Source organism: Suncus etruscus, chromosome 1 (genome assembly GCF_024139225.1).
Source record: "Suncus etruscus isolate mSunEtr1 chromosome 1, mSunEtr1.pri.cur, whole genome shotgun sequence".
In the NCBI taxonomy this organism is placed as follows: Eukaryota; Metazoa; Chordata; class Mammalia; order Eulipotyphla; family Soricidae; genus Suncus; species Suncus etruscus.
This window is the reverse complement of record NC_064848.1, coordinates 129,361,045-129,505,223: the sequence shown is the minus strand read 5'-3', so window position 1 is coordinate 129,505,223 and position 144,179 is coordinate 129,361,045. Positions and strand designations below refer to the sequence as shown.

At 35.5% G+C, this 144,179-nt stretch overlaps 1 protein-coding gene and 2 non-coding genes across 3 annotated transcripts; 2 read left to right on the top strand and 1 right to left on the bottom strand.

Annotated features, from left to right (window-relative positions):
• Nucleotides 1-26,980: 26,980 nt before the first annotated feature.
• LOC125996423 (U6 spliceosomal RNA) lies at nucleotides 26,981-27,087 on the top strand. The gene has a single exon (XR_007491266.1). It is a non-coding gene; the product is annotated as a U6 spliceosomal RNA (small nuclear RNA).
• Nucleotides 27,088-46,361: 19,274 nt separating this feature from the next.
• TSPAN12 (tetraspanin 12) lies at nucleotides 46,362-130,058 on the top strand. Its single transcript, XM_049771116.1, has 8 exons — nucleotides 46,362-46,407; nucleotides 46,851-46,992; nucleotides 65,515-65,597; nucleotides 70,652-70,787; nucleotides 101,048-101,122; nucleotides 105,504-105,611; nucleotides 110,095-110,238; nucleotides 129,719-130,058. The coding sequence occupies exons 2-8, from the start codon at nucleotides 46,927-46,929 to the stop codon at nucleotides 130,022-130,024; spliced, it is 918 nt and encodes a 305-aa protein (XP_049627073.1). The 5' UTR covers nucleotides 46,362-46,407; nucleotides 46,851-46,926; the 3' UTR covers nucleotides 130,025-130,058.
• LOC126033006 (small nucleolar RNA SNORA12) lies at nucleotides 104,799-104,938 on the bottom strand. Its single transcript, XR_007504169.1, has one exon. It is a non-coding gene; the product is annotated as a small nucleolar RNA SNORA12 (small nucleolar RNA).
• Nucleotides 130,059-144,179: the final 14,121 nt, after the last annotated feature.

Sequence of the window (144,179 nt, the reverse complement as noted above, 5' to 3'; positions counted from 1 at the left end):
ATATTTTTACAATCAGGGTATTTTATTAGAGTGTTGAAATTTTATAATGTTCTTTGGTAGTATTCTGTATTAGAAGTTTGTTTGAAATTAACATAAACATCCTAGCTTTTTTTTTATTATTAATTCAGTCTTTGCATGATGTATTTTCCCATTCTCTCATGTTAATCTTGTAGGGAAAGTAATTTTAATTTGATTTTTTTCAGTACTTGTATTAAACTTCTAAAATAAAAAGCATATTGTATAATTTGAAACTTGCTGGCATATATACCTCATATCCAAATAGGAAATACACAATAATGGATGAATAACAAAGTGAGGCATAGAAAACAAACCTTTACCAACTTTGAGAACAAACATCTCTGAAGAAAGTGAGTCAGTTTAAGGCTTCCAAGGGCACCAACATGTGCCAAGATAAATATTTGGAATAAAACTGATGGGAGATAAAAGCCAATCAGTCAAGTATGTTATCTAGAATCCTTTTGGGCTATCTATATGCTAATAGGTCCTAAAATTGCAGTCTGATTAGCTTTGTCTTTCTTGGTGGTGAGAAAGGAAAGAAAACCTTTGAGAATATCTCCTGTTTTCAGAGGAAGATGGGGAGGGCTGAGATATTTTTTAATCTGCTTTCTGTCAATTATGCTAGAGTGGTATATTTTGGATTAGCATATTTGACTACCCTTCAATTATATGTATATGTGTATATACATCATATGTATAGATCACATATATCACATGTATAAAATTGAGAGTATATTATATATATATATATTTGGTTTGGGGTCAGAGCTAGTGGCACTCAGGGACAGTCCTGGGTTTACACTGGGAAATTACTCCTGGTAGTGTTCAGTGGGCCATATGGAGTGCTAGAATTGAACTTGGGCTAGACATGTGCAAACAAGTGTCCTACAATATCTGTGACTCCCAATTGATATTAACTGTAATTTTATATATAATATTTGAATGGATCATATTTTTCTTTTATTTAAGGTCAAATTTTGTTTTGATTAATGTTTGTGAACCATTTAATGTAATAAATGATAAATGCGATATCAATCATCTTTGGTGTCTTCTTCCTATTTAAATTTCTCTTTTTACCTTTTATTACCTCTATAAAATTATTTTAATATTTCTTGAAATTTTATTTTAATGAAACCATTGGATTTAGGGTTATTAGATTTCTAAATTGATCTAGAGTTTTTTGTAAATAACCCCCTCTATTTTTCTAGTATAACTAGTCAATATTTTATTACCTCAAATAAAATAGAAACTCTTTTCAGTGTCATAGGTCTCAGCTTCACTTAAAGATCTTTTGTTATAGTGATTATATGAATATAATTATATCAGTTGCAAATTCTCTTTCAAACTGTATACTCATTGTAAAATATAAATTTATAGTGTTTTTAATAAATTTATAATTTAAATAAAAATAAATAGATGTTTTTAATTTACTCATCTATTTTACATTTTTGTCACTATTCATTCCTGACCATGTGAGTTCTACCATTTACCTTTAGTTTAAAAAGTTTCATTTAGCTTTCTGTAAGAAAAGTTCTGCTAAAAATATTCTGCTTCATTTCATAACATTTTTTATAGTTTTTTTCTGTTTCCTAAAGAATATTTCCCCTGGATGTAGAGTTGCAAGAAATACCAAAGGGACATATCTAAAAAGAAAAAAAAAACAGTTGTATGTAGCAAAAATGAGACTAAAAACGACTCATGTAAGAGAGGAAAGTAATAATAAAAACTCTTAGAACAAACTCAAGATCTACTTACTTTCAATGTAAAGTTTATGCTATACATTTAGAACCTTATATGCACTTAATAGTAATCTTAAAAATATTTATAAGATAAAAATAGAAAGAGAGGTGAAACTTACGTATTATATAAGAAGTAAACATTAAGGTGTAAAAGTAGACAATGAGAGAAGTATAAGGCCAATAAAGCAAATAAAACTATACATTATTTACATAATAATTCCAAGAATGTATGTCGATAATGATAATGCATTCATTGCTTTCTTTTTTTTTTTTTTTTTTTTTTTTTGGTTTTTGGGCCACACCCATTTGAGGCTCAGGCGTTACTCCTGGCTATGCGCTCAGAAGTCGCTCCTGGCTTGGGGGACCATATGGGACGCCGGGGGATCGAACCGCGGTCCATCCTAGGCTAGCGCAGGCAAGGCAGGCACCTTACCTCCAGCGCCACCGCCCGGCCCCGCATTCATTGCTTTCTATAAAAAAAATTCTAACAGGTGCTGGAATGATAAATGATATTAAGAACATGCCTTATATGTAGAAGACTCTGGTTTAATCAATAGCAACAATTTATCTCTGAAGCATCAGCAGTTGCAGCCCTGAAGGCCTCCATATCACTGATGGTTATGACTCTGCAGGGTATACATAGCATCACATCTAGAGTAGCCCAGATAATTTCATGGCACCCAGGATCTGAACAGCACTGTTACTTGGACATTTGCATGGAAAGTGGCCTGGCTGCTGAGAGATTTTTTTTTTTTTTTCAAAAAGACCATATGAATGAATGAACCATTCAATGAACCCAAGACAAAAGGAAATAGTTCCAAGGGATGAAAATGATGCCCTGTATATTCAATGTCTGGTCAGAGTGCTGAACTATCAAGCCCACACTGTTAGGGTGAGCTTAACCTGGATAGATTCTAGAGCTCCCAGCATCCCTGTGGATGCCTCGATTTTTAAAAAGTCTAACAAGAAGCTGTTGTGCATTGTAGTACATTGAGTAGGGCATTTGCCTTGCATGAGATTAGCATGGGTTGGGTACCCAGCACCCTTTATGGTCTCATGAGCCATGAGTAATTCCTGAGTCAGAGCCAAGAGAAATATCTGAGCTGGTGTGCCACCAAAACAGAAACAAAAACAGAGAGATGTCCAATGAAAGAAAGATCTTCCTTTTTTCAAAAGGAAAATAAGGGACAAACTCTAAATTAAACTCAATAAAAAAAAGAGAAAAACCACAAATAGTTAGATTCAGAAGTTACAACAGATATGCAATTGGGAATCATAGTATATTATAAAATCATAGACTATTATGACCTATTTTTGAATTAAATTGGATGATCTTTCTTTTGGTTCTGCAACAAACAAAATTTTAGTACCGATAATGTCATAGGACTGAATCATGAGGAAATATAAAATCTGAATAAACCAATTGCAAGAAGGAAATTGAAGCAGCAATCAAGAGTCCCCCCCTCAAAAGCCAGGACCAGATGGTTCCACTAGTGAATTCTACTAAAGCTTCCAAAATGATCTATTACCTAGCCTTTTTGAGCTCTTACAAAAATTAAAGTGGGAACTTTTCCCAACATGTATTTTGAGGCCAACATTATCATGATACCAAAAGTAGGCAGTTACATCACAGAAAAAGAACACTATAGACCAAATTACCTGAGAAACATAGATACAAAATGTTAAACCAAACCATAGAAAATGGAATTCAACAATAAATGATCATTTACCATGACCAAGAAGGATTTATTTCAGAGATACAAGATATTCAACATACAGAAATCAATTAATGCAATAAACCCTATCAACAAAAGAAAAATAACATATTTATATCAATGAACAGATATAAAACATTTAGAGCATTATATATAGTGTTTTTAAAAACTTTAAATTGAAAAAGAAATAACATATCAACATTGTCCATTTATGACAAACCCATACTACTAATATCAAACTCAATGATGAAAACCGGGGAACTTTATCTCAAATTCAAACAAAGAACAAAGTTGTTCATTTTCACCACAATTATATAATGTCATGTTGGAAGTATTTAGCCAGAACAATTAAGAATAAAATTAAATAAAAACAAATTGGAAAAGACATAAAACTATCATATTGTATATGCATTATAATATACATATAAAACCCTAAAAGGCAGTTGTAAACAATAAAGCAATTTGTGTAGAAATACTTCCTAGATTTCAGGAAGATCACTGCCAACAGTAAACTAATGTGTTTGAATCAAATCAATAAGGTTACTTACCTTAACTTTTCCAAAGGATTTATATCCAGCAGGTACAAGGAAGGCATGTTTTTTTCCATTAAAAATATCTATATCTCATAAAAGGCTTCAGAGAAGAATCTTAAATCTATAAGGACTTCTATCTTTAAAGAAAAAGGAGGAAATAAAAATTTTAAATAATTTTACTTACATAATAACATTTTAATGAAAAGTTTAAAAAAATAATAGAGTAGGTTACAAATAAGCATACTAAAATTGGTTGCATTTCCATATGCAAGCAATGAACTAGTTAGTAAAAAAAAAAAACTTGGCCAAAGCAATAGCAAAGTGGTAGGGCATTTGCCTTGCATGCAGCTAACCAAGGACAGACCTGTGTTCAATCCCTGGCATTCCATATGGTTCCCCAAGCCAGGAGTGATTTCTGAGCACTTACCCAGGAGAAAACCCTGAGCATCACCAGTTTTGGCTCAAAATCCAAAGGGGGGGAAAAACAAAAAAGGAAACGTGTCCAGTAAGTGATCTTATTTAAAATCTTATAAAACTGAATTATTTTCTAGGAGTAATTTAACACAGAAGATATTAAACTTATTCATTAAAAACTATAGGTCACTATTAAAAGCAATGGAAGACACACAGCAGCCATCATATCCATAACATGATACAAAATAAAAGAAAATAATTGTCCTTTCAAAATCCAAATGATATGTTCTACCTCTCAAGGAGATTGAACAAATAATACTACAATTTTGTATGAATTAATAAAACATGTCAAGTAAATAATTCAATCCTATTAAAAAAAGAAAAATAATGGAAGCATCGTGTTCACCAATAAACTATACCTACAAGCCATAGTAATGAAAATATGGTATTAAAATAAAAATGGATACACAAATGAAAGATACAGATTGAGAGCCCAAAATGAAATGTTCACATGTATTTATGATAGTAGAACCAAGAACACAAGGTGGAAAAGTTTTTTTAATAAATAGTTTTAGAAAACTGAATATGGTATCTAGTATGACTGAGCACTGAGGTGTAAAATTAGGGAGTCCACTCTTTGTATCCATGAATACCTATGGACAAAGGAGATGAAAGGATATTTTATACTTAGAAAGATTAAGGCATTAAAATATATTGTTAGGAATAACTGGAGCTGGAGTCTCTGGCTTCCAATCATATTCTTCACCTGTATCTCTGTATAAGTTCTCTAGGACATTATTATAGTCCTTTGTAGTTAAAGGCTAATTACATACCTGTTCTCTCTAAAGCGTTATTTCCACTGTTGCTGGTTTCTTTATGGTATGATGGATAGACGAGGTTATGTGTTCTTCCTCTTCCACTTGATTTGAACACTTCTCCCTGCTAAATGCTGGCAATTAAGGTGCTTGGAGTTTCTACCCTATTAGATCGTTGTATTTATTCTTGGAGTATTATATATACATACATACATACAAATATACATACATATATAGTGTATATTCTAGATACCTCAGAGAAGTGCTATCATTCTGTATCTATCTATTTTCTTCTGGCTTACTTCAATTAACATAATATTTTGTAGACCTATCCATGTTGCTGCAAAATTCATGATTGTATCATTTCTAACTGCTATGTAGTATTTCATTGTGCATAAATACCACATCTTCTTGTTCCACTCATCTGTTGTTGGGCATCGAGGTTAATTCCAAATATTGGCTATTGTACTGAGTGCTGTGATAAATAGTGACTGGACAGAACTTATCCTGGGACCAATAAGAAAGACCCTCGCCTAGTCTTTGGCTTACAATATGTACAACAACCAAGATCCCTAATTCCAGAGGTCTGAGTGAGACAACTGCAACTGAGCAGAACTTCTAGAAACATAATGAAAGACTCTATCCTAGACTTTGTCCTAGTATCGGTGCAAACACCAAGACCACCAATTACAGAAGACTGATTAAAACAACAGTGTTGGAACAGAACTTCTAGAACTTTTATCCTAGGCTCCATCCTATGACCTGTGCAAACACCAAGATCTCTAGTTACAGAGGCCTGATTTTATCATCCACGACTGAGCAGAAAGTTTCCAGACCACACAAAGACCTAGGGGAGAGTAAAAGAGCATGTACGGAGCCTGTAGTTATTCCCATGACAGTATGTTTTAAGGGCAGAGAAACCCTGTATTTCTTAGGCCAAGGGAATTTTTTTATAATCCCCCAATGTTTACTGTGCCTATGCAAAAGAGGGAGAAAAAAAGAAGCACATTTTTTTTCTTTTTCTTTTTTCCTTTTTATTTCAGGCTGTGATTATTGCTTGGTTGTTGTCTGTATTGCAGTGGTGCCTTTTGTTTTTTTTTTTTTTTGTCTTTTTGTGACTTTTTTTCTTTCTTTTCCTTCTTATCTTAAATTGATATTTATAACCCCCAAGCTGGACCCCTCCAGATTTTTGTTGTTGTTGTTGTTGTTGTTTTTGTTTGGTTTGGTTTGGTTTTCTTTTTCTTTCTTTTCAAACATGACCACATAACTTGAATCATCTTGTTGTGCCTCATAAATTAAGGGGGAAAATGAATTTTACTAAGATCAAACAGTTGTATGAACATTGAATAGAAATAAAAAAAATAAAATCAGTCTTAAACACCAAAACCAAAGCCAATGACAATAGAATCAATACCCATTCTACAACAAACTAGACACAGAAGGAACCAATTATACTAGCAGCCTGGGTGGCAAAGGAGGAGGATATGGGATGTATGCTGAGAATAGGGTTGGAGGGATGACAACACTGGTGGTGGGAATGCCCTGGGTTCTATGCCACTATGTACCTAAAATGTTACTGTGAAAGATTTGTAATCCACTTTGGTCACAATAAAAATTATTAATAAAAATAAATAAATTAATTAATAAACAATTTTAGGGAAAATGTTAGCTAGAAACTTTATATGAGACTGAATTACCATGTCATTCAAAATAATCATAATGGACTAAAGATGAATGTATTTTGTGATTTGAACCTCAAACCACAAAATATGTAAAAAAAAAAAACATAGTAAATTAACACTCTATGATATTGGGTTCCTTGATGGATTTGGTGACTCAACTCTCGCAGCAAGGTAAACAAAGGAAACAAATATGTAAGGAGTTCATTAAACAAAAAAGCTTTTATGGTGGAGATTGTTCAAGGCACTAGAGCAGATGCTTTTCTATGTGGGAATCCTGGTTATATTCCTAGTATCAGATAGTCCCACAAACTCCTAAACACTTAGCTGAGTTGTGTTCCTAAGAATCACCAAGTGGGGTCACAAAATCTCATTTCATCTCATACTAAATGGGATGAATACTTGCTCAGCATAAGCTGGCAAAAAGCCAATAATATTTAAGATATAAATAATTAACAAAACTAAAAAATAAGGAAGCAGCACAATAAAATAAATGTAGGTAACTGTTCACTTCTCAGAAAAAAAGACATAGGCATAGACAACTGGCATATGTAAAAGCTTCCTTCATCATTTATCATGCAAATATAATTCAAAACCTTGATAAAATCACCTAAACCTGATGGAATAACTTATAAAGGTCACAAAGAGGACCAAAGAAATAGAGCAAAAAGTTGTGTAGTATGCAAATAAAACTTCAGTTCAATCTCTAATAAAGCAATATATTATCTAAAATCAATGTGTAGATATGTATATCTTGCCTGATGTCTTTTAATCATTGCCACTGTGATTTAGGCCTAGAGCACAACTCTACATCCATTTGCCTATTGGTTATGGAATAAATGTGTCTACTTAGAGAGGCATAAATAGATGTACATTTAGAATGTATAAGGTATTAAAATAATTTTATTTTTGCTCATAAATAAACAAAATGATAGAAATCAGAAAATCTTTATCAGCGATAAAATTAAATGTTAATAGTATATGGACAGTGATAAGTTAAATTTTAAAAGTATTTTTTTCTAAACTAGCTGATTAAGTTTAAAATTAATTTTGAGAGAAAAAGGGTTAATGCTGAAGATGTGTATTTGCATAGTTTGTATAACGATGAGGAAATATAAGTTATCTCTGAGTAGAAGCATATTTATAATGTTTAACTTCTTTTATGTAAATATTTAGTTTTCTCTAGGTTCTTTTGTTATCATTGGCATATATATATAGTTTACAGACATTACAAATATTAAAAAGTTTAATTGCTGTCTGAGAAAACTTTGGTTTACTTATCACTTCATCTCTAGCTCTTCTTGTAGCAAAATCATGGCTAGTCAAGAAAAGCTCTTCATACTTGACTGTTTTTTATTAAAAGTGATCTGCTACATACAAGTTTTGAATACATATTCTCTAAAGTTCTTTTTGACTCTACATGCACACTTTTATTTGGGGGGAAAATTTATTTACTCATATTAATATATAAGCAGAATTGTAACCCTCCATATTTTTTTTACATAAAACACTGTATAATATTAAGTATATGTTACAAAGGAATTAAGCAAGTGCTAGACAAGAAATTTGGTCTAAAATTTTCAATGTAATATATATATATATACACACATAAATGGAGAAATATTTTTGCATTTCAATGTTTTGCATTACATTATTTTTGCTTTACACAAATTTTGCATTACATTATTTTGCATTATACTGTTTTGCATTACACACAAATAGTAAAAGCATTATCACAAGTTAAGAAACAAAAATAGGAGAAAATAATGGAGCTGCTTTTTATAATAATATTGTGAAATATAACAAGAGCATGAAGGGATGGAACGCCTGCTACAGAAGCAGGGTTCTAATTTGATCCCCCATGCACTTTGCGTGTAGTTCTAGTGAATCTCAGACATTTAGGCAATTATCACTTAATTGCCAACTTGAGAAATGATGTCTAAAAACCTTCATGTTTTTATGTCTAAATCAACTTTCACTGGAGGATCCAAAGATATAATATAGTAAGTAAGGTGCTTGCCTTGCATGTGACCAATCCTAGCACTCCATGTGGTTCCTGGGCCTCATCAGGAGTGATGCCTGATCACTAAGCAGTAAACCCTGAGCATCACGAGCTGCAACTAGAATAATCATCAAGAATTAATATTGAGTTACTAAAGTAATGAATGTCTTCTTTGTTTTAACATAATTTTTATTGTGACCAATGTGAATTACAAGTCTTTCACAGTTATATTTAACGTACATAGTGACAATGAAATAGGGCCATTCCCACCATCAATGTTGTCCTCCCTCCACCCCTGTTCCTAGCATGCATCATATGCCAGCACTTTCCCCTGGGCTGCTAGTGGAATAGGTCCCCACTGTGTATAGTTTGATGTAGGTTGGGTTATTTTGATTCTGTTGTCGTTGACTTTGGGTTTGGTGTTTAGGTACGATCTATTGGGAGGGGGGTGGACCACACCCTGTGATGCTCAGAGGTTACTTCTGGCTATGCACTCAGAAATAGCTCCTGGCTTGGGGGACCATATGGGATGCCAGGGATCAAACTGAGGTCCGTCCTTGGTCAGCCATGTGAAGGCAAATGCCCTGTTTTTGATGAATAAAGAAAAAAAATATCTGTGAGAAGCCCATCTAGAAGCTATAAGTATAGATTTAAAAGAAGGAAGAAAAAAAGAAAAAGAAAGCCTAACCAAAACAAGAAATGACAAAAAACACAACAACTAAAAAAAGAAAGAAAAAGAAAAGAAAAAAGGTGGGGGCTGTTATGGCAAGTTTTTTGTTTTTGTTTTTGTTTTTGTTTTGCATTGGCACATTAAATATTGGGAGAAATTACAGAGGGAATTCCCTTGGCTTAGGAGAGACAGGGTTTCTCCACCCTTGAAGTATACTGTCATGAGAACAACTACAGGCTCCGAACATGCTCACTGTCGAATCCCAAAGTCTTTTTTGGTGCCAGGAAACATTCTGCTCAGTGTGGCTGACAGAATAAGTCCTCTGTAATTAGAAATCTTGGCATTTGCACAGGTCATATGAAATCTAGGATAGAGTCTTTCTTTATGGAGTCTGCTCTGTCACAGTGTTGTGACACTGTGTAACGAGTGATCTTGTTTTATGAGCATATCCTAGGATGGAACTAGATAGAGTCTTTCCTTATGATTCCAGAAGTACTAGTCCATCGTGGATGTCAAAGTCAGACCTCTAGGATTAGAGAGATCTTAGTTTTTGCACAAATCCTAGGCTGAAGCCTAGGTTAGGGTCTTTCTTTTGGTCCCAGGAAAAGTTCTGCTTAGTCGCAGTTTCAAAGTCAGTCCTCTGTAGTTAGTAATTTTGGTTTTTGCACAGATCCACAGACGGAGTGTCTGTTTATTTCATCTTACCATTAGGTGATGAGGTAGGGCAATCTGCTCTTAGAGCAGGTTGTTTCTGTTTCCTTGTTGTCAGGCTGTCCTATCAACTTGGTGCAAGTTGGTGCCAGAGCAGTATTGGATATTCCTCGGAGGTTGCTTGATTCTTAGTGCTGTTGCAGGAAACGGTGTCGCTTCTATGGTTGGGATCTGGGGTTCGGGGTTGGACAGTCTCCGATCACATGAAGTCTAAGTTGAGTTCCCATAACAAATGTTGGGTGATATGCGTCCTTGTAATATAAAATTTATGGGTTCATATCCCTAGTAGATAAGAGCTTGTTTCTATACATAAGATTTCTCCTTTTTTCAGTATGTCTATGCAAAAGGAAACAGTGCCATATTATATTGCTGGTGCATTTGTGGGTAAGAATGTCAGGCTATACAATCTTTGTCTCCTGTTTTTGACCTAAGCTTTTATCCCAAACAAGACTTTTTCTTCTAGAATTTCATGCTAAGCAGAATCAAAGCAAGCAAAAAAAAAAAAGGTATAAAAAAATAAAAAAAAGATAAAAAATAATAAATATAAAAGGATGGAGGAGGCTATCTTTACCTTTGCGAAAAAAACACACTAAGAAGCATAACTATTGTGGTATTAAACATACAAAAAATATAGATATCTCCATTAAGTCTTTGAGATATTCTGGGGAGGAGGTGAAATCCAGGGCACATTTTCATCCTACACCATGGTCTTAATTAGTTTAAGAAATGTTTTGCAGCAGTAAGGGATCAAGTAGTATTCTTGGGCTGAGGATCTTTTTGAAGCTGAATCCGGTCGCATGCAATAGTCCACATTGAGGGAGGGGGTGTTCAATAAGAAGGACCTCATAGAATGAGTCATTGGGAATAGTGATTGCAGCTTTATGCTATGCCTGAGATAACTGAGAGGGTATCTTTTCAATTTGGAAGCTGGGTCATGACTTGTTGGGGCAGGAGTTTGGTCTCTACCTAATGAGTTAAGAAATGAGGGGAAAGAGGGTTAAAAGGAGGAAATAATTGATCAGGATGTGGGGGTGAGACAGATAATAATTACAAGGGGCTATATACAATATAGGCATGGATTCTTTGCAGTATAGGTTGGGCATACAAAGAGAAATCCATCTGTATAATAATTTAGGTAAGGTAGACATTTGGCATGGATTCTTTGCAGTATAGGTTGGGCATACAAAGAGAAATCCATCTGTATAATAATTTAGGTAAGGTAGACATTTTGATGATAATAATTCTTTCTACCCAGGAGCATGGGATATTCTTCCACTTCCTTAAGTCTTTTTAATTTCTTTCTGAATTGTTTTGAAATTTTCATGGTATAGGTCTTTCTCTTCTTTTGTTAGTTTGATTCCTAGGTACTTGATATTATTACATGCTATTTTAAATGGGATTGATTCCTTGATCTCTTTCTCTGCTTCATTATTTGTATAGAGGAATACTACTGTCTTTTGTGTATTGACTTTGTAGCTGGCTACTTTTCTGTATTGGTTTATTGTTTCTATGAATTTTGCTGTGGATTCTAGGGTTTTTTTGTATATCATCATATTATCTGTGGCGCGACCTGACCAGAGCAATTCTCTATCCGGTAGGTTCTGAGCCAGGTTATGGCGGCGAGATGAATGTCTTCTTTCTTACTTTCAAAGAAGAAGTAGACATAAGGCACTAAGGATAACGTTTCATAGCAGTTTTAATGAATTTAAATGTAGAATAAAATTATTATACAAAGAAAACCAGAATTGTTCAGTTGCCCTTCATACCAAATGATCATGACACCAACCCAACAAAAATCTAGTATATATATTTTAACTATTTATCAACTGAATCTTGGTAAATAGGATAAGATCACTGTGTTTGGTAAACAATATTGGCATAGTGCCAATATTAAAAACAACAATTAGCTAATATTAAAAACACATATTTTAAAACATTTTATTTAAATAATTAGAATACAATTAACAAAAATTTATGACTTGATCCTTGGATCACAATAAATTAAAAAAAGCATCTTTTGGGGCCGGGCGGTGGCGCTAAAGGTAAGGTGCCTGCCTTACCTTCGCTAGCCTAGGACGGACCGCGGTTCGATCCCCCGGCATCCCATATGGTCCCCCAAGCCAGGAGCGACTTCTGAGCGCATAGCCAGGAGTAACCCCTGAGCGTCACCGGGTGTGGCCCAAAAACCAAAAAAAAAAAGAAAAAAAAGAAAAAAAAAGCATCTTTTAGTCTTATTTCCTCTGACTAGAGAACATTTATAAGTATTAATATTTTCTGTTATAAATAAATCCATATTAGGCATGCAAGAATACATTATTTTGAAGGAATTATGATGTAATCAAGTTATTAAGAAGATGTTGGAAGAGTAGAACTTGGTGTGTTAGAAAGCAGTTTGGAATGAGTTGCTTCATATAGTTCCTCTGCAACTATATAAAATGATAACTTATAGTTGAATGATACTTTGATAGTAAAGGTACTAAGGATTAATTGGTAAAGAGAATGATATAAACTGTTGGATACCCATATCTGCTTTCCTTATCAGTAGATAATTATGTTTGTGGGATAGTTTCTCTAAACTCAGCCTCATCAATCTTGATTGAAATATCTATTTAAGAGAACCATAAAGATTACATGTGGATTGTAAGTATTTATTAAAGTGCCAGGCACATATCAGGGGTCTAAATTTGTTCACCATTAAGTATTCTCTGTATGTTTAAAGTCATTTCCTGCATTCACTTAACTTCAAAAAATATTGCATTCTATTTTCATATGCTTCCATTTTCTAGACCCTGCAATACATTAAAGAAAACCAATTTAAAAGCAAGATAAATTGAAGAGAAATATAACTAATTCTCAGTTGAATTAGACCAAAGAAGATTGTGACCGTAAAGTAATCATAATGAAAAATATTTTTTGAAAGTGCAAGGTTCGTGTAAAGTATTCAGCAGCAGCAATAGCATGAAAGGAATAAAAATCCAGAGAGAACTTTAGTTGCAGCTTTAGGGGACAAAAATAGCAATTCCAGGTTATTTTAATCAATATTTAGATTATCTTTTAAGAGATGACCATTATGTGGAGTGAGGAAACAGTTACAATGTATTATTTTCTTTCTATGATAATTGATTACTATGAGGCAGTGAAAAAGGTACAAAGGTAATACAACAGGATGAAAAGGGTGATGTAGAAACTTAATTAACTTTATATTTATTCTGTTTATATCAACAAAGTCACTTGAAAAAGACATACATGAGCAAAACAGAAGGAATGTTTTATTTGTATTATTTCACTTACTCCTTTCATTGATCTCACAAAGGTGTTTGGTGAGGATTGGGTAAATTATCTTGTGACATAGATTTTCAGTGGCTTAAAATAGTAAGATTTACAGATCCTGGTATTTCTCAAAGGCAGCTCTCTCTCCATGTGGTAACTCAGATTTGAGCTTCCTATCACATCACCGCATGCCTTCAAGATGGTCCCAAGATTGTCTTAGAAAGATTATCTTTGAAACTTCTGCAGAGTTTCAAAATGCCACAAACATTTTTCATTCATGTTTCATTGGCCAAAGCAAGTTACAGACCTTACTTAGTCTCAAAGGAGAGGAAAAAGTAATTTTCTAGAGTGCCCCAAAGCATAAGAGACAAAAACACCGGTTAAACTAATTGATGGCAATCAAAAGAAGAGACATATGATTTGAAGGTGAGGACGCTCAGAACCATAGACATAATAAATAACATTGTTACTTTATACTTTATTATTTAGATAACATTTCCCTATTCCTTTTTGGTGTAGTGGAGTGCCAGTCATAGGGATATATTCTTTCCATTGCAAAATAATGGCAGTGTTTTCCATTTAAATCAGTGCAGAAGTGAGCATTGTACATTGTTGCATCACTGCCCACTATATCAGTCATGATTATATATATACATATAATATATATATAAACCCCCAAATTTAATATCATCATCATTATGCACTTCGGAATGAGTTCCTAACCATGATTCATCAAATAGTTTAGAATGTGTCATGTTTGTTGCATTTTTAAATTTGTTTTGCTTTTTGATTTTTAAATGATTTTTGTAGTCATGTGCCCTGAAAAAACTTCCGTGGTGCACTTACAGCCTAGTAAAATCCATGGCATGTAGTTCAAAGAAAGTTTACCAATTAGGCTAAGAACATTTTCCAGGTTCAAGGAAGCCTTCTTCACATTTGCAAATGGTTGAGGGATCAGGAAAGATAGTAGTTCAAAGAGACTAGTCAGTCTAGTAAAATAAGTACCTTGGTTTCCCATTAAATTTGCCTTTGTAAATAAAGTACAATGAGTTTCCCTTTGATCTTATGAAGATAGTCCAACATGCTATACATAGCACAGAGATGAAAGTAGACGAGGTTGCTTAAAATGAAATATGCCACTGAGTGATATAAAGCTTTCAAACTCTTTTGAGCAGAAGCAGAAGTAATCTTGGCTATGCTTTGCAGTATTTTCAGGTTATTTTTGATTAGTAAGAACAAACAGCCATTCCTGTGGAGAAAAAATATACAACATTAAGTATGGCTGTGATCAATGATTTTTGAGAGGCTGCATATATCTATTTTCATTGTGTGAAAATTACATCTAGCTTTCATATTATTTTACCAAAAATCTATTGCCATTCTCTTCTCTGACCAGGACATTGCAATTTAAAAGTTTAATAAGACTGCTTCTATTGCCTTATATGTTATGTTCCTCTGATTGATTACATGGCTACTATTTTTGGTAGAGGATAGATAGTAAAGTAAAAATATAGAAAAATATATATGTTTGTGTCTTTTATTTGAATGAACAGGTACTAGCATCTGGTTTAAAAAGAATTTCTGGTGCAATTCCTTCTTGGGTATCAAGTTTTAAAAAAACTTTAGTTTTTTAGTTTTAAAAAAAATACAGGTCAAGATTTTGGCTAATTAATTGATTAACTTAATGGTAGTATTTTTAACTGATTATTTGAATACAAAGAAATTAAGTCCTAGTATATGATTTTGGGGTTTTGTGGGGGGAACACCTGGCAGTGCTCAGGGATGACTCTTGGCTCTTCACTCAGAAATTGCCCCTGGTTCGGGATACCATATGGGATGCCAGGGATAAAACCTGCATCCATCCTGGGTCAGCTGCTGCAAGGCAAATGCCTTACCACTGTGCTACCATTCCAGCCCTCTTAGTATATGAGATGTATTTGTATTATTTTACTTACTCCTTTCATTAATCTCACAAGAGTGAGAAGGAAGTACTCAGTTCCCAAGCCCCTCCCCCAGAGTAGGGAGAGGTGCGGGAGAAGACTGAGGACCCCTATAGAGCCCACCTGGCACCCACTTCTGGCCACTTAAGCTGGCACCCAGGGAAGACCTGGAGTCCAGGGGAGAAAGAGGGGGACAGCTGGGGGCCTGCCAAGCCTGGAGTATATGAGATTTCAACACAAAAATAGAATTTAATATATAAGGAGGTCTGAAGGATCTCAGACAATGGGTTCTCTTGGTATTCTTGCTATTTATTTGGAAAGCTAAACTGAGAATCACAAGTACTATTTCTCCTGTTCCTCCTATGCCCCTATGTGACAGTCTGTTGTTAAGGAAATTTTTGTTGTTGCTGTTATTGGGTTGTGCATGTCACAATGTGCGTGTGCATGTGATGTGTGTGTGTGTGTGTGTGTGTGTGTGTGTGTGCGCGCGCGCGCGCGCACCCGCGCCCGCTCAGGGACTACTCTCAGCTCTGTGCTTAGGTATCATTTCAGTACTAGGAGGACTGTGTCACATAGAAACTTAAATCTGGGCTTTCCCCCTGCAAAACACGTGCTCCAGCTCACTGAGTCCCTGCTTTTATAGTCTTTTAAAAGTAGTTATAAAAACCTTATTTTTTAAAGTTTAAATTATATGTACCATTTGTACTTTCAGTAATAAATATGACTTTTGGGGAACAATTTAACAAATACTCATTTTCTCAACATAGTCATCACAATTAATTTTTGCATATGTTTTTGTGAATAAATTAAAATTGTGTTCAAATTCAGTAATGTGTTTCTTGAAGATGAAAATTCATGTCTATATATGTTCTTATGTTAGAGGTGATTTTATATAAATAAATGCATAATTACATTACTATATCAGTAAGCCAGATAATGGTAAGCAGAACATCCAAAAATGCTGCAGTTCTAATTTCTAGAGCTTATAAATAGATACCTTATGTGAATGAAAAAACTTTGAAGTTCCGATTAATTTTCAAGATCTTGAGAGAGATTATCCTGGATTATCTAGATAAATGCAGATAAACACAAGAAAAGCAAACCTGGGTGGGGGAAGATTAGAGAGTTAGTATAAGGAGCTAAAAAACAACAAGTATGGATGCCTTGGGGAAGCTCAAAAAGGTAAAAAAAAATTATTCCCTGGATCCTCAAGAATGAAGTCTACAAACATCATCATTTCAATTTAGTGAGACTAGTGCTAGATTTCTAAGGTCCAGTATTATGCTATAAAAAATACTGTTTTATACCACTTTTTTTTTTTTTTTTCTTTTTAAGGCAGCAACAGGAAAATAAGAAAGGTTTGGGGACTAGGAGAGAAATTTGAACCATATAGTACACAAATATCAGTCATTAGTTTTACTTTAACTTGAGATAAAAACGATGTCTAAAGATACAATTTATAGTATATTGGGGAGAATAAAACAGTGTATACAAGTTAATTTAATAAGCTTTTGTGTGCAGGAATTGTCATTTAGGGCCCGGAGAGATAGCACAGTGGTGTTTGCCTTGCAAGCAGCCGATCCAGGACCTAAGGTGGTTGGTTCGAATCCCGGTGTCCCATATGGTCCCCGTGCCTGCCAGGAGCTATTTCTGAGCAGACAGCCAGGAGTAAGAAAGCCGGGTGTGACCCAAAAACCAAAAAAAAAAAAAAAAAAAAAGAAAAGAAAATAGTCATTTATTTTTCTAATTATATTGATGATATGATAACAGTATAGGAGGAAAAAACAAACACAACTCTCAAACCATTTGAAATCTCACCATATTAAGAGATCTTCCTCTAATATTTTAGTGACTCAGTCACACATTCCCATTTACTTATATCAATATGTTAAATTTCACATAATTAAGATAATTATACTTGTCAATTTATAATGGCTAAATTATTTTTATAAAATACTGAGATATATACACTAGAAAAAGTAAATACCTGTTTCCAACCAATATTTATAAAGTTTCTTTGCTTCAACCCAATTGTGTTTTAGCTCCCCTCTCCCAGAACTAATCCCTTTTTTGGTCTGGGATTCATCATCCCCAGTGAAGTTGGCATCAATGTAGTAGTGTGTGATTCAGGAACCAAACATCTATCTAAATAGACATATGGATAAAAGGACTATAAATATACATACACATATGCTATATATACATATATATTGTAAGTGATATGTATAATTTAAGCATACACATATTTAAAATATATAAATATATGTACATATCTACATGTACACAAATACATATATTTTATGTATGTCAGATCTTTTAAGGAGGATTATTATATTAAGTAAAATAAGTCATTCTTAGGTTATCCATCCCAGGGATACAGGACAAGTAGATAACACACTAATATGTAGTTAGGAAAGGATGAATATTAATTCAGGCAAGGATCTTATGATAAATCAAATGTCCATGTGAATACAGATTTCTTTCTATTCATAATTAATTTATTTATATATTTTGGTGTGATTCTTTATCCCAGACTATCTGGTAGAGAAGTAAACAAAACAAAGTATTCAGGAATTAAAACATATGCTTTCAAGTTCCATGTATAAATAATAGTTTCAGGAAGTGTTGCATTTGACGTCTTATGTTTAAAAACATAAACTACCTGTATAGGTAAATGAGCAATAGCTAGCAAGTGCATTTAGTAAATAAATTATATATTTAAATCATGTATTCCATCAAATATTCTTTCATGTAGATGCATACTCTAATTATAATAACTCTAAAAAAGGCATAGTAAAGAGAAGTTACAAAACATGATGATGTATGTCAGAGGCCAGCCTGGATCCCTGAGCACAGCTGAAGACTGACCCGGTTATACAAAACCAGTCTCAAGCACTAATGCATGTGCCCTAAAATCAAAACAAAACAAAAAGAAATAAGCATTTTATTGGCAAATTATATCATTAGCTCTTAGCTGACCAATAGATAATCACATTTTCACCCTCTTCAGATAGATTATTCCTTATTTTAGAGCTTTTACTATTCTTTTTGTTTATTGGTTTGTTTGTTTTTGGGCCACACCCGTGACGCTCAGGGATTACTCCTGGCTCTGAACTCAGAAATCACTCCTGGTACGGGGGACCATATGGATGTCGGGGATCGAACCGATGCTCATCTTAGGTCAGCCGAGTGCAAAGCAAACAGCCTATTGCTCCGGTCCAGCTTTCACTATTCTATGATGATTTTTTTGATCATCCTTTATCAAACTAGAATTGAGTAAATTCAGACTGAATTAAAGTCTGAATCAGAATCACAAAATAGAAAGTTTAAAAGATAAAGGCAATGAGAAATAGGATTATGTGCAATAAAAATGGTCTGAATTCTGAATGAATGAAAAAATTCTAAATTCAGAATTCTGAATAAATGTCCTGATAAAAAATTTTGAATTTAGAATCACAACATAGAAAGTTTAAAAGATAAGGTCAATGAGAAATAGGATTATGTGCAATAAAAATATAGAAAGATGAGAATCACAGAGAAAAAAAATACCCTTAATATTTAGCCTGACTCCATTATGGTTAGAAGTAACTCTAATCCAAGTATATAACCTCTTCCTGATTCTCGGGCATCAATCTTTTATTTGGAGGTAGATGTTACCAGTGCCTGAGGACACTGTTTCTTTCTTCTTTCTTTCTTTCTTTCTTTTTCTTTCTTTTTTCTTTCTTTCTTTCTTTTCTTTTTCTTCTTTCTTTCTTTCTTTCTTTCTTTCTTTCTTTCTTTCTTCTTTCTTTTTCTTTCTTTCTTTCTTTCTTTCTTTCTTTCTTTGTCTTTCTTTCTTTCTTTCTTTCTTTTTCTTTCTTCTTTCTTTCTTTCTTTTTCTTTCTTTCTTTCTTTCTTTCTTTCTTTCTTTCTTTCTTTCTTTTCTTTCTTTCTTTCTTTCTTTCTTTCTTTCTTTCTTTCTTTCTTTCTTTCTTTCTTTCTTCTTTCTTTCTTTCTTTCTTTTCTTTTCTTTCTTTCTTTCTTTCTTTCTTTCAATCTTTCTTTTCTTTCTTTCTTTCTTTTCTTTCTTTCTTTCTTTCTTTTTCTTTCTTTCTTTCTTTCTTTCTTTTTCAATCTTTCTTTCTCTTTTCTTTCTCTTTCTTTCTTCTTCTTCCTCACTTACTCCTCCTCCCCTCCTCCCCTCCCCCCCTCCTCCTCCCTTCCTCCTCCTCCTCCTCCTTCTTCTTCCTCACCTACTCCTCCCCGCCTCCCCTCCTCCCCCTCCTCCCCTCCCCCTCCTTCTCCTCCTCCTTCTTTCTTCTTCTTCTTCTTCTTCTTCTTCTTCTTCTTCTCTCTTCTTCTTCTTCTTCTTCTTCTTCTTCTTCTTTCTTCTCTTCTTTCTTCTTCTTCTTCTTCTTCTTCGTCACCTACTCCTCCTCCCCTCCCCCTTCTCCTCCCCCTCCCCCCTCCTCCTTCTCCTTTTTCTTCTCATTCTTCTCCTTCTCCTCTTCTCCTTCTCCTTCTCCTTCTCCTTCTCCTTCTCCTTCTCCTTCTCCTTCTCCTTCTCCTTCTCCTTCTCCTTCTCCTTCTCCTTCTTTCTTCTTTCTTCTTTCTTCTTTCTTCTTCTTCGTCGTCGTCACACCCTGCAGCTCTAGAGGTTACTACTACTGACTCTGAGCTCAGAAATGGCTCCTGGCAGGATCCAGGGACCATATAGGATGCTGGGAATCGAAAGGGCATACAAGGCAAATGCCCTACCACTATGCTATTATTTCTCTTTTTTGAGTAATTACTTTTGACCTTTCTTCTCTATATTTACTGTTTCCCACGAGGATAAATTTCTTAGAGAAATTTGGAAAATTTTGGAGAATATCCACTTCTCTTCATTTTTTCCAACTCTTTCTCTTCTTTCATTTCTTTTTCATTCTCCCACATGTTCCTTATTGCACCAGTCCTCCTTGCCTATTCTCCAACGGAAACTGACCATTCCACAATATACATGCTTTTTTCTTTACTTCCTTAAGGTCAGGTTATTAGATTGGAGATATAAATGGTTAAACATCTATGCCAGTAATAGGATAGATTGGTCAAATTCATTGTAGAAATATTATCAAGTGCACTTAGTTTCATAATCAGAGTTATATTTCTAATCTAATGTTCATCAGTAATGAAACTAACCTTCCTACATCTTGCACTGCATCTATTTGATGCCATATTTCCCTTTTAGTTGGTACAAGAGTGGTAGAATAGGAAAGACTGTTATCTAGGTTCCAGGTAGTTATATCAAATTGACTCAGGATGATGTCATTAATTATTCAACTTTTTAATTATCCAAATTTTAAATTTAATTTTTCTTCTTAGTTCAATATTACCAATCAGTCTTTGTAAACTTATTTCTTTATGAGGCTCTTCATAGGAAAATAACTAATGTGCCAGAAGATATTAAGTATTTTATTTTCTTAGCAGTGTTAACTTTTTACTTTTGTGAAACTTGGTAAAGTGCATTTGACCTTAGGAAATATGTCTATCAATTGAATAAATTTGGAAGTTGTAAGCAAAATAAAGTTCTGGACATTTAAGAATTCAATCCGGCCCGGAGAGATAGCACAGCGGTGTTTGCCTTGCAAGCAGCCAATCCAGGACCAAAGGTGGTTGGTTCGAATCCCGGTGTCCCATATGGTCCCCTGTGCCTGCCAGGAGCTATTTCTGAGCAGACAGCCAGGAGTAACCCCTGAGCAATGCCGGGTGTGCCCCCCCCCCCAAAAAAAAAAAAGAATTCAATCCAACATAGGATTTTTTTTTTGTCTTGTTTTCTTTTGTTTAGGTTCTTTTGGACTATACCTAGCAGTGCTCAAGCTTTGCTTATGGCTTTGTGCTCAGGGATCATTCTGGTAGGGCATAGGGGATTTTAGAGAGTGCCAGGGATTGAACCCAGGTTAGCCAAGTGCAAGATACAATACTATTTCTCTGGCCAATCAACAATTTTAATATTAGGAAATGTTGTATGGTTTAATTAATGTGCAAAAAATGATTGCCTTACATTCACAAGAGACCAAATAAGTAAAGAAAGCAAAATTCAATTAGGTGGTATTGCCACCTAGATAAGAATTATAGGCTTTATTTACTAACTTAAAAATTTATTAATTATAATTCATTTCTAATGGGTATGAATTAAATGAATTTTTTTTCTTTCAGTTTTTGTAGTTCTTGTTATAGTCTGCTCTTATCTATAGGGTTTTAGTAACCTTCCATTCATGTCCAGTCTTTCCTAGGACTAGCTGAGAAGGTAAATGTAAACTCTAAAATTTTGTGAGATGCTATATTTTCTTTGTGGAGAAGAATTTTTCATATATCAGAAGACTTAGAATTAATTATAAAATGCTTATGATCATATTTGTATTGGTTCACTAATGTTTCTCTTTGCTATAGAAAGCAATATAAATGAGATCTTTAATTGGTTAGAATAACAGGTAAATCTTTTATATGGTGAAATTTATATGATCTAAAGACAAATATAAGTATGAAAGGTCAGTTTTTACTTCATTTAAAATTTTTAATTGAGGACTGACTTAGAGTTGTGCATCTAGACAGGATGTAATTAAATTTTCATATAATGTTTGAACACTCAGGAAAATTTAAAGGAAATGACTTTCAAAGTTTAAATTTTAAGTAGTGTTTAAAAGCTAGAGGGAGTGTGATAATTTATATATGCATAGAAAAATGAAGTATATTCAACATACTAATGCAGTTTAAAATATTAAGAGGAGTTTAATAATAATAAAGTTTATACTGGTTGTAGATAGTAATTTCAGACCTCCTTAAAGTGACTGAAAATTTCCTAGCTTTATACATGAGATAATAATACTTCTAAAATTAACTGAAAGCTATTAAAAAACTAATTCTTTCTTACTTTAACTATCATAAATTAAATGTTTTAAGGACTAATAATCTCTTAATGATTTTCCCACATAAAACTCACTCTTGAGGAACCAAAACTCTCATTTAATAGAAATCACTTTTAGTATACACACAAAAGTCAAGTTTCTAAAAGCAAAACATTAAGGACTAGAGATTAGTCTGTAGTATATTAACAGAGAAGGTCAATCCAAGTTGGCCTTTTGGGAGACAGACAATTGACCTTAAACATACTGAATTCTGGCCACATAATTATTGGCAATAATTATTTGCAATTCTTTCCATTTTTTGCAACTTCTTAATGTTTTGTTAAAATAAGTTGTTTCCTTCATGCGTGAATGTTAAAAATAAAACATCATTGATAGTAAAGTTCATTTTAAGAAACCAAAAAATTTTAGATTACTCAAGCAAGGCCTTTTTGGCAATAATAAAGACAAACTTTAAATTTTATATTGACTTTACCAAACATCTTGAAATTTCCCATGAGGTACTGCAATAGAACTTTTGGACACCTTCCTAGTTTTTATTGTGGTCATTGGTTATTAAAGACAACTAAACATCAAGAAAGGTTAGGAGTCAGATATTGTTTGAATTATAATTGAACAGGAATTACAGTCGGACATAATTATTAGTTTAAGGCTCTGGGAAACATTTAAATTCTTTTTTTTCCACCTGCAAATTGGGGTGATATCATTTCCTACTTACCTTACAAGATTATTAGAAGTTTAGAGATTTTATAAAAAATATTGCTATACATTGTGCTATACAATGTGATTCCTATGGAGACTGTGAAAACAATTCAGTATGTATTGTTAGGTGAGAGTTAATTTCTATAGTGGTTGAATATGAGAGAAGAGAGAGAGAGAAAAAAGAGAGTGAGTGAGTGAGTGAGAGATAAAGAGAGAGAGAGAAACTATACAATGGACCAGCTGCCTTGACAATATGCTATTGCAATGAATTATGGCTGGCTGCCAAGCATAGACGCCAAACACCCTTGTGCAATGTTAAGCAATGATCTACATAGTGTAAATGATACCCTGCAAGAACTTCAACTTAAACTTCATGGTGTTGAATCTTTGGCCTCATACAGTCTCCCAGATATCACATATCCTCTAGTTTATTGGAGTGAGAAAAATCTCTAAGCGCAACCAATTGTCCATATAGATTGAGGGCTGTCAACTTAATTCCTTAAATTGGTGAATACATTTCATTCACTAACCACATGTTCTGGTGTTAATTTTGTTCATATAGCCAGTGGCTGCTTGTAACCCTTACCCTCTCCCCTCCTCCACACAATTATTAAGGGAAAATATCAGTCTTGGACTCTCTTGTGGAAATTATACAAAAAAGTTTGTCTCCTACATATCTTGTGGTTGATGAAATTCTTAAAGTGGAATTTTATATCAAGTACAAATCTAAGCAATATTAAAGGAACAAAATAAGATGTTTTGAATTCAGGAGAAAGGGGAGAATGGGCAAAGAAGAAAGAAAGAGTGTAAGTGGAAAATTCTTATAGTATTTGGATACAAAATAAGAGGGATTTTTAAAAAATTATTTTTTAAAAAATCTACATAAAGGGAAACATCTTCATTGAAAACTTTACTGAAACTCACAACTTTTTCACTAAAATCTTTGTGTATCTTAACACACCTTTTAGTGGAATTAACAGAAATAGAGTTTAATCAATTACAAAATAAAAGACATGGGGCCGGAGAGATAGCTTGGAGGTAAGGTGTTTGCCTTTCATGCAGAAGGTCATCAGTTTGAATCTGGCTTCCCATATGGTCCCCCGTGCCTGCCAGGAACAATTTCTGAGCATGGAGCCAGGAGTTTCCCCTGAGCACTGCTGGGTGTGACCCAAAAACCACAAGAAAAATAAAAAAGCAAAACAAAATAAAAGACATAAATTACTTTGAGGAGTGATCCCTAACAATAGACACAGTGTTGGTCCCTGAAGACAGATAGACCCCTCTCCTGACAAAATATTGAAGACATCTATGAAGCATTTGTCTCTCATAAATATGAGATATTATTTTTTTGTAAATTTTGAGAATGCATGAAAATTCAGTTAAAATTCAAGTATTAATTAAATTAGAAAGTAGCAACACACTATAAAGCTTTTGATAATTGGTATATTTTTTAAAAAGTAGAATTTAAATGTGAGTGGATTATGTTTTTAATACCATAATCCAAATAAACTTCTAAAATTTGCATAAAAGTTTTGGATGAATTTTTGTAATAGTGTATGAAGTTAATATATATTTCAGTTATAAAAATATAAAATTTAGTCACAAAATTAAAATATAAAATATTTAAGTTGAACACAGTTTTGTTATATGCTTTTGTTATTTTTATATCTATTTATAATTTTATTGTGATGTTATGGTTATAACTGCTGCTTGATAGAAAATTTTTAAATTTATATAAAACGAATTATATAGAAGAACATAAAATATTTATAATCTACTTCTCAAAAATCTCTTAACTTTTTAATATACACTTAAAATGTGTGTATATTTTGCTCCATTATAATTTGGAAGACATGGAAAATATTAATGTCAGAACTTCTATATAGTATAGGAACACGATTTAGTAAAAATAACTCAAAATTTGCACCTGTCCACTTTCTAGCTATATGGAATACAGTGAGTTACTTCATCCATCAGATGGTTAACCTGGTTTAAAATTCCATCAATAGAGCCGGAGAGACAGCATGGAGGTAAAGCATTTGCCTTACATGCATAAGGTCAGTGGTTTGAATCCCGGCATCCCATATGGTCCCCTGAGCCTGCCAAGAGCGATTTCTGAGCATAGAGCCAGGAATAACTTCTGAGTGCTGCCAGGTGTGACCCAAAACCAAAAAAAAAAAAAAAAAATCCATCAATATTATCTATTGATATCTAAAACTTAGTAAATTTATTTATTAACCAAGAAACTCAGTCTCCTCTTCTGTAAAACTGGGGATAATAGTTCTCACTGCATATACTAGTTAGAAGTATTAAGTGAATAACATAGTGTAATGAATTAAAAATTTACTCGGATGAAAACAAAGAGTGAGCTAAAGAATAACTGGGCATTGTTTGAAATAAGGACCAATATCAGCAGTGTAAATGGTCATGATACCTTAGCGTACTTCTTAATAATCATAAAGGTCAATTTATGGTAAAAAAAAAAAAAAAAAAACAAAAACCAGAGCTTTGGTTTCTCTGTCAAAAAGCTCAACAAGTGCAAAGACTTAGGGCAGGAAATAGCTTGATGTGTTTGAGAAATCAAGCATAGAAAATAGGGCCTCTAGCACAATAATTAAGAAGGAGAGGTTGCAGATATAAATTGGGACAACAACATCAGGGTATTACAGGCATTCTAAATTCAATGGGAAGGTAATTCAGCATTTTCAAATGTCTTACTTATCAGTTTTATGGGTACCACTCTTCTTTTCATACAGAATTATTGAGGGGGGCAAATATTGATAGGACAAAGGCTGAGAAGGTAGTCTAGTTGAGTGCCTCAAATTTTCTTGAGTTGTTTGATGGCATTGGATGAGATAGATTTTAGGGATATTTTGAAGAAAAAGTAATAGAACATCCATTGATGTAGAGTCTAGGGAATACAGTGTAGAGTCTAGGGATGAATACAGTGTAGAGTCTAGGGAAAAGGATAACTCATGAATACTATCTTGGTTTCTGATTAAAAAATTGTTAAAATGTATAGAGTTCATTTACTGTCTGTTGAGAAGTGGTGTGGTGTTCAACCAGTGAGAGTTCCATTTTGCATAAGTGAAGATTGAGATGGCTTATAGCTATTTGAATGCTAAAACCAGGAGTTCCCAATAGAGATTCTGAACAAGACATGTACTTGGAGAAATCATCAAGATATCAATGTATTTAAAAAACATGAGTGTTAATTAAGATTCTGTAAGGAAAAGAGAGACTATGGAGGGAAAGAAAAGGATGAACAATAACAATAACAAGAGACAGAATAATTCAGCAAATGCAGCTGCTCCTCATTCCATCATCTTCCAGTGCCCTAAAGGGAGAAAGAACTCTTGAAATTAATCCTGCTGTCTCTTTCTTGGGTTAATTTGGTGGGTAAGGGAAGGGACAGTAGAGACATATATGAAAGTCTTAAATAGAAGCAGCTGCTGACTTTTCTGTGTAGTAATTTGATGACTATTTAGCCTCACTGCAATAATTTTTTTGAATAGAGGGAACAACTTAAAGAAGTTTTATGCTGACTGCAAATACCTTTATGTATTATGAACTGTTTTAAGTTGCATGCACATATTTTCAACGGAGGATTTTCAGGTAGATAGTGATGTTTTTTAGATATAAAAACTTAAATATGTCATGTTCAGTTTGAGTTAGTTCAATAAGTAAATGCCATTTTGAAAAATTCTAAAACATTATATACTTATTAATATTAGTGATCTTTTGTGATTTCCTCATTGGTAGTAAGCAGACTTATATTGTCAATTTATATAACTTATAATTTTATTTAACTTATATATGTACAGTGTTTTTTAATATTCACTGTTAAGCAGTAGTTAAATAAGGTGATATTAGACTTATAATTTCTTATGAGTGCTAGCTTCAGCAACACATATACTAAAATTGGAACGATACAGAGAAGATTAGCATGGCCCCTGCGCAAGGATGACACGCAAATTCGTGAAGCATTCCATATTTTTTTTAAAAAAATGTCTTATGAACCAAGACACTTTGGTCTCTTTAAAGCTGGAGACCTTTTTATTTATTTATTTTTCTAAGGAATGAAAAAGATGAAAATCTAAAGCATCCCTCTTATAGTCTTATAGTCCTTCTGAAGTTACTAAGTTAAAAAACAAGTTCATCAAGTTTTAAAGAAAAGACCTGTTCGTTAAGTAGAAGGCAAATATTTTCATTAGTGCTGAGTAGAAAAGAGTTTCATATGACACATCAGTATTCAATCACTTCTCACCCAAAGTCCTTTTAACTCAGAGAAGTGAGAGAATAAAATATTTTTGAAATTAGGTGGGTTTGCATTTAGAAAAGCAGTTTTTCTCATAAAATATAGAAAGGGAAAAGATGCTATTTCATTCAATATTTTTTACTTTTCACATTAAATATAGAGACCATTATTTTGAATATATTTTTGACTAGGGCAAGATTTTTCAGGAAAATAACTAAAAAAAAGAAGATGCAAGATGAAATAAGATTGGGGGCCCGGAGAAATAGCACAGCGGCGTTTGCCTTGCAAGCAGCCGATCCAAGACCAAAGGTGGTTGGTTCAAATCCCGGTGTCCCATATGGTCCCCGGTGCCTGCCAGGAGCTATTTCTGAGCAGACAGCCAGGAGTCACCCCTGAGCACCGGTGGGTGGCCCAAAAACCAAAAAAAAAAAAAGATGAAATAAGATTGGAAGATAACTTTCATTTTTTCAATGCATCCTATTTGTGTGTATGTTCTAGATATATAAAAGCTTTTTACTTCTTAATGCCATCTGATAGCTAGTTGTTACGCCAAATATTTTATTTATCTCCTAAAAGAGATAAAATATCTCGTTATATTGGGACTGAAAAAAATCTTCAATTTGGGAATGAGTCTTCTATCACCAAGAATTTGTCCTACTCTCAGGAAACTCAGCTGGAAAGAAGAGAGACTAAAGGTGTCCCATTTTTTTTTTTAGATCTGTGAACATCATTACTTAGTGAGAAAAGTGGATTTCTCAGATGTGGTGTCTTAAATACAACACCAAATGTTACTTGCTACAGCAAGCTAAAATCAAACAAAATAAAATTTTATGCAAGAAAATATTGGGACCTCTAAATCATTTTGACTGTTTACCAACTATAGTAACTTCTATACTGTTTTAGGAAGATAAGCTCAGCCTCCACATAACACAGACTTCTTTCTTTTCAACCAAGGACAATATGGAATAAACCATGGAAAAAATGAGAGTACAATGGCTATGTAGTCATGGGTTGTGACATATTGGCAAATATGTCTAAAGGATAAAATTGTAATGATATTGTGGGTGGGATTTTGTTGAAGAAAAGAAATATTTAAATGCTCTTAATTTGAAACTAAAGAAAAGTTATTCTTTTCCCCCTTTTTGCTATAAACATACTTTTCTCATGCAAATATAGTCTATACAGAGATTACATATAAAAATTTATTATTCTAATAGTCCAGATGATGATTCAGACAACAACATAAATTTTAGCCTTGTTGGAACAAACCTTGTGCTATTTTAACTTTAGTGCTTTATTTTTGTATCAAGAAAAAATTTTAAGAGAGTAGATGAAGTAGCTGGAAAGTAAAATAATCAGAATAGAAGCTATTTAACAAGCAATTCAGAAGCATTTAATACTTAAAATGGGTAACAGTTCCAAATTCTGTTCTCCTTTTAAAATATGAATCAATGGTGTAAAAAACATTTTCTCATGTTCTAATGCATTCAGTGAACATAAGCATGCTTCCTTAATAATTTTTTAGGTATTGCTTTTACTAAACATTCATTATGATGCTATAAAGGAATGAAGAATTACTTAGCTTGATTATTTCACATTTATGATAAAAATTTAAACTATTTTGAAATTGCTTTATAGATATAAATCTAGATTTTAGTAATGTATTGAAACAAAATTTTATTCAATTCTTTTTCTTTTTTTGCTTTTGGGACACACCTAGTGTTGCTTAGGGTTATTCCTGGCTTTGCATTCAAAGATCACTTTTGGTTGTGCTTAGTAGATGATATAGGATGCTGGAAATTGAATCCAACATCTTATTTGCTGTGCTATCTTTCCAGACCCTGAAACAAAATTTTAAAATCTTCATCCATTTGACATATTCCAGAAACACTATTCATGAGATTTGGGAAGAATTTATTAATCAGTATTTGCATTTTCATGCATAGTTCTTAAAAAAGTAATCAAGCTATCAAATACACTATAAATTATATGAATCATAAATTAAGAGTTTTTTGTATGTGCTTTTTTATCATTATTACAAACAAGGGAAGAATTTAACATAGGCACAAGTCAATTCTTTCAGCCTGTTGAGATTGGAATTACTGTCTTGATCATGCAAAATAGAAAATACACTTTTATTATTGTTTTCTAGCACTGAGTTTGTTTTCAACTTCCTAACAGCAATTTTCTGATAAAGGACCACATTTTCCAGGGGAAACAAAAATTTTGTGATTCTGAATTTGCTTGGCCTTTGAAGAAAGAGGAGATTATTTATAAACATAGAGAGTTTTCTATTTTGGAGAATTAAAACATTTAATTTTACCCTCTGTGTGTGTTTGTTCTTAGAAAAGGGTAATTAAAAAGTCATTGCTGGCTAGATGGTAGGTTTTTTTTTTTTTAATACCTGGGTCACCATTGCTTAATATAAAGTTGCAAAATATTGTTGTGTGTTCTGCTTTTTATTTCATCCATCCTTAATTATTCTTTTTTTCTGATTCCCTCTTTGTTTTAATATCCTTTTGTTCCCTTCCCTCACCTCTCTTCTCATCTTCCTTCTTTTCCAAATTAAGTTTTCTGTCTCTCTTCCACTCCCCTCACCCCCTTCTTTCCTCTTCCTTCTCATTCTCCACTTCCTTCTCCTGAAATCTTCTCCCCTTATCCATCTCTTTTTGCCTCTCTTTTATCCTGCCTACTTTTTTCTCCCCTCTTTTTTCCTTTTCCTCTCATTCTTTTTGCAGACTTCCTTTATAAAGAGTTCTTTAATTGAATAACTGAGATAAACAATTGCAAAGTTGTATTGACTATTTCAGTTACGGAGTGTTCAACACCATTCACCAGTGCATAGTGCTTCCTTAATCCTTTTTATCTTTTTAATATTTCAGCATATTTAACTAAGCACAATGTTAGAAGTTTATCTGCAGGAGTTTGGTGGACATAGGACATCAGGGAGCATATAAATGATTTTATGATATGATTATTTTAAAAGGCTCAAAGTGGTATTATATTCTACAGAATTTCTACAGTTGTTATAACAAAGTAAGTAAAAGATTAAATCAAATGTGCCTTAGTACCACTAACTAATTAAGTGACTACTCATGATTTGTTTTCTCATTTTTACATTAAGAAAATTTCTCAAATGGAAGATAATTACATCAAAAGCTTAATTAGTCCCTAACAGTCCGTACTCTTCTGTTCTGATGCATTAATGATTTCTTTTGTGTTATAATTGTTGTATTCACCAGGGCATGTTAAGTGTTTCTTTTTCTGTATTCATGTAGAGGATGCAAAATGCCAAGTGGTGAGTATGACTAAAAAATGAGCCAGTTATTGAAATGCATTTGTTATTTCTAGTTTAATTTACTGAAGTTTTATTATGTCCTTTTAAAGTTTTCTAAAACATTTGGCACTATTGCTAGTTTTAGTAGAAAACATCTCTCTTGAAAATCATACTTCATTCTATTCAATTAAGACTCAAATGTATATGTACCAGGCTATTATTGATTACTGATGCTCTAATTATTTTGTGAGGACTGTCAAGTCTGAAAAATGATATATATTTTTATGTTTTTCTTTTTATATTACAAAGAAAAGAAGCTTAATGCATCCTCATTTATGGTCTTAACAGAAAAATAGTAACAATCAATTAACACATATTTATAAAGCATAATTATGGTTCTATGAATGGCCAAAGTACAAAAAAATTGCAAGACTGAGTATGAATGTGATGTAGATAACAACTATTTGCTGTAACCACAAACATTTTCATCTTTACACTTGAAATATAGAAGAAAAAGAGTGGAAGAAAATGTAACACCTAAACAGCTTAGAGAAAAGAGATGTGAGAAATTGATGAATGCATGGTGCATGTCAGCCATTCTCTTAGAAAATGGAAATTGTAGTGATTTATTTCAATTGTTTGTTTGAGGGGGGAAGGTGCTTGGGAGGCTTAGGAAAACTTCTGCTGATTTTTGACCTACCAGGCTGTTCAACACTAGAAACCAAGGATGACAGTTTCTTTCTGTCAATCTGTCAGGCAATTATTACCTTTGTCTCAGGGTTGTGCCATGCAATTTCTGAAGGGGGGGGGGTGGACCTGAGACAAGTTCATGTGGTTCTGGAATTGAACCAGGGCTAGTTGCATGCAAGGTAGGGAACTTAACTCTTGTACTATCTGTCCCTGAGCCTTATTTCTTTCTTTTCTTTCTTTCTTTCTTTCTTTTTTTTTTTTTTTTTTTTTTTTTGGTTTTTGGGCCACAACCGTGCTCAGGGTTACTCCTGGCTCTACACTCAGAAATCATTCCTGGCAGGCTCGGGGGAACCATATGGAATGCCGGGATTCGAACCACCTTCCTTCCTATCTCCATGCTAGCTCTCCGGCACCCCTGAGCCTTATTTCTGTTTTTCAACTAAACATATTGTCTGAACCTTAACAATTGACACATAATTTGACAAAGATTTAAACAGGACTCTGGCCTGTCTCTAGAAGAATTAAAGGACATTCCATGGTTAGAGTTTAGTGTTTATATTAAAGAAAAAAATGTAGTATATTCACTAAGACATAATTACAGACATTAATTTTTGTAAGAACTTAAAGCCAAGTAATCAAATTAAACAAAATTGAAACAATAATGTTAGAAATATATAATATACTTTGTTATCTAGGAATATTCGGGACAAAATGCTCATTCTTTTCCTTCCAAGTGGAAAGTTATTTTTTCCTTAGTTTAGGAAAAACCTGAGTTAGAACCTTGTCTTATATTTTCCAGTTCATTGTCATTTCATTTACCTTGTAGGCTTAAAGTAGCTCAAATACAAAATTAGACTTTTTCAAAAGATTAGTAATATTTTCATGACCAGATGCCACTGATTCTAAAATCTTAAATATACAGAACACAGACAAGCAAGTACACACAAACCCTCCACTTATTTTTTTTATTTATTGAATAACCACGAGATACAAAGTTGTCAATGATTTTCAGTCTTATAACACTTCATATCCCTTCAGTGACAAAGCCTCCACCAATGCTCTCAGATTCTCTCCCTACAATGCTCCCTCCCACAACTTGTATCTAGGGTAGACACTTTCTTTTTCCCCATTTTTCTTTTAGGCACTGTGCTTTTTAATAATGGGGTACTGAAAAAGTATAATGCTTATCACTTTACTTCCTTTCAACATCCAATTCTTGTTCAGAGTAACCACTTTCCTTGTTATTATCATAGTGGTCCTTTCTCTGAACTAACTGTCCTTTCTCTCTGTAGCATGACAAGTCCTCCACTTTTCATCTAATATTAATTATGAACTGCTGCATTTGCTGCATTTTTTCCTTTAATATTATTTTCCTTTTGACTTATTAGCTCCACATAATTCCATGGAGCTCTTTCTAATTTGTTTGGAATGGCGACATCCTTCCTTCCTTCCTTCCTCCTTTTACTTCTTTCCTTTTTTCACTATACCTTTCTGCTTTTTTCTTCTTTTCCTTTTTCTCTTTGCTTTATCTTCTGTAGTCATTCCTTTATTCTTTATTTGTTGCAGCTTTTGCTGCCATTTTTCTCTTTTCACATTACTGCTATAATATAAAAATGTAATCATACATAATCTAAAAATGTAAAGTCTAGATATATGAAATAATTTGGATCTCTTTTATAATTCTTATTTTCTTGCTACTGTCTATTTGATATGAAGTTGCCACCCCAGTTTCCTTTATTTCTTTACACAGACTTTACTTCCTTTTGTGCTGGAAATGTATATGTATAGGTTACTTTTAAATCCTTTTCCATTAGCATCAATATTAGATTATTGTCACTAGCAATTTTTTGTCTGCATTTTTCCCATTATTATAGGAATTGTACCTTCCTGTTATTTCCTTGTCTCAGCAATTTTTTTACTGGAAACTAGATATTTTAGATATATATTGGAATAATGAAGGTTCTGGACACTAACAGACATTACTCTTCTGGCTTGCTTATGTTACTTTTTGTTTAATGATTGGTTGAATTATCTTGGCAAAGTTTCTCCTCCACCTCCCCTCCCCCCTTGGAGGCCTCTGATACTGCATTTTCAGAGGCACAGTTGGGGGAGTTATAGATACTCTGTGAAGGACAGTGGTTTTAGAATTTGCTGCTCTTCCCTCCCATATACAGCTGTCAACTCCACTCATTGCCTGCTTCTTTCTCTACCATTTCAACAATGCCCCATGGCACAAATTCCTCTGTCAAATAAACCATGCCCAAAGTGGGCACCTTGGAAGGAAGAGTTTCAAAGGCTATCCTGATACCTGAATAAGTCCTGTCAGCTGACTTTAATCTTAAGTTTTCTATTGAAAATGATTCTGCATCTTTATGAGATCCAGAAACTTCTTTCCAATTTGTTTTGCTTTTTTTTCTTAAAACAGATTTGGGTGTAAACTGAGACCCCTAGAACATCTGAAAGAAGACTATCAAAGTGAAATTAAAGATCGCTTAATATCTGCATGAAAAATGACAAGGAATGGGATGTTTGTCTGTAAGCAGTGTGTGAACAGCAAAGGGGCTGAAGGTCAATTAACACAGAAGCTTTAGGGACAGGATAACAGGAAAAATGCACATAGTACTAAAGTCACCCGAGGAATGGTAAAACATTTTAAAATTATAGGTGATACAGTTATTAAAATCTCTTTAAATTCTCTGACACTTAGTCAAAGCAGCTAGTATTGTGTGCTTGGTCATTTTAGCAGGAAGTGTTCCTCCCTGAAGGTTGTCATCCTTCAGAGGAAAGAATACTTTGTCTGTGATGACAAGATAGATGATTCATAAACTGATTCAGGACTCTAGAAGATCTTTCTTTTCCTTTCCCGGTCCAAGACTCCCCCGAGAAATTGCCAGCGGAAAAGAAGTGTCTGAATTCTTTGTGGGAAAAAGGTCCAGCCTCTTCTATTTAAACCCCCAAGGACAGTGTAACCCTAGCTAAATTTAGATCACTGGGACATTACATAATCCTCATGACCACTTTAAAAGGTAGGTGTACAGATAAGGAAACCTAGGCTTAGGGAGGTGAGATCATTTGCTCATTATCACATTACCAGCAAGTGGCAAAGCCAGTGTTCAAATCCAAAGCCTAACATCAAAAGCCCTGCCGGGGTTACTTCTTTCTTCTGCACATGTAGAAGCCCTGCTGTGCCTGACTGGTGCCTCTGCATGAAGTGCCAACTCCTTTATCCAGCACTTAAAATCATCCTTCTTCTGGAAGGCTTCAACTTTTCTAATTTTAACGTTGTGCTTCTTCAAATGGAGACCAAAGGAATTTTTCCCTTGGATTTACAGTTCTTGTTCTCCAAACGTGCTTTTCTGGGAACCTATGTTCATTTTTCTGGACCAGCCAAAATGACCAGGTCATGGTAGAGAGGGACTAAATCACTTGAACGTTGGAATGTCTTTTTGCCTTTGTGAACCTTTTGATGTTTTTGTGCTGTGCATAGGAGTCTATGCCATTGAGTTCTGTCTGTCTGCCAGGGCACCTGACCCTACCATTTGTAAGGCCTCTCTGATGCTGCCATCTGTCTTCCTGCTGAGATTTCCACCTCTCGTTTGCCAACACATTCCTTTCATGCTTGGTTCTGCTTGATTGCTTGGATTTACTTTGCTGTTTGATGGGTTTTCACTCAAGTTCCAGTCACACCCTAATTGATTGGTCTAGTTTTTAGGTTCTGACCATTCCTGCCAGCTCCCATACTGCATTAAGCCTATTGGATGCAGGAAGAGCAGCAAACTTAATAATATGTTCCTAGAGTTGGCTACAATGTTGTCTGAATAGTCAACATGGTGGTAGGTGGAAAGGACAAAAGGAAAGGTTTATAATATTCTTAGTATATGGAAAATGGGGGAAACTGAAATTGAGAAATGGTGGGTAAAAGCAAATTTAAGAAGCATGTATTTTTGGCTTCTGTGTTTTCAGTTTGAGGGTCTGAGCTGAGATATTTCAGGGAACCCATTAAACTGGCTGCTACCATTTTGAAGGACACCGACCATGAATAAATAACCTGCCATTACCATTTCAATTAATGTGGAAACATACCTCTTTCCAACCCTGTGCCAAAGTGATGGTGGCATTTAAGATACCTAAATATATAATTTAAACCTGAAAATGCAATACTAGTCTTTTTGGAGACCTATGCTTTCAATCATATTCAATATCTTTTTCAAGATATTAATACTATGTGAATATGATTATTAATAAAATTCAAAAATATAAAATACTAAAAACATCGACTTATTAAAACACATATATAAATATGAATTTTATATTTCTGACATGACATATTTGTATATGTTGTAAATAATGATAATTTGAATCTGATTCTTTTTTGTTTGTTTGTCTTTTGGGGCCAGGAGTAACCCCTGAGTGTTATTGGGTGTGCCCCCCAAAACAAACAAAAATTAAATACAAAGAAAATTTGAATAATATTTGCTATTTCCACTTCCTTTTTAATAGTTTTTTTTTTTTTGAGTGGGCACATCCAGTGATGCTTAGGGATTACTTCTAGCTATGTGCACAGAAATCCCTCTGACTTGGGGGACCATATGGGACTCTGGGGATCAAATGAGGTTCATCCTGGATTGGCTGCTTGCATATCAAATGTGCTACTGCTGTGCTATCCCTCCAGCCCCATTGAATCTAATTCTTATTTTTTAATTTTTATTTTAATTAATTAATTAATTAATTAATTAATTTTTGGTTTTGGGGTCACAACTGGCAGTGCTCAGAGGTTACTCCTGGCTCTACACTCAGAAATCGCCCCTGGCAGGCATGGGGGACCATATGGGATGTCGGGATTCAAACCACCATTCTTCTTCATGCAAGACAAATGCCTTACCTTCATGCTATCTCTCTGGCCCCTGAATCTGATTCTTTTTTTTTTTTTTTTTTTTTTTTGGTTTTTGGGCCACACCCGGTGACACTCAGGGGTTACTCCTGGCTATGCGCTCAGAAGTTGCTCCTGGCTTGGGGGACCATATGGGACGCCGGGGGATCGAACGGCGGTCCGTCCTAGGCTAGCGCAGGCAAGGCAGGCACCTTACCTCTAGTGCCACCGCCTGGCCCCTGAATCTGATTCTTAAGAAAGAATATTGGAGGGGCCGGAGAGATAGCATGAAGGTGGGGCATTTGCCTTGCATGCAGAAGGACAGTGGTTCGAATCCTGTGGTCTCCCGAGCCTGCCAGGAGCGATTTCTGAGCAAAGAGCCAGGAGGAACCCCTGAGCGCTGCTGGGTGTGACCCAAAAACAAAACAAACAAACAAAAAAAAAGAATATTGGTAATATTTTGATGGAAGATTTGAAAAGGGAGTAAAATACAATGCCAATTGTTAGTGCTTTGTAATGAAAAACATAGCACCATCACTGAAGGAAAGCAGGAATATATGTTATTATTTTTACCATCAGTCCTTTATGCACTCATACTATGGAATATGGAATAAAATTTCATGAAATATCTGCTATTTGCCAGACTAATTTGCCAGACATGGTTATAGCACACACAATATCAGAACATAAGAATGGAAAGTTTTATTTATTTTTGTTCATTTTGGTTCTTGTTTTGGAACTACTGTATTTGCCAGCTTATAAAGCGATCCCCTAATTTTACCATCTTGGACCAAAAGATGGTTACTCCGTATTGTCTTGCCGCAGCACAGTTACTGTGTTCCTTGGCAAAGTTTATAATGTTCCTGTGCTGCAACTAAAGGCCACAGTGAGCCAATCACAAGCAAAGGTTCAAAGGTAATAGACTTCCTCTCTGACTCTGGCCAATCTGAGCAGGCTTTTTACAGTGTAGATTCAGGTCCAGAACATTGTGTAGTTTGCATGCTTAAAAAGCCTGCTTGAATTGGCTGAGTTAGAGAGGCTGTCCGAGCAGCCTTGCAGTGATTGGTGCAAGATCAAGTTGGAAAATTCGTTTGGTGGCAATATCCAGACGATTTTCTTTTAGTGGCATATCGAAATGTTTTTTGGAATATACTTGGCCTATAAGATGACCCCAATTTTCGGTTGACTTTTTTTCGTTTCAAAAGTCGTCTTATACGCCGGAAAATACGGTATACCCAGCAGTGTTCTGAGATTATTCCTGGCTCTTCATTCAAGAATCACTCTTGGAACAAATCATTTGGGATGCCAGAGATTGAATATGGGTTGGCTTTGGGCAAGGAAAACATTCTACCCTCTGTACTATCTCTCTAGTCCCTTAAATTCTATTCTTTTTATTATTTATTTATTTTTGATCTTTAGGGCAACACCTTGTGATGCTCTGGGGTTACTCATGGCTATGCGCTCAGAAATTGTTCCTGACTTGGGTGTTCTTTACATGACTGAAACCTAACCACAATCATATTTGTAGTAATCAAGGTGTTTAAATAAAGATATTATTAAAAAAAAAATCACTCCTGGCTTGGGGGACCATATGGGACGTCGGAGGATTGAACTGCAGTCCTTCCTAGGCTACTGCTGGCAAGGCAGAGGCCTTACCACTCCACACCATTGCTCCAGCCCCTAATCCACACCATTGCTCCATTTTATTTTATTTTATTTTATTTTATTTTAATTTATTTTATTTTATTTTATTTTATTTATTTTATTTTATTTTGGTTTTTGGGTCACACCCGGCCATGCTCAGGGGTTACTCCTGGCTGTCTGCTCAGAAATAGCTCCTGGCAGGCACGGGGGACCATATGGGACACCGGGATTCGAACCAACCACCTTTGGTCCTGGATCGGCTGCTTGCAAGGCAAACACCGCTGTGCTATCTCTCCGGGCCCTATATTTTATTTTTAATGGAGACTAACTTTACCTGATAGTGTTGGGGAGTATACAAAGTCACATCTTGGGGTGTCATTTTGAAAGTATAATGTGGAGAGCCTATGTCTTCATGATAAATTTTTGCAAAGGCTAAATTAATATTACAAAAATGCAATTGTTTCTATTACATAGAATTTTTTTTATGAATGATACTTTAAGAACACTTACGAGTTTGAATTAGTTAACAAAAATTGTTTTCAATTAACTATTTTTTACTCAGTGTAAAATTTAAAGTGTTATTAGTGCAATATTGGAGAAGACTGAAAGTTCAATTTAAAAAAAAACACACATACACAGATATTCCCCTTCCATTTGTGGTGGGGGAGGGCAGTGAGAGTGATTTCTGAGAAGACCAGGAATTTCACACTCCTGGTTGTGGTGCTGTCTGTGTAAGTGGCTCACTTCTTTTGTGCTGCTGGAGGTCCTTCATAGCAGAACCAGTGGGATGGCTCTTGATGACACTGGAATCAAAATCACAGCTCCACAAGTCTCAAGCTTGCAAAGCAAGCTTTGTCCTGCTGAGCAATCCCCAGGCCCTGAAATCTGAACGTGTACGAACACAGCAAGTGAATCACAGTTGACAGCAGATGAAGACAGATGTCTAATATTCATGGAAACTATTTGTTTATCTTTCTCCTACTTGTACTGCGTGCATGACAACAAGCTGATGTAGTGGTGTAATGGAGTAATTCCAGAGGGATCTTTGTAAGAAATGTAGGTTTTGGCAGCTGCCTGTAAATAGAGCCTGTATTCCTTCCTTTTCTTTATAGTTTGTTTTAAAGAACTAAAATGAAGACTTCTGACAACAGGAATACTTTTATGAAGCTCTGTAACTTGGGGTTTCTAAATCAGGGAAGTTTGGTATTCGAGTTACAAATTCTTTGACGGTAAAAATAATAACTTTGGGAATCTGAGTTCATAGTAACAATTCACTTAGTATTCATGGAATAGGCCAGGAGTATTAGTAGCAGTGTAAAATGGTAAAAATGAGTCCAAATCTTTGAACTTTGTACAGAGGCTGCTTTTGGATACAATTCAGAGTAGAGTTTCCTGGGAGGTTGGGTGCTGATTTTAGTAATTATTTAATCAATATCACGGCATACAAAAGCAAATGTGGGTGTAACTTGTGCATTTATGGCATGAGATGGTATTGTGGTGAGCTGAGTTTTCCTAAGGTTCTTGCTGTTGTAGGTAAGATTTGCTTTCAGTGTCTCTCTCAGTAACTTAGCACTTTTGCTAAGTAGTTACTCCAGAGAAGTTGGCTGACAGTTGAGATATTTTTACAAGGAAAAGGAGAGTGGAATGGTAGAATCAATTACTTCTCTTGCCCCTTAATATACAAATATTTGTATTTAATTATCTGTTCTCCTCTTTTTCTTTTTTCTTCCTCCTCTCTCTTTCCTCCCTCTCTTTTAGTCCCTTTATGGCGGTGCTCAGGCCTTATCTCTGGCTTTGTACCCAGGGGTCACGTCTTGTGGTGTGTGGAGTGTTATACATGGTGTTGGGATAGAACACAGGTCTGCTGTGTGCAAGACAAGTACCTTATGCACTATACTACTGTTTCAGCTATCTATTCACCCCTTGTCATGCATTTCAGGAACGTTGCTCAAATGTACAATAGGTGCCTCCTGAACCAGTTTAGGAAAGACCAAGGCTCCTTGGAAAAAATTGGTTTAAAAATGAGTATCTGATGGAGATCTGTAGGTTTTATAGGATAACCTTCTGCAACATCCTGGGAGAAGTTTCTTTAATCCCAAGGTAAAGACATAGGAGGAAATGTTAATTTTTTCTCCTGAAAAGGAATAAATAGATACATTGCCAAAATACACATAACCATTTTGTGATTTTGAGAAGAGCTAACCAATGCATTAATTAACATACTATATCTCAAAAGAGTAATGTTGAAAAATGAGTCCTTGAAGCCAGAGCTGTAGTAAAACGGTTAGGGCATTTGCCTTGCACAAGCTGACTTGAGATCAATCCCTGGCAACCCCAAAGATCCCCCAAGCACCACCAGGAGTAATTCTTGAGCACAGAGCCAGAAGTAATTCCTGAGCTATATGGGGCATGGCCTCAAGTCAAACAAACCAAAAAAAGAGAAAAGAATCCTTTGATAATATTAAGTAGATGATACTTTTAGACTTACTGTTTTGTGGAATAATATAGTTACTTATTTTTCTTTTATAAATTTTGAGTTGAATTTTCTGTTTTGCATTATTTTCCAGAATTAGAAAATAAAAATGCTAAAAGGCCAGAGAAATGGAGAAATGGTACTTGCTTTGCTGGTGGTTGAGTTAGTTGCTACTCTGGTTAGAATTCCTTGTACAATATAGAGCCCATGAAGCATCTATCACGGTTTACTCCTGAGCACATAACCAGAAATAGTCTCTGAACACTGCTGGGTGTGGACTGCACATCTCCCCAAGAAAGAGAAAACAATTAGGATGTGCAGTTAAACTTGAGTTTCAAATAAATAAATAATGCATTTATTAAGAACTTGTATGTACAGTAAAATATTTTATCACTCAATATTTGAGATGCCATTAAATTACTTATCTAAAATTCAAATTATTTTTGCCAAAATTAAATCTGAAATGGACAGAGATGAAAGCTTTTTTCTCAGTGTTGAATGTATATATTCTTAGACTCACAAGGTGAAAGTAGATTTCCAATCAGTTGATCACACTTATAGATTGTTGAATATTAATTTCTTCATATACTACCTATATGGATCTAGTGAAATAACATAGCTAAGCTGAAGTATCTCAGTAAGACATTATAAGACATGAATCAGATACATTATGAGAATCACTTAATTTATCATGTATTGATTCTTTTTAGGTTTCTTTTTAAAACTGATTGTAAAAAACTGTGCTATGAGGGTATCATGCTAAGAAACAATATCTAAAGTTATTAAATAAACTGCATACATATTCTGGCTCTTCAGTACAATGTGAGCAGAATTGGTGGAATAAGATGTGGGGAAGAAAACTAATATGTGGAGGGAAAACTTGTTTTTTCTTGGTGCACAAACGAGCTTTTTTCCTTGATACTGGGAATGACATATGCGATTGCTTCTAAATAGTAACTATAATTATTATATATACTGGAAAGAATAGCTTTCTCTTTCTATAAAGCATACAGTACCATTCTATTTTCAATATTTTCACTACATGGCACAGTAGTAGATGCCAAACATTCAAAAGCTTCTTAATGAAGCATAGCTGCCATAGAATTTGGTTCTACTTTGGGGGCACTGATTAGAGAATGTGTACGTCTGGTATGTCAGTCTACATTTAAATTGTTATATCCACTTGGGACTTTATTCTAATCCTATCTTTATGCACACACAGAAAGTTATTCTTACAGAGAATACTATTGAGTCCACAGAATGATAGCTGTGATCTCATGCTCTTTCTATGCTTTTGCAGTGAAGAGAAGAATTGGAGAGACTGGAAAGAGCTGCTGCCTTCACAAAGAAGAACTGTCTTCTGGGAAGGAAGGATTGCTCATGGTCCAGACTTCAAAAGACAGAACCAGGGGACAGAGCCATAGCACAGCTATAGGGCATTTACAGATGGACAGATACAGGTTTGATCCAGGCACCCCATCTGGTCCCTGGCCTAACCAGAAGTAATTTCTGAGTGCAAAGTCAGGAGTAACTCTTGAGCGCCTTTGGGTGTGGCCCCAAACCCAAAACCCACCCATCCCCCAAAATGAGACAGAATCAGAGTTGGTTGATGACCAGAATTTGAAATGAGGCTAGTAGTGGATTAGGGGGAGGGTGTTGTTCAAGTCTAAGTAAATAAAACTTGACAGTATTACAATTTCCTGACTATGAAAAAATGTCCACTACAGAAATGCTTATTTTTTCATAAATATTACAGAAGTAATTATAGGATTTCTTTCTACTTAACTTATGATATGTTTTATTAGTTTTATCCCAAAATAATCAAGCCATGGGGCCAGAGTGCTTGTCTTCTTCCATCCACTGGCCTAGGTTTTATTCCTTTATCTCATAAGCCTCTCAAGCTCACCAGGAGTGAAGAGGTAGGAGTAAGAACTGAACACCTATAGGTGTGTCCCAAAGGCAAAAACTAACAGAAACTTCCTAAATTATCAAGTCACATTGAATGTTTTGAATCATCTAAGATTAAGACTTTGCTAGTTTCCAGACATCTTTAAAGCACTATCGGTAGTGATTTTCAAGCTTTGCTGTACATTCTACTTATCCTGGGAACTTCAAATATTCTGTCCATATTTGCCCAAAATTCTATAAAGGTCACATTTGCAGAGCTCATTTTTAGTTGTCCCAGGGATATGCCCTAGAATTGAATTAAAAAAAAAAACAAAACAACTTTTTTTGAATCCTTTGTAGGTGATTCTGTTATTTAAAAAATTTTGACCTTGGGGGCTGGAGAGATAGCACAGCGGTAGAGCGTTTGCCTTGCATGCAGCTGACCCAGGACAGACAGATGGTGGTTTGATTCCTGGCACCCCATATTGTCCCCCATGCCAGCCAGGCCAGGAGCGATTTCTGAGCACCAAGCTAGTAGTAACTCCTGAGTGCAGCCTGGTGTGACCCCAAAAACAAACAAACAGACAAACAAACAAATAAACAAATTACTGACCTAGCATGCTGGTAGCAGGAGTTATTATTTTAGACTTTAGATTAGAAATCAGTTTTTTTTAGAAATCAGTTTTAACATATGACATGTCATACATGTAGAAGGACTCCTAAGCCCTTATTCATATTTTTGTTGTATTTTTTAACAAAGGGAAGACATATTTAAGTACAAAGCCCCTTCCTAAAAATTTGAATTGTATGTATTAAAGTTTTAAAGTCTAGGATTTTTAAAAGTACTGTACTTTCCAGAAAGAAATGGTCACTCTTCATTTTTTTTATTACTTTTACCCTGTTTAGACATTTTAAGGGCAATTGTGGACTCCCTCAGTGTGGGGATACTTTTATCTCAGCAGCACAAATAGCATTGAGACAGTTGGTTGTTTCAGTAGGACCCTCTTCTTACTTAGAACTGGCAACACCCTAATTTGAACAGAAACTGATTTGAGGAGAACTTGGTAAATTCGCTCTTTTCTGTGATTCCAGAAGCCACCATGTTGCTTTTACAGTCGCCTAAAAAATGACCTCTCTCTTTTCTCTCTTCCCTGACTCTTTGGCGCTACATTTTCTGCCATACATGTAGCTTAAAAACCTGTTTGCCAATAATTTTTCCTACCTGTCTTGTAGTAACTCTGGTCGATTTAAACTGATCCTAGACAATCTTATGATGCTCATAAGATTGCATTTTTCTTTTCTCTGTCAAGGAAATTAAAGGAGGTGGCCCATAATTGTATGTCCTCAAAGGCATTGCTTGTATTGCAAATTATTTCTATCAGTTCAAGAAGTTCAAGTTGTCACACAATATGCACAAAAGTCATCAAGAAATGTTCACTTATGAAGTATAAATATAAACATAAGGTATATAGAACACGTAGGTAAAACACTCCATGACACTGAGACTAAAGGCATCTTCAAGTAAGAAATAACACTCTCCATAAAAGTAGAAACAGATAAAAAGATGGGACTATATTAGGCTGAGAAGCTTCTGCCCCTCAAAGGAAATAGGTTCTAGGATACAATAACCACCCCCAGAAAGGGAGAAACTATTTACCCAATACTCATAAGATAAGGGGCTAATACCTAAGATATACAAGGTACCGACAGAAACAAGAAAAAGCATTTAGCCCCATCAAAAAATGTGGAGAAGAAATAACAGACACTTCCTTATATTTTCTAAGAAGAGTATCACCTGTATGATTAGGTGACTTTGAAGGGGAAAACTTATTTCCAAATGAAAGGATTGCTTGGAAAGACAATAATATTACTTTATTGCTTTCAATATTATTGAAATTATTTATTACAATTATCATCTAAATAAAATTGAATTGTATTGAAATTATTTATTACAATCAATATTACTATATTAATCTTGAATATCTATAAAGTATTCAAAGATCCATTATTTCTGAATACAATTTAAGGTAAATCACTCAGTAAAGACCCAAACAATCAGTGTGTGTGTGTGTGTGTGTGTGTGTGTGTGTGTGTGTGTGTGTGTGTGTGTGTGTGTGTGTGTGTAAGGATTGTGGGCCACTCCCAGCAATGCTCAGGGGTTACTCCTTGGTCTGTTCATTAATCTTTGCCAGGCTCTGGGGACCTACCACATGGGATGCTGGGGATCAAACTCTGTCCACTGCAAGGCAAGTGTACTATCTGCACTACTTAATGAGCTATCACTCTGGCCCTCAAAATTACAAGAAAAATAATAAAGAAACTTTGTAATCTATTTTTTTAAGTTCTTTTTTCTCTTCTGAATGCATTTGTGATGGTGGTGTTCTTGTGAAACCAGTGCTTTGTAAGTGGGGGTGGGGGTGGGGGAATTGGGTTGTTTGTTTTGCAAACCAGGGAGTGCAGCAAAGTTATAAAGAAGGTTCCTAGGGCACTCTATTAATGACAAATCACGGAAGGCGGTTCTAGAAAGGTCGTAAAAACTAGTTTCTCACTGCAGGAATTGGGTTGGGCCACTCCTTGGCCCCCCTTCTCAAACACAAATATTTTTCATAGAATAAAAGCCTGTTGGACTATTTCCTTGTGGCAATCACTCAACCTCCCTCTTCTCCGACAGCTCCTTTTTAAAGGGCTACAAAGACAAGCTTTTTCCACCCCAGCTTTTTGACTTCCTAGCTGCCCGACCTTGGAGAGGTGAAGGGTGCCTGGGAGGATCCCAAACACACCCGGGGCCCAGCCGGTGCAGATCGCAGCCCGAGCCCGAGCATGCGTGGCCTTGGTCGCCTCCACCACAGGCTCCTCCAGACTTGGCCGACTTGGGAGGGACAGGGCGCTGGGAGGTGGCTTAGCAGAGACTTTCAAGCAACTGTTGCCCAAGACACATCACATTCTCTCTCTCTCTCTCTCTCTCTCTCTCTCTCTCTCTCTCTCTCTCTCTCTCTCTCTCTCTCTCTCTCTCTCTCTCTCTCTCTCTCTCTCTCTCTCTCTCTCTCTCTCTCTCTCTCTCTCTCTCTCTCTTTCTCCCTGTCTCTTCCTCTCTCTCCCCTTTTTCTCTCCCCCTCTCATCTTCTCTCCTCTGCTCCACTCCCTCCCTTCTTTTTCCTCTCATCTTTTCCCTCTTCTCTCTTCTCCACGCTCTCCCTCTCTTGTCTGTCTTTATCTCTCCTCTCTCTTCCACTCTCCTTTCTTTCCCACTGTCTCCCAATTCCCTCTTCTCATCCTCTCTTCTCTCCTCTCCTCTCTTTTCTGCCCTACTGTCTCCCACTCTTTTCTCTCTCCCTCTCTTCTCTTGTCTCTCTCTCCAACTCTCTCTCCTCCCTCCCTCTTCTTTCTCTCTCTTTCTGTCTCTCCCACTTTTTCTCCTCTCTCTCTCTCTCTCTCTCTCTCTCTCTCTCTCTCTCTCTCTCTCTCTCTCTCTCTCTCTCTCTCTCTCTCTCCCTCTCCCCAACTCTCTCTCCTCCTCCCTCCCTCTTTTTTCTCTCTCTTTCTCTGTCTTTCCCACTTTTTCTCCTCTCTCTCTCTCGCTCTCAACCTGAACCCTCTCTCTTTTTCTTTTTCCCAGGAGGGGCCAGAGGAAGAGAGCCGCGCGTCTCCCTCTCCAGCCTCCACCGCAGCCTGGCGGCGCTCGGGGAGCGACGTCCCGCCCCCCGATGAGCCCCCGCGGTGGGCTCCCAACGCCCCCCAGCAGAGGGGGTGCCCGGGACGCCTAGCCCAGGCCGGGGGTGAGTGGCCGCCCGAAAGGAAAGGCAGCGCTCGCTTGGCCTTTCCTGCCCCGCGCGCGGGCTGGGCTGCCCCGCTGGGACTCGCTGGGGGCTTCCGCGCGCCCCGGCGACTGCGCTTCCCCCGCATCCTGCAGGGGGCGCGCGGAGGCGCCGCGGGGGCCCGTGACCGCGCTCGGCTTTGTGCTCCCGGGGCAGGCGGGTGGGTGGGTGGGAGCGCGGGGTCGCGGCGCGGAGAGACGGGCCGAACCGAACCGAACCGACCGAACCGAACCGAACCGAACCCCCACAGAGGGTGCACAGCTGTCGCGGCGCGGCTTTCCTCGACCGTCCCCACCGCATTCCGGGGAGACCCAACTTCATTTCTCACGTTCTCCCCAGGAAACCCGAGTCGCGGGCGGGACTCCAGCTCAAGTTTAGCAGCGAGCGCGGCCGGCAGTAGAGGGGTGCGCTGGGGTGTCGGGGAACTTAACTCTTGGGGGGCTTTCTAAGGCTACCTGGGAGGCTCTGGGAACGTCTAGTTGGCTTCTGCCCTTCCCGATTCTTGGAGCCAGGCTGACCAGCCCGAGTGGGGAGCGTTTGCTTCTGGGGGACACTTTGCATTGCGCTTCTGTCTCATCTGAAGTTGGGGTGTCTCTGGGCCGTCTTCGTTTCTGCTGGGACCGAACCCCTTTCTCTCTCCAGCAGGTGCCCCTGAAACCAAGTTGCAACTTGGGGGGCAAGTTTAGGCTGTTGTTGCTCTCACTTGAATAAGTGACATCTGGGAGAAACCAGACGTGGGGGTGTCCAGATAGAGGGCTGGCTGGGGTGCAGTGGGCTGGGTGCAGGGAGCTTGGTGGTGAGGTGTCCCTGGTTCTCCCCCCCCCCCCCACACACACACACTTTGCAGATCCTGGCGGCTGCTCCCTGGCGCTATGGTTTAGGATGTGGTGAAAGGATGGGGGTTCTCCCTCTTTGGGCTCACCATGGCCAGAGAAGATTCTGTCAAGTGCCTGCGCTGCCTGCTCTACGCCCTCAATCTGCTCTTCTGGGTAAGTCAAAAGGTTCAAGGGCACCCAACAGGGGGCCCCAGAACTGGGCGAAGTATGAATTCATTATCTGGAAGCACATCACATCCTCTTCTTTATTTTATTTTTATTTTTAAAGAAAAATTCAATTGCATTCTTTAAAAGACTTTGATGTAATTCCAATAATTTCTCTTCGTGCTTTCAAAAAACAACAACAACAACAAACAAACCAACTATGGGTACTAGTGACAGTAAAGGTAGGTGCGAAGTTAATCTAGGGATATAAATAAATGCTCGTGCTTCTGCTTGCAGATAAGAAACTGATGTCACACTATTAAGGGAACTTCTTGATTTTAGGAATTTCAGATAACTGACAAGTCATAAATTATTTCTAGTTCTCTCCGAGCCTTTAAAATCTGGTTAGGGCCAGGAATTTTACTGTTTTTATAGAAATTTATTCCCGGATATCCTATCCAAAAACTGGACAGATTTCCCTCCCACCTCAAGGCAATTCCATACATTCTGAAAAGATGTTTTTCATGCAACTGCTTCAAAGTTGGCAAAGTTTTAAGGGATTTTATATAGCTTTTAGAAAATCCCACAACCACTTAAGGAAATCAGAATGCATAAAATATGACAAGTTTGTGGACTTATCATAAATAAAATCATTATGTTTGAGGTCCTGGTAACTTTACTTTGCATCCAGGCATGCCTTTTTATTGTCACTAATAATCATGTTATTTGTAGAATTTATGATGAAAACTTACACTTTAAACTGAGCCTCACATTTGGAAGCTGTTATGCTTAATTAATTAGATAACTACTGTATTTTTTTTTTGCAAATTTTTGTCAAAATTTTCTGCTAGGAGTCTATGTATAACTTATTCAGTTGATTGGTATTGACTGCCTTTTATCTTGCACATGGTCTTTGGAAGATGGCATTATAATTTATCATTGACATAGTCTATGTATGGCTTTATTTCAAGGTGACAGATTAATTCTTATATATCTGAGAGACATAAACAGGCAACTTTTTTCCAGATGAAAATTTAAAGCACTGTGTAGTTAAATTTACTGCTTGGAAATGGAAAGTCACCAGTTGATCTTATTGAATATTTTAATTCTAAAAAAAAAAGTAGCTTTAATGTGGATTACAAAATTATCTGCTTAACTGTGAAGCAGATTTCAAGCTTGATATAAGATTTATTTTCTCACACATATTTACTAAATTATCAATATTTTACTTAAAAATTAAGATGATTAAATTTTTATAACTTAAAATTGGATTTAAAGATGACATGGTTTAATTTACATACTTTGTGGATGAGAAACTAAGTAGGTGAGTGACTTACCAAAGATTTGTTAATGCTAAAATTTTTGTTGTTATTCCACAAAGAATGCTGCTTTGGGACACCCAAATCTTTTAATGAAAGCATTGCTCTTCTGAGAAATGAAGTCTGCTTTCAAAAAATAGCTCCCTGGGGCGAGAGTGAGTCCAATGGGTAGGGCACTTACCTTGCATGTGACTGACTTGCGTTTGATCACTGGCATCTTATATGGTTTCTGTAGCTCTCCAGAAGTAATTGCTGAGAGCAAGGAATAATCCTTGAGTACCTCTGAATGTGGCCCTAAAACAAACAAATAAAAATAACAACAATAAAATGTTTATATAAAAAATGAACAAATCAAACACATGTTCCTTAAAGCTTTGCAAGATTTTTTTTACAGGGAAGGAATGTAAAATATTAATTTTGGGGGTTGTGTGATTCCACCTGGCTATATGCAGGGCTTACTCCTGGCTTTATGATCAAGGGAGCACTCATGGAAAGCTCAGGCACCATATGCAATGTCCATAATCAAACCCAGGCCAACTTTGTGCAAGGTGTAATTATCTTTTTCATTACTTTTTCATGTTTTGTGTTTGTGTTTTGTTTTTCATGTTTGTGTTTGTGTTTTGAGTTTGTTTCTTCCTTCCTCCAGTTCTCCTCTTTCCTCAGTATTACCTCTCCAACAAAATTACCCATATTAATAGCACCAAATGCATAACTCTACATTTTCTTTGGTTCAAATAGAAATATTTACTCAATCCTATTTAACATACCTATTTAATATGCCCATTTATATGTCTGTATATTCTCTAGTTTTTGTTATAATTGTTCCTTTGTTTAGAGTCAAAGGAGTGGATTGCTAGATTAAAGGATATCTATCAATAAAAAAGTAGCTAATATTTATTTATGTAGATTGGGCATATTTAAGCCTTATATTCTTGGTCTATAAAGTATGGTGCAGTTTCCTATTTTTAGAGATTTAATGAAGGACTAGAGTTATATAAGTAATACTTAGAATAATTGTCTAGAGTATTAGTAAGGTACTAATGTAGTAAATGTAATAAATGTAGTAATGTAAATGTAGTAAATGTAATAATAATACAGCTGTTACCACACTACTGCTTTTGCTACCACTATGATAATGTCACTCAGAAGATTCCAAGATGTAGATAGCTATATCAAAGGAATCCTTTGAAATAATTATGAGTTATTGTTTTTTAAGAGTAATATTATTATTACTGTAGCCACTGCTACATTTCTTTAATCCATCCTATCCTGTGAATCTAGACCCTAGAAATAAAATATTAATTAATTAATACATTTCACTATATGTACATAAATATTGGTTGCAGTCTTGGTGGTGTTACTATGCTTCCTTTTAAATTTTTGACAATCTAAAAGGTTTGAAATGTTATGCTTCTGCTTCTGTTACTTTATTTTTTACCTCCGCCACTATCAGTGAGCTTCACCTTCATTTTATATTTTTATACATAGTTCATTTCATTTCATAGTTTATACGTATTAATAAGTATTTTATTTGTATTGTTTAAGTTTACCCAATTTGTTGATTTTATTTATCTGTTCTCGCTGTCTAACAATGAGCACATTTTAAAATATTTTCATAACATAATTTTTATCTAACATTTGTTATTATATATTTCTTAACATTGAAAACACATGGTTTTAGGAAAACTGCAAGGCTTTTGTATTGTGTTATAATTACATTTATATTGTTTCTGATTTCAGCACCCTAACATAATTATTGAGTTATAGGAAGACAAATAGTATAGTACATACTTCTCTCTAGTTATGTCTTGGAAACCACACACATAAAATAGAAATTGACATGAATTTATATCTTTATTTCCTACTATAGTTTTTGTTAATCACTCACTCTAGGATAGTTTAGTCCCAGTGCTTGAGAATATGGATTGAATGACCTCAGAGCAATCTTTTCTGCTATTTTAATACAATGAGAAGTTAAAATTTTCTAAGAAGGATAAATAATAGTAAATGATGAATACTAATGAGTAAAGTTATGGTAATTCGAGAGGCTACTTTAAATTTATTTTCTTATAAGAGCTATTTGAATGGAATGTTGGTAACCACAGGAGCAAAAATTAGAGGTAAGTTACAGCTGTTGTACATACTGTGAATAGGAATGAGGAGTAAAAAAAACACAGGTAATTCTCAGCATAGAAAAATGTTATAATAATGCTGGTATAGGGATAATTGGGATCAGATAAGCCAAAATGAGAGAAACAAGGGGAAATAGATTTGTTGATGATAAGCTTATCTTTCCTTGTATGAGAAAAAAGATTTATCTTTCAATATAAATTTCAAGATCATCATTTTCAATTACATTATGTCATGGGAGTTTTACTAGAATTATCTGAAATGCTTATGTTATTTCTCTCAGACTTAAAGCAGCGTTACAGATCCTGGACTTTCTTAGTGAGTAAGAAGCACTTTTAGCTTTTCACTTGGCTCTTTTCTGGGTCTCCTTACATACTCTCACCTAATCCTCTTAACGGTCCTAGATAATAGTTTTCTTATTAAGGATAAGAGAAGTTTTACAGAGACATTCAGTAACTTGCTAGTAAGCAGAGAACAGGGATTCAAAAATCCTGCTTTGCTTTCCTCTTAGTGTGGTTAAAGTTGTCCTACTAGAAATGGTGACTTTATTTGCAGCAAAGTAAACAGCCTGTGTAGGAAGAGATTAGCAGTCCACAGGCTGAGTCCAAGTCCTCCAGAGCAAACCCATGCAGTTTCCGGTTTAGTGTGTCTGGGGCCAGGCCTGAGCATCTGCATTTTAGAGTCTGCCTCTTATTAGGCTGGTTCTGCTGGTTAGATCTCTCCACTGGTAGGCATGCGGCTTTAGTCTTTGCTTTCAGTTCTCTTTGAAATTAAAATGAAACTCTATGGTATGTGGCACATAAACCTCATTTCTTAGACCCCACTTCATCTGTTGGCTTTGGAGAGGAGCATTGTTCTTGCCTCTGGTGTTGTAGAGCTGAGAAACCTAACCTCCTCACTTGTAAGAGTGAAACCTATAACTTGTTCATTCAACATTTTCAATGGAATGTGCCTATTTCAGTTATATTCGTAATACCCTTCCACATCCTTCTCCAAGATTTTAGGATAAAGAAAAATAATTCTTCAATGAGAAAACCCCATGGACCAACACAAATGAGTTTTGTTGTTTTGGGAGTTAGAAAATCAAACTGAATATATTTTTAGCTTTATTTTTTAGTAAAATGTGCTCTTTGAGTATTTAATTTCTTTTAAGCATAAAGCATAGAATTATGTAAGCAGAAATAATTCACAGCACCTGCAAATTCACAAAGGTTCTGTATGTGCTTCACTGCTGTGGTTCCACCTTAATTGCCATCTGTGAAGTGGCAAGTTCCGGCACCCATTAAAGATACCTGATTCGAGTGCAGTTATGGCAGGTTGGCAGCAAGATACTAGACATTACTGGTGGATTTGTGATAGGAAAAGTTATATATGATACAATACATATGATTCCACTGTCTTAAGAATTCGGGGGGGGGGCAGAGCAGAGAGATAGTGCTGGGGTGATAGCACTTGCCTTGAGTGTGACTGACTAGAGTTAAATTGCCAGAATCACATATGGACCCCAAATCCTTAGTGAAGAACCAGAAGTAAGTCCAGAGTATAACTGGGTGTGACCCAAAAACCAAAGGGGGTGGAATAAAGAACTTCTGAGACCATTCAAATTCTAGCCACAATAAATCAAGGAAATGGATTGTTTTTACTTGAGATATCCCAATTTTACTATTTTGATGGCAATTTTATTAAAATAAATAAAAGCTTTTTCTTTTTTGTGGTTTTTGGGTCACACCCGGCAGTGCTCAGGGGTTATTCCTGGCTCCAGGCTCAGAAATTGCTCCTGACAGGCACGGGAGACCATATGGGGCACCGGGATTTGAACCGATGACCTCCTGCATGAAAGGAAAATGCCTTACCTCCATGCTATCTCTCTGGCCCCTAAATAAAAGCTTTATTCCATTCTATTTTACATAGAATGAATAAATAAAATAAAATTACTTAATTTTTTTCTGGGTTTTGGGGTCACACCTAGAGGTGTTCAGGGTTTCCTCTTAGATCTGTGCTCAGGAATCACTTCTGGCATTTCTCAGGGGCCATATATGATATTGGGGATTGAACTCAGGTTGGTTAAGAGCAAGTTCCCTACTTGTTGTGATACCATTTTGGCCCCTAAATGCAGTAAAAATTTACTATGGTAAGGAGTAAATTTTTGTTCCTGAAAATAGGGATACGTATGAGTCTCTGAGAAGTTTTGAAATTGAAGAGCAGATGCATTAATCTGATAGTCTTATTTTCTGAAAGGATAATGTTCAATTTGTTCAGTTTTTAATTACCACTTCTCACTATAGTCCACCCCCGGGTGAACTGGCTTGAAGCAAGGGCACCGTGAGAATTAAGAAAACAAGACAGACATTATAATAGAGAAAAGCATGGGGCCAGGGGGCTCAGAGCATCCTGGACTGAGAGCCCTGACTGTCCTCTATGTAGGACATTTATTGTTCAGGAATAATCAACATGGGAAAAAGGGCATATAACAGACAAATTCCTATCTAATGATAACTAAGCCTAAGGGGTTTTACATTTCATATGGGGTTGTGTGAGGAAAGAGGAAGCAAAAGCAAAGTCTCTGAAGATGATCTTTCTCTGGGAGAGGGAGCAGATAAAGATTGGATACAGGACTCCCAACTGCAGGCAGGGTGTTTCTGGTTTCTGTGTTCAGGTAATTTAGAAATTAAGAGTCCGGGCCGGGCGGTGGCGCTAAAGGTAAGGTGCTTGCCTGCGCTAGCCTCGGACAGACCGCGGTTCGATCCCCCGGCGCCCCATATGGTCCCCCAAGCCAGGAGCGACTTCTGAGCGCATAACCAGGAGTAACCCCTGAGCGTCACCGGGTGTGGCCCAAAAACCCAAAAAAAAAAAAAAAAAAAAAAAAGAAATTAAGAGTCCTCATATCTTTATCTGCCCCATTCTTAGGACTATCAACTGTCTAGCTAAAATTGTTTTATTTCTTGAATGTTTTCATATCTGATAATTTTTGACCATCAAATAAAAAGCATTACTTTTCACAAAGAGAAAGTTAATGAAGTTAAGGAGAGAAAATACATTGATTATCTATGAACAAGAAACTTGAAGAAAGCTTCAAAGGTTAATAGGAAATCTAGTTCTGCTTGTGAGCTCTCCATGAGGTAGATGAGTTAGCACAGACTCAATGTCCTGTTATTCTTTCTCTGGCCATCTAGAGTGAATTGCAGGTGTTTTCAGAGATTTTTCACAAGTAGATAAGGACAGTCACACAGTATTTATCTACTCATAAGAAAATCTTTATTTGATGCCTCTCAGATTTATTTTATACAAGGAATTTATTGTTTTGGCATTTTTGGCTAAGGAATAGAAGATTCATCTAACAAAGAATAGTGGGTTTTCATAATGCATTTCACATAAACTTTAGATTCATGCAATTTTTATATAGTGTGGCTGCTGAGCAAACATGGGATGTGATTCTTAAGAAATGCATTTTGAAGAGAGGGTAACTTTTAGAGCAGATATTTTCTGCAGATGGGGATGGTAAGCCTCCTGTCTCCTCTGTTATCTTTCCCCATTTAGAGTAGTTGATAGCAGGGGCATGGAAAAATGCTGAATTGAAATTTACTCTCTCAACTGCACAACACTGTATAATGAGGTATTTTGCTCTTCTTTTACCTGCACTCTAGATAGGGATTCCAGATAGAAATGGGCAATTTTTAGAGTGATAAAAGGGAACATCTACTAATAATTTTGTCCAGACAATATAGGCAGAATCTCATGGTCAGAGTGAGATTTATAGTTTCCATATCTTAAAGATAACATGTTCTATAAAAATTATTGGAATAAGTGCAGGGTGCTTTTGATTTATACATCTATAATTAATAGATGTTTATACTTACTGATACACAAAAGCAGTCTCTTGATTGACTTCAGCATTATTTCTATTGTCTATTTTTTATCACTTTGTCAATATTATTATTTGTTTTTTGTAGTTTCTCATGCCATGGTTAAAGGGAAACTGTTAAGGTATGAACTGACCGAAAGGCAGAGTCAATAAGCTTGATCACGTGAAACAGACATATTACTGAACAGTAATTTTCATTGGGCTGCCAGACTTCAAATAAACAAGATTTTTTTTTACCAAAAATAATAGCTTAAAGTCCGTATTTTCCTAAGAAATATACTTCTAATGGCACCTAATTAAAATTTGCACTTTTAATATTAGCTAACAGAGATTTGGGATCTCCCAACTTTAGAAACAGAATTGTAATGAAATTCTCTCCCTTTCCTGCATTTGACTTTACTAATTAATTGTGCATTAAAAAAATGAAAGTTCAGGCAGGTGTCTTTGGACATATGTCAGTTATGATCTGAAGATTTGTGTTTATTCATCTTCCATGAGAATATATAATATGTATTTTAGACAGTTGAAGTTGACAATCTGTTTTATGAGTCTGACATTATTTGGTGGAAATTGTAGGTATACATTTTATAATGTTTATGAAATATTACATACATAAAATTTTGATTTAGGAAATTATGTTTATTTTTACAAAGGTATAATCAAAATCCATAATATGTCTGTAACAGAAAATTTCATATTTATATGTACACATGGAGAACTGGCCTTTCTAAGAATTTTATTAAACTGTTATGTTCTAACAAATATAGGGGTATACTATAGCAAACAGCTAAGCTAAAATGAGTAAATAAGCTAAAATGAGACATACAACAGCTAAGCTAGTATGTCATTTTTCTCAAAAACTATGTTTTATGTTTTTAATTTTGGAAAAAATGTAAGAAGATAGAATAGCTATATATAATTGCAGTGTCCATAACTGTTTAATCATATTCAGTGACAGCTAAATTATTTTATTTCATCTTGGAAAATTAGAAAAATTATTATGCAAAAGTTCACAATTGCTTTAATAGTTTGTAGCTATAGGTTTAATCATTAGGATTACTTAAGGTGACTTTATTAAGATGACTTCATCTCATTTTAGCTTAGCTGTTTACGATAGTATACCCCTATATATGTTAGTACTATTGTTTTTCAACCCCTGTGTAAAAAATAACTTTTCAGAATGAAACTGTTCTTAGATCTTTAATATGGTTGGAATTAACATTATACTAAAATGTTTTTTCTTAGAGTCATTTTAGGGTAAAACTTTATGTTGATATTATTTATGTGGTTGTTCTGTGCAAAGGTATAAGGCATGGATAGCACCAATGACAGAAAATGGGAAGAGCCACATAGAATGCAAAATTTGTAGTTTAAAGTACTTTTGAGAACACTAAGTCAGTTTCTGAGCTGATACATAAATTTTGATCCTCTATATCAGCAAGCATCTCTCATGGTAAGCCTTCAATGATAGTAAGCTTCTTTCTTGCTAAAGAATCTCCTTATTTTCTTCAAGATTTCTATTTGGTTAGCTTATCTAGCAATCTGAAATCATGGCCCTTTATTTTAATCCGTACTTACTCATTTCACATATATTAATACTCATTACTTGTACTTGGCTGGTATTCTGCCTCATCATGGGGCTATTAGCAATGATCTATGTCTTCTACTGGAGTGTTTGAAGATTCCAACTTAAAATAAAATAGGGATGGTTGATTTTCTTACCCTGAGAGTCAAAGAATGTCCATCACAAAAAAAAATGTGATAATAATTTATTTCAATATATGAATAATATTCTTATATATTATATACTATCTTAATTCTCCTTTGGGAGATCTGCACTGTGCATTTGTAGAAGCATAAGATTTTTGTTGTTTAAATAGAGAATGTGTATGGGAAGGACTGACCAGAAAACAGGTTGAAGAGGTCTAAATGATGACTAAGAAGGGCCTCTGCTATGTCCTGCTAAATATTAGTTTACATTCTCTAGGGAAGAGTTGAGGGAAGTGGAATCATAGGGGCAGCTTTTAAAGTTATATAAGCAGGACACTTAAATGTATGTTTCATAATACTAACAGAAGGGTGAATTTGTGGTGGATTCTTTGAGCTAGAAATTTTTATATTTAGGTTATTGAAATTGCTTGGGAAGAGACTGAGGTCTTGAACTAGCCATCAAGGACAGGAAACAGGGAGGTATTTACTAAATATGTTGCCGGAACAATCTGGAGGACTTGAAGGTAATTAATTCATTGTAGGACAGAGGAAGAGGGAGAGGTTGATATTGTATGCCAAGTTACCAGTTTTTGTCATTGAAGCACCGAATAGATCATTAATTGAGATAGAAAATCTGTAGAATGGGCATGTAGGCTTCGAGGCTTTGAGGTGTCTTTAGTTTGAGAGAAAATGTTTAAGTTGAGAATGTCTGTGGTAGACTGTCAGCAGTTTCCACATTCAGTAGTTAAATTTCCAAGTGTCTGAAGATTCCAACTTACGATAGGGATGGTTTAGTTTCTTTCTTTCTTTTTTTTTTTTTTTTTTTTTTTTTTTTTTAAGGATAGGGATGGTTTAGTTTCTTAACCTGAGAGTCAAAGAATGTCCACAGTCAAAGGAGAAGTAAGATAATGTGTAATATATAAGAATATTATTCATATATTGAAATAAATTATTATAACATTTTCCTTGGAAGATATGAAGACTTCAGGAAGATCAAATGACAAACCCAGAATCTTACTAAATGGTAGAGTGTTGGAGCTGAAACTTAGGTCAAGTTTTTTTTGATATATAGGCTTCTCATTATTATTGAGGTCAAGACCATATGCCTTCAAGTAACTCACAGAGTTCAAATACTTTTTCTCTTACCCTCCCTCCTGTCCTTAACCTGTGTCAAATTCCCTTTGTTGAGTAGACCATGCTGCCTTCCACTCTGGGACCTTTATTCTTTCTTCTGACTTGAATGTTCTTTTCAACCTTCCTCTCCCTAATTAACATGATAATTATCGTTCTGATCTCAGTTCTTTTAGAGAAGTCTTTTGACACCCCTCATTGAGTAGGTCATTGAGTTCATTTTGTTTTATTTTTTTCTTTTGCTTAATAAAGTTTGCAGTTACACATTTAATCTCTGAAGAATTGATTAATATGTGACCCTCTGCAGTCTGTTTGTTTTAGCAGACTAGAAACTATGTTTGGCCTTGCTGTTACATCTACAATGTTTAGCAAAGAGCTGATGATCCATACACATTTTTTGAATAGAAGTGACTAAAGAACCTATTCTATGAATTATTCAGCTATATTGGATATATTTTAGAGTCTGATATTTAAAAGAACATGTTTTAGTGTAAATAGAATGGTGTGTAATGATAGTCATTAATACTACACAAATTAATTTACACAAATGATTATTCATTGAAAAATTATTATAGACACTGCCATTATCATTAGTCTTTTATTATTATATTATTATTATTTTAGTATTATTTATTGACACCTCTCTCATGTTACCTGTGATTTTTGTTTCTTTTGGTTTTTTATTATTATTTTTTATTTAACCAACTTTATTACATACATGATTATATTTGAGTTTCAGTCATGTAAAGAACACCACCCATCACCAGTGCAACATGTGATTTTTGGACTTAAGCAATCTATAAGACACCAGGAGATGGAGAAATCAAGGTTCAAGATAAGTTATTACTTTGAAGAACATTAAGATGAAATTTATTTAAACTGCAAAGAAGTTGTGGTAATTAAATAAAACAACACTTTAATATTTTCCAAATCCCCTGAAAATTTAGAGGTTTTAAAGACCTACATAGGGGCCTGAGCAATAGCGCAGCAGGAGGGCTTTTGCCTTGCACATGGCTGACCCAGGACAGACCTAGGTTTGATCCCAGTGTCCCATATGGTCCCCCAAGCCAGGAGCGATTTCTGAGCGCATAGCCAGGAGTAACTCCTCAGCATCACTGGGTTTGCCCCCACCCCCTAAAAAAGACCTAAATAGAGTCAAGTAGAACACATAGCCTCATAATGAATTAACTCATACATGAGTTAATTTTTTAACAAGTTTTTTTTTTAATTTTTATTTTGATCATAGTGATTTACATAGTGTTGACAATAATATTTTAGGTACATATTTACATAAAATCAGGGGGGATTCCCATCACCAAATTGTCCTCCCTACACCTCCGTTTCTGTCCTACCTCCCATTTCCTCTTCCCTCACCCCAGGTCGGCTAGAATATGTGGTCCCCTCTGTATCTAACCCACAACTTAGTAATCTTGCACCTGTTTGGTCTTGATGCCTCCCTTAGTTCCCCCTCTAACTGGAGGCAGGACTAGCTAGTTCAAGTTGCGTGGTTTTGTTTGAAAAAGAGAAAAGTAATAAACTGGGGTAAGGGTCTAATACACCGAAACTGGGCGGAATCCTTCTATCTCAAATCTCATCATCGATTTGAGAGATGGAGAAAAAGAAGGTGAAACAAGTTTTTTTTTTTAATAAGTTCTGTCATTATTCAGCTATGGTATATTCAACAGATGAGGAAATAATTACCATGGAAGAAATATTTTATTATACTCAAGTTCTCGAGAGAGAGACTACATGTTTCAACATGAGGATAGAGGGTGAGAGAGGAAGAACTAGGAAAGACAGAGAGAAAAGGAAGGACTTGCAAATACTTCAGTTTCTGTGAGAAGGAGCAGACAAGATGATGCAGTTTTAGAATGGCTAGTTTGAGTAATTCAGTAGATTAATGTGTAGGCTGCTCCCAATGTTAACCTGAACATGTGAGCAACCAGTGACATGAAGTGGGAGAAGCTCACTAGAGGAGGTTAACTTGCTTTATATTTGCAATCGAGAGGCATGTCCCAGGGAAAAAGATCTCTACTGTTGAAGGTTGGCAACCAGGGTGATAGGTGACAGAACATCTTCAGAGTTGTCTTGTGTTTTTTCAACCTTTTTCTAGCATTGTTTCTTTCTTGTGGACCCCAGTCCTGCATTATAATCCATTTGTAATTGCTTCATCATATCTTTTTAAAAATGAGTCTTTAAAAATAACCTTTATACCATTGCCATTTCTAAAAGAATAATAGTTTCTTAATATTATTACTTGTCCACTTATATTTAATTACCCCCATATTTCTCATAGTTTTATTCAGAAATGTCTCTTTGAGGCTAGTCATTTGTATCAAGAGTCAAACCAAGTATGGCATGAGGCAATTCTTAAATCTCTTTTAATCTATAATACGTTTTCCTTTCTTATTTTTTGTGACTTACCAATTTCTCAGATTGAGAAAATTAGATTATTTGTCCAGTAAAATTTCTCATATTCTCAATATTGTTGATTATATCCCTAGAGAGGCTCTTAATAAGCTTAAATTGATTCCCTATATTTTATATAAACTAATTGTGAGCTGGAGACTTGATTAGATTCGATCCGTGTTTGACTTCTTGCCACACATACTTCAAGTGTATTTTGTATACATCTAATTGTATCACATGGAAAGACACATTGCTGGTTATCGTTTTTTATATTAGTGAATATTGATAGTGGGATCTGGTGTTTTTCATTAAACTGCTTATTTTATTTATTTTTGTATGTGTGTGTGCGTGAATGTCTTTATCACCATTTCACTTGAGATGATTTTTGATATGTTGACAGAAACTACTGATTTTGATCATTCTGATGGCTATTTAGGTGGTCTTAGAGAAGCATTCATATGTTCTTGCATTTTGCTATTGTGCAGAAAAGGTAGGATACATACTAATGTTGGTGTACCTAGCTGAGACCCTGGATTTGGGTGTAGATACCTAAGACCCACCCATTTCTGGGAGGGGTCTTGGGAACCGGATATTAGGTGTGACCTTACCTGCAAGACCCGGTCCATTCCTGGGAGGGGTCTTGGAAAAGTTAGATAAGCCTTGGACCGAGGGGTTTCGGGCCCTTTCTGCGCTGTTGGGCGCTTTGGCTTTTGGGCCTTTGTGTTCCGGTCTTTGACCAGCATGGAGCCCAAAGGGAAGATGGCTGAAAGGGTTAAGAGGCAGGGCTAGCCTAGAATGGCTGAATGCTTAAAAGGTTATGAGTAGGCCACACACATGTGGTGAATAGGGCATGAATAAAGTTGATGGTTCCTAAAGCCTGCCTGTGAGTGAGTCTTCATTAGCCGTTCACCTGGGCCTGGGACCCGCCGGCTGAATGGGGTTGCGGAGCCACGTGGCCTGGAATGGCAAAGAGAGAAATCCATCGCCATCCAGCACCATCCATAATTATTTAATACAACAACTACTAGCCCCTTATATGTTTCCCGAATAATGATTTATATACAGAACACTCAGAAGTGTCTGTTGAATTCTAAGCATCATGAATTTACAAATTTTTATCATGTTTGGTATCTTTTAAGCTATTATTTATAGTAAATGTCATTACTATTATTTTTTATGTTCAGATTGTCAAGTTAGTTATGACATATTTTTAAATCGTATTTGTATTTGTTTCCCTGCTTTACACATATGGCAATGTGTATTGAACATTTGATCATTTAGTTCAGACTTTCCCAAAGTGACACCCCCTGGAAGAAGGGGTGGTCGAAGCTGTTAGAATGATCCAGGAGGTACAATAATATCTGCAGGTGAAAATGGGGGTTTCTTCTTCAGTTGAGGAATATAGATTTTTTGGTGGGGGGAGAAAGACTAAGTTCTTTTTCTAAAAAGGGTAGTATATATAAATTTGGGAACATATGATATAGTTTCTCTGTGGCTTTTTAATTTTGTGTAATTCTTGTCCTGTTCTTAGAATCACTCATTTAATGTTTTAGCTTTGTCTCCTATTTGTTAACATTACATTGTATGACTCTAATATGAGTGCAAAAGAGAATAGTATATATTTGAATCAATATAGCATATTTCAACAGGTGGTAAATTCGGGGGAAGCATAATGGCTATTTGATGTAAATTAGCAATTTTAAAAGTGATTAATCTTGTAAACAGTGATACATGAATTCTTTTTTTTTAATATAATTTTTATTTTGAACATAGTGGCTTACATATTGTTGACAATAATATTTTAGGTACATATTTACATAAAATCAGGGGGATTCCCATCGCCAATTTGTTCTCCCCACACCTCCATTTTTGTCCTACCTCCCATATCCTCCTCCCTCACATCCAGGGCTGCTAGAAAATGTGGTCCCCTCTGTACCTAGTTTACTACTTAGTAGTCCTGCACCTGTTTGGTCTTGGTGCCTCCCTTATTTCCCCCTCTAACTGGGAGGCAGGACTAGCTAGTTCAAGTTATGTGGTTTTGTTTGAAGAAGAGAAAAGTAATAAACCGGGGTAAAAGTCTAATATGCCGAAAATGGGCGAAATCCTTCTAGAGGCTCTCATCATCGGTTTGAGAGACGAAGGAGAAAAATAATGTGAAACACCCCAATAGTACAAAAAGAAGTGTCAAATATTCAGTAAGCACTCCAACAATAACAACGATAAGCACCACAAAAATAGCCATGGTCTTGAGATAAAAAACATGGCAGGGCACATAAAGAAAGAAAAGAAAAGAAGGAAAAAAACATAAATATAAATGGGGACAACAACTTCAATAACACCAAAACAAGGAAATCGACAAGAAGTAGATAGGTAAATAAAAATAAAAAATAATAAAAAATGAGTATTAAAAAATAATATATATATATATATATGTATATATATATATATAATAAAAAATGTTTTGTGCTTTTTGCCTTTTTTTCTCTCCTGCAATGGCACAGTAAATATTGGGGTCATTCGAAAAGGAATTCACTTGGCCTAAGAGATATGGGGTTTTTCCATCCTTGGAGTATATTGTCATTGGATTAACTATAGACTCCATTCAGGTTCATTTACTCTCCTCTAGGTGCTTTCGTGGTGTTTGGAAGGCTTCTGCTTCTTCCTGGGTGATAAAATCAGACCTCTGTATCTAGAGATCTCAGTATCTGCACAGGTCCAGGAGTGGGATTTATGATGAAGTCTTTCTTTGTGGTTCTAGAAGTTCTATTTCCTCAGTGTCATTTTAATCCGTCTTCTGTGGTTGGTGGTCTTGGTCTTTGCACTGATCCTAGGCTGTAACCTAGGATAGTGTCTTTCATTGTGTTTCCAGAAGCCCCATTCCGTTGCAATTGTCTCAGCCAGACCTTTGGAAGTGGGGATCATGGTTGTTGTGCAGGTCGTAATTCAAACCCTAGACTAGGGCTTTTTTTTTTTGGTCCCAAGATATATACAGTCCAGTCATGGTTCTAGTAGCCAGTCATCTGTAAATCGCAATCTTGGCTTTTGGACCAACCAAAAGGTGACAAGTCTTCTGATTTTGTCTCATCATTAGCTGATGAGATAGGATAACCTGCTCTTAGGTCAAGTTGTTCCCATTTTCCTCATTGTCAGGATATCATATTAGAGCTGGCACTTGTTGGTGGACCAGCAGTATTAAGGATGTCCTGGTTGGGATTTGTTTCCCGTAGCTGTTGTGAAGAACGTTGTTGTTTCTATGTCTGGGATCCAGGGTTCAAGGCTGGACGGATGGTGTCTAATCACTTGGGGTCTAAGTTGGGTCCGCATGACATATTTTCAAGGTGGAAGATATCCCTGTATTGTAAACAAGTATGAGTTCTTATCTCTAGTAGATAAGAGCTTGTTTTTATATGTAGGATTTCCCCTTTTATTAGTGTGCCTTTGCAGGGAGAAATGGTGCTGCATTATATTGTCTTGTTTTTCTTTTTTTCTTTTTTCTTTTGGTTTTTGGGTCACACCCGGCGGTGCTCAGGGGTTACTCCTGGCTGTCTGCTCAGAAATAGCTCCTGGCAGGCACGGGGTACCATGTGGGACACCTGAATTCGAACCAATCACCTTTGGTCCTGGATCGGCTGCTTGCAAGGCAAACGCTGCTGTGCTATCTCTCTGGGCCCTACATTATATTGTCGGTGCATTTGCGGATGGACAGAGAAGAAAACAGAAACAGGTCACACACCCAAAAAAAGATAAAAATAGGAATAAAAATATATGTGCTCACCTATGTATATGTTGGACGAACATTTAAAAAAAAATGAATTAACAAAGTAATTAAAGGAACAAAGTGATGCAAGAGACTACTTTACTTTTGGGGAAAAGCAGGTAAGGAGGTGGTGTAATACTTATGTTGAAAGTTTAGGTTTCCCCATTGTCTTTTGGGATTTTCTTGTGGTGTGTGGGTTCCCAGGCACCTTTCCATCACAGCCCCTGACCTTCTTGAGATTGGTAAAGATTTGCGGCAGGGAGGTCTTGGAAGAGCTCTTGCATTGGGGATACTTTTAGAGCTAAGGCCGATTTCAAGTAACAGTCCACATTACGGGGAGTTTGTAGGGAGGAACGCACAGCATGAGTCCGCAGGGGAGTTGGTTACCTTTTCTTGCAGGGGACGAGGTGTGGGTTTGACTGGGTGTCCCTTCGCTTGGATGCTGGGTACTGGTTCGTTGGGGTAGGAGGTCAGTCTTGATGCCTAATGGATTAAGAACTGAGGGTGAAGAATTTTAATACGGTGGGAGGTTTGGATGCGATTGAGGGGTGAAGGGATAGTTGGATTTCCAAAGGGGTGAAAGGGGAAAGTATATGGAAGGGGTAGGAAGGAAGAAAAGAGAAAATACATTAGAAAGAAAGGGAGAAGAGGAAAGAAAAAAGGAAAAGAGAAGAAAAGTAAAGAAAAAATAAAAAAGAAAGTAGTGAGAAGAGAGGAGAAAATAGCAAGGGAATGCTAGTTTGCTTGAATGTGTTCGATGAGAAGGGCCTGTAGTATAAGTCTGTACATCGCTGCTTCGGTGGTCTGACTGGTCACGTGCTTCAAATCCTAAAAGAAGGTATAACCTAGAGATAAATATAGATATTTATATATAAATATCTATATTTATATATAAATATAGATAGAGATATGTTAAAGAGTTTTCTCGGGACATTCTCATAGTGTAAGCTGGGTATGGTATCTCGTGACTGAGCCCCGAGATGCTATCTTAGTTTGTCCACCGTTTGTATCCAAGAACACCTGTGGATAGAAAAGCTGAGAGGTTATTTTAAATATAGTAAGATTAAGACATTAAAACATAGTGTTATGAGATGTTTCCATTGGAGTCAGTGATTTCCCTTGGTGTTCTTTACCTGTGATCCTGTATAAGATCTCTAAGGGATTATTATGGGTCTTTGTATTAGAAGGCTGATTACATACCTGTTCTCTCAATGCTGCTGTTTCTGCTGTTGCTGGTTTCTTTTTGGTATAATGTGTTGTCAAGAGTTTGTGTTGCTCCTTTTTCTTGTATTTTGGACCCTACTCCAGAGTATATGTTGACTATTATAGTGTTTGGAGTTTCTACCCTGTTAAACCCTGTTATTTGGTTGTTGAGTATTAGTTGTCTATAAGGTGTATGCTCTAGGTGCTTCAGAATAGTGCTTCATTCTGTGTTTATCTTTCGTCTTCTGACTTACTTCGTTTAACATAATATGTTCTAGGTCCATCCACGTTGCTGCAAAATCTGTGATTGTATCATTTCTGACTGCCATGTAGTATTCCATTGTGTATATATACCACATCTTAATGATCCATTCATCTATTGTTGGACATCGAGGTTGGTTCCAGGACTTGGCTATTATACTGAGTGCTGTGATAATTAGTGGGGTGCATACATACTTTGGAATGAATGTCCTTCCAACTTGGGGGTAGATACCTAGGAGAGCAATTGCTGGATCAAATGGCAGCTCAATTCTGAGTTCTTTGAGCACTCTCCAGACTGTTCTCCATAGGTGTTGGACTAGGGGGCATTCCCATCAGCAGTGGATGAGAGTGCCTTTCATACCGCATCCCCGCCAGCACAGATTGTTCTCATTATTTTTGATGTGAACCATCCTCACTGGTGTAAGGTGGTACCTCATTGTTGTCTTGATTTGGATCTCCCTGATGATGAGTGAAGGTGAGCATATTTTCATGTGTTTGTTGTTGGCCATCCTTCTGTCTTCCTCAGAGAAGTGTCTATTCATTTCATCTCCCCATTTTTTATGGCTTTATTTGGTTTTGGGGGGCTCTGCTTTCTGAGTGCTTTGTATGTGCTAGATATCAGCCCTTTATCTGATATGTCGAGTGAAAAGATTTTTTCCCATTCTGTTAACTGTCTTTTTTGTGTTAAGTAAGGTTTCTTTCACCAGATACATGAATTCATAGTAACCAATTTGTACTTTTATCCTCAGTTAATGTCCATCAGTGTGTTGGCAGTTTCTGCGTGGATGAGGGACTACTTAAATAATGTTCTGACCTTAACTGCAAAAACAAGGTAAGCTTTATAATTAATGATTTCTTTCTTTCTTCAGGATAGTAGATACTTATTTCTTACTAACTTTGCCCTCAGCTGTCTAGATGATACTGCTCTTCTACAATTGCTTAAAAAGATTTGGGGGTCTATGACAAACTTATATCAGGCAGTTGTATTTTCTAAAATTCTCATTAAGGTGCAATACTAAAGTATGTCTTAAAGACCACTTTTAGTATGGTTACCTGGTCTAAGTGTTCATTGGTTTTGTTTTATTTATGAATAAATGGAATTAAATTTACTTTTTCCTGGGAAAATAACTACCAATTTGCTTTTATGTGTCTGAGATAATAAGAACCAGTCCCCAAAATATAATTTTCTTCCCAGACATCAAGGAATATATTTTTTAAAACTTCCTGCTCCATGCTTTACATCTTTGAATGGGGATTGTCTTCAACCAGTGGTCCATAGGTCACAGGCAGTATGTGAAATAGGAAGGGTAAGGTCATTGGTCTACTGCCTAGGTTACATCTACTGTTCCTTGTTAAGCCTGAAGGACAGGTGTCAATTCTCTGGTATAAAAATGTTGAAGAATGGTGGTATATACCACTTTGAATGGTCATGGGATTAACAGAGGCCATTTAAAAATGTATATCTATGTCACATGGAGCTTGATAAGAACTTAAGCTTAGTAACTTAAGGTCCTGAAAGATAGTATGGGAATTAAAAAGCATTTCTAGGATGCCATTTACTTCATTTAGATTTCTGACACTGCTTTGTTCTTCAAGCATTACCAGGTGCAGCTCTATAGGACCTTGGGCACTGCTCAAGAGTGGGTTTAATTCCTGGCACCAAAACCAAACAAATATAACTTTAACAATCTTGAGATTTATTTTTACTATGTTGATTCTGATTAACAAGTAGAAATTTATTTTCTAGAAAAATTAGTTTTCTTTCTTCCTTTTTCTTTCGATATAAAGATCATATAGAGCAGAAGGTCTCAAACTTTTTAAACAGGGGGCCAGTTCAATGTCCCTTGGACTGTTGGAGGGCCAGATTATAGTAAAAAACAAAAATTATAAACAAATTCCTATGCACACTGCATATATCTTATTTTGAAGCAAAGAAAAGAAATGGGAACAAATATTATATTTAAAATGAAGTAAAATTAAATCAACAAACTTATCAGTATTTCAATGGGAACTATGGACCTGCTTTTGGCTAATGAGATGGTCAATGTCTGTTCCATATTTGTCACTGCTAGTTGTTACAAATGATGCAAGTGTGCTACCATTAGTCTTGATCTAGTGGGAGATTTCAAATATTTCATTGTAGCAAAAGTCTGTTCACAGACATAAGTGCTGCCAAAGATGGTTGCCATTTTGAGTGCATTGTTCCTGAAATGAGGATATTTCTAGACAGGATAGATGCATAAAAATTAAGAAGGGTGCTTGACTTGAATTTCAGAGAGTCACAATTCTGCAGTTCAGCCAGTTCCATTTGGTAAATTGTATCCACATTTTCAATGTCAATAGAAAATGGGTTAGGGAAAAGCTGTATGTCCTGTTTGTGGAGATGAAGCTCTTTAAATTTAATTTGGAACTACTTTTGTAATATTTCTAATGAATCCACACATCTTTTTGTTTGGGAATGCACCACTGGTTTTTCCGCTAACAGATTTCGAGTTGTGGGGCGATGGCAGAAGTTTTCCTCCTTCACTTGTTTGATAAGGAGGTCTCATTTTATTTCAAATGCTTTGACATGTGATTGCATTTCACAGATGAGCTTTCCCTTTCCTTGAAGTTGCACATTGAAATATTTGAGTAGCTCTGTTACATCTGTCAGAAAGGCACGGTGCTATTTCCATTCTGCATTATTGAGCTCTGGTACTTCCTTGTCTTTATATATATATATTTATATATAAATAATAATACATATTATATATAATATATATTACATGTAATATATTACATATATTAATATATAGTATATATATATACTATATATTAATATATATTAATATATATAATATATAATATATAACAATATATATTATACATTATTATACATATATATACATTTATATATATACACAATGCTACAACAACAATATACTAGCAATAACTTTGCCAACACAGAGACATAACAGACTGTAATGCAGAATGAAGACATACAGACTGCAATGCAAAGTGAAACTCTTTTAACTCAGGCTCACACTAGTGCAGGTGCCATTAACCACTTGATATCTGCAGTGTTCTGCCTCCTTAATGACTAGGCCCCTTTAAGGAATTTTGTACTTTGTGAATTTAAGGGATTATTGTGCAGACATACCACATAGTATGATCAGTTCAATGCACTTTTCCCACCACATCTAGAGCTTTCGTTTAAGACTATTTGATCTCTTCTGCGACTTCTATTATATTTTTGTAAATTACACAAAAAAGCATAGTAAATGTTAAATTTTTTATTATAATTTTTACAATACACAGTCCCTAAGCTGTGAAAAAGTTAATTACACCTACAGTTTTGTTCATAGATTACAATTGTATAAACCAGGGTTTATACATTATACAACATATAACATACAACTGATTGTAGATGCACTTATTGTATTTTAAATTGGGTTTTGCTATTCCTCAGTTGTTTATCACTTACCAGCAGGGGAGATAAGCAGGAAGCACATCTAGAGATCAGAGATCACTCTGTGACCACCCATCCAGCTTAACATCTTTCCTTCTCACCTTTCCTTTTCACCTTTCCTGCTTTTCCCCTTTCCTTCTGTTCTACTTTACTTCTTTCCTTTTTCATACCATAACTTCTTTCCTCCTTTCTACCTTTCCTTATGTCCATCTTTCAATGTTTCCTTCTTTTTACCTTTAACTATATTTGTTCTTCTTATCAATTTCTTCTATTCCTTCTGGTAGTGACCATGGACTCACCTCTTAATAATGTTGCCAGCTTCCTCCAAGCTGCCTCTGCACTGTACCTCTGTTTCCCATGCTCTCTTTCCTGCTCTCCACCCTTCACTGCCCACAAGCCACCATGCAGGTGGCCCTCCCAAATGATTCCTCTGAATCTCGGGGCTGCGATGTTCAGATCCTCTCACCACTCAAAGGCTGGACATCGATTCCCATAATTCTGCGCCCCCTCTCCCATTGATGACTGTCTTTATGTAAAAAAAAAAAAAAGAAAAATGACAGGCAGTAGCTGACCTGGCCTAGTGGGCCTGCAGGCTGGATAAATGTCCTCAGAAGGCTGCATGTGGTCTGCAGGCCTTAGTTTGAGGACCCCTTAACATGGTAACCTTCACAATTTTGGAGAAGGATCAGAGAATCAGTTGATAAGGAGAAAGAAAGTGCAGCATATGGGATCCCAGAATAGAAAGGAGGGAGCAGAGTCTAGTTGTAAATTAACCAAAATCCCATTGTCATTGTCATAGTAAATAACCTTTCTTTTTCTGGTTTTGGGGGTCACACCTGATGATACTCAGGGGTTACTCCTGACTATGCACTCAGAAATCACTCCTAGCTTGGGGACCATATGTGATGCTGGGAGATTGAACTGTGGTCTTTCCTAGGCTAGTGAGTGCAAGGCAGACACTTACCGCTTGAATCACTGTTACAGCCACAATAAATAACCTTTGTATGAAGGATTTCTATCTTATACTTTTAATGTGGCCAGAATGCAACCACATTTTTTACTGTAAAAAACTAAACAAAAAAAATGGGGTTGGAGCAGTGGTGCAAGCGGTAGGGCGTTTGCCTTACACATGCTAACCTAGGTCAGATCACAGTTCAATCCCCCTGGCATCCTATCTGGTCTTCCAAGCCTGGAGCAATTTCTGAGGCCATAGCCAGAAGTAATCCCTGAGAGTCACCAGGTGTGGCCCAAAACAAAACAACAACAACAACAAAACCACCTAAACAAACAACAAAAGAAAGCATTGAATTGGTGCTAATACAACAATTATAAAAACAACAGATAATTATCAGCATTGATGACTTCAGTGGAATACTAGTTGACTTTAAATAAAAAGGAAATAGTGCAAATTGCCAATGATGGACAGAATTAGAGAATATCATCCTGAGTGACATTAATCAGAAGGAAAGAGAGAATGATTTATATATGGGATACAAAGAAACATAATAATAAAACAACACATGTTCAAACAAAGGAGCCTGTGAGCTGGTATTCAGAACTGAGCATGGGAATACGAAGTCTAGTCCTGTGGTTCTGTTGGAAAACAGGAAAAAAGAATAAAAAGAAAGAAAAAAATGATGCAGGGAGGGGTCTGTCTAGGAGCAATCAATACCAATTTAAAAGAAGAAAAAGAAAAAAAAGTAAATAATCAGGCATCTACAAGAAACATGACAGCAAAAATACATGAGCTAAAATGGCTAAATTGGGAGAAAGGAAAAAAAAAGAGAGAGAAAAATAAAGGGGTGGGAAAGAGAGTGTTGCAAGGTTTGGTGTCTTTTTTTTTTTTTATCTTGTTTTGCCTCATAAATGGAGGGGGAAGAAAAAAAAAAGTTGTTGATACCAGGAGCAAACAGTCGTATGAACAATGAATGGATATAAAAAAATGATCAGACCCAAACACCAATACCAAAGTCATCAACAACAGAATCAAGCCAATCTACATTAAGATATATACAAAAGGGATTGGTTACAGTAGCAGTCTAGGGAGCAAAGTGAGGAGGTATGGTAGGCATGTTGGGAACAGGGGTGGAGGGAGGACAACACTGGTAATGGGAATGGCCCTAATTCACTGTCACTTTGTACCTTAAATATAATTGTGGAAGACTTATCAATTCACATTGGTCACAATAAATTAAAATAAAAGAATAAGAAGTCCAGGGTTCTAGGGGTGAGGGGACCTTGAGATAATGGTGGAGGGCAATGGACATTCTGGTGTAGGGTGTGATGCTGCAACATTGTATGCATGTACCCTTATCACAAACAAAACCTTTTATATATCAGTCTACTTCAACTGAAAAGACAAAATATTTGTATAAAAGATGAAGGAGAGAATTAGCACAATCTACAACTATGTCTAAATCTGTTTCTTCTTCTTTTAGGGTAGAGGAAGCGGTCATCTTGACTTATTTTCCCGTGGTTCATCCAGTCATGATTGCAGTTTGCTGTTTCCTTATCATTGTGGGGATGTTAGGCTACTGTGGAACAGTGAAAAGAAATCTCTTGCTCCTTGCATGGGTATGATGTTCCTATCTTTTTTTTTCTTTACTCTGCTGCAAAAGACCAACCAGTGATGTATTATTTTTTTCATCTGTGCACAAGATTAAGTGCTTAGTGAACTGTGATAGTGGTAACTCTAATCTGTGTAATTGTTCAACTTCCTGTGAGAAGGGAAGCATTCTCTCCATAAGAAATGATTGCAATGCAAAGTATTTATTTGCCAGACACAAATGGTGGGTTATTGAAATATGTACATTATTTCATTCTTTCACTCATACTGTGTGTTGACATTTTCAATTGAAAGTATGAGCTCTTTATCCTGCCAGGACTTTATTACCACGCAGAAAGGCCTTTCAGGACTGTAGCTAAGAAATCATGGCAAAACTGCATTTCTTTCTCTCCTTTTTGAAAAACAAATCCCCTTATAAGTTTTATGGAAGCTGAGGTAGCAGACAGACATTATAATTCTGCCAACTGCTTTTACATAGGTTGTCAAACAAATATTACTTCACTTTATATAATCATAGTTTTTTTATGAATTAGATGAGATTATATTTTACACTCTGTTCAGCATTCAATTGTGTAATTCAGACTGCTATGAGTTACCTTTTATTCAAAAAGTAGAAAACCCTTGTTTAACCTTTAGAAATGTACATAATTAATGATACAGCTTATTTCGGGATTTCTCTGGAGTACACTGAGTGGATAAAATGCTGCGTGTTAGTGGCACCAGCAGGTGAGGTTGTTACTAAGTTATTATAGACATATCAGAACCTTAAAATTGTATTCATGCCATATTATTTTCTTTGCAACCATGTTAAATGCTGGGCCTGCATTAAATTCTTAGGGTAATGTTGCAGAATATTACAATTGTGTGCTGCAGTGCTGGATCTCTGAGTGGAAAAAAAAATGTTGTACTCTGTGGCATTTGAAGATTCCTATGAGATAAATCCTTCCAGTGTAGTTGATTTCAGGTCACCAACATGGTGTCACTGAATGAAGAGTGTGGGATAGATGAACACAAATTGGCTCTCAGGAGCCAGCTCCTGCCTACCCAGTGCTTGACTGGCTTCCATCCCAAGGTAATAAAAACAGAATCATAGTGTGAGGCTGCACTAAACCTTTGACTTTCATAGGAACGACCCATGTTCATGCATGCCTCGGCTTATTGGATAACTTTTCATTGTCTATAATTGGAAAGCAAAAAATGCTATTGAAAATAAAGTCACTTTAAGGAGAAGCAGAACATGTTTTGCTGTCTTTCTTTGCAGCACCTTGACATGCAGCGATAGAAGAATGGTAGAGGAGGCTTAAGTCTTATTCTCCAATTTAAGATATCTGGATTCTAATTTCAACCTTTCAACTGACGGACTTTACAGGGGATGATTTTAAGAATAGCTACTATATTTTTAAAAAAAATCTTGGAATCTCTTTTTAAAACCATACTCCTTCAGTTATGTTCAGTTTATATTGTCAGTCTGTTCTTCCCACTCTCTTCTGCTTGTCTAACTCTGGATGATTCCTGGATTATGAAATGGGATGGGGTATGTTAGCCTGTTTTCATGGAGCCTAAGATTTTTAGAAACATAATTTGAAAACCATGTGTTCATTTTGTTGGGTTCCTTGTCTGAAGTGTGACAAAGGACAAAGTAGTTTGATTTCTATTTAAGACAGGGTGACTCATGAAGACTTTGGCATGAGAGGTTAATTTTTGATGCTTGGAAAGAATGCGGTGATACAGGCCCAGCTCTCCTAGTGACCTGGGTGCTCACAATGTGCTTCTGATCAGCTGCACAATTTCCTTGCTAGATTCTTTTTCTCTCTCTATTAAAAATTCTCTAGTTTTATAGGTATTAGATAAGATAGACTTTGGAGCTTATTTCCTCTTTTGTATTCCCAATTGAAACACCCAAGCTAAAGACTCTCTTGACTTCTTGCTGAAACTTCTTGCCTCTTAACCAAACTTCCTTCTTCTGTTCTCTTAATCAGCACAGCTGCCACAGTCATGGGACTCCTCCCTCCCAAATTCCTTGAAAATTTCTGGCTTACTAATGACCTATTTGGAAACATCTCTCCACAGTCTAAACTGTTATGCAGTTTAGACTTCATCAACCAGTTTCAGATTTTCAACCTGCTGCTTTATTCCTTGATCAAATTGCATGCTATGACACCTGAGCATATGACACCTTTTCTTCAGTTTTTCTCTGCTCTTACTTTGTTACCCCTTATTAATATTTTTGTTTAAATAGAGCCCAGTCTATTAAGACTTGAAACACTGCCTTCTGAAGTAATAACAAGTGATGATGATGATGATGATGACAGGGATAATTAGCTAAATAATAAAGTACTTAAACTTACTTTAAGATTTTTTTTACTTGAAGCGTTTTACATGCATTACTCAAGTTACTGTCTCACCTCAATTCAAATAGATCAGTGCTGTTTTTATTCCCATAATATAGATCAAAGAAAATGGCACAGACTTGGTAATTGTCTTGTTAATTTGTAGAGCTTGGACATGGAAAATCTGTTTTTAGACCATATCAGTCCCATCCCAACATTGTACTTGCAGTAACTTTGCTGTAATTTCTGCCTTTTCCTAGGTGCTCATAAACATGTATCGCAATGTCTAATGTTTACCCATGCTCTTACTGTTAAACCTGACAACAGTCATGTAAGATTGATTATTGTGAACCAGTTTCAGAGTTCCATCTATTGGAAGTTAGTAGTGAAGAGTTGAGTCAGTGTTTTTCATTGTCAAGCTCTTTCTCCTTGGATCTTTATCCCTAACTTGAACATACTCTATTCATGTTTTGAATCTGTCTTTCTTTTTATACATATATGCTCAAATCTACAAACCACTTCATAGTTTGAACCATTTACTTAGTCTTGGATATATATAAAATTTATCTTAGATAAATTTTACATTGAATGATGGGTAGGAAATAAGGAAGAATTTTTAATGAAGGATGGTCCCTGAACGGGAGTCAGTGGGCTCTTAGAATAATGGATCCTGGCTGCAAAACAGACTTAGACTACCAGAGGAATATTTGATTAAATAGGTAAAACTAACACTGAATGAGATGACACTTAGGTCCTCAGTAAGTGTTTTAAAGGCAAGTCTTGTGGACTTTTTTCCCCCTTAGTTTTTCATCCTAATTAAAACATTTTTGAAAGAGGTTCCTTACTTTTATTTAAGATGTAAATATTTAAACTTGCAGAGTACATTCAATTCAATCTGTGTATGTCCATCTATTTGGTTTTGTTTCATTTGTAAGACATCCAAGTCAGATTTGCTTGAGGAAGCTTTTTTAAAAAATATATATTGTTATCACTGAGAATTACATTAACTCTTGAATAATTTTTAATAATGATCTGGCAGCTGAATTATGATACTTCTAAAGTCAAAATGGCATTTTTCAGATACAGATAAAGAGAAATGAGAGCCTCAGAACAGATCTTTATGATCAATCTACTCTCTTACATTCCTCAAAATACTATCCCCAAAATAACAGTGGCAGTAGTAGCAACAAGAAAAATGCCCTAGGCTAACAGGCCACCCATAGAAAAGCATTTATGGTGAACCTTGGTCATTAATGTGACATTTCTAATTGGATTATAGAAGCATGTCATCAAAACATACTAATGTAAAGTTCCCAAATAAATTACAGTCTATCCTATTAAATCTGAGTTTTAGGTAAATAAAGAAAAATATTTTAATTTTGTTTTATGCTGTATTCATAATGCAGATGTATCTTATTCATTGTTTTTCTGAACCTTGAATTGAAATGGGCATCTTATATTTTTACTGACTAAATCTCTCAACCCTACTCTAATTCTCTTCTTAAGAGATGTGAAACTGTCACAGAACAGAAACTTTTATATATTTCTCAGGAAATTAGAAGTAATTAAATTCTAATTATATTGAGAAAACAAGCCAAAAATGACTGGGAAAATAAACTTAAATATGCTATGACTTTCAAAGTAATTTCAGTAGCAGAAATTCCTTCTCTCTTTAAAAGAGAAATTAAAGCTAAATGGAAATTGGTTTTAAGCCTTTAAAGGGTACTTCCCAAGGCTTTTAGCTGGAAACTAAATGAAATTCATTTGTTATTGCAATTCTACCTTGCTATTAACATAGGCATTAAGAAAGCTGTGCCAGCTCAGGGGGAATGTAAACAGATTGAACAGACATGTTTACAATATCAACAGCAGCTGAATGTCACAGTCCTGCGATGTCATTTGTCAGAGTGTGAAGTTAATGTTTGCTCAAATGCCAACAATCTAGTCAGAAATGAAAGCTCTGGTCAGAAATGAAGGAAGACACATCTCACATGTTTAAGACCAGGACCTTGTATTTGAAAGGGGAACATTTTTTGTTTCTTTATTGTATATGCTATATGTATAGCTGATTGTTAGGAGACATTTTTAAAGCTTTCTTAAAATACACAGTGATTAAACCTGATTAGGAATTTTTATTTTGAAATAAATCAAATTTTGTAATGATGCAAAAATGTTTTTAAAGCTATGTTGTTAGCACACAGCTTCATTGTTGTGTTTGTTTGGGTAGGGGCATATGTCACTAACAGAAAGTCTCCAAAGTTGGACTGCCCTAGGAAGAAACTCCTTTACCCACCAGTTTGGAGCCTTTCTCTTGGTTCCACAGGCAACCAATGCCTGTGGTGTGGAAAAATTAAAATGAGTTTTGATGTCCTGTCTCTCTCCTCCTTCAGCATAAACTTGACTCCCTTTAAACCCAGAGAGACTTGTTAATCCTGGATTCCCCAAAAGTGATTACCAGGATATTAGGGCTGGACTCTGAGAGGTCCCACTGAGATGGCAACCCTCAAACAAAAAATGCTTCACTTTTTTAGATTGTGAATCTTTAGATTGATCATTCTGCCATTTTTCTTTCATTTTCTGAAAGTCAGGGTCAGCTTATCAAAAGTTGTTAAACAACATGCAAAATGTGAAATGTCAACCTTCATTCTAAACTTGCCCTGTTCCAGCATCAAATGAAGATGTCATTGGGTTTTCTAGTGGCTTTCTGATTTTGCTAGTCCATTGAAGGGAGTTTGAAAACTATTATGTACTTTTAACTATTATCTGCCCATGTCTTGCCTTAAAAACTTTGAACATTTATGAAAAGTATCTTTAAGAAAGCTGGATACAGTTTGAAAATAATCAAATAAATAAAATACAGGAACATGAGGACATTAAATTCAGCATTTTGTTATTTAAAATTATCATGCAAACCCAAATTGCTTTTATTTTCTTCAATCTCTTTGTTTAAGACATTTTCTAACATATTTATACATTTTATAATTATGTAGCTAGTCATAAATAATTAAGTAAAATTAATCAACTATGTTTAATATCTTTATTATTATTAAAAATTTATAATATACTTTATAACCTGAGTCCATCCTATTATTGACTTCATGTTTAGTGTTAGTCACAGTATTTTTTTACCCTATTTTTTTTTTTTTTTTCAGAAAATGCAGCAATAACATGGACAGATATATTTTACAGAGCATGGGCAGTTGGATGCCATAAAGCATATCTAGTAGTTTCTTTTTTTTTTGTTTTGTTTTGTTTTGTTTTTTGTTTTTGGGTCACACCCGGCAGTGCTCAGGGGTTATTTCTGGCTCCAGGCTCAGAAATTGCTCCTGGCAGGCACGTGGGATCATATGGGATGCTGGGATTCGAATCGATGACCTCCTGCATGAAAGGCAAATGCCTTACCTCCATGCTATCTCTCCGGCCCCATCTAGTAGTTTCTTTAGCATTCAAATGTAGTCTAGCATTAAAGGCTGTGCAAGTTTTATTATACCACACTACTATTATAATACCTTTGATTAATTAATTACCTGCACAATATTAGTTAAGACTTAAATATACTTTCTTTTTAATGACAATGCATTTAATAGCCATTCAATTTAAAAAAATAAGTTCTTGAACAGATGTCCTTTTTACCAGAGGAATTCTAAAATTTCTGCCATAGTTTTTCTGCCCCAGAATCTAACCATTTCTACTTTTCTTTTCTGCCTTATTTTTTAGGACTTAGGCTCTTAAGAAGTTAAGATAACTTTCTATTTTTGTTTCTTTTTTTCCCCATTTGCCACTAAGTATCTCTCTCTCCCTTTTTTTTTAATAATTTTTATTTTGATCAAAGTGGATTACAAGTCATTCATAGTAGTATTTTAGGTACATAGTGACATTGAATCAGGGGCATTCCCACCACCAATGTTGTCCTCCCTTCACCCCTGTTCCCAGCATGCATCCCATATTGTCCCTCCTTCCCCCCCCCCCAGGCTGCTAGTATAAGTGGTCCCTTCTGTGTCTATCTTGTTATAGAATGTGTATCAATTTTGTTGTAGTTGGCTTTGGATTTGGTGTTTAAGTCTGATCATTTTTTATTTCTACTCAATGTTCATATGACTGTATGGTCCTGGTGCCCTCCATTATTTCCCCCTCAATTTGTGAGGCAGAATCTGAAGAAATTATCAAGTAGGGGGCTGAGTTATATAATAGTGGGTAAGTCTCTTGGCCTTTAACACCAACAAGCTATGTTTGTGAGCACTGCCAAGGGTAGCTCTGAGTACAGAGCCAGGAGTAATCACCCCTGAGTATCACTGGGTGTGGCCAAAAACTTTAAACAAGCAAACAAACAAAAATTGGGCGGATAGAGACTTGAAATGCGGAGATGAAAAAGGGAGGTACAAAGAAGATAACAATGAAAAATACAGTGTTCAGGTTTTCAATAAGTGAGAACATAGGCTAAGGAGGGACAGGAGACTTTGGACTGGGCATATTTCTCAGACTAGTTTTTGTTTGAATTAAATATTGAAAATGTCAGAGTTTTCTGATGGAAAGGTTGGGGAAATGGTCTTAGAGCAGCATTACTATATTTGCAAAAACACAGGAGTAAAAGACAGTGATGTATGTAGGCAAATCTTAGAAATTCTTATGACAGTGGTACCAGTGCATGTCAAGAAGTGCATAAAATGGTAGACCTGGAAGGTCTTTGTTAGATAAAGGGCTGATGTTATATTGTGGCCTATGGAAAATCCATGGATATAATTCAGTATGAGATACATGACCATATTAGGAACTGAAGGGGCAGAAAAGCTTTTAAGTGATTATACTCTAGCATATGGAAGTCAGACGGGGTCTGAACTAAGTCATAGTTGGGTCTTGAATTTCATAGACCTTATGTATCATCACCATGACCCATTCCATATTCTTTTGAATTTAACATATTAGTCATATAAACTTCTTGGGGTCAGACAAATCATAGAGGGGATAAGGTGCTGTTTTGCACACAGCCAACCTTTTGTTTGACCCCTGGCATCTCACATGGTCTTCCAAAGCACAGACAGGAGTCATCCCTGATTACAAAAACAAGATTAAATACTAAGCACAGCTATATGTGGCCCAGCAATTTAAAAAACAACTAGTAAAATTAATTTGTATTTAGTTTTTTATTTTTATTATGACTCAGAGACATAAGTAATGCTTAATAGGTCACTAAGTTAAACTTTCATAAAGAATTCATAAATAAAAGTGATTCATTTTCTTTTCATATTTTGGTCACTAAGTTAAACTTTTATAAAGAATTCATAAATGAAAGTTATTCATTTTCTTTTTATAGTTTTGCTTCTTTAATTTATGATTGATATAAAAACTAAGTAGTATTTTCTTCGTATAAAATATTTTATAGAAAATAAATTTAAGAAAATAAATTTATTCTTAAATGTTCATTTTTAACATTTTTTTTCAAAATAATGAAAGCAAAACAATCTGCAATAATGAAGTTAATAACTTAATTAAGTTCTTACATTTGGTGAATACTAAATTTTTTAAACTGTCGGAAATATAGGGAGCCATCCAACCCCTCATTTAGAGCATCAAGTTTCTCCCTCACTTCAATCTAAACAATTCAAATAGGTAGGTATTCAGGTGAGGCAGGTATATCTTATGCTTTAGAATATGTTCAGATGTACATTGTCAACAAAATTCTGTTAGCTTTATTGTTTAGTTACAGTTGAATAATAATAATAATACAGACAGCAAGATTATGTTAGCACCAAGGGACTGAATGCCAGACTTCAGGAGACAGTTCAGTTGAATCTTGTAAAAGAGTAAAATGTAGTTTCATGGAATGCTATAGTAGTTTCCAGTTTTAGTGGAGAAAGAATTCTATTAACATTGACTAGTATCAGAGGATTGTAGTTGGGTCACTTAGTTTGTTTGAAAACAAACTTTCCAAGCATGTTAGCAGCATTTCCCTGCAGGTAATGAATACAGTTCCTTTCACATCATTATCGATCTGTTTATAAAAGCAAATCTTTAGAGGACTCTACTCTTCTACATTGTAATACTTCAAATATTTGTAGCAACAAAAGTGCATTTCTTTAAAAATCGTTCTGTGATTCATGCTCTTTATTTCAAAGTGTTCCTTCTCTCATTTAGCCCTAGTTACTGTTGTGGGGCAACTTTGTTGAAAACATGACTATCATTATTTACATGATTTTCTGGTGGTTCTTTCGGCTGTATTGCTTAAAGCTCTTTCTAAGGCTTTTTTGTACTTTCCTATTCACGTTCTGGTGGTAGGGACCCCTGTCTCATATGCTGAGGAATTACCCAATAATATGTAGAGACAGACTCTTCAGGGACCAGTAACACCCTGTAAATCTTTTGAGATAGGGCTGAGCATGCAGACTTTAACTGAACTAGCTTACAAAGAAGCAGAAACTATTACATGGTGCCTTGTCCAACATGTCCAGTTACTTTATTGCCTCATCCTTAATGTGTTACATCTCCTGAGATAGATCACTGACTCTGAGAACTTGTAGCCTTTGGCTAAGTCCCTCAGATCCTGGCCTGACACATTTCACTGTCTGTAGTGGGAAGAGCACGAACAGCATACACATACTAATTTAGACTGTACTAACATAGTTTTTCTCCTCTTCTCCCCTTTGTTGTTGCTCTTATTGTGATGGTTTAAGCTTTTGGTGCCTTGCCAGAGCTCACCCACAGTTTTAGGTGTCAAAGATCACAAAAATTGTGGTAGTCACTCTCCTATTTATGGGGGGCTGCAGGGCTGGAACTGGTACCCCTCCATTCAAGGCAGATGCTTTACCATCGAGTTACATCTTCAGGTATCCCAGAATCTTTGATAATGAATTAGTTCAGGAATTATTAGTGCAGGAAAACATTTAAAAGTAAATAAAGTTAATGTATTACTAGAAAAAGATAATCCAAAATAAGCATAAAAATAGGACTGTAGCACAATCAAGAATTTTATGCTTGTAGTAAAATTCTTGTATAAACTCAGGAGTTATAGAATTTTCTTCTCAACTTGACTTATCATTTAAAGTTTTTCCTAATTAGAGTGATCGCTAATCTCATTTTATTTTGGATTTTTTTTTTTGTTTTTTTTTTTTTTGTTTTTGGGTCACACCTGGCAGCGCTCAGTGGTTACTCCTAGCTCTATGCTCAGAAATTGCTCCTGGCAAGCTCACTGGACCATATTGGATGCCGGGATTTGAACCCATGACCTTCTGCATGCAAGGCAAACATCTTACCTCCATGCTATCTCTCCAGCCCCTTACTTTTGATTCTTAAAAGGAAGGCTATTTAATATTACCTTTAAAGACAAATTATAGAGAGACATTAAGTGTGGTGAACAATAGAGCTATAGGATTATCAAACCTATTTTTGCTATGATACTGGGCTGCAACAGATTTTGTGTGTTTGTCTTTTTAAGCAGCAAGTATTGTTGGACCCATGGTAGTTAGTCTTAGTGGAGTCTTAACAGAACGTCTGCTGTTCCATTATCTTATACAAATATTTGGCATTGGAATTCTCTTATTTACTAACTATAAGTAATATAATATTTCTAGACCTCCAATCACCATGAAAGGGAAAATAAACAACTGCCATAGAGATACTTAGCATTGAAATCTTGCAGAAGTTAGTATTTGACAGGGTAGAGACTGGAGTTTATCATTTAACAAACTTGTTTATTAAAAGTGTTGTTTATGTATAGATAGGAGTCAAAGGCAGTGTATTTGAAAATATGAAAATGCCCAGTAAAGTATGTTATATTTTAAGCCCTTTTTTCTTTGAGGGTAGGTGAATATCAGATCATATTAATTTTTCAAGATAAGAAAATCTAATTTTTGGTTTCAAGTTATGCTGAATTCAAGTAAGTAATGTTTGTAAAAAAGGATCTGAATTTTTGTTGTAAATTAAGTGACTAGCATTACAATATCTTTTACAGTGTTTATCATTTTTACTTTTCTCTCCTGAATATACCCTTACTGAAGAGGTTCTGGGATATGCGGTTGTCTTGTTAATATGAAAAAACATGTGTGAAAGTTTTCAGAACAAAGATCAAAAAAATTTTTTGGCATTTCTGTAGAAAGAGTTTGGAAAATAACTTGTCTATTTGTGGTTAGCTGGGTAGCAAGAATATATGGCTCTTTCAGATAGTATATATTCCAGAATCCTTTTTCATCAAACTGGATATAGTGGAAATAATTTCTATATTAATAGAATATATTTCCTAAAATATATGCTAAAATTTAGTTGTGTCTCTAACTATATTTCTCACTACTTATAAAGTTTAATACTCTCCAGAGTACACAAATAACATCTAGCTTTGTTAGGGCACATCACATTGCTTTTTGTTTTCATTAGCTTGATAAAAGTTTAGAAATAAATATTCAAAACTAAATGCAAAATATTTAAAATATTGTATATGAAAGCAAACACTACACAGCAGGTTTACAGCAGTTCTTAGTTTTAAAGAAGTAATGATATGAAAAAGAAAATAAATAATTTATGATTGCTTTTATGAAAGTTCATATTAATGATCTTTTAAGCATCAATTTTCTTGATTCCAGGATTCCTTATAAAAATATGAATAAAAGTTAATTTTAATATAAGACTTAAAAATGTGTGGGGACTGGAGAGATAGCACAGCAGTAAGGCATTCACCTTGCAAGCAGCCCATCCAGGACAGATGGTGGTTCGAATCCTGGTGTCCCATACTGTCCCCTGTGCCTGCCAGGAGGGATTTCTGAGCACAGACCTGGAATTAACCCCAACCATCACTGGGTGTGACCCAAAAACCCAAAAAAAAAATGTGTCAAAACTTAATCCTAGTTCTGTATTTAGTGATTACTCTTGTCTCTGCATTTGGGACATTACGTGTCAAGAATAAAACTAGGATCAGTGCATGCAAGGCAAATACCTTACCTATTCTGCTAAACTCTTCAGATCCAAGAGAGTTATTTGACTCACTTAATAAAATTGCTTTTAAAAGAGAATTTAGAGTAGGTGGAGAGATAGTACAGAGCTTAAGGTACTTACTTTCCTTGCATGCTAGATTTTAATCCTGGTTCTCACATATAGTGATTATCCCTGAACATGGAGACACAAATATAACCTGAGCACAAAAACTAAAACAGAAAATATAAGGAAGATATGACTGTTGATATAAGTTAAGGATTTTGAGAGCAAAAAAGCAGCATTTGTGTGTCTTTCATTAATCATAGTAGATGGAAAACAAAAAAATCTTTTTTGCCATTCCTAAAATTCTGATACTGTTGGCATTATTTCCTTAACTGGCAAAATATCAAAAATAGGGTCATTGGGTATTTTAGGGAATACTTTTTTCTAGAATAACACGTGCACATATATACTTTTGTGCATTTGTGTTTAGAGTTGGATTCTGAGAGAATTGCTAGGCATTGCTAATACTATCATCTACACCCTTAATATTACATATACTATTTGCCAGCCTCTATGATATGTGCTTTACTTGTTCAGTTCTTTCTATTCATGAGATAAGCATTAGTATTAGCCCTTTTTGTACACAAGAAAAAAGAGACCTAGAAAGGCTTAGTTGTTACCCAGACATTACAGAGCAGAGTAGGGATCTGAATCTAGAAAGTTTAACTCCAGAGCCTGTGCTTTAAGAGAATGACTGTTGTATACTGATTCAATCATGTTAAATAAACTTGGATTCATTTTTTTCTATTTAAAATCAATATTTCTGAGGAGTAAAATGTGATACATGTGGGGCCGGAGAGGTGGCGCCAGAGGTAAGGTGTCTGCCTTGCAAGCGCTAGCCATGGAAGGACCGCGGTTCGATCCCCCGGCGTCCCATATGGTCCCACCAAGCCAGGGGCAATTTCTGAGCGCTTAGCCAGGGCCACACCCGTTTGATGCTCAGGGGTTACTCCTGGCTATGTGCCAGAAATCGCCCCTGGCTTGGGGGGACCATATGGGACACCGGGGGATCGAACCACAGTCAGTCCTATGCTAGCGCTTGCAAGGCAGACACCTTACCTCTAGCGCCACCTTCCCGGCCCCATTTTAAAATATATTTAATTCAATTTTGCATTCTCACAATTCCTGACACCATGCATGTGGGTGTACCTGTCTATATCTCTCTCTACCTATCTTTTGATCTATCTGTTATCTATCTGTCTGTCTATTTATATATCTACTTAATAAGAAGGACATATCCTCTTTTCATTTGAGTTTCAAATGAAATTCCCCATAACAGAATGCTAAGCTTTATAATTTTGACAGAAATGAACTATTGTGGATAATATTCAGCTTGTACAGATGTGAGCAAATTTTTGTGGTTTTATTGGGTGATATTTTGGGTACAGGTGATGTCTTGAAGGGCTTGGGCTTATGCTTGGTTTGGAAGCTACAGGTTCAATCTCTGGCACCACAAGTTACTCTAAGCTTTATAGTGTGTGGCCCAACACAAAACAAAAATAAACTCCCCAAATGGAGCACTATTTCAAGAATGATCCAAACATTTAAACAGATTTTAGTGAAAGAGACCTCTTAATGAGGTTTAAATATCACATTTAAGTAGACGTTTGAGTTTTGTTACAGTTTTTATTTTGACTCATGGAAGCAATATTTAATAGAAGAGTGGTACATAAGCAGAAAGCTTTCATTACTTTAATATTTATGACTTATAATTGATCTATTAACTATTTTCATGTTTTCTGAATCATTTTTTGTATATAATACAAAATTAAAATATTTCTGTTAGCAAATATCCAGTCTTTAAAATTCTTGTTTCTAGGTGCCATTGTTTTTTTTTATTTTGGTTTATCTTTGTCAGAGTTTTTTCTACACCTACTTTAAAGAGTTGAATCTAGAAGTCATTATAAAAAAGAGCAGTCTTCATTCCTGACAGGCAGCTACTTTTAAGTTTGTTAATTCCCTTGAAAGTTATTTCTATATCACTGTATCACGTGTGATATAACTTCTCATAGTGGTAGTTTTTAGCTTTAAACATAATCTGTGTGTTCTTATGGGCAGTGAAACACCAGCATTCTTCCTTCTTTAAACATATTTCCTATCATACCTTGACATGATGAACATATAATTCTAATTCAGTAGTGTTTACATGATGTTTGTGCTCTTGACAACTGAATCAGGTAAAGTACTGCATTTGCTTTTCTTTCTGAAATAATACTTTAGGAATTGGGAGGTGGGGAGGGTTAATTAGTAACAAATGGCAGGCAAACCAGGCTGTTCTTGGGGAAACCCCAGCTCTAAGTTTGAGATTTCTCCCAGAGGTGCTTGGACCATGGATTGCCAATGATTGAACCTGAACCACCCACAAATAGAGCATGAACTTCAGTCTTTCAGCTATTCCCCAGTCCCTGTAAATAACTTTTTAAATATGCAGATATGTCTAATTAAACTGTAAACTCCCCTGGTGTAAATTTTCTTATTATATATTATAATGATTTATGTTTTCTATTGATTATTTGTTAAATAAATTGTTTTCAGTAAGTTTAAGAATGCTCCTGTCTAGGCAAGGTGAAGTTATAGCCTTCATGAGATATCTCATGATTACTGTTCTGGGATTTCCTTATCCTCTCTCTTGTTTTAGACCTATGTTTTCTATAATACAAGTTATTTTTCTCTGTGGTTTAATCTCTCACTTAGGGAGCACATCTTCCAGGAGTTTTCTGAGGAAGCACACCTAGGAGATAAAATTTAAAAGTCTGCAGACTTCTCAATGACTTTTCTTGGGTCCTTTCCTGCTAGTTTTTATGCTTGTAGCATTATAGGCTGGAAATAATCTTTTTCTGAGCATTTTCAAAAATGTTTTCAAAAGTATTTCAAAAATTCTCCTGTTATCCTCTTATTGCTTACAGCTTTCTATTGAGAAAGTCACTGATATTTTGATTTTATTGAAACATTTTAATCTTTGTGGGAAAGTTTATAGATTAGAACCTTACATCTTCATTGGATTTCAAGGCCCCACTCCTTTTTACTCTTCCATAGATTAACCATATGACCTCAACAACAATTTCTGTGTTTCTGGGGAGAGGTAGTCATTGATATAGACAGTGTGATGAAGGAGACCTCAAAATATCTAACTTCTTTCTAAATAAGTTTGCAGCAAAATAATCTTTCTAGACTTGCCTCCAGTATTTGTTAAGGACTCTATAATGTGAATCAATTGATTCCAACTTTCCACACTACTATTTCCACTTTGGAGGCACTAATGAGAATTTTTTTTTTATTCTTCTCTCTTTTGTCCACCACTTAAAATATAATTTCTGTTGTCTTCCTTTTTCGAGTCTGGCTATTGTAAATAGTGCTGCAATAAATCTAGGTGTAAGGAAGAGATTTTTGTATTGTATTTTTTGTGTTCCTAGGTTATATATCCCTAAAAGTGGTATAGCTGGATCATATGGGAGCTCAATTTCCAGGTTTTGCAGGAATCTCCATATTGTTTTCCATAAAGGCTGGACTAGACAGCATTCCCACCAGCAGTGAATAAGAGTTCCTTTCTCTCCACATCCCCGCCAGCACTGCTTGTTCTCATTCTTTGTGATGTGCACCAATCTCTGTGACCTGAGATGGTATGGTACCTCATGGTTGTTTTGATTTGCATCTCCCTGATGATTAGTGATGTGGAGCATTTTTTCATTCTCCTTTTGGCTATTTGTATTTCTTCTTTTACAAAGTGTCTGTTCATTTGCTCTTCCCATTTTTTTTTCTTGTAAAGTTTTGTCAGTGCCTTGTATATTTTGGATATTTGCCCCTTATCTGATGGGTATTGTGTGAATAGTTTCTCCCACTCAGTAGGTGGTTCATGTATCCTGGGCATTATTTCTTTGAGGTGCAGGAGCTTCTCAGCTTAATATATTCCCATCTGTTTATCTCTGATTCCACTTGTTTGGAGAGTGCTGTTTCCTCCTTAAACATACCTTTAGTCTCAAGTCATGGAGTGTTTTATCTATGTGTTGTTCTATATACCTTATGGTTTCAGGTCTGATGTTAAGGTCTTTAATCTATTTGGATTAAAATGGATTAAAACTCAGCTGGGGATCTGAGTTTGCTTTGTTGCAAGTGGCTAACTAGTTGTGCCAACACCACTTTTTGAAGAGGCCTTCCTTGTTCCTTTATCAAAAATTAGATGATTGTATTTCTGGGGAACATTCTCTGAGTACTCTTGACTTTTCCGCTGATCTGAGGGTCTGTCTTTATTTCAATACCATGCTGTTTTGATAACCATTGCTTTGTAGTGCAGTTTAAAGTGGGGAAAGTAATGCCTCCCATACTCCTTTTCCCAAGGATTGCTTTAGCTATTCGAGAGTGTTTATTATTCCAAATGAATTTCAGAAATGTTTGATCCAGTTCTTTGAAGAATGTCATGGATATGTTTAGAAGGATTGCATTAAATCTGTACAATGCCTTGGGTAGTATTGCCATTTTAATGATGTTAATCCTGCCAAACCGTGAGCAGGGTATGTTTCCATTTCCACATGTCTTGTCTTATTTCTTGGAGCAGGGTTTTATAATTTTCTGTGTTTAGATCCGTCACATCTTTAGTCAAGTTGACTTTAAGATATTTGAGTTTGTGTGGCACTAATGTGAATGGGGTTGTTTTCTTAATGTCCATTTTATCCCTACCATTATTGGTGTATAAAAAGGCCATTGATTTTTGTCTGTTAATTTTGTAGCTTGCCACATTGCTATATGAGTAGATTGTTTCTAGTAACTTTTTGGTAGAGTCTTTAGGGTTTTCTAAGTAGAGTATCATGCCATCTGCGAACAGTGAGGGCTTAACTTCTTCCTTTCCTATCTAGATTCCCTTGATATCTTTTTCTTGACTAATCGCTATAGCAAGGACTTCCAGTAGTATGTTAATAGCAGTGGTTAAAGAGGAAAGACTTATCTTGTATCAGAATTTAGAGGAAAGGCTTTTAGTTTTTCTCCATTGAGAATAATAATTGCCTTGGCTTGTGGTAGATGGCCTTAACTATATTGAGAAAGGTTCCTTTCATTCCCATCTTGCTGAGAGTTGTTATCAAGAATGGTTGTTGGACCTTATAAAATGCTTTCTCTGCGTCTATTGATATGATCATGTGATTTTTATTATTTTTGTTGTTGATATTGTGTATTATGTTGATAGATTTACAGATGTTAAACCATCCTTGCATTCCTGGGATGAAACCTACTTGATCGTAGTGAATGATCTCTTGGTGAGGTATTGGATCCTTTTTGCCAGGATTTTGTTGAGGATCTTTGCATTTGTGTTCATAAGAGATATTGGCCTGTAATTTTCTTTTTTGGGAAGCATATCTTTCTGGTTTTGGTTTCAAGGTGATGTTGGCTTCATAAAAGCTATTTGGAAGTGTACCCTTTTATACAATTTCATGAAAGATCCTGTCCACGATTGATAGTAGTTCCTCTAGAAAGGTTTGAAAAAATTCATTAGTGAATCATCTGGCCTGGGCTTTTGTTTTTGGGCAGACATTTGATTACTGTTTTAATTTCCTCAATGGTGATGTGGGTGTTTAGATATGCTACATCCTTCTTATTCAACTTTGGAAGGTTATAAGCATCCAAGAATTTATTCATTTGTTCAAGGTTCTCATATTTGGTGGCATAAAGTTTCTCAAGGTAGTCTCTTATTACCCTTTGAATCTCTGCAATATCTGTTGTGATCTCAGATTAAATATCTGTTATAATCCGATAGTTTATATGATTAAATCTACTGATAGTCTTAGGAGGAAATGAGCATATTGTTCATTGACATACTCTAATGAGAGTTATGAGAGGTAGCTAATTGATTGAGCACATGATTTTTATGCAAGTGCCCCAGGTATCATCCCTGGCATAATATGGTTCCCAGGGCACTGCCAGAACTGACCTTGAGTACAGAGCCAACAGTAACCCCTTTGCATTACCACCGAGCATGTCTTGAAAAGGAAGGAAGGAGAAGGAAGAATGGAGAAGAAAGGAAGGGAAAGAAAGAAAAGGAAAGAAAGAAATAGAAAAGAAGAAATAAATACAGAAAAGAAGTAAATACAGAAGAGGAATAAAAATAAAAAAGAGAAGGAAAGAAAGATTGGCTGTGTTTCTGAATCCCTGAAGATCACCTCAGAGGCCTAGGGAGTGCACCCCCAAAAAACTGCATTTTGAACCTGCCCAGTGAGTACATTCTGGCTGTGGGTGTCGCCATCCAATAAGCTGAGCTTTCTGGCCTGTGGAGGCGCCGCCCTGTTGTGCCTTTGTTCACTCTTAGGACTGTCAACTAGAGGAAGCAGAAGAGCATGGCCGCTTCACTTCGCTTTGCGGCCGCACACTCTTTCTAACCAATGAACCCCATCACAACATGCAGGAAAAACCACACTACAAGTGTGGCCTTGGGAAACCTCGCAGGCAAACACCATCCACAGAGAATGAAGATGAAAGCTCAGATGACCTAATAAATTCCAACCACCTGATTAACCTCTCAGATAAGGAACTTAAAATAGCAATATGGAAGATGTTTGAAGAACTCAAGGAAAGCATAGATCGATCTGAACAGAACACAAAATCAGAAATCATAAAACTCCAAGCTGAAATAACAGATCTGAAAAACAGGTAGCTCAACTGAAAACCTCAATGGATAGCCTCGCCAGCAGGGTATCAGCTGCTGAGGAGAGAATCGGAGTACTGGAAGATGTGATGCAGAAAAACTCAACACAACAGAAGAAATTGGAAAAGAACGTTAAGACAAACTATCAGGCAATGAAAAAAGTATTCAAGGAATGCAAACAGATGAAAATAGAAGTCTTTGATAAACTCAACAGAAAGAACATAAGAATCATTGGAGTCCCAGACACCCAGGTAGGAGATCTCCAGGAAGAATCAACTGTCAAAGACATCATCAAAGAGATACTCCCAGAGTTAAAGACTACATGCAATCAAATCTTGCATGCCTGAAGAGTACCAGCTAAAAGAGAACCAAAGAAAAATACCCCAAGACACATCCTCGTTACAATGACAAATACCACAGATAGAGATAGAATTCTGAAAGCAGCAAGATCCAAAAGGGAAATTACATTCAAAGGAGCATCCCTAAGACTTACAGCAGACATGTCACAAGAAACTCTCAAGGCCAGAAGACAGTGGTGGGATATGTGACAAGACTGAATGAAATGAATGCCTAACCAAGAATACTGCACCCGGCCCAACTCACTTTCAGGTTTGAAAGAAGAATACATAGCTTCGTGGATAAACAACAGCTCAGAAACTTCACAGATGATAAACCAGCCTTAAAGGAAAAACTGACAGGTCTACTCTAAGACAAGAGAGACCAACAAACACTGCAAACTTATCTACAAAGAGGACATTAAATCCTATGACAATCATCTCCCTCAATGTCAATGGACTAAATTCACCAATTAAAAGACACAGAGTGTCAAAATGGGTCAAAAAGATGAATCCAACCTTCTGCTGCCTACAAGAAACACATCTGAATAGTCAGAACAAACATAGACTCAAAATCAAAGGCTGGAGGAAAATCATCCAGGCAAACGACACCCTCAAAAATGCTGTGGTGGCCATAGTAATATCTGATGACACCAACTTTATACTCAGAAAAGTGGTAAGGGACAAAGATGGATACTATGTACTAATCAGGGGATATGTGCAATAGGAAGAAATCAGAGTATTAAACACATGCACCCAATGAGAGACCAGCAAATTATCTAATACAACTACTGACAAATCTGAAAGAAGAACTCAATAATAACACAATAATTATGGGAGAACTCAACACGGCCCTATCAACACTTGATAGGTCAACCAGACTGAAACCCAACAAAAACATACTAGCCCTGAAAAGAGTAATGGAAGAAAGAGGACTAGTAGATATATATAGAACACTCCATTCCAAAAAACCTGGATACACATTCTTCTCCAATGTACATGGGTTATTCTCCAGGATAGACTACATGCTGACACATAAAACAGACCTCCATAAAATCAAGAGGATAAAATCTTTCAGGCTACCTTTGCTGACCACAAGGCTCTGAAATTAGATGTGAACTACAAGGCCACACAGAAAAAAAACTTTAACAATTGGAAATTAAACACCCTGCTACTGAACAACCAATGGGTCCGAGATGAAATCAAAAAGGAAATCAAAACTTTTCTGGAAACAAATGATAATGAAGACACAAACTGCCAGAATCTATGGGACACAGCAAAAGCAATCCTGAGAGGAAAATTTATAGCTCTACAAGCACACATCAGTAAGGAAGAAGGAGCATACCTGAATAACTTAATGACGCAGCTCAAAAAATTAGAAAATGACCAACAAAAGGACCCAAAAATAGGGAGACAGAAGGAAATAACAAAGCTGAAAACAGAACTCAATGAAGTGGAAAACCAAAAACATTCTGAAAGATCAATGAAAGCAGAAGTTGGTTCTTTGAAAAAATAAACAAGATTGATAGACCATTGGCAAAACTCACAAAGAAAGAGAGAGAGAGAAATCTGATAACCCATATTAGAAATGAAAAGGGGGAGATCACAACAGATATTGCAGAGATCCAAAGGGTAATCAGAGACTACTTTGAGAAAATTTATGCTACTAAACATGAGAACCTAGAAGAAATGGAAAAATTCTTGGACACTTATAACCTTCCACATTTAAGTAAGGAGGATGTATCATATCTAAACACCCCCATCTCCACTGAGGTAATTGAAACTGCAATCAAACATCTGCCCAAAAAGAAAAGCTCAGGCCCAGATGGATTTCCTAATGAATATTTTCAAATCTTTCAAGAGGAGCTACTACAAATCCTACCCAGGCTCTTTCATGAAATTGAAAAAAATGGGAACACTCCCAAACAGCTTTTATGAAGCCAACATCACCTTGATACCAAAACCAGACAGAGATGCTGCCAAAAAAAGAAAATTACAGAACAATATCCCATATGAATGCAGATGCAAAGATCTTCAACAAAATCCTGGCAAATAGGATCCAATGCATCATCAAGAAGATCATACACTACAACCAAGTAGGTTTTATCCCAGGAATGCAAGGATGGTTTAACATCCATAAATCTATCAACATAATACACAACATCAACAAGAAGAAAAATAAAAATAAAAAAAAGAAAAAGAAAAATGATCATATCAATAGACACAGAGAAAGCATCTGATAAGTTCCAACACCCATTCTTGATCAAAACTCTCAGCAAGATCGGAATGGAAGGAACCTTTCTCAATCTAGTTGAAGCCATCTACCAGAAGCCAATGGCAAATATTATCCTCAATGGAGAAAAACTAAAAGCCTTTCCTCTAAATTCTGGTACAAAGCAAGGCTGTCCGCTCTCACCACTTCTCTTCAATATAGTACTGGAAGTTCTTGCTATAGCGATGAGGCAAGAAAAAGATATCAAGGGAATCCAGATAGGAAAGAAGAAGTCAAGCTCTCATTGTTTGCAGAAGACATGATACTCTACTTAGAAAACCCTAAAGACTCTACCAAAAAGCTCCTAAAAACAATAGATTCATATAGCAGGTGGCAGGCTACAAAATCAACACACAGAAATCAATGGCCTTTTTATACACCAATAATGATAGGGAAGAGATGGACGTCAGGAAGGCAATCCCATTCAAAATAGCGCCACACAAACTCAAATAATTTGGAATCAACTTGACCAAAGACATGAAGGAACTATACAAAGAAAATTATAAAGCCCTGCTCCAAGAAATAAGAGAGTACACACGGAAATGGAAACACATACCCTGCTCATGGATTGGCAGGATTAACATCATTAAAATGGCAATACACTCCAAAGCATTATACAGATTTAATGTGATCCCCTTAAAAATACCCATGACATTCTTCAAAAGTGGATCAAACACTTATGAAGTTCAGCTGGAACAATAAACACTCTCGAATAGCTAAAGCACTCCTAGGAAAAAGGAAAATGGGAAGCATTACTTTCCCCAACTTTAAACTGTACTACAAAGCAATAGTTATCAAAACAGCATGGAATTGGAATAAAGACAGACCCTCAGATCAGTGAAATAGGCTAGAGTTCTCAGACATTTTCCCCCAGACATACAATTACCTAATTTTTGACAAAGGAGCAAGAAATCCTAAGTGTAGCAGTGAAAATCTCTTCAACAAGTGGTGCTGGCAGAACTGGTTAGCCACTTGCAAAAAAGCGAACATAGACCCCCAGTTAACATCATGTACGAAGGTAAAATCTAAATGGATTAAAGACCTTGATATCAGACCTGATACCATAAGGTATATAGAACAACACGTCGGTAAAACACTCCATGACATTGAGACTAAAGGCATCTTCAAGGAGGAAACTGCACTTTCCAAACAAGTGGAAGCAGAAATCAACAGATGGGAATACATTAAACTGAGAAGCTTCTACACCTCAAAGGAAATAGCGCCCAGGATACAAGAGTCACCCACCGAGTAGGAGAAACTATTCACCCAACACCCATCAGATTAGGGGCTAATATATAAATTATACAAGACACTGACAAAACTTTACAAGAAAAAAAAAACATCTAATACCATCAAAAAATGGGGAGAAGAAATGAACAGACACTTTAGGGGCTAATATATAAATTATACAAGACACTGACAAAACTTTACAAGAAAAAAAAACATCTAATACCATCAAAAAATGGGGAGAAGAAATGAACAGACACTTTGATTAAAAAAAAGAAATACAAATGGCCAAAAGGCACATGAAAAAAATGCTCCTTGTCACTAATCATCAGGGAGATGCAAATCAAAACAATGGTGTGATACCACCACAAACCACAGAGATTGGCGCACATCACAAAGAATGAGAGCAATCAGTGCTGGTGGGGATGTGGAGAGAAAGGAACTCTTATCCACTGCTGGTGGAAATGCTGTCTAGTCCAACCTCTATGGAAAGCAATATGGAGATCCCTCCAAAATCTGGAAATTGAGCTCCCATTCGACCCAGCTATTTCACTCCTAGGGATATACCCTAAGAACACAGGACTACAATACAAAAACCCCTTTCTCACACCTATATTTATTGCAGCACTATTCACAATAGCCAGGCTCTGGAAACAACCAAGATGCCCTTCAACAGATGAATGGCTAAAGAAACTGTGGTACTTATATGTGGTACTTATACTCGGTGGAATATTATGCAGCCGTCAGGAGAATTGAAGTCATGAAATTTTCCTATACATGGATGTACATGGAATCTATCGTGCTGAGTGAAATAAGTCAGAGTAGAGAGAGAGAGAGAGACGCAGAATAGTCTCACTCATCTATGGGTTTTAATAAAAGTAAAAGTCATTTTAGCAACAATCCTGAGAGACAATGAGAGGAGGGCTGGAACTTTATGAACTTTATGAAGCTCACCACAAAGCATGGTGAGTGCAGCTATAGAAATAACTACACAGAGAACTACCATTATCATGTGAATGAATGAGGGAACTGGAAAGCCTGTCTGGAGTACAGGTGGGGGTGGGGTGGGTTGGAGGGAGATTTGGGACATTGGTGGTGGGAATGTTGCACTGATGAAGGGGGTGTTCTTTACATGACTGAAACCTAATCACAACTATTTATGTAATCAAGATGTTTAAATAAATTAGAAAGAAAGAGAAAGAAATAAAGAAAAGAGAGAAGAAAGAAAAAGAAAGAAAGAAAAAGAAAAAAGAAAGAAAGAAAGAGAGAAAGAAAGAAATAAAGAAAAGAGAGAAGAAAGAAGAAAGAAAAAAAGAAAGAAGGAAGGAAGGAAGGAGGGAAGGAGGGAAGGAGGGAAGGAAGGAAGGAAGGAAGGAAGGAAGGAAGGAAGGAAGGAAGGAAGGAAGGAAGGAAGGAAAGAGAATGAAGAAAGAGGATAGAAAAAGGTAGGAAAGGGGCCCGGAGAGATAGCACAGCGGTGTTTGCCTTGCAAGCAGCTTATCCAGGACCAAAGGTGGTTGGTTCGAATCCCGGTGTCCCATATGGTCCCCCGTGCCTGCCAGGAGCTATTTCTGAGCAGACAGCCATAAGAAACTGCTGAGCACTGCCGGGTGTGGCAAAAAAACCAAAAACAAAAAAAAAAAAAAAAAAAGAAAGAAAAAGAAAGAAAGAAAGAAAGAAAGAAAGAAAGAAAGAAAGAAAGAAAGAAAGAAAGAAAGAAAGAAGGAAGGAAGAAACGAAAGAGAAGGAAAGGAGAGAAAGAAAGAAACAAAGAAAGAAGAAAGAAAAATAGAAAAGAAGAATGCACATTGACTATCTTCTTAATTCTCCATATTTTGTTAGTATTTAGAATGTGATACTGTAAGGGATGGAACAAGGTAAGGACTTACAACACAGTTGACCCAGGTTCTGTCCCTGATACTTAATCTATTTATATTTCTCACCTGAGCCTTGTCCACAGTGATTCCGGAGCTCAAAGACAAAAGTAAACCCTGACCACTGATGGATATAACTTCAAAATCATATAATAAAAGAAAAAAAAGTGACACTTCTGGTCCTGAAAAATTATTTTTTATTAAATACAATGATGTGATTACAATGGCTTTAGAGAGCGGTAGCATAATGATTCGAGGCAGTTTAGTACCTTAACTGGGCTTATAGACAAATAATGCTCTTCCAATAATGTCATGTTGACAATTGATAATGTTTAGTGGTCATTAGAACAACCAGTAGTGATACCCTTGGAGTCTTTCGGTACTGACGTTTGAACCCATGACCTTGTACTTTCTAGGCATGTATTCTCTCATTTGAGCTTTCTTTCCAACCCTGCAAGGTAGTTTTTAACATTCTTCTTTTACAAATGGGTAAGATGAGGCTTAAATGTTTTCCTTATTTCATCAATAGGTATAAGAAAGAGCCAGAATCCGAGACCAGACTGAAATAAAACTCACTTTATTTCAAAGCCAATGTTCTTCCACTTGTATAGTTTTTTTTTAAATTAACAAAACAACTTTGATTACAGTATATTTCAAATCTTTTCTAATCTAACTCTGTGAAGACATTCATGAAGAGCTAATATTTAATTGAAATATACTATTCTCAGGGCCAGAGAGATAGCACAGAGGTAGGGTGTTTGCCTTGCATGCAGCGGACCTGGGAGGGACCCCGGTTCTAGTCCCAGCATCCCATATGGTTCCCCCAGCCTGCCAGGGGCAATTTCTAAGTGCAGAGCCAGGAGTAACCTCTGATCATTGCCAGGTGTGGCCCAAAAACCAATCAATCAATAAAATACATAAATTTTTTTTAAAAAAAGAAAGGTACTATTCTCAACTAGAATGGCTTATTGAAAAAAATGCTAATTAATTACATCACTTGGATGTGTGGATTTTTTTCCACTTGCCTTATTCGATGCAGTTTTTTTCATGAACATTCATGTGGAAACAGAACTACATGTAGAGCACAACTCTGAGTTTAATTATAACAGAACAACAGCTATTTTAAGCAGCTCTGTATTGAATAATTTTTTACTCAAATGAAATTGTTTGTAATACAAGTAATTGCATTCTAATTTCCTAGTGTATAAACACATACTTTGCTGGTCTTCATTTACTTAGAGTGTTTAGTTAATAGTAGCCCAGGAAAGACAGGAGAGTCTGCCTAGTGCCTCTTTTATTTCTCTATATAAGTTGTCTTAAATATACAGAGATACACTGGGTTGTCGTAATATAAACTGCAAAAAAAAAAATTAAAGGAAAACAAAACAGACACATGATAAAAAGAGAGAAAATATTTAAATAGAAGTGTGTGAGCAGAAGCTAAGGGAAGTCAAATGTTAACAAGAAACTCAAGTTGAACTTAAAGAAACTCAAGGAAATTTGATATTGGTTTTGTTGCTATGTTAGTTGGTATACTGATCATTATTTTCACTGACATTTATTGAATACTTGCTGTGTAACAGGTTCTGTTTAGGCCCTGGGGATAAAATAATGTTTAAGAACAAGATCCTTGTCAGCGAGGACAGTGTCTTGTGGGTGAGCCAACCTACTGGTTTAAAAACAGAAGCCTCTGAGCTCTGAATTGTAGCTGACAGGAAAACCCTGATATGTAGAGGAGAGGAGAAAACTAAAAAGGAACCAGACACACTGGTGTTGGAATGCTGTATGCATGAAACACTGTGTTGAATAGTATTGTAAATCACAATGCCTCAAATAAAAGCATTTTTTTTAAAGGAGCAATAGATGTAATACTGGAAAACAGCAATGAGGAAAGACTAGTTGGGCATTGAAGGAATGAAGGCAGGGTCCAGGAGGCAAGAACAAGTCAATATTGAATTGAATTGAATTGAATTTCACAAGCTGATAGAGAAAAGCCATTCTGTACAAAACTCTTTACCTTTTGAAACCACTTTACCTAATCTCAGATCAACCTTGGTTTTCTAACGGTGAAGAAGACTTTCTTTTTTATCTTCTTTATACAGTTGAGCAAACCAAAGTCAGGGCAATTTAATGATTTGTTAAAGATCACACAAGGTGTTTCAGAGCTGCATTTGAACTTCAATATTCTGACTCCAAATTCAAAGCTCTTTCTGCTATTCTAGAACGGGAGCTCTCAAGGGCTCAAGATGGGATATTTGCTTTGCCAGCTCTGTTGCTACAGATTATTTTATCAAACATTTGGAAAGGGAACGTAAGAAGCATGAGGTGCACATGTAACACCAGTAGGAAATAAAGACAAATTCCAAATAATGTTGGACAACAGATGGTTTTGCAACAAAACTTGATATGTTTGTGCTCTGCAAATCATAATGAAGCTCAGCAGGAGTGGCCACCTATTTGTTGCTAGTTTTATTCTGTTGAATTTATAGTTCAACATAGTACTTTATAGATGCCTTATTTAGCTTCACCCCTTAAACCAATGTGCCTGAATGATTCTCTGTGCAGTACTCAGTAAGAGGATGCCTTTTGCTAGAATTCAAATCTTTGTGAAAAAAAATTTAAGAGCAAATACCACTGATGAATGCACGTTGAGTTAGATTGTATTTGCATTTAAGTTTTTTCACAAAATGAAAAGACTTAAGTGTGTGAGACTAAAAGCAATGAAAAGCAAAGCAAAGAAAAAAGCCATATTGTTTTTGGGAGAAAATTTTAGGGATTGAATTTTGAATTAATTTTCCTTGCAAGATAATGCATATAAAAATTGTATTTTCAATTTCAAGGCTAAATAAACATGTGCTCCTGAGTATAAGTGGAGTGAGGTCCCAAGTATTGTTTCATGTGAAGAATTGCATCAAGTGAAATCATTAGAAATCAGAACCATTTCCAAGCTTGTCAGAGTTGAACATCCTATTTATATGTGCTTCTCTACCTCCTCCCTCCCATAATTGGTATCTCAATTTTGAGTTTAAAGTGAAATATTGTTTTAGAAATAAACACATTACATATGTATTGTTGAATCTGCTCAAATTATAGTATTACTAAATTCACTCTAAAACTTACTTAGAAAATAAATGTGATGATGTCAGAACTGTAGTTACGTTGCTTGGATCCATAGGATGGGAGATTAATTTATGTATTGCAGACATTTAGATATTGTGTAACTTTAGGCACTTTCCCTTGGCCCTTTTTTTTAAGAGCCTTTCTGGTGGTGCAGCACAGATATCATAAACTCATCCATAACTCAAGGAGATACAGAATACGAGACATATAACTCAACTGAAATTTTTTTTTTTTTTTTTTTTTTTTTGGTTTTTTTTTTTTTTTTTTTGGGGCCACACCCGGTAACGCTCAGGGGTTACTCCTGGCTATGCGCTCAGAAGTCGCTCCTGGCTTGGGGGACCATATGGGACGCCGGGGGATCGAACCGCGGTCCGTCTCCTAGGCTAGCGCAGGTAAGGCAGGCACCTTACCTCCAGCGCCACCGCCCGGCCCCTCAACTGAAATTTTAAAATATATAAAATCAATTCAGAAATCTGAATTCTTCCCTAAGGTAAAGTCGGTGTAGTCTGTAGTGTTTTTCTACCAATAGCACACATACTTTGCATTTGTGTTCATTTTTTTATCTTTATAAATACCTTGGCTTTTCTGGGATGATGATTTTATTGTAATCAGACATCAATTTTGAAAATCATTTTGGTAACAGATATGAGAAAGCAAAAGTATATCTTAAGGTAATATTTTTGAGTCTCACAATTGTTTGTAAGACTCTCTTAGAGTTTTATAAAAGTTATAAAAGTCTATTATATAAATATTAACCATATGGTGTCTTTGTAAGTTAATCTGCAAATTTGCTATTGTTGACATAAGACTTTTAAGAAAAGCATTAAGAGAGTTTAGAAGAAACTGAGTACTGTGTTCACAAGTACTTGTAAGGCAACACTTGAAAATAAAAACTGAGTATATTGACCAAAAATAAATAAATAAATAAAAGGGGCCGGAGCAGTGGCACGGAGCTGTAAGGCATCTGCCTTGTTGGGGCTAGCCTAGGATGGACAGCGGTTTGATCCCCAGGCACCCCATATGGTCCCGCAAGCCAAGAGCGATTTTGAGAGCATAGCCAGGAGTAACCTCTGAGCGTCACCCGGTGTGCCCCCCCCAAAAAAAAACAACAAAGCAAAACAAAAACTGAGTATATTGAAATAAAAAGTGCTTAGAATATAAAATGGAATCCCTTTAAGAATATATTACATTGCATTGAAACAATTATTTTAGGTTTTGTTATTATCTAAGATATATATCTCGTATATTATCTTTATATAGTATCTAAGATATATAAGGTTGATATAGTTTAAGATATATTAGTTTATGAAAAATAAATTAGTTTTATATGATTTATGAAAAACAAATTAAAACCTAGAGCAGGGATTTATATTTTTAACTTTTAAGAGATCTGCTAGAAAAGCAGTAGAAAATCAGTTCAACTTTCAATGACTTCAATTTCCCCTCTTCCCTTCTGGGGATAAATCTTGTACAAAGTTCAATATTGTGAAACTTAAGAGATAGTACAGGGATTAAGGCACTGTCTTTGCTTTTGGCTGATCCTTTCAGTCTGCAGCATCATCTATGGTTGCTAAGCTCTGCCAGAAGTGATCCCTGATCACAGAGTCAGAAGTCAATCCTGAGTAGTACCACTTGTGAGGCACCCCTACCGCCATATCTGCCGCAAAAGAAAAAAATTATAATTCATAAGCTTATAGCACATCCACCAACTTTGAAATATCTTCTTAATTCAGCTTTCTTGAATTTAACTGCTTGATTACTCTCTCAGTTCCTATAGACCAATTTTTCATGAAACAGAATTGAGTTGTAAGGTTCATATATATTGTTACAGTGAATCTAAATCAAATGGAAAATCCAAAATCTTTTAAGTGGCCAAAAGAGCCACATAGTTTTAGATATCCTTCAATGTAACTCATTTATACTCCTTTTATCTTTCCCACTCCTTTATGTGCTCTGGGTATCTTTAATTAGTTCACCCTGGAAGGAGGTGAGGCACTGGGTATTTATTCTGCTTGAGGTATTTTTTCAGTCATAGATAATTTTCCCTCTTCTGATCATTAATAACTCTTCTTAATAGAAACCTTTCTTGATTGTCAAGTCCAAGGTAACATCTAGTCACTTATTATCATTCTGGTTTACTTTTAATGACTCTCCTATGAAACAAATATTAATTGAGCACATTATCACATGCACCATTATAAATATTCAATTTTTATTGATACTGTAATTGCTTTGAATAGAGTAATCAATACTTGCCACTACAGTTCACCTTACCCTCACCTCATTCATGAATGGAATGGAAATAATGACTCAATGTTGTTTTACTTGAGTTGGATTTAGTGAAAAAACTTTTAGAAAGTTTTATTGACCTATCAGGCATCATTATAATTCTATTTCAAAGAAATACTTTGAATTTTTGTCTTTCATTTTTAAATATAATGTTTTGATTTATATTCAATTTTTGGATACATATTTGTTTGTATATCTTATCAAAATTGATGTGTTTTTAAAGATTTTAAGTGCATTCTGCATAATAAAATCTTACTATATATATATATATATATACACACATACATATACTTTCTTTGCTTGTGTTTTGGTTTGGGGTCACACTCAGCAATACTTAGGGCTTACTTCTGGCTCCTCACTCAGGAATCACTCTGGTAGAATAGTGGAAACCATATATGGTACTGGGAACCAATACAGGTAGACTACATGCTAGATAAGTAACCTACCTGTAATCTTATTACTAAGGCACCCCTACTCTGGTATTTTAAAGTAATGATCAGTAATGATATTTTTATTGCTCTAAATCATGGTTTTTTGTGAAGAGCAGATGACAGGGAAGAATTTTCAAATGCTATTTACAGCATTACTTGATATTCAGCTAATTGAGCTCAGAAATTCAATATAATGTCAAACAATAATGCCATGTTCAGGCCCAGACATTCTAGTAGCCTCCAGGGTCACATATGGTATTTCAGGTCACACCTGGAGCATGCAGTGTCAGGATTGAACTCAGGACCTTGTGAGCACAAAATATGAGCTTTTCATCCCTGAGCTATTTTTCCAATCACTGTGTTTTGCTTCTCTAAGAATGAATTCTTCATTCTCAAGAGGCTCCTTTTCCTAAAGAAATGAATTCAAATATGCTTATAGGCAGAGCATTGAATAAGTTGACTCTTCCTCCACTCTGCAGGAAATTAGGACTATTTTCTCAAATAACTTGATTATGTTATATCAAACTCCATTTGTTAGCATGCAAATTCAATTTAAGAAAAGTACTGGCATTTATAAAAGACATGCCCCAGGAGATAACTAATCTGTAATGGTCCATTCAGGTAAGCAGTATAGGCTAGGTGCAAATGTCTCCAAATATAATGGATTTTTATCCATCTTTTCTCAAGGGCACTTTATCAATGCATCTTTATATAAACAATGCTCAATAATTACTTCATCATGTATGGTCATAGTATACTTTGTTTATATCCTCACAGCATTAATTTTCTGTTCTTCTGCAGTACTTTGGAAGTCTACTTGTCATTTTCTGTGTTGAACTGGCTTGTGGTGTTTGGACATATGAGCAGGAAATTATGGTGAGTTCAAAATGGAAAATAACATTGAATCCAGCCTTTTAAATAAAGGGGTAACTCTGGCACATCTTATTAATTTGAATACTTATGCTATATGGGAACAATGAGTTCTTGTAAAACTTCTGAAATATAACAGTATTTTCTGTCTAATGCATAGTTCCTGAACATAGGGTATAATTTTTCATTCGGTATAATATTTTTTCTGACATTAGATTAACAGATTGCATCAATAAACTAGATAAAATAAACTAACAATGGTATATATCCTAAAATTATTTCATCAGATTCTTGGTGTATAGTAAGATATATTTTCAGCTGAGACAGCTTTGAGAAAGCCTGAAAATCCTCATGAAAGCATTATAAAATGATGTCTAAAGCTGCACCACCAAAGAGTAGCAAGTATATTCTTTTTTTCAGAAACTGACCATCTTCCACGTACAAGTTGCTGTGTTTATCTTGGTCTAGAAGCTCATAGACTCAGACATGGTTTTATGAAAACATCTTTTATTTCATTTTAGTAACCAAAACCCACTGGAGTTCTGTTAGAATTTAACAATGTTTAAATAATCAGGATAAGTATTTCTTAGTCTTAAGATTTTACCAGCTGTGTTTCTATTACTATTCGCCTTTCACTTTTGCTTGTACTTATATTTGATCATTTATTTCATGTTTTCTCTCTTTATTGGTGACAATTAGTGCCCATAGGGTTGAGTACTTATGTGATTGCTAGGCCAGATTTTTTCCATGGATGGCACAATAGAGTAATTTGGTTTCAGTCAGATGATATTTTTTAAGTTATATCCTTATCTAAGGCATGTAGTCCTTGTCTAAGGCAAAAGTCACCCAGGGTGAGTCTTTCAAATGTACACTTTAGGGCTCTAGGCCAGCTCTGTTAAATCAGAATGGAAGGGAAGACAGAAATGGGCAAGGAACTGGACCTTGGCATGTGACCAGTAACCCCAAGTGAGTCTTCAACAGTTTAAAATGTAAGAGCTCAAAATTTGTTTCAGAGAGGAGTTTTAAGATTTGTCTAATGACAGTGAAGTCATTGCTGCTACCAATTTAGTTATTAAAGTTTCTGTGCTGAATTTGCTCCTATACTGTGACAGTATTGAATACTAAGTGGCAATTATCATGAGTGGGTACTCTGAATGCTCCAGTTTACATGGAAACAATGCTAACACAATACCACACATCTGTACATTTCTTCACATTTCTCCTGCTTCTAATGGATGATAACTCTGTAAGGAGAGGCAATTTATGAGTATATTTTCCTCTATTAAGAATTGAAAAGTCAGGACAGGTTCTACCTGTTTAATATAAAGCACAGAACTTTCTTCAAGTGGAGATCTTCATTAAAATGGGAATTTGCTTGCTGTCTTTGAGATGGATTTTTTTTACTCTGGAACTATAATGTTTGTATATTTAGTAAAGTAAATGAGCAGATGGTTTAAGGGACTCAGGGTCTGTGTTTGAAAAATCATCTTTAAATTGTCTGAATCATGCTTGCTTGATTTTCTTCAGCTTTCTCAGTTCTTAAATCAGTTATTTGTGGTGACTGAAAGTTTTTAGACATGAGTTTACTTTTTGTGGTGTGTGTGTGTGTGTGTGTGTGTGTGTGTGTGTGTGTGTGTGTGTGTGTGTGTCTGTGACTTTAAAAAGCTTTGTATTGGGACTGGAGTGATAGCAAGCGGTAGGGCATTTATACCTTGCAGGTAGCTGACCTGGGACAGACCTGGCTTTAATTCCCAGAATCCCATATGGTCCCCTGAGCCTGTCAGGAGCGATTTCTGAGTGCAGAGTCAGGAGTAACCCCTGAGCACCACCGGATGTGTCCCCTCCAAAAAAAAAAAAAACAACTTTGTATTAGGTTTATTGCTCATACCATGGTTTTATATATCTCACAAGTTATTAGTTAATTTAAATGGCTTAAAAATATTGCTCTAGGACTGGAGAGATAGTTCAGTGGATAGGACACTAGCCTAGCACACACCCACAATCCAAGTTCCATCCTGGATCCCTCAGATACTACTTAGGGGTGTTCCTGGATGCAGAGCCTGGGGAAAGACCTGAGTAGCTTTGGATGTGACCCCTAAATAATAAATAAAGGGAGATGTTTTGATACTGGATAATTCTAAGATGCTTGAGGAATCAGAGGAAAATTTCTGCTTGCTTAGATATTTTCCTCTCTGTTAAGGGACAATCTTCAGGTATTCTCAGTATCCCAAGGCGAACACTGCCATTTTTAGGAGAGGACAGGCATCACTGCTTGTTTAAATCTCCATTAAGTCACCAGGAAAAAGTGAAATGTGGAAAACAGTCATTTATAAAAAGTGTGTCAGACTTTTTTTATTGCTCTTTCACTAATAGCAGTGTGAATGAAAACTGTCATTAAGGTTTACTAGCTGCCAAATTTGCAGAAATTGGGCTTTGCATTGAATGGGCTTTATATTCTTAACTGTTCCATACAAGATGCCAATAAATGTGTGTTTTACTTTATGGCCACAACTCTGTATTTTATTCCAGAAAGTCAATTATTTCCTCTGTTTCTTGCCATGTTTAATCTCAGATAAATTGTGGTCATAAGTAGAAACATTGTCAGGGTATTTTGGGAACTAAATACAAGACTTTTAATAAGAAGATGAAGAGATTTGACATTAATTTCTCCATTTATCTATCGTTTGTAACATGATCCTTCTCTTCTTTGATTACTTTCTTTAAAATGGTTCGGTCAGTAATATTCTTTCAGATTATACATTTTGAAGAATATATTTTATTTCCATTTATCTTACATGCAAAGAAAATGAAATTTTAATAATTTGTATTAAGTAGCTAGATCTTTATTTAGTTCTCTGAACCTAGTTGAAAACATATGAACATAAAGTAAATGAATCTGCAAATTATTTGGATTTGAATTGCAAATTATTTGAATCTGCAAATTATTTGAGCAAGAGTACTATATTTTGTGCATTTCTAGTATAAAAATTAAAAAGAAAACTTATGACTAGGAATGTTTTGTTACATTTACTGACATTGTTATTTAAGAAATAAGATACTAAATAATAGTGACCTTGAGTTTCATTGAACTTCTATTATGTGCCTTTTCTCTTCTATTTTCTGTATTGATATTTGTTTTGTGCAAAATATAAAAGCTGTTTGACTAATGTTGGCCTAAGTATACTATTCTGTATATTAGATGTAAGATATTTATCCAGTTTCCAAAGAGTGATTTGAACAGTATACATGTAAAGACACTGGAACTTGAATGCCTGTATTTCTCAGGTGGCATCATAGATAAGACAGGTAGATAAACTGACTAGATTTTTGTCCAGCTATTGTGTGGTTCACCTAAAGCTCTAAAATAATCAAACAATATTAAGGGACACCATATCAGGCAACTTATAGTCAGAGCACAAAGAACATTAAATTGAGAACTACTCTCTGTAGAATTCTTATATGCCTAAAAAAATGATTTTAAGTTACTTTTTAATTATTTTCTCTTTACTTAGTGCTGTAAGATGCAATCACTTCAGAAAATTAAGAAATAAAATCAAAAGATTTTTTTTTCTTCAAATCCATCACGGGGGTGGAGAAGCACCCCTCAGCATAGATTCTCCTCAGGCCAGACAGGCTTAGGGCAGCCTGTCCATAAGGACTTAAACTTATGAGATATCCTAGGCTTTGTGGGAGCCAAACTGGACATGGGAAAGGCTAGAGAACATGTTCTGTCTTCTAGCCTTGCCAGCTCCTATATAATATATGTGGCAGAGTCAGGCCCATTTGAAAACTTAACAAATGTGCCATGAAGAAATCAAAAGATATTTGTCTTAGGTGATAGTTATCTAGAGGAGGTTTTAGGGTCTATCTATAAAACAGTTTACTTTTTGTGTGGTTTCTTTGTGTTTGATATTAGTTTTAAATTATTTTACTTTTTTTTGTTTTGTTTTGTTTTGGGCCACATCCGGCAGCACTCAAGGGTTACTCCTGGCTCTGTGCTCAGATATCACTCCTGGTAGGGTTGGGGGACAACCATATGGGATGTCTGGAATCAAACCCAGGTCTGTCCTAGGTTGGCTGTGTACAAGGCAAATGCCCTACCGCTGTGCTCTCTCTCTGGCCCTGATTTTACATTGTTGTCTTTAATATGAATTATTGCCTCTTTTGATTAAAAAAAAACTACAAATACAAATTGCTTAACATTTAGTGGAACTAAATTTATAATGTATATAAATATAAGTTTAAAATAATAATATTTGCCTATTATATGCGTCAAGTATGTATTATTCTAGGAATGGTTATGTTTGTGACTATGCTAAGTGTATGCGAGTCTAAAAGTGTTTATTTGTGTGTTGTTGATTTTTGATTTTTTGCTTTTTCTTGCTAGGTTCCAGTACAGTGGTCAGACATGATCACATTGAAAGCCAGAATGACAAATTATGGTGTACCTAGATATCGGTGGCTGACTCATGCTTGGAATTATTTTCAGAGAGAGGTAAGTACTATAACATCTGAGGTAGAGGATATTGGCACACTTTCAAGTCAAATGTTCCCAACATCATCTCAGCAAAAAAGTTAAAACTCTCATTCACTTGCCTTTGATTTAATTATTTATTGGAGGTTAAATAACCCCATGTCCTGCTTTTCTTCCATCTCCTTTTTCTACCTTATGCTTCAAATATATTTTTAAAAAATTGCTAAACTACTATGAAGTTTTCTTTTAAATAAGTTACTTGATAAATATTTTAGTTTTATGTGAATGATTTTATGCTTTTAGAGCTATTTTATTTCTTTATTTTATTTTTTGAGGGGAAGATTCCCAAGGAGTACTTAGAAGTCCTGAGACTTCTATTAGTGATTTTTCAGTCTCCTCCATAATAGTCCCAAGGACTCTCCAGACTACATCAGAGGTGCTCAGGGGCCTTTAGGGATGATCAATTGATGATTTGGTAACCCACTAGTGCACTCACTATCTTCCTATAACATCTTTGGATTATACTATCTGTATTTTAAATATTTAAACATTTTAATAGCTGATTCTTTTTTGAGTATTAGGATTCAATACAACATTAAAAATATAAGCTTTCTAGTCAGAAAGACCTTGGTTCAATTTCTGCTTTTGCTAACTATTCTCTGACCTTTTATAATTTAACTTTCTTAAGCCTTAGTATTTACACCTATAAGCTAGAGATAATGAAAGCAAAGTGCTTGCCATCTTGGGTTGTTGAAAAGTTTAAATGAATCTCTTTAGTTATAGTTATTAATATTCAGGTAAAAAGGAGGACCCTTTTATCTTTGCTTACCTAACTTGCACAAAACACTGCACCTTAGTTTCCCAAAAGGAGATTTTATTTATTTATTATTAATTATGTTTTGGGACCACACCCAACTGCACTCAGAGATTACTCCTGACTCTGTGCTCATATATCACTCCTGGTAGGCTGGGAAACCATACGGGTTGCTGGGAATCAAACCTGGGTTTGTCCTGGATCGGCCGAATTCAAGACAAACATCCTACCTCTGTGCTCTCTCTCTGGCCCCCAAAGGAGATTTTATTGACATACTTTAAAATATGCTGTTTTGAGGTTGATCATTAATTCTTCAAATCATCTGCTCTTTCATGCAGTTTTCTTGTAAATAGAATGGCATTCCCAGTTAAATAAGCTTCTAGGTTTCCTGAATTTTATTTAGAATTAAACCAGGAGACACTGGTTTACTTACTTCAAAGACTGATTTTCAGCTTTGTCTTCACTTACTTTTTTTGGTTATAGGCAGACTCAAGTCCAGGTTCTTTTTTTTTTTTTTTTTTTTTTATAATTGTTGAGAAGTAAAAAAAAAATTATCACTGTAACACAGATTTCCTGTTTATTTAAATGTTTCCTGATGTTTTTTATTTATTGTTCATTTGTACTAAAAACAACATGAAGGGCAATTAGGACAAGTATTCAGGAACTTACTGTAAGCTGTGTACAGCTTCTGAACTAGGTAAAGCTAGGATAACTCTTTATGTTTTGGAATTAGTGATCTAGAGTGTGATCATTGATAATGTAGTTTTCAAAGCAAAATGAGTTGAGAGAAGCTATTCAAAAAACCCAGGGAGTTTACTCTTATATAGAGAGTGTACTTAGACCTAAAGTAACAACACACATATATTAGATTGGGTTTTTGTTTTGTTTTGTTTTGTTTGGGGGCCAAACCTGGCAGTGCTCACGGCTTCCTCCAGGCTCTGCACTTAAGGATCAGTCCTAGCACTCTCCAGGGACCATCTGGTATACTAAGGAACAAATGCTTGTTGGCTGAATGCAAGGCAAACATTCACAAGAGTTTTTTGTAGCCCTGGTTTGCTATGCTCGCAATTGCAGCCACAACAAAGAAATGCTGTTTTGTGGTTCTGAAGGCTGGATGTTGAAGGGAAGGTTGAAAAGTTAGTTTTTCCTGAACTTTTACAAGAACCTCTTCTCCTTGGGTCTTCTAAAATTTCCCTCTATAGGTATCTGCTTATGTTTTCTCTTATAGTGGACATCTGACGTAGGAGACTAGGGTCTGCTCTCATGTCTGTATCTTAACTGTTAAAAGACTTGAACATTTCCAGATATGCTCCATTACCTGGGTGCTTCAACATGATTTCAGAGTAGGGATAAGGGTTACCATTTTGCACATAATTCCATGCTTCTAAAGTAAATTTTGGAGCTAAAAGCAGCCTTAGGTGCTCCTGTTTTCCCGACTCCTTACTCTGCTCTGATCTGCACATTATCTGAATTTGGTGAACTGTCACTTTGGTCTCACTTGTTTCACTTAGTGACATTTGTCTAAAAAATATTTTAAATTTCTGGACCTTGACGGCATACCTCTAAATGAAGTAAATCAGTCAACTGCTGTGTGGTTTTTACTAATCTGTGGAATCTAACGGAAAAAAAGCCTCCAACAGATGTCCATGCAACATGGGCATGAAGAGGTACAAAAAACTCAAAGTTATATGAAAATGATAAATCAAAGGGATATTCTGGGATGGCACTTGATAATGCCCTATTACATATTTGAAAGCTACTTAAAAAAAGTGGATCTTAAAAATTCTCAACACAAGTAAAAACATTTACAATTCTATAATTGTTATAATGATAGTCTACCATTATCTTTATCTATTATTATTTTGTAGATGATAAGTATCAATATTAAATCATTACATTGTTTACCTCAAACTAACCTGTTCTATGCCAACTATAGTTCAGTAAAGAAAAAAAATTGTACAATTTTTCAGTGAAAAAGTTTCCTGACTTTTTATGAAAGACTATTTGAAAATGGTAATTAGAATCCAGACTTACAATATATTGGGTTCAAGAAATTCTGTTTCTTTATAGATAGAGAAGTGGTGGTACTTTCTAGTTCTGGCACAATGTTAACAAGGGTGGTACTGATTCAGCATGATGCTTAAGAAGACAGGAAATGTCCATAAAAATGTGGACCACACTTAATTATATTACTGCATTTATTTACATGAATGTTCAACATGCTTAATCTATTATGAAAATTATTTGTGGAGTCTTTCCTATTCTAACAATATCAAATACAGAAGCTGTTCTATTATAAGGGTTTCTGTGTTCCCCAAACTGTCTCACTATCACCTATGTAGAAAAACACATATGAAGACAAATAGATTTTCTCAAAGTGCAAAGATGTGAGCACACTGATTAGAAATGAGATATTTTATAATTTTTAGAAAGTAAGTCTTTAGACTGCCTATTTTTTTAAATGAATATTTAATTACTTTTGAAAACATGTCAGATTCAATTTGACTTAATTTTTATACTAATGATACATTCATAGCTTTTAGAATAGGTTTATAAAAAGAAAAGACAAGAATGAGATTATTTACTCTTTGGGGAAATTTTAGTATTACAGTGTTCAGTCACCATTTATGACTTGAGATCCTCTTTGATTGTTAAAGAGTATATGTTTAAATAATTGAAAAGATGAAGTCAAATTTCATATCTTTATTTTTTATTTTGCATGAGTTCAGAATTCTGCAGCTTGATTTGAGTTGAATTCTGAAATGGTGGATATGGCATTTTCTACTGCAGTGTTAATGCTGAGCACAGATTGATAAGTGGTGCTACATAAATGCAGACAGTCACTCTTGCAAAGTTTCTCTCAGTGACTGCTGACAGTCTGACCCCTTGTCTTTCATTATATGGAAGAATAACTCCCTTACCCAAGGGCAGAAAATTATTCGCTATAGTTAATTATTATAAAACTAATCTACATATAACCTTAAGCACTATCTCTAAACCTTGACCAGAGAATATTTTTGCTAATTTTTGGTCAGCTGGGTTCATAAAAATAAAAGACAGTATATATTATATTATACATATAATATATATAATTCAGCTTTATTCAAGCTAATGCTTTATTATTTCTTATGTTTGTTATGCTAGAATATGTTAATTTATTTCGATAATCTTATTTGGTTGAATAAAAATTTCTTGACTAAGCCTATGTTTATATATTATTTTGCAAATTTTACTCATGAATTCATTCAAGGATAGTAATCTTTGTGAAAGGTCAATATGCAAAGAAATATTTCTTTTAAAATAATTTTTCTGTACTGATTACAAAAATATTAATTTAACCTTTAAATGATTAACCTGACATAAATAGATTGCTCAATAACTCTCTTATAGTGAAAGGTTCTATTTCAGCTCTTTGTTTTGCAAGTGTAGATGTTAGCTCAATTTTATATGATCCTGTGCATTTGGAGATGCTTATATATTTCATGTTTTATTGACATGGTTGTTCAGAATTGTTCCTTCATGGAGTCCTTTACTACATTTTTGTCAGCAAGTTAGAATGTACACATAACAGTAGGTGATGACGTAGGGAATTTATTTTGAGGACATAAACAAGAAATCTGACATTTAATCTCTTGTATGTTAAGAAAATGTTGGTGTAGTTTCTGACTCTGACCAGTCACTGTTTTGTAGTTTAAGTGCTGTGGAGTAGTGTACTTTACAGACTGGCTGGAAATGACAGAGATGGACTGGCCTCCAGATTCCTGCTGTGTAAGGGAATTCCCAGGATGTTCCAAACAGGCCCACCAGGAAGACCTCAGTGATCTTTATCAAGAGGTAAGGTATTGTCATATCACTATGGATTCAAGTTTGTTTTCTTTTCCTTTCTTTCCTTTTCTTTTCCTTCTTATCTCTTTCTCTATTTTTATTTTACTTTCCCCTTTTCTCTTTTTCCTTTATAGCAGTGCCAGATATTGAGCTCAGGGCTTGCTTATTCAAGCATTCTGCTGCTGAGCCACACAACCAACCTGGTCCCTGGCCACATGTTTTTTATAATGATTTTTAAATAAAGAACTGGTAACAAATCAATGAAATTTCTTTCCTTTCTAAAATATAAAGTTCTCCCCTGCCAATATTTAGAGAAACAGGATAAAGTTAACCATCTGTAGACTAATCATATTCTAACATAGGAAATTAGAAAAGACTAGTTTTTTCAGAACTAACTATATTTCACTTTTTTTTTCTAGAAACAAGTTCTATTTCCACTTCCTGGGTGTTCCTTGACAATATATATTTGCAGATTGTGTAGCTAACTTGACATTCAAGAACAGTGACTTTGAAATTCCAAACACAATATGTATTTTAGGGATTTTAAATCACTAAACCATGGGTATGGGGAAAAATACACTCTCCAGATTAAAGGTTATTATCTACTTTCAGTTCCCCCTGCTGGCTAATGATTAGTGAGTGATTTTTAGTTCTTGCTGATTTATAGAGTTCAGTATTTGCCGGAATTATAGTCAGTTGTCATCTACCCACTAAAAATGCATATTTGTGTTTACTGAGATTACTTTTCAGAATGATTAGTATTTTTTGTTCATCATTTCATGTTCCTTTATCATGTTGGCTTTCAAGCATTGTTAGTATAAAGTATATTATTTTAAAATTGAAATCAGCTGCATGAGGCTACTTAAATTTAAAGCATTTAAAATAAATTAAGAAAACTTTCAATTGTTCACATGTTTTTCTTTTATCATGAATCTTATCTGTCTTTAGTATTTGACTATGAGGAAGAAGAGAACAAATGCTATTGTAAATTGAACAAGGAATGATTGGTTTCAGTGGGGTTGATTGCCACATTATGATTATGCTACAGTTTTTTTTTTCTCTGTGAAAGTTAAATATTGGTAGATATTATAATAGAAATGGACAAACAACAGCAAAAGTTCTGATTCTTCATAAAGTAGAAAACAGTGCTTTATATTTATCAGATAAAAATATTTACAGACATAATTGTGCATTCAAATTTATTATAACAATGCCAGGGTGAGTTTTTGTGCTTGTTTGTTTCTGTCCTTGTTTTTAGTATCTAGGATCAAACCCAAAATTTCATGGGACATGCTCCTCCTGCTGGGTCTTCCTTGATCCAAAAATATTACTAGTTTTTCCATATATATAAGGCATACGATTTCAGTATTGAGATATAAGTATAGTCTTAAATTGAACATGCCATTTTTTTCCTTTTAAACATGTCATCTTTCTAAGTGTAGTCTTAGTCTGTTTGATAGTTTTTAGAAGTTGCAAATCATGAGATTTGATGGCCTACAATGCTGTAGTGAAATAATGTTTACCTTCTATAGTGATTAAAACTAATGATAAAATGAGTAGCAATATTGATAATGAAAAAGATAGACTGTAAATCATTTACTAGGTCTTCTAAAAATTTAAATATGGACAAGTCATTTCAATTTTACTTTATTTGATTGAAAAGTGCACAAAGAAATTACAAGCTATTCTTATAAAATGCAATTCAGTTTTTTTTGAGTTTATCTTAGATTAATTCCACCCTCAGTATTAGTAATGAGATGCTCTAATTTCATAATGTCTGCAATTGCTATGCCATGAATTTTTATAGAAAGTAGTTATATATCACGCTTGTGGAAATTGATGGCTGAAATGACTTTTAAAAGAGTTATTTTCCTCAAAAGAATTTCAGTGAAGAGCTGAAATTTTTATTTACAATTGTAAGATTTTCTCTGAAGAGAAAGCAGAGTTTGAGGAGTCTGAGTGTTTTTGTGTTTTACAATAATAGATGCTAATACTGGTAATGATGTAACATGCTATATGAATAAATGTATTATGAAAGTGGATCATTTAGTGACCTTGTAGAACAAGTACAAATAAATCCGTTTTTAAAAATATAAATTAGACTTATTTCTACTTTGCCTAAAAAGAAAAGTTTTCCAAATGACTGTGTATCCAGCTATCAGCCATAAGGAAAATGAGTGTCTAGATTTTGGAACAAATGAGGTATAGTTGTAGTTATTTGGGTTGATTATGCTGAAGCAGCACACAATAAGGGGAGAGATTTTAGATGTCTTCAAATATTTCAGAGTTCATCATTCAAACAGGAACTAGACTTACTCATTGTTACTCCGAGGGGCAGAAGTTACAGGAAGGAAATTTTGAATCAATAGAAGGAAGACCTTGCTCATCAAAATCCGTCCAATTGTGAAACAGGTTTTCTTGTTAAATAGTGAATGCCTCATCACTAAAAATATTAAAGTCAAGGTCAGAGAACTGTATCTTTAGTGGGTAGAATAGGTTTTTAAATTAAGAGTGAATCTGGACTAGATGAACTTCAAGGTCCTTTTTATCTTTCATATTCTGTATGCTCAGAGATAAGAACTGGCTTTCTTCCTGCAATCTTTCTTCAGTATTCTGAAATCAAGGAAATAAATCATTTTCAACCATCTGGTGACCTGCCTGGTCCCTGACCCAATAATATTTTGTGACACATTTTAAAACTTGTGAAAAATGACAGAGCAGAAATGTAGCAACACTTGCACATTTGAAAAACATTTCCCTCAGAGGTGTTTTTGGGTTTGGCACACAGCTTCTAAAATATTTGTAATATACTAACAGTTTTCTTACATTAGGGCTTATTTATAATCACAGACAAAAATATCTCTACCAATAGGTTGATACTATTAGAAACATTCAACATGTTTGAAGAGTACCTAGTGTGGTCTAGGTACTGTTGTGAAGTGCTGAGGATAGAGATAGTATTGAAGAAAAAAACTCTTTCTCCTTATATAACTTAAATTCTATTTTGGGATATTGGCATATCCAGGGTGAAAAGCAACAAAAAGTATTTAGGTGGTGGTTAGCACTTTGAAGATTATGAATAGAATGATTTACTTAAGCTTAACTTTATTTGGAAGGAAGCTACTAAAATAGGATTGTTAGGAATAGACTTCAGAGGTATCATTTGAACTGAGAACGCTAGATGAGAGGGATCCAACCTTGCAGAGATCTGATGAAAGATATTTTGGTTCTAAGGAACTGGTTATGCAAAGCATCCCCATCCACCAGCCCCAGGAAGCTGTGGCAATTAAGTTGTAGACAGTTGTAGACAGATTGTTCCTTTTAATCAGACTAAGTACTCATGACTAAGTACTTGGCCTCTGAGTTTAAGTTGGCTGAAGATGGGATTAGGTGCATCCTTATCCCACCTTTTGAGTTTTTCATCCAATCAATTACTAGTAAAAGTCAAAAACAAAAACAAAAACAAAAACAAATAGTCTTTGTAGAGCCTATATTTTTTATTTTTATTTATTTATTTATTTTTTGCTGCTACTAGAGATCCAACCTAGGGTATTACACAAGCAAGGCAAGTACTTTATCACTGAGCTACATTTCCAGCTATAGTCTTTGTAGAGTTGGGATTCCCTATCTCTTGTTTATGGATTTGTGTTCTTGAGGGAACACTTAAAGGAAAGGCTTATTACAGAGGTTGTTTTTGATATTATATTGGTCCATGGTTTTTATCAACATTATTGGACTTCCAGACCTAAAGGTCCATACCCACAGAGTAAACTAGGATTGCTTGCTACATCGGATGGAAGATGAAGCATAAACATCTTCTTAAATGGACTGAAATGATAATTTCCACTCCTGTATATCAATTCAAGAAAGATAGGTGAACTGATTTTTTTTTTGTTTTTTGGGCCACACCCATTTGATGCTCAGGTGTTACTCCTGGCTAAGTGCTCAGAATTTGCCCCTGGCTTGGAGGGACCATATGGGACGCCTGGGGATCGAACCACGGTCCTTGGCTAGCACTTGCAAGGCTTACCTTAACTCTAGTGCCACCTCACCGGCCCCAAACTGATTTCTAAGTAACAGAAAATATTTCGGAAGACGTGTAATAGATTTGTGTAAATAGAAACATTGTGTGCATGTGGAGATGATAAGACATGACCTGGTGAGTTGGACTTTCAGGACAAGAATCTTGGTGATGATAAAATGAGTATAGAAAGATCTCTCTTGCTCACGTAATATAAAATGCATTTATAGGGATGTATCTCAAGTTTACGTTGGGAGCTGTTCTTGGTAAACCAAGTGGATTGGGTTACTTGAGTATTTTATTATCATAGTTGTGTCTTGCATTCTCTGTGAGAGTAGAAGAATTACTGTTAGATTGGGGGTCTTCTGCTACCCATTTTCTTTGTTATCTGCTATTCTTGGCAAGTGACATTTGATTTGATATATATATTCATATATATACACACACATATATAATACTCAATACTGCATTGTCCTTCAAGCAACATAACACAAGTAGCATGTGGCCTCAAAACCATATTAATAATAACAATATTATTATCATTTGAAAGATGAGTCAATGGTGTATATCTGATTGTGTTGACTAGTAGATATTATTTTAATTCATAATTTTTCTACATGATTATAAATTCATATATATCTTTTTCAGCACTTATGAGCCATAAGGACTTAAGATCCATAACATGACAGCATGCTTAGGTAAAAAGGACTTGGTAGGCAAGAGGTGTAGCCCTTTAACAAGTTATAGGGTTATAGTTATGGACATAACAGTTTTCTTTCTGGTGAGCTTGGATAGAAGGTATTTAATGTTATTTAAAATTATTATTCAAAAGATAAGAGTTGATGCAAGAAATACAGGTAGATTGAGAGAACTAGAGAACTCATGTTTCTCATTAAAACAGTTTGTCTATTTAGTTACAGGAAAGTTGTTTTGTATTTTTTTTTTCGGTTTTTGGGTCATACCCAGCAGTGGTTACTCCTGGCTCTAAGCTCAGAAATCGCTCCTGGCAGGCTCGGGGGACCATATAAGATGCCAAGATTCAAACCACCTCCTGCGTGCAAGGCAAATGCCCTACCTCCATGTTATCTCCAGCCCCACAAGAAAGTTTTTGTAGAAAAAAGAGAGCATGAAAATGCATATTTTAGAAGCAAGGGTTAAAGACTGATGGGTTCCAGGGTAATCAATAAATTCACTCCTAGACTGATCTCTGAAGCACATTTTGGAACTGACTTTAAATATTTTAAATTAAGACTTCACTTTATGATATTTAGGGAAAAAATAAGGGGAATATTTTCAGCTCTACACATTTTCTTTTTTTTTTTTCTTATTTTCTTTTGGTTTTGGGGCCACACCTGGTGATGTTCTGGGGTTATTCCTGGCTATGTGCTCAGAAATTGCTCCTGGCATGGGGGACCATATGGGATGCTGGGGGATGGAACCTTGTCCATCCTAAGCTAGTGCGTACAAGGTAGACGCTTTACGCCCTGCACCACCGCTCCAGCCTCAACTCTTTTCATTTTCAACCATCCTTGTCTAGTGAGGTTTCTGGTTTCTAATAATAAATAAATTGAATAAATAAAATTTTAATTCTAAATAAATTCAAATAAATTGCCACCTAAAGTAATCCAAATTAAGAGGATTAATCATTCCACTCTTACCAGATAAAATATGTCATGTTCTTTGCAGATAGCAGTTGTCATGAGCTCTAAAAGTGCTTTTTGAGCAAAAAGGCCTTGGTGCAAACCCAGATCTGGAAATAATACAGTACAGCTGGAGCCCAGGTATGAGGAAGGTCATGTTGAAAGAGCTGGCTGGGGCAGGCAAAAATCTATGACTTTCCCTCTGACTCATGCAAACATTTGATTCAGAAGTATGTGAGATGATGCCAGGAAAAAGGCAAGCATGTTCACACACTTTAGGCAATATTATGAAATGAAGGCTAGAACAGAGAAGTAGCAGGATTCTGTTTTATTAATAATGAAACTACATGCTTAGATAAACACACAGAGATAGTAAACAGTAGGCAACTTTCAGGCTCAATGGTTATTTGCATGAAATATCCCCAAGAAATTTGATTCCCAGGGTTATTTTTTTTAAATATAAACTCAAAGACACCTTCTTCTGCCTCTGCTGACTTCATTATCTCTTCAGTAACTTGCTGGCAGGTTCAGGTTGCCTCTGACTTGGGGTGATAGCTGTTTTATCTGCAGGACTAGTTTAGACTTGATGGGGGGAAAATCCTTTTTATCTTAGACTTTACTTGATCTAATCAGACCTTGAACTATTCTTCCAGTTTTGCTTCAGGGATCCAAGTACATTCTTTGCTTTCACCCTCTTTATTGACATAGTTCAATTGTGAGTTTCCTGTTACCTATTCAGTATTCAAAAACGTGTTCTCTGGCTTTATTAATGAAGATTTGCAAATTTGGCCATTATGTTTTACTGATAGGAAAGAGTTGTGAGATATTTGGCATTAAACAATATTCACAAAGTAACAATTGTAGATGTGTGCTTAAAAAGACTTTATATTTGCATGACAGAGAATGAATAAGGTGGCAATGAAATCAGGTAACAAACAATTGCAATTCATTCTAGTTAATATAAAAGATGGAATTCATCATGGAGGGAATAGGGAGTGAATAGAGGAAAAGATAAAGAGAATTGACAGGATTAACCTGGAGTGAATGACAGGAAAGTTGTAAGAACTCTTAACTCTCCCCTTGAGAGAAACTACTTATTGAGGATAGAAGCTGGGGTTTTTATTCTTCTAATTTTTACTATAACACTATGATGTACCAAATTGTTCATAATTAGTTATTTTTGGCATTAAATGTTTAAACACCAATCTCACCACCAGTGTGACCTTCCCTTTAGCAAAGAAGTTGATTTAATTAATTCCATTTTAGAAATGCTGGATTTGAGATTCTTTCTGGTACTCCCTGTGCAGAAATGTAGTAGAAAATATGAAGCTCAGAAGAACAAATTAGTCTGGAGATAAAGATCATATGTATAATTATTATTGAAGTGCTAACAAAATACAATCACTTGAACAAGGTAGAAGTATATTTCTCTCATAAATTCTTCATCTAGAGTAGCTATCAGACATCATTGCTACACAATTTCACCCAGAGATCCACAATGGCGAGATACTTCAGCTTTTTTTCTTTTCTTATAAATTACCCCTATTATTTTTCCAGTTTAAGTTACTGAAGAGGAGGGAGTAGGGTGGAGACAGAGCCCACTAGTAGCACTTCTGCTAACGCTCCAATGATGAGCATTCACATGACTGCTTTTAGCTGCAAAGGAGGCCGCGAATGTCTCTCGCTAGGAAGTTGTATCCCAATAAGTAAAATTATTTATCAGTATGCTATCTGTGATGGGTGGCTTTATGCTAAGGGTTTATAAATGTTGGGGTATATTAGGCAGTGAAGTCATGGAATAAAATGAGACCACCCAAATCTGATACAATATTTGAACTAATGACCAGAGTTGGGGGTGGCAACACTCACAGGAGGAGGAAAGGCGCCAACTTATAAACACCAGAAGCAGAAAGTTATTATCCTGGATGTGAAGGAAGGAGCCATTTATGGGAATGTGTCTTCCTTTGAAAAAAGTGATATTCAAAGATTAATACTTAACTAAGGGCCCGGAGAGATAGCACAGTGGTATTTGCCTTGCAAGCAGCCGATCCAGGACCAAAGGTGGTTGGTTCGAATCCCGGTGTCCCATATGGTCCCCGTGCCTGCCAGGAGCTATTTCTGAGCAGACAGCCAGGAGTAACCCCTGAGCACTGCCAGGTGTGACCCAAAAACCAAAAAAAAAAAAAATACTTAACTAATACCAAATCCAAACATTGATTCATTATTTACTAATCAGGTGACACAATTTATTTTTCTCATCTGTAAAATTAAAGTGTCCAGGTTACTCATCTCAGGGTTGTTTGGAGAGTAAATTTTCTTCTTAAAATTCTTTTTAAAAAAGTTCTTATTTGCTGTATATATACTACAGAGCTGAGTTAAAATTAATTAGGAATGAGAAGTGCATATTGGATTTTTCTAAAAGAATTTTTATATATGCTGAATGAAGTCAATTTGAATAAAAGGGAAAGCTACACAATAACAGAAGTACATGTAGGACTTAAAGTTACACAGCAAGGTAACAAAGGCTATAGCCAAAGGCTATAGAATAACTGAATAGAAGAACTGACTCACATCATTGAGTTGAGGAAACAGTTTGAGAGGAAGAATTGGGGTCCTTGGGCAAAGGAAGTGGGTATACTTGTAACCTGTATGATATTGGAATTATGTTCATCAGAAATCATCATTAAATCTTAAATAGAATCTTAAAAATAAGTAAAAATGGGTTAGAATGTATATAGTTCTACGAATAAGCATTTTGCTTATATTACTTTATGTAAGCCCAAAATAACTTGATGAAGATATAGTATAAATATTTACTTCCTAGATGAGAAAGAGGATAAGTTATCTAGCTGATATTATAGAATCCTAATATTATGATATTTAGATATTATAATATTAAGTTATCTAACTGATATTATAGAACTAAAAGGTGTTTGAGCTCAATATTTTTGATCCCAAAATCCATACTTCTAAATTCTTGATAAGGAAAAACATGAATATTTTAACTTATAAATTTCAATTCCCTTATGTAATAAAAATACCTACATCATTATAACATTGTCAAAACAAATTAGGCTACTTTATGGAAAATTCTTAGCCAATTGCTTGGTCTCATAATAAATGTAAACCTTTTATTCATTGTGATGTATAATAAAGGCATTTCTTAAAATAAATAGGAAAATATTAGTTTATGATTACAGTTGTTTACTAGCTTTCCTAGTAATGGAAGGAAAGAATACAATGTGTGTATATGTGTGTGTGTGTGCGTGTCTGCTCACATGCAAACAAGCTAACAGTAGAACTTCAGATCAAGATTTTAGGAGTCTTTTGAAGTTCATCACTTAACTTGTTTATACATTCTCATTTCTTAGACAATTTCTTAGACATTTTGCATTGTAGGCAAATATGTAGTTGTTAGAAGTGCCTAAGGAGATAGTGTTTGAAGGAATGGTTTGTAAATGTTCAGCTTAGCCAACCAGAAAATGCCTGTTGCTGGAACTGCCATTAACTAAGAAGAGTAAAACCTTCTGAGCTTTCAGATTTGATTTTCTTCATATCCATGCTTTTTTCGTAAAAACAAACAAGATTAAGTAGGTACAAACTTAGATTAGATGATTCTTCATGTCTACTGAGGAATAGGGATCTCCAATGAGAATTGAAGGCTTACTGTTATTTGAAATTAAGTCTATTTCTAGACTATTTCCTATGTGTGGGTTTAGTTGACCTTACTCTTAAAACTTGACCTTATTCTTAAAATAACAGACAGTCCTGCAGTGAATTTTATTACTTGCTGTTTAAAATTTTTTTTAAGAAAGTGCTTATTTCCCTGCAGAGCTTATGATTATCAGTGGGAACTTTGGGTCTAACCTGTTAAAAGCTCATGAACTCATAATCTGCCATCATTCAGTTTTTCAATTTTAGAAGAAATAGGAGTGAAGATTATACATTTGTACCTCATAATTAACACAGTGATTTCAAACTCAAGAGTCATGCATATTGCCAAAAATCAATTATAAAATATCAATAGTGGCATGTATTGGCTTCTAAATTTATTTATACTTTATCTTCATAAACCTATTAGAATTTGGCCTAACTTTTTTATGTTGCCTGTGAATATTGAGTACTGAAAAGCCATGGGTGTTCATCTAATTTTAGAAACTCATTTTAGAGATAGATCAGAGAATTATTTCAAGTGTATAATTTCCTCAAGTGAAATGAGGCATCCTGACATGCCTTCAAATAGATTCTAAGAAATGTAAGGATTAGTGATTTTTCTCTAATAAAAAGATAGTGTTATTATTTACAGTTAATAGCTGTCCAGAATTTTTATACTGCCATAAATAAAGTAGACTAGCCAATATGTCTTGTTTATGCCTTTGAACTCTGCGATTATTAGGTAGGACTAACATTTTATTTAAAATGAAAATATTTTTAAAATAAATCAACTCAGTATTTTATTTTTACAAAAGCAAGTAAGTACATAAATTATTGCTTTTCTAAATAAAACACCTTACATGAAATGAAATGCACTTTTGAACTGTCAAATTTCTGTTTCTTTGACTCACTCAACAGAAATGTTTGTTTATGGGGCAGAGCAATAGCATAGTATGTAGGGTGTTTGTCTTGCATGTGGCCAACCTGGGTTCAATCCCTGCCATCCCATATGGTCCCTTGCACTTGCCAGGAGTAATTTCTGAGCAGAGAGCAAAAAGCCCGTGTGCTGTAGTATATGGCCCAAAAACAAAACAAAACAAAAAAACAAACAAACAAACAAAAAAAGAAATGTTTGTTTATGCAGATAAGTATCTATGAATAATACACTAGACAGCATAGAAACACATCAGTATATTTTTCTTACTGTCCTACTTTTCAACAAAAGTGTTCATATTTGCATGAAAATGTGTAAACCTTATTTTTCATATTTATTTGGTTCAAAATAAGCTTTTTGATGTGTATTCTGACTGAATTACCTTCGTGAGGAAGACGCAGAATGGGATATAAATTTTAGAGCTGTTGCAATGAATGTAGAAAGCAACTATGGGAGAAAATTATTGTATACAAAGAACCTGGAAATACTGTTTTTTAAGAAGAATAATCTTCGGGCCAGAGCGGTGGCCCAAACGGTAGGGCATTTGCCTTGCACACAGTTGACTTTGGACGGACCTCAGTCCCACCTGGTCCCCCAAGCCAGGAACGATTTCTGAGTGCATATCCAGGATTTTATATTCAATGCACTTAATTATCAAGGAAAAAAGCTTTTTTTTTTTTTTTTTTGAGGAGGAGGAATCCCAAGTGATTTTAGGATTTCCCCCACCTGGTGATTCTTAGCTAAACAAGTGCAATTCAAGGGACTGAATTCAAGGGACTAAGGAAGTGATGCTACCTGGGTCTTCTGGTGCTGAAGGTTAAGCAGATAGTCCTAGTAGCTGTAAGCAGGGGTCTCAAACTCAATTTACCTGGAGGCCACAGGAGGCAAAGTCGGGGTGAGGCAGTGCTGAATAAGGGATTTCACAAAAAAAAGTCCTCAAATGTCATTATTAACAATTTTAAGTATTTCCTCTGAACATGAATAGAACATTGAGTGAAGATCATGAACAGTTCTTCTGAACATGGCATCTTTTGCCTATTCCTTGCTGCCAGAGACTTGACAGCACTTCTTCTCACAAATCTGAACCACATATGACTTTAGAGAGGAAGCAGTTGAGACCCTCAGTATGGCTTGAAGATGATCATCATTAAGTCTAGACCTGTACTTTGACTTATTTATGTTCAATGTGGAGAATAACTTTTCACACAAATTTGTGCTTCCAAAAAGGCACATGGTGCGCTTGAACATTCGGGAAAGCTCAGGGAAGCTGGGGGCAATGTTCTCAAAAATTGCCATGCATGTCTGCTTTTCCACTAATTTCTCTGAACTTGGCTTTGAGATCAGAGTTGCATTGCAGGTCAATGAGCTCCATTTGAAGCACAGGAGGGGCATCTTGCACATCAAAGGAAAAGGGGTCCACAAAAATTTGGAAAGTGGCTCTGTGCTTTTTGAAGTCTGCAAATCTGTGCTCAAATTCCTTCCCTAGCTTAAAAATAGCATCAACATATTTCACACCACTGAATGGTATACCTGCATCCACAAGTTCCTTGCATGCTGGGAAATGGCAAAGGTTTGTCTGAGAGAGCTGGGATTTCCATAACACAAGTTTTGTGGCGAATGCTCTCATGTTCTCATAGGCAGCACTGATAAGCTGCCCCAGGCCTTATAACATCTTGTTTAGTACATTCAGCTTATGTGTGATGTCAACAAGGAAAGCTAAGTCCATGAGCCATTGTGATCACTCAACTCAGAAACAGCATTCCCATTCTCCATGAAGGCTTTCACTTCTTCTCTCAACTCAAAAAGTCTTTTCAGAACATTTCCCCTGCTGAGACAATGTATCTCGGTGAAATAGAGCACATCTCCATATTCTGACTCCATTTTCTCTAAAAAGGCATGGAACCTCCTGTGCTTTAAGCCCCTGGATCTGATTTGGTTGATGCATTTCACAACAACAGACATCACATTGTCACACAGCAGGCATTTACTGCAAAGGGCCTGCTGATGGATAATGCAGTGAAGAGCAATGGCCTTCTCTACACCCTCCTCTTCAAGTTTTTTTTGAACAAGTGCCACCAGTCCATTTTTCCTTCCTGTCATCGATGGTGCTCTATCGGTTATTTTTCCAACAAACCTCTTCAATGGCAAACCTGCATTCTCAATGGCATCACACAGATGCCAAATTATCTCATTAGCGGTGGTCTGGCCATGCATTGGAATTATTGTGAGCAGCTCCTCTGTCAATTCAAAATTGCAATCAACATCACGGACATAAATTGTGAGCTGCGCAGTGTCTGTTATATCTGTGCCCTCATCAAGAGCAACTGAGTATGCATCAAAACATTTGACTTTCTCACACAGTTGATGATAAATGTCACTTGACATGTCAGAAATGCACTCTGCCACAGTGTTGGCAGAAAAGCGATTTTGCTAAATGACCTTTCTTTTCCAGACAGATAATACTTCCAGCCTGTAACATGCATTTTTTTTTAACTAACTCTCCTTCTGTGAATGGTTTCCCTGCCTTATCAATCATCTCACTAACCATGTAACTAGCTTGGATTGATTCAACATTATCTTTGGTTGCTTTCTTGAAGAAATCTTGTTGCCTCATTAGACATGCTTTAAGACTGGCAACTTGGTTGGCTCTCTCATTTCCTTGATATTTTGCACATTCCTCAGCATGTTTAGTTGAATAATGGTGTTTCAAGTTGTATTCCTTGTGTACTGCAACTTTCTCTGAGCAAATAAGACATGTGGGGATGCCCCTGTGCTCAACAAAGAAATACTGCATCTCCCACTTTTCCTGAAATTGTCTGTGTTCGTCATCAATCTTTCTCTTCACTGCAGGCTTTGATGAAGTCATGATGAAGATATGACAAAATCTAATTCTGTAATAAACTTCTCTCCCTTAGGCCTCCGATAATGCAAGGGACAGTGAGCAGGAGCAGTGGAAATGACGTCTGCGCTAGGCGCAAAGTATTCACGATTATTAGCTTACAGAATATTCGCAATAAAAAATTGCATTAGTAAGAAAAAAATTGCAAAAAATCGCATTTGCATACCCCAAATGGAACTGCTGGGGTATGCGAATGTTTAATGCAATTATTTTCTTACTAATGCGATTTTTATTGTAATTATTCAGTAAGTGAATAATTGCGCATACTGCGATATTTGAAGGCTAGCCACAGGCCACAAAATGTTGTACGGAGGGCCGCAAATGCCCCGCGGGCTGCGAGTTTGAGACCCCTGTGTTACAGTCTTCCAAAGCCACTCCTGTGTTGTGGGCCTCCAAGGATCTTTCAGAGGCCTTCTTAAAAGAAGGGGATAAACAAACTCTGGTGACAGGCTTAATCTTTAAAATGTGATTTTGTTTGAGGAGTTAGATATGCATTTTATAAACTAAATGATGGATTGCTAGGTGCTAGGATTGACACCTTGTTAAAAATTTTTTCAGTGGTCTAAATTGTGGGACCTTTGCTTTGAATAAAATACTGATGCCATTCCCAACAAGGAAATGAGCTCAGGGTACTGGGAGATCTATTCTGGACAGTGTCATCTCAGCATGTTCCAGTGTTCTTTTCTGTGGGAGTAGGGATAGAGAAGCTTACCCTAAGATCTAGATCCATTCAAGAATCATAGACAACATTAACATGCAATTATCAGGATGTTGATGGAATATAGTTGGAAAAGTTAAAGAAAGTAGGACTGTTGAAGATGAAATAGTTTGTGCTTTAAAGAAAAGCTGTGACCAACTGGGACTCAATATTATGAAAAATATATTGGTTTAGTATGGAATCAAAGCAACATCATTCTTAAGAAGACAGGTTCCAACTAAGAAACACTTGTTGTTTAGTGTGTTTTTCAGAGTGGATGTGAGATAGGAAGCACTTCTAATAAGTATTTTCTCTGGTGACTCTTTTTTTCCTATGATTCACACTTCCTTGTTTTAGTTTTCTTTTGTTTGTCTGCTTGTCTTATCATTGGCTCTTGCTGATGCTGGACAAATTTTATATAAGATGACTCTATGTAAATGAGATTATCTACTCTCTTCACAGTTCTTTAGTAGCCGTTTATTGTGGTAGTTATTTGTATTTTATGAACTGATTCTATGAAATGTGTTGATTTTCTTTCACATGTAACTACTTAAGACCCACTCTATTTAGTGTTTAGTTCAAGAATGAATAATTTTAATTTGAGGCCTTTTACAAGGGTGTGCTGAGCCTGGGGTTAGTCAAAGGAGAGATCTTAGAGCTCCTTAGGTCTTTCCTGAGCATGTTCACAACCCAAAGCACAGCTCAATCTGATTCAAAGCTGAATATTTCTAGATTCCCAAAATATATCAGCTTTGCCAGCCTCTCCGTAGACTTTGCATTTTCAGGCTTTTCACTGCAAGTTTCTTGACTAACCCATTGTGTATAGTGGTAATCCACAGCCTCAGGCAGCCTCTGTGCTAGTTGTCTGGCACTGCTTTTGACAAACACCCCCAGGAAAATAAAGGGGTGTTCACTTTTTTTTTTAACTTCAGGGTTGGTCTAATAAAGACAGCTTTGTAATTGATGTCTTCCAGGGAATCAACTTGTAAAACAAATAATGACAGTTCTTGAGAATAGGACTTTGAAAGCTCTCAAATTAAAATCATTTCTTTCTAGTGCTTTCCAGGCAGACCACTGGCTTTTGAATTTCAAGACCTGAAAGGGAAGGGGGTGCATTTGGTAGTATGAGAATGGTAATAAGGAAAATTAAAATGCCACAGAACTTGCTGTTCTTATGGATATTCAGATGAGTTATTTGAATAAGTTTTCCTCAGATAGCTGTAATCTTTGGTTTATTTCTAGAATTATAAGAAAAATATGCTGATATTTTGGTAAGTTTTTCCCTGGGTTTTATGAAGAAAAATTCTTCAGAGATTTTTTTTTTCCTCTGTGAGTGGGGTTGATGCCACCCTAGAAATGCTTTAAATCACACTTTAAGTACAAAAGTTTAACTCATTAATTACCAAGGAATTTTTCTTGAGAACATTCCATATTCACTTACATAAAACATTTACAAATCACCCTACATGATTCAGTTTACAATGCCTTTTTTAAATAAATGTGATAGTTTAAAACAAATTGGAATATTTTCATTAATGTCAAAATCTGAAATAAAGTAGAATGTAATTTAGTTATCAGTATCTATTTCGTTTTATTTTTAGACTGGAAAATATTATAATTTGTGCACAGTTATTTTTAGTTGAAAATAAGTTAGTCTAGAGGGCAGGAGAGTAGGATGCTATTGGAAAAAGCTCTAGAGATAAAACTTAAGTCCCCAAAACTACAGAAAAGGTAGTTAATCAATATAAGAGTAGAGAGTTGAATTCAGAATTTTAGTTTTATTATATCCTCTCTTTTTCTTCTTTTCTTCTTCTTCTCTTTCATTTTAATTTTATATCTTTTTTAAAAATAATATCTATATTTAAAAACCATGATTACAAACATGATTGTAGTTGGGTTTCAGTCATAAACTGAACACCTCCCTTCACCAATGCAACATTCCCATCAGCAATACCCCCATCTCACATCTCACTCCTCTCCTCCCACCCGACTCCCCAGTGCCTATATTCAAGACAGGCTTTCTACTTCCTTCACTCATTGACATTGTTATGATAGTTGTCAGTGTAGTTATTTCTCTGAATGCACTCACTACTCTTTTTGGTGAGCTTCATATCATGAGCCAGTCCTTCAGGCCCTCATCCCTGGAATTACTTCAATAATGCCTTTTGTTTTTCTTAAAGCCCATAGATGAGTGAGATTATTCTCTGTGTATGTGTCTTTCTCCCTTTCACTTATTTCACTCAATATGGGGAGAAGAAATGAACAGACAATTTCACAAAAAAGAAATACAAATGGCCAAAAGGCACAAGAAAAAATGTTCCACATCACTAATCATCAGGGAGATGCAAATCAAAACAACAATAAGGTACCATTTTATGCCACAGAGACTGGGACACATCAAAAAGAAAAAGAATAGGGGTTGGAGCAATAGCATAGTAGTAGGGCCTTTTCCTTTCACGCAGCTGATCCAGGGCGGACCTCAGTTCGATCCCCGGAGTCCCATATGGTGCCCCAAGCCAGGAGCGATTTCTGAACTCATAGCCAGGAGTAACACCTGAGCATCAATGGGTGTGGCCCACCCCCAAAAAAGAAGAAGAACCATCAATGCTGGAGAGGATGTGAGGAGAAAGGAAATCTCATTCACTGCTAGTGGGAATGCCATCTAGTCCAGCCCTTATGGAAAATAATATGGAGATTTCTCAAAACACTGGAAATTTAGCTCCCATATGATCCAGCTATACCACTGCTAGGGATATACCCTGGGAACACAAAAACGCAATACAAAAATTCCTTCATCACACCTATATTCATTGCAGCACTATTTACAATAGCTAGACTTTGGAAACAATCAAGATGCCCTTCAACAGATGAATGGTTAAAGAAACTGTGGTACATATATGCGATGAAATATTATGCAGCCTTCAAGAGATGAAGTCATTAAATTTTCTTTGTTTTTTTTCTTATGGTGCTATACCCAGCGGTGCTACAGGTCACCAGGGCCACAATAGCTAGTGTTTGGCACCCAACCCGTGCTGAGGATTAAACTAAAACCCTGCACATGCTAAAAGCATAATTTCTAGCATTGAACTATTGAACTCCCTGTCTGCTTTATTTATACAGTCCATTTGAGGATACCTGTTAAAATTGCACAGATATATTTAAGTGATGGGCACTGAATGGAACTCTTGTGAAACATATGAATTTTGACAAGTTCTGGTATCTACATTTTTGTTTCTATAATTGTCTTCATAGTATTCTTTTTCCATAGAAAGTGTGTGTATAACATGCTCATGTGCACACCGTTGTGTATTTGTTAAATAGACAAGTTGGCCAGAAAAATGACGTGATTAAGGCAAAGTTAAGTTCTCTGGAATTATGATTATTTGAATTATATCTTTGGTGAAATTGTTGATCTTTCTTCTTTTTTTCTGTTAATCTACTTTACATGGTGAGGAAATATTATTGAGTACTATAGGAGTTAAAAGTAGCATATCTTGTATGCTGCTAACACTGATTCCATCCTTGGTACAATAGTCTTACAAGCCTTACTGGGTGCAGCCCTAGACTCTTCCCCAACATCTCAAGGCTAGAATATAATCAAATTCTCACATCCTTCCATTTAACCTCTTACCTGGTTAACCAAGAAGGGGATCCAGGCCTCCTTAGTACTTCTATGGAGACTCCACCCTCCTCCCAAAAGAGATTTAATAAAATGTATCAGTAATTGTTTGATACAACTTTAACAAATGCATTGAGAATAATGCCTTTGTGTGTACAATCAGTCCATTATCTTTGGAAACCTAAGAATTATGTGCTGTTTACCCTCCCCTCCAAAAAAAATAATCCACATTAACAACTAGCCTAGTATCCCTGCTTTTCTAGATGTAATTCCTTATGGAATCTGGATAAGACAAAATAAGTAGTTTTCATTTTATTTATTATTTTAGATACCCGTAGGGTAAGCAGTGAATCACCTTACCCTAAACTCTTGAGTAAATGCCTTAAGATTCAGTTTCTCGTAGAGAGATAATTTTTCTCGAATCTCTTGCATTTCTGCATGTCTTACAAGCAAAGGCTCTAACTACCTTTATTCTGGTCGGCACAGAGTTGTTTGTGCAGAACTGAGCCTTGAAAATAGAGATAGTGTCTCCTCCGGAGAAAAGGGCAGGTTTGTTTACTGTCTGGAAGGTAGAGATAATGTCTCTGCAGTGCAAAGGATAGGTGTGCTTTCTGCCCATTATAAGATTATGTTTCCTTATGCTTGCTTAATGCTCCTCTCTCATAATCAAACCACTGTGTGACCAGGTATTGTCTGGCCTTCTTCAAGTTGCTCTTGGGACTTGAGGAACTGACATACACTCTGGTTACTCTTCTTGTTGTAAGTAATAAAGTCCTTTGTTTCTGTCTTCTTCTAAAATCTATGAAATTCTGGCAAGATATTTTTTTGTTTCCCAGTAGAGAATTTCACTCATTTAAAATGTGTTAGACTCACAAAATTATTTCCTAGATTTTCACCTCAATTTAAAATCAATTTTCTTTTAGAAGAGAGAATTACTGTTGCTTTGCTGTGAATTCACTAAAGACATGGCAAATAGCCATACTCTTTGGTCTTGTTATTTGCGTTTTACTTTTTTTTTTTTTGTCCTTCCCTTCTAATTTTGCTTTGGTGTAGCTTTTCATTTTACCCTAACCTCACCCACCCCACCCCTTTATTTTTTTTTCAGAGTCCTCTTTCCCATCTATAATTGTACTTCACTAATAAGAACATTTTGAGAAATAGTCCAGTGAGTAAGGCACTTGCCTGCTACATGGCCAACCCAGTTTTGATCTGCAGCACCATATAATTGTCTGAGCACTGCCAGGATCGATCCCTGAGCACAGAACTAGGATTAAGCCCTGAGCACTGCCAGATGTGGCCCCCCAAAAACAAAAATATAATAAAAATATGTGTGTACCTTTAAACTATAAGGGGAAGAGAATAGGATGACATCCATCCACTCACATATCTTAGCTGTAGACTCATAAAATATCCCGATCTTTGAGGAAAGTCTCTGGCTAATGTATTCTAACTTAACAGTGAATACAAATAATATGGGGACATTATTTTAAAATTCAGGACTTCAGTTCCTATTCAGAATCAGTGCTCAATATGATCTGTGGCCCAAATCTGGTATACTTTATTTTTGCACATGAAATTTTATCAGAATGTAGCCGTAAAACATATCCATATGTGGCTGCCTTTATGTTACAGTACAAAGATGAGTAGCAGCAATAGAGCTCATAGGACTTATGTAGTCCAAAAGATTTACTAACTGGTTCTTATTTTTTAAAGAAAAACTAGCTAGCAACTCCTGCTGCAGATACCATGTTTTTCACTCAGGATCCTCAGTTGCAGATTATGAGAAAGACAGGGTAGGCTCCTACTCTCCTAAGTACACTGCACAGGCTTTTCAAAGGTGCTCACTACAGGTACGTACAGAGCATTCGCTATAAATCCTGCACATCTTTCTGCTGCTGAGTGTACTTCTTTTAAAAGCTTATAATTTAAATGGTTTAATTAAACAAATTAATACAAATTGCTTTCACTATTTTTACCCTCTGGAAAACATCCAAAGTGATACTGACTGTGATATTTCTTTTGCAGGGTTGTGGGAAGAAAATGTATTCCTTTTTGAGAGGAACCAAACAACTGCAAGTGCTCAGATTTCTGGGCATTTCCATTGGTGTAACCCAGATTCTGGCCATGATTCTCACCATTACTTTACTTTGGGCTCTCTATTATGATAGAAGGGAACCAGGGACAGAACAAATGATGTCTCTGAAGAATGACACCACTCAGCACCTGCCGTGCCACTCAGTAGAACTGCTGAAACCAAGCCTGACGAGGATCTTTGAGCATACATCCATGACAAACAGCTTTAACACACACTTTGAGATGGAGGAATTATAGAGAATTTCAAAGAAAGAAACGACAATTTTCTTTAGACTTGGTGGATTTTCTTTAAAGCTAAACAAAACTTTATTCTGTCAACCACAAGTGCCATACCCACCAGTCAAAGCCGTCTTCCAGAGGAGAAGTATACTTGTGAATTTTTTTTAGCACATACTTTGTTTCAGAAATGTTCAAACAAAAATGTTACTTAAAAGGATATTCAAACAGAACTTTGTACTCTTGACAATGAAGAGGAGGGGTCAAAGGGATAGTATGATAAAAAAAAGGAGCTTGCCTTGCATATGGCAGTGCCCATGTAGCTCCCCACCAGAAGTAATCCCTGAAGGCAGAGCAAGCAGTAAATCTTAGGCACTACCCACCCCTCCCCCAGAAAAAAATTAAATAAAACAAAATTAAGAGAGAGGTACAGAGAAATGTTTCAAAGGGCTGAAGTCTGTTGTTTACTTTGTGGGTTCAAATCTCGATACTGGTCAAGTCATTTAATACCATTGAGAATAGTCCCCAAGCTTTGTTGTATGTGCCCCTCAAAAATGTTTTTAATAAATTATATGAAGAGGGAAAATTTTCTTATTATAAGATATCCTCCTAGATAATAGCAATGACTTTTTTAGTGCTGAGGACAGATGCTTTTTATAATGTATAACCTATGTAAAATTAAAAATATTGAATATGGCAATGGACTGAGCCTTTATGTTTTGGCCAATTTTTACTAGCATTGTTTGCATTCAAATAATAGAGCCATTTTACTGAGAGATTGGACTTACTATAAAGTTTTATTTACTTCCATAAGCTTATCAGAATATAAACCAACTAACTGCTAACATAGGAAGTTAGTCATTGCTAGTGATTTTTATTAATTGTTGATATAGTCTTTTGAGGGTGGATAGATTATATATAAGAAAAATCTTAATATTGGTGACTACCTAAATGTGATTTCTGTTGGTTACTAAAATATTCTTACTACTTACAAGAGCAGACTAATATCTTGTCTTAAACTGATCAGGGATCTGTGTGTATATGATTCTTTGTTAAGTCTGTATAATTTGGTATATTTGGTATAATTTAGTATATTTGGTATATTTTAGTTCTTATATGTTAAGTAACAGTTGTGAAAAGGATAAATTGTCCTGTATAGTATCATTGTTTCAGATTTTCCTGATAAAGGTTTTAAAATGTTGTTTTGAGTTTATGTTATATAGGAGCTGTTAATTTAAATACTTAACCACTAATTTCGAAAATTTACCGGTGACTCAAAAGAATCATTATAATTCAGAATGTAGTCTTGTTTTTAGGAAGCATTAACAAGAAAGTTTACATGTAACTTAGTTTCTTCAGCAAAGACTTGAATGCTCTCTTTCTCCTCAACTAAGCCCTTTTTTGACACACGTTTAAAAAAAAAAAAAAGCTTGTATTTGCCCTCTCCAAACAAGGAGTAACAATTTTCAAGTCTGAATATAATTCTATGTAGAATAGTATTCTCGATCTCTAGAGAAATGCTGTAGGAATCATTGAAATAAGTGACAATTTATCCTGATTTTTTTCTTTATCTCAGTAATTAAGATACTATGGTGAATTAAGCCAATTGTTAAAAATTTTTAGCAAGAGTAAAATATATTTATTTGAAATGGGAAAAGTGCATTTTACTGTATTTTGTGTGTGGTTTTTATTTCTCAGAAGATGGAAAGAAAATGTGTCAATAAATATTTTCCAGAGAGTAATTATTGGTGTCTAGTGTAATATGCATTTTAAACAATTCACCACTTAAGGTGATTGACAGAGGGAATAAAATGAGTAAAGTTTTCATAACCATTTACAAATTCTGGAACGAATCCATAAGTATATGTTCCTTTATCAACAAAGAATAAAATATGCCTATTTCTTTTTCAAAATTAGAAAAAATGATAATGCTCTTTCTTAATATAATCTGAAAATATGGCCACACATTTCATTTTATTTAATAATTTGTATCTTAGCCTAACTTTTTCAAATAAAAAACAAGTATAAGGAAAATAGTATCTGAAATTAACTTCCTGTTTCTGAAAACTGAATAAATCATTTGTTCTACCTCAACCTCCTTTTTTCATAATTTTCTTAAAATCCTTATTCCCCACAATTTTACCTAGAATACCCAAGTAATTGAAAAATCTCTGATTACTATCTAATTGTATAGTGATTATTTTCAACTCTTCTTTTTATTGGTCTTATGATCACAGAAATAACAAACGTGTTTGTAATAAAAGTTGTTTTCTACACTTTTAGATTTTATATATTTTTTTGCATTTTTAACAGTCTTTGGCAATTTTTGTTCTGACTTCATATATTTTGATATATTGCCTGATTTAATACTTAGTATTGCCAGCATAAATTTAAACAATCATCTTATATATAATGTAATTGCTCATTGAGAACAAATGACATTTATGGCAGTGGCTTACAAAGGCTTCTTATGGTAGCTGTGCACCTGGAATAATAAAACTGTAAGGAACTTTAAATGGTATGTTTAATATGGTGTAGCTGAGGGAGTTCACTGCTTGTATATATTGTTCAGTTTCTTTGGGAATTTTTAGACTCTTTGAGTTGCAAAATCACTGTCTTCCAATGTAGGAATTTAGGAAGATGTATTTATTTATTTATTTATTTATTTATTTATTATTTTGGTTTTGGGGCCACATCCAGTTAAGCTCAGGAGTTACTCCTGGCTATGCACTCATAAATCACTCCTGGCTTGGGGGACCATATGGGACACTGGGGGATCGAACCAAAGTTCGTCCTAGGCTAGTGCAGGCAAGGCAGATGCCTTACCGCTTGTGCCACTGCTTCGGCCCCAAGATTCTTTTTAGAATGTTTAATAATCCATTCAAAGTGGCCTGTCATCTAGAGGTGGCAATTTAGAAATTGTTCTCAAATACTTGGAAAACTGGCAGATAAATACTTATGTTAACTGTAAATAAAAAAAATAGAAGTGAATTAGGATCATGTTTAGGATATTAAACTGAGGACAGTGAAATTTCAACAGCTACACCAATGAGTTGGCTTTCAACTCTGAGTCAAAGAGGTGGAATGCAGCCTAGACAGATCATAGAATTCCATGATTCAGCACATTGAAGTAAAAAAGATATATATTTGAAGTGTTCTTCCTATATCTTCCTCAGTACAATTTATGGTTTCAAGTCTGATATTGAAGTCTTTAATCTAGTTTAATTGATTTTTCCTAGTACAAAAAAAGGGCCTATTGTTTTACATGTGATGAACAGTTTTCTCAAAACCATTTGCTAAAGAAGCTTTTCTTCATGCTCTTAGTTCCTTTACAAAGATTAGTTGATTAGACGACTAGATTACTAGAGCATATATTTCTGGGCAACAGATCTAAAGAAAGACATCTTCAATGATTCAATGCCACTGGCAAAGATAAGCAAAAAAAAAGATAAGCAAATAATACTATATTAAATTATGAAGACTTGCACTTTAAAAGAAATGATCAGAATTAAAATGACCACTTAAACTAGGAGAGAATATTATCCCACTACTCTTCTGACAAGGGTTTAACATTTAAGCCATGAAGCACTTGCAATTATCAATAAGAAAAATAATCAGCCTCTTTAGAAAATGGGAAGAGATGAACAGAAACTTCTCAAAGAAGATATATAGGTGGTCAATAAGTATATGAAAATAGTTCTGCATCACTTTTGAACAAGAAAATGCACATCAAAACCAATGAGATATCACCTCACACTGCACATATAAAAAGGTACCAAAACAATCAAACATTCCTAACATGGATGTTGAGAAAAAGACCCTCATCCACTACTAGTGGGACTGTTGATTGGTTCAACCATTTTGGAAAACAATATGGACATTTTTCAAAACACTAAGAATTGACATTGCATCTAGCCCAATAATTTCATCCTGTGTGTCTACACCAAGGGCCCAAAAATTCAGTTTCACTGTACTCATCTAAACACTTCTAAAAATAAATATAAATGAAAAATTCAGACATCTGCACTCCTATATTCATTGCAATACTATTGATAGTAGCCAAAATCTGAAAAAACAACTGTCCAATAAAAGATGACTGAAACAAAAACTGAAATGGTATATATTCACATCTCTCTCTGGAATAGTCATGGAATACTACTTGGCGATAAGAAATGAAATCATGCAATTAACCACTCAATGTATAAACCTGGAGAATGGCATGCTAGGTTAAATTAAACAGAAGAGAGAAACCTCTTTATGTGGAACATAAAATTGTATACTAGGGGTATTTAAAAAAAAACTGGAGCACCAGGATCTAAGAACTGATCTACAGAACTTAGCTAACCATAAGAGTTATGTGAATGTGAGTGTGTGTGTGTGTGTGTGTGTGTGTGTGTGTGTGTGTGTGGAGGGGGTGTTGGTGTTGAAGTGGGGTGTGGGAGAGTGAAGGGGGGCGAAGAGGCAAAGGCGGAGGGTGTGGTGTTGGAATGTTCTATTCAACTATTGATGACAATATTATTAGACTGTAAATCACGGTGACTAAACTAAAATAAATAAGAGGTAGATAAATTATAGGGGGTCAGAGGAGGACAAGCCTGTTGAAGTTACTCAGAACATGCTTGCAAAGGTAATAAAATTAAGGAAGTGTGTGAAACATTGGGTTTTGTCCTTCATTTTGTAAGTTAAATGATGGATGACTCAATAAAGTACTTTTAGAAGATCAGACATTGAGAAATTGAAATGGGGGAGATGAAGTGAGAAACTGAAGCAAGAAACGGGTGCCCCTAATAGCCCCCCTCTCAGGGGAAGACCTTTCTTTTGCTCTTTTAAGAAGAGTCTTGTCTTTAAGATCAGAAAAGTGGAAAATGGAGAGGACATGACTGCATCAAACATTCTTAAAAGAGAAAGAGGAGGGAGTAATGTTTAAGTGCACAAAATAGACCATGTTACATCATTGGCAGGAGCTTGATCTTGAGTCATGTGGAATAAGTCAAAGACCTTACATTTCTCAACTTTGTACCTGATAAATTGGCAATGGTACTAACCTAGATAGAAGCCTAGAGGGGACTGGGTGTGTGGGAGAGTAATTAATTTGGTTTGGGACATACTGCCTTGGTGCCTGCAGGACATGCAGATGGAGATGTCTATGGGCAGCTGTAAATTTCAGCCTGGAGCTCAGGAGAGTTCACTGTCAAGCCTGAGAATTTTATGCATTGCTTTCCCTTCTCAGGAAGCCTGACAGAAAATGGGCTGGGAACCAAATCTTTTATGAAAAGAATCTTAAGCAGAATGCTACAAGATTTTCCTTTTGTTTGAACTCCCACTTCTGCAGATGAGTCAAGAGAAGAGAAATGAATATACCCGTGAATCTTCCCATGGCAATGCAACCACCCTCTTAAAAAAATACTGCCAACTGCTATGTGACTTCAATTCCCCCCCCCCCCACAGCTTTTGTTATCATTCTGCAATTTATAAGAGAATTCGACTTTATTATTAACTGGGTTTCTATTTCCTTACATTCACACAACTCCTGGCAATTTGCCAGGGAGAATTTCTGGTATTATCTTAAAAGCTTCTTTGTTTTATATAGGAAGACACTTCACAAGAATTTTTTTTTCAATTTTATAATCATGGATGGGTCATTCTTAGGTGCCAGGCCAGAAGGTGATAGGTGTTTAATACAAAGTCTCTCTTTTCTTCACAACATTTTGAAATCTAGAGAGGAATTTCATTTTGCCAATGAAAAAGAAATTCAGATTGAGGAAGTGAATTTATTTAGTCAAGAACTAGCAGTTCTCTCTCTCTTCCTTCCTCTCCCCCCATTTCTCTCTCTCTTTCTTTTTTATATGTCTTTCCTTTTGTAACATGGTCAGCAGCCAAACTAAGACAGATTCCCTAAATGTGACTCAGTATCTCCAGATCTGCTTAGTCTCCAAATTCCTATACTTGCAAAAAATATGATTTATATCTAGCTAATTTCATGCTCCCATTATTTCTGTAAAGCAAGTGTACATAAGGCTTTGATTGAAGCCACCGACTGCCCTCTTCTCCCTACTTCCTATTACTTCCATTGATCTATCTTGCAGTGGAATACAGCCAAATTTCTCTAATCAAATGTATATCTCTATTTGTATATATCAGAAAATATAAGCAATTAGAGTAAAAGTTAAGTTATGACAAACATATATATAAATACATATATATATACACATACAATTCCACCCAATTAAGATATATGGCATTTTATCATCTCAAAAGTTCTACCATAATTCTTTGTGTAAACCTCTGAAGGACCCACTCATAATCATTAGATTGATCTTCAAAATGCTGCTCAAAGCTATTCTCATAAAATATTGGTTTACTTGATGCTTCTTTACTTGAACAATTTGATGAGTTTCCTATCTCAAGTAAGAGTTGCTTATCTAGTTTCTGTTTATTAATTCTTATTGCACATTGAGAGAAATAAAAGCCAGAGGTTAGCCAAGGTCTGGCCTAAACTAATGCAAATGAAAGGGAAGCAATATTAGCAAACAAATCTGACTGCCAAGTAGTGTCTTAAACTAAACAGCAGGGAATTTACAAATCATGATACACATAAGTGATAATAACTGCCTAAGGTCTAGAAACTTATGATCTTTCTCTTTCTAGATACTTGGCTGTGCTTGAGTATTTCTCTAGTTCCAAACAGAAAAAGTTAAAAGGAAGGAGGCATGGCTCATTCATTTTAAGGGTACTCTAAGCATACATCTTTTCCATTCACATCTCAAAAGGGAATCAGTATTCATGCCAATTCAAAATGTAAACTTTTCATCTGTATTTGAATAATATATATTCCTCCTGAACTTATATTCTCCAAATCTATCACCTATCCTCTATTACATTCCTCCCATGTCACAAATATAGTAGACAGATAGGACAATCACAGTCCACTCATGGTCTCTAACATTCCATATATTCTTTCTTTCTTGGATTTTGTTCATACCATGCTACTTCTCCCACATACTTTTCTCGACACAAGATTATTTTGCAGTTAACTTTAATGTTTCAGAGCAGCAGCCAATTTTGGTGTGGCTGTAGAGTGGTGGGTAGGGATTGGGTCATAGCCATTTGCGTTCAGGGCTTACTCCTCTCTCTGTGCTCAGGGAATAGTCCTAGAAGACTCAGAAATATATGAGGTGCTGATCAAATCCAGATTAACTACATGTGCAAACATAATACCCAATGCACTTTTTGACAACTACTACTTTTTATGTGGACCATTTCAGCTCACAGCAAACCTTTCTCCTTTGAACTCAGCATTTATTTACACATGATATCAAGTTTGTTTGGTCTTTTATTTTTTTTTACAATAGGTTTTATTTATTTCTTATTTGAATGTTTGGTTTATTTTTTCCTCTCAAGAAAAAAATTATTATGCTCGTCTATAGTCTAGTTAACCTTTTCCTAAAACTAGGTTGTGTCATTCTGATATTGGTTACATATTATTTGCTATGTGTATGAATAAATGTATGATATAAAGTACATAGTATGAACTATGTCACTTCAGTGAATGTAACCGCATTGTCCCAAAATATTTCAATAAGAAAAAACTAATGTAAAGGTGGCCATGTTTTTTTAGATGGGGTAGAGGACACTGGATTTTTTTTCTCGTTTATCCATAGGTGAATGTAGAGCTATAGAATGACTTTAGAGTTCAGTTAAATCTTATTGTCTACTGAAATAATCAAGTTGTAGTTTAATAATGTAATCATTTCTTAGATATGTACAATGGTTTTATGAGTAATCCCAAATTTTTTTATTTTTAAATCCACTATGTTTAACTGGGAATGTACATAGTAAAAACTAAGAGTTTACATGACTAAAGGAAAATAGGAATGGTTAGAATTTGAAGCAGATCACCACTAACAGTAAATTTGCTATAAACTAACTTATACAATATATGTAGCAACCAAGACTTTCGTGTGAAATATATAAAGTACAGTGATTTATTTATTCTTTTGATAAGCCTAGTGACATAAATTTTCTATATAAAAATAAAATAAAGATCAGAGATTCAAAGGAGTTTGCCCAAAATTATGTAGTAAGTGATTTTGATAAGGTTTTAATTAGGCTTCTCTAAACTTTTAGTGATAAGTAGAATATTTTTTAAATATATAACATCTTTATTTAAGCACTATGATTACAAGCATGATTGTAGTTGAGTTTCGGTCATAAATAAAATACCCCCTTCACCATTGCAACATTTCCTTGACCAATGCTCCCCTCCTCCACCCCTGCCTGTATTAGAGACAGGCATTCTACTTCTCTCATTCTTTAACATTTTCATGCTAGTTGTTAGTGTAGTTATTTCCCTAACAGCATTCACCCTCTTTGTAGTGAACTTCAAATTGTGAGCAGTCCTTCCGACCTTTCCAGCCCTTAACTCTATTGTCTCTGCGCCTGATTACAATAATGTCTTTAATTTCTCTTAAAACCCATAGATGAGGGAGACTATTCTGTGTCTATCTCTTTTCCTCTGACTTATTTCACTCAGCATAATAGATTCTGTGTACATCCATGTATAGGAAAATTTCATGATTTCATCTCTTCTGACCTCGTATAATATTCCATTGTATATATGTACCACAGTTTCTTTAGCCATTCATCTGTTGAAGGGCATCTTGGTTGTTTCTGAGTCTGGCTATTGTAAATAGCACTGCAATAAATATAGGAGTGAGAAAGAGATTTTTGAATTGTATTTTTGTGTTCCTAGGGTATATCCCTAGGATTGGTATAGCTGGATCATATGAGAGCTCAATTCCAGTTTTTTGAGGAGTCTCTATATTGTTTTCCATAAAGGCTGAACTAGACGGCATTCTCACCAGCAGTGAATATGTAGAATATTTGTTAGAGAGGTGTTCTCCCAAGCAATGACTAGAAGTTCCAAGGACAAGTCCTTGTAATATTTGTCCAACTGGGTCTGAAATTCAATGCCAGAGATCAGGGATATGAAGTTGCCAGAACTCTGCAGTGCTAGATACCATCAGGCCCACCAAGATAATACTCTGTGTTCCCCAGGGCCATGCCCAGCAGTGCTTGGGGACCTAAAAAGACTATACAGGAGCCCATATGTACTCTTGCTCTAACCTAGCCCAATTTCTGTCCTATCTCCCTATCCCCTTTAGGACACATTTCTTAGCATTCAGAAAGAAACTATGTACAGAGGAACAAAATAAGAATAATTTCCAGGGCTGGAGAGATAGCAGAGTGGCAGGGCGTTCTTAGACGTAGAAGGATGGTGGTTTGAATCCCGGCATCCCATATGATTCCTCAAGCCTGCTAGGAGCGATTTCTGAGCATAGAGCCAGGAGTAACCAATGAGTGTTGCAGGGTGTAACTCAAAAACAAAACAAAACAAACAAAAAAGAATAATTGCCAATGCTTTACTATAAACTATATATATACATATATATGGATATATTATATTTAAAGAAAATAATTAATAAATTATAACTCTAAAATAATCTTTCTAATTAAAAATACCTTTTCATATATTTGAAAGATAAAATAAAATTCAAGTTAGAAAGATAGTAACAGAGGTTAAGATTCTTTCCTTGAATGTAGCCAAAATCCCTAGCACATCTGTTCCCCTGAAACCAGAGTGGAGTGACTCCTGAGTAGAAAATCAGGAGTAATTCCTAAACACAGCTGGGTATGGCCAAACTCTCTCTCAGGTGTAACCCTAACACCCTCCACCCAATTTTAGCCCTAGTTGACTATATTATCACAGGAAAACAGAGAACATGCAATATATGTTTGTATATAAAGATCTTTGATTATATAAAAATAATAGGAAAACGTCATCTGCATTGCTTATCTTTTTGCATGATTACCAAATTATAAAATCTAATCAAACCTAATAGCACAAAAGTGTTACTAGAATTGACAAGTGATTTAATTAAAAGTGCAAAATACCAAAAAATACAGAAATATTTTCCTGTATACTAGCAAATAACAACGAATAATATTTGGATTTATAATTTAAAATAACATTAAAAATACTAAATGTGTATGTACATTTCTGGTAGAAACTACAAAACACTCCAGGATAAATTAAGAATATTGAAGTGAGGAGAAGATATTATACTTATGGATCAGTTTTAAATTACAATTTAAATAACAATTTCCCCCACATATATTTTTTTAATTCAGTATAATTTAAGTAAAAATTTTAGTAGGATTGGGCCAAAGCTATAATATAGGAAGTAGTGCATTTGATTGTACAAAGACAACCCTATTTCAATCCCAAGAACCCATATCATCTTCCAGCCCAGCAAGGAGTAATTTTTGAGTAGAGACAGTAGTAACTCCAAAGAAACAGCAGGTATGACCCAAAAATAAAAATAGACAAAAAGAAAACAAGTTTAGGGGGCCGTAGAGATAGCATGAAGGGTAAGGCATTTGCCTTTCATGCAGAAGGTCATCGGTTCAAATCCCGGTGTCCCATATGGTCCCCTGAGCCTGCCAGGAGCTATTTCTGAGCATAGAGCCAGGAGTAACCCCTGAGCAATGCCGAGTGTGACCCAAAAACCAAAAAAAAAAAAAAAGTTTCCTTACTTTTGGGACCGGTGAGGTGGTGCTAGAGGTAAGGTGTCTGCCTTGCAAGCGCTAGCCAAGGAAGGACCGCAGTTTGATCCCCCCCCCCCCCGCATTCCATATGGTTCCCCCAAGCCAGGGGCAATTTCTGAGCGCTTAGCCAGGAGTAACCCCTGAACATCAAATGGGTGTGGCCTGAAAAACCAAAAAAAAGAAAAGAAAAGAAAACAAGTATATATACATATTTGTAATAAAATTCTAAAAGTCACATGAAAATACAACAATAAAAATATTTTAAGATGAAAATTAATAACAAAGTTGATTTAAAATGTATTACTGTTATCTGATTGAGACTATATGATGCTGACATAAAGATAGACAAATGAGGTGATGAAACAGAAAAGTCTTAAAATGATTTCTGAGGAGCCGGAGAGGTGGCGCTAGAGGTAAGGGGTCTACCTTGCAAGCACTAGCCCAGGACAGACTACAGTTAGATCCCCGGTGTCCCATACTGTGCCCCCCCCAAGCCAGGGGCGATTTCTGAGTGCATAGCCAGGAGTAAACCCTGAGTGTCAAACAGGTGTTCCCCACCCCTCAAAAAAAGATTTCTGACAAACACGAAATGTTTACTTAATGGAAAAGTATACTTTTACATTTACTTTAAGTTTAAGTAAAGTTTAAGTTTAAGTAAAACATTTACTTAATGAAAATATACTGGGAAATTTTGGAATCAATTCACAAAAAAGTCAAAATAGTTTTCCAATTGTTTTCTACCATGAATAAAAGTAATTTAAATTAGTCTATGAAATATGTATAAACAAAACAATTATTCTATATGAAATTAGAGAATATTAAAATAATTGTTAGTCCAAGTTATTCAAAACATTTATATAAAGTACCAAAGCACAATTAATAAATTGACAAGTTAAAACCATTCAGAAAATAACAGGATAAACTACTTACCTAAAAAAAATATTTATGAAATAGTAATCTAATAAATAACATGTCTATAAATTAAAAATATTTAAAACTTTAGTAATATGAAGCAAACTAAAGTTTAAAATGTCTGAATAGATACTTCACAAAGAAGCAGATGACAAATAAGTACATGAATTAAAACTGAAGTATAACTGTTGTATTCATCATGAAAATGTTAAAACTACAATGTACTTCTATATACGGAAAGACTTAAAATTGACAACCAAGTGAGGATGAGGACTTGGAGGAAAACATGCTGATAAAAATGTAAATGGGTCCATTTATGAAGAAAAAATTTAACAGTTTCTGAAGTATTTGATAAATAAAATATGCCTAATATTGAATTCAACCAATCTACTCTTAGGCATTTACTGACCAAGACAAGGAAAAACAATCAAGTATTAATATATGTGAATGATATAACTTTATTATCACTACTCCCAAAGTGGAAATAATCCAAATGTCCATCAATGGGTGAAGGGATAAGCAAATTATATTATAAATACCATATTTTCCGGCTTATAAGACAACTGGGCATAAAAGACGTCACCGTACTTTTCCGGTTAAAATACCAGCGATGACACCCGGTGGCTGGATAGGATGCAGCGCTCGGTAACTCAGTTCCTCTGTGTGCCTTGAAAGATTAACCAGGACAAGCATAGGACTGAGTGATGATGCCTGGTAGCTGCATGGGATGTGGCAGTAAGAGGAAGGCGGATCACTCGTCCCTGAAACTGGAGTAAGTTTCAGCATGCCATACTCGCGTATAAGATGACCCCGACTTTTAAAAAGTTTTTCATGGATTAAAAAGTCATCTTATACGCTGGAAAATATATTATATGTGGGGGGGGCTTAAACAATATTTATATATCAATATTCATTATAATTATACATGACCAGAATAGATAAATCTTAGTATTTATTGTACTGAAAGAAAAAACATAAAATAGCCTAGGTAAAATAAAAAGAATTATGCTGATGCTGAAGCGATAGCACAGTTATAAGGCATTTGCCTTGCACACAGCTGACCCAGGCTGGACCTGGGTTTAATCCCTGGCATTCCATATGGTTCTTGAGCCAGGAGCAATTTCTGAGCGCATAGCCAGGAGTAACCCCTGAGCTTCACAGAAAAACATTATGACACAGCCAGCATTTCTTCCCTATTTCAGGGATTTTATTCTGTTCTGACTCAGAGTAAAGTGTCTCTTCTGTGCTTTCCAAGAGTTATTCTTTTTCCCATTCTCAAAATAAGATTTAATTAAAGAAATGTATATAGAGTTTTCTTTGATTGGTTAATGATATTCATTGTATATTAAGAAAGCATATGTTATATGCGGGGGCAGGAGAAAGTTTCTTCAGTTTCATAATTTATTATTCAAATACCTTCTACAGGCAGGGGCCCTTGAAGCTAAAACTGTTAAAGTTGTAAAAAGGATGCTTTTTCAGAATTAAAAATTATTCCTTGGGTTATTAACCATCATATATTATGAGCTAAGTGTACTAATATTTTACTGCTCTTGTGTTAAGTTCTACATACTTGCCTATCTTAAAATGTATTTCTAACAGGAAATGTGTACTTTGACAAAACTGAGGAAAGATTTTGCAACAATGAGGTTATAATATGCTATTACTTGGACTTAGGTTTTTGTATGAATCAGGCTGACAATCAGATGTCTAATGATGGCTCCTAATTCCCTCCTATTCTTGCCTAGTTTTCCTTGGAATTCATCTTAGTACCTCTTGCCAAGTTTGAGGCCAATTCAAATCAATTTTGTGAGACTCACTGAACATCTGCTATTTTTTTTAGAATAAGTTGGACTTGATACTGTGAATATGAGGGGAAACAAAAACTTTAATGCTTGCCTCAAGGAACTCTCAGTTTAGTTGCAGAGATCAGGCAAAAGGACAAGGAAGACTATATTTCACTGCATAATCGTCACACCCTGCTTTGAATAACAATGCACAATTTTTTAAAAGTTTCATATAATGGTCACAGTCCAACTTTTTTTTTTTCCAAAAGACTTGGCATAAATATCTGGAATAATTATGCAGTAGTTAACTAGTTCCTGGTACATTCTCTGGCAACCAAAGGTATTCATTACTATGTGGATTGAATTTGTAATACTTAACAATGGTGGAAACTAAAATATGTGGTATAGAAGTTTGATTTTAGGGGAAAAACATGAAAGTATGCTGCAGTTTTGGTACATTGTGAAAAAATACTGCAAATTTAGGGAAAGGAGGATATCTCTCTCCCTCTGACTTGTTTCACTCAGCATAATAGTCTCTATGTTCATCCATGTATACACAAATTTCATGACTTCATTTTTCCTAACAGTTGCATAGTATTCCATTGTGTAGATGTGAAGTACTATATTTGAAGCATGGTTACAAAAGAAACTATACACAGAAAGTAGGAGACAACAAAATTCACAGTTGATGTTGGGAAAAAATGAATTGACTCTGAATTACAAGTAAAAATCTAGAATATAGAGATCCAGAGACAGAAAAGAGAATTAGAAAGCAGAATTATTGTATATATTTCCTTTTGGATTCAAGATTGAGATTATCATGGCAAAAGCAGAATGAAAGTATTCCTAAACATGTATATTAGAGTTGAGCG

Excerpts from the sequence above, each read along its gene's own strand:
- TSPAN12 (XM_049771116.1), top strand. The coding sequence starts at position 46,927 with ATGGCCAGAGAAGATTCTGTCAAGTGCCTGCGCTGCCTGCTCTACGCC. Across the intron at positions 65,598-70,651 it reads ACCTTAACTGCAAAAACAAG|GGTAGAGGAAGCGGTCATCT; the intron begins GTAAGCTTTATA and ends TTCTTCTTTTAG. Across the intron at positions 110,239-129,718 it reads TCAGTGATCTTTATCAAGAG|GGTTGTGGGAAGAAAATGTA; the intron begins GTAAGGTATTGT and ends TTTCTTTTGCAG.